General features: G+C 43.7%; 3 protein-coding genes and 2 long non-coding RNA genes across 13 annotated transcripts; 2 read left to right on the forward strand and 3 right to left on the reverse strand.

Moving 5' to 3' along the window:
* The first annotated feature begins 3,216 nt into the window (after positions 1 to 3,216).
* LOC120734822 (core histone macro-H2A.2) lies at positions 3,217 to 14,405 on the forward strand. 4 transcript variants are annotated; one of them, XM_040033830.1, is made up of 9 exons: positions 3,217 to 3,782; positions 5,240 to 5,417; positions 9,132 to 9,238; positions 11,847 to 12,044; positions 12,264 to 12,368; positions 12,456 to 12,555; positions 12,637 to 12,726; positions 12,918 to 13,092; positions 13,504 to 13,669. In XM_040033830.1, the coding sequence occupies exons 2-9, from the start codon at positions 5,246 to 5,248 to the stop codon at positions 13,667 to 13,669; spliced, it is 1,113 nt and encodes a 370-aa protein (XP_039889764.1). In that variant the 5' UTR covers positions 3,217 to 3,782; positions 5,240 to 5,245. The 4 variants fall into 4 exon arrangements, with proteins under 4 accessions (XP_039889764.1, XP_039889765.1, XP_039889766.1 ...); XM_040033831.1 differs by lacking the exon at positions 3,217 to 3,782 and adding an exon at positions 3,796 to 3,890; XM_040033832.1 differs by lacking the exon at positions 3,217 to 3,782 and adding an exon at positions 3,955 to 4,177.
* A 5,296-nt stretch (positions 14,406 to 19,701) lies between these two features.
* gbf1 (golgi brefeldin A resistant guanine nucleotide exchange factor 1) lies at positions 19,702 to 98,547 on the reverse strand. Of its 4 annotated transcripts, none has more exons than XM_040033835.1 (41): positions 98,253 to 98,547; positions 91,198 to 91,301; positions 90,920 to 90,986; positions 56,619 to 56,750; positions 52,780 to 52,898; positions 52,592 to 52,700; positions 52,072 to 52,132; positions 48,261 to 48,315; positions 46,921 to 46,956; positions 45,734 to 45,878; positions 45,406 to 45,632; positions 45,122 to 45,290; positions 44,783 to 44,994; positions 44,302 to 44,400; positions 44,017 to 44,211; positions 42,991 to 43,183; positions 42,712 to 42,849; positions 42,539 to 42,627; positions 42,266 to 42,468; positions 42,020 to 42,143; positions 39,629 to 39,754; positions 34,748 to 34,830; positions 34,158 to 34,394; positions 33,757 to 33,850; positions 32,836 to 33,012; positions 32,648 to 32,712; positions 32,252 to 32,375; positions 31,747 to 31,818; positions 31,542 to 31,636; positions 31,305 to 31,458; positions 29,470 to 29,695; positions 29,217 to 29,374; positions 28,772 to 29,021; positions 27,743 to 27,951; positions 25,382 to 25,532; positions 24,402 to 24,532; positions 24,212 to 24,313; positions 23,149 to 23,262; positions 22,859 to 23,036; positions 22,593 to 22,775; positions 19,702 to 21,766 (listed from the first exon to the last, which is right to left on the reverse strand). In XM_040033835.1, exons 2-41 carry the CDS (start codon positions 91,291 to 91,293, stop codon positions 21,513 to 21,515), a joined length of 5,652 nt encoding a protein of 1,883 aa, XP_039889769.1. In that variant the 5' UTR covers positions 91,294 to 91,301; positions 98,253 to 98,547; the 3' UTR covers positions 19,702 to 21,512. The 4 variants fall into 4 exon arrangements, with proteins under 4 accessions (XP_039889769.1, XP_039889768.1, XP_039889771.1 ...); XM_040033834.1 differs by having other exon boundaries at positions 27,731 to 27,951; XM_040033837.1 differs by lacking the exon at positions 46,921 to 46,956 and having other exon boundaries at positions 98,253 to 98,546.
* Positions 71,846 to 73,506, reverse strand: LOC120734824. Its single transcript, XR_005696120.1, has 2 exons — positions 73,015 to 73,506; positions 71,846 to 72,675 (listed from the first exon to the last, which is right to left on the reverse strand). It is a non-coding gene; the product is annotated as an uncharacterized LOC120734824 (long non-coding RNA).
* Positions 98,548 to 110,230: 11,683 nt separating the features above from the next.
* Positions 110,231 to 118,586, reverse strand: LOC120734826. The gene is made up of 3 exons (XR_005696121.1): positions 118,573 to 118,586; positions 112,845 to 112,847; positions 110,231 to 110,385 (listed from the first exon to the last, which is right to left on the reverse strand). It is a non-coding gene; the product is annotated as an uncharacterized LOC120734826 (long non-coding RNA).
* Positions 118,587 to 120,091: 1,505 nt separating this feature from the next.
* Positions 120,092 to 139,235, forward strand: pitx3 (paired-like homeodomain 3). 3 transcript variants are annotated; one of them, XM_040033840.1, is made up of 4 exons: positions 120,092 to 120,288; positions 126,154 to 126,271; positions 130,573 to 130,778; positions 138,174 to 139,235. In XM_040033840.1, the coding sequence occupies exons 2-4, from the start codon at positions 126,163 to 126,165 to the stop codon at positions 138,744 to 138,746; spliced, it is 888 nt and encodes a 295-aa protein (XP_039889774.1). In that variant the 5' UTR covers positions 120,092 to 120,288; positions 126,154 to 126,162; the 3' UTR covers positions 138,747 to 139,235. The 3 variants fall into 3 exon arrangements, with proteins under 3 accessions (XP_039889774.1, XP_039889775.1, XP_039889773.1); XM_040033841.1 differs by lacking the exon at positions 120,092 to 120,288 and adding an exon at positions 121,892 to 122,762; XM_040033839.1 differs by lacking the exon at positions 120,092 to 120,288 and adding an exon at positions 122,778 to 123,292.
* The last annotated feature ends 4,944 nt before the right edge of the window (positions 139,236 to 144,179 follow it).

Genomic DNA, 144,179 nt, shown 5'->3' on the forward strand with positions numbered 1-144,179 from the left:
TACTGCTAGCCTTTCAACATAAATTGTTTTGAGACAGCAGTGAGTCCATAACCGAAGATGAAGGGCAGAGCTTTAAGCAGTCTTCTCTCTACGTTGTTGAACCATTTCATAAATGACACTATTGCAGCACGCCCAACTTTATCCATTTTGAAGACAGGAAGCTTGTCATGAGACAATATTAAATCACTGTTTTCTGCAATCCTCATCATCTGTAACCTGGTGAACCCAGAGAAACGTTTGTTGTCTGAGTCATTAGAGATCCTGCACTGACCCCTGGTGGTAGAAGTCAAATAGAGTTTCAGCAACAGCCTATTGTGACAGAAACAATCTTACGCTGTTCTCGGGACCCTGTAAGCTAAAATTACTGTTCCTAGCTTGTCCTTTGTCCTTTCAGGAAGCAATGTCTCACAATCTCACTAACATTTTGAATCAACTTTATTTTTAAAAATCATTGATGTGCAGAGGGGGTTTGTTAAGCCACTTACCTATTGTTCAAGCATAAACGTTCACTTAACTGCAGGGATGAGCCACTGTTGTGTCTACATAAACAGTTTAGTAAAGAGCCAATCTTAAATTGTTACTAGCAGCCTGTCGTAAACCCACGTAATCTGTTCCCAGTTTTTTGTCTATGAAAAACCTGAAGTATGTTGGAATCGTGTACAATGTGACATTAAAAACTGAGCAAAGTGGACGAAGATGTGGCAGACCTGAAAAACTATCTACAGCAGTCCAGCGGTGATTTCCTCCAGAAACAGGAAAACACTGAAACATGGACTGGGAGTGATATAAAGTTTTACGCTCAGCACTCACTTTTACAGTCCACATTCATAGATGTGCTTTTTTCCTATGCATAAGGATTTTTATGTGTTATTCACAAATATCCTAAAACTCACCAACTCAGACTTCAGTGTCTTCCCCAAGGGCATTTCAACAAGCAAACCTCATGAGCTACAGACCCAACTGCAAACCTTCCACCTGGCAGATGATCCACTCTATACTGTGGGCTGGGTGGACAGGTTTGGGTTTTTGAGTGGAGCTGTGGGAAGTCTCCCACATGTTCATACCTGCAGCACATTGCCATCACCTGAACTGCGTATTTAAGGACCAGCTGTGGCACTGCTTCTAAGACTTATCATCCCATCCCCATCGGTAGTAAATGAAACTGTTTCCAGTGTGCACTTTGCTTATGTTGGATCCGGCTATTCTCTTGCATTTGTCTCCCAGTCACCTGTCTGGATAACTCAAGTGTCTCACAGCTACATCTCGCCTGGAGCACAATGCTGCCGGTTTGTCCAAGCCCGGAGTCCGCTGTGGACCTGGCCACTCTCCACCGTTTTGATGCACATCACTCCCAAAAGCCACCTACTGGTTCCCCTCACAGCTGTCCTGTCTACTAAGCCAAGTAAGAATATTTCCATTATCTCCAAAGTCTTTGCTCATTTCCTCCCTACCAGTCACTGCTTATACTTCTCTGATGTCATCTTAAGAACACAGCAGTGGAAAAATACTCTTAATGAAGGGATTAAGTAAAAACAACACACACACACAAAGACAGATGACCCTGTGGGCGGTCTATCCTTCAAGCTCCTCTACCAGAGGCCTGGGAGCTTGAGGGTCCTGCGCAGTATCTTAGCTGTTCCCAGGACTGTGCTCTTCTGGACAGAGATCTCCGATGTTGTTTCTGGGATCTGCTGGAGCCACTCGCCTAGCTTGGGAGTCACTGCACAGAGTGCTTCGATTACCACTGGGACCAGTTACCTTCACCCACCACATTTTCTCGAGCTCTTCTCTGAGCCCTTGGTATTTCTCGAGGTTTTCGTGTTCCTTCTTCCTGATGTTGCTGTCATTCGGGACCACTGCATCTATCACTATGGCCGTCTTCTTCTGTTTTTCTACCACCACATTCTCCACCACCCTTGGGGGCGTCTCCCAGTTTGACCTCAGGACTTCCAGGTTATACTCGGCACAGATGTTCCTGTACACTATGCCGGCCACTTGGTTATGGCGTTTCATGTATGCCCTGCCTGCTAGCATCTTGCACCCTGCTGTTATGTGCTGGATTGTCTCAGGGGCATCTTTACACAGCCTGCACCTGGGGTCTTACCTGGTGTGATAGACCCCAGCCTCTATGGATCTTGTGCTCTGAACTTGCTCCTGTGCTGCCATATATATATGGCAGCATATATGGGGCTTCCATGGTGATACTGAACACCAGTCCCACCTCAAAACCTCCACCACTCCTCCCAGGGATCTGAGGAGATGAAGCAGGGAGAAACAAGCTAGTTGGGTCTTCCTGGTAAATGCTCTGCAGTTGGTGGCTGCACTAGAGGGGAGCAGAGGAGGCTCCTTCTCAGGGACAGAACAGGCCACTCAGCCATTTGGTCCTCTGACAATGCAACTGTCACCTCATTGCTCATCCATAATCATTTTGAGGATATCTCTGAAAGTGGATGCAAAGGTTTTATGGATTGATGTATCCAAATTTGAAATTTCTGGTTATATGTGTATGTATGTATGGAGCACATCAGGACAGAGGTACAAGCTATCTATCTGTAAAACACACTGGAGGCTCTGTTGTGGTGGGATCATCCTTATTCCCATCCCATTGAACATGATCACCATAAAAATAAAAATAAAAATTCATCAACTGAAATGAAAAAAACAACAACTGTGCAAACAACCACAGTAATGTGAAACAATGTGACAGAGAGAGGGAGACAGTTTTTCTGAACCCAATTCAGGTTTAACGTAGACGAAAAACAGCTATTTCCAATCATGCGAGGGAAGGGGGGAGTTGCAGGATGTGCCACTAACACAGTGATTAGCACAACAGAGAAGCTCACATCCTAAGATGTAATGTTTGTGAAATTCAACACTGTGTAGTGATGTTAGGAAGAATCAAGGGCAAACACGTTATAACGGATGCAGATCTTCAGTAGGTGGATGTAGCTGTGCCTGCATCTATTGGCTCTGGTCAATTAAAGATGGACTCAAATGATGGTAAATGGACTGATTCTTATACAGCGCTCTTCTACTCTCCCAGAGTACTCAAAGCACTGTATACAACATTCACCCAATCACACCCATTCTCACTGACTCTAAACTGAGTGCTTTTCTAACGACATTCACACTCTGATGGATGCAGCGGAGAGCAACTTGGAGTTAGTATCTTGGCCAGGGATACTTGGCATGCAGACTGGAGGAGCCAGGGATCAAACCACCAACCTTCCAATCAGTAGGTGACCTGCTCTACCTCCTGAGCTACAGCTAAATGATCTGACTGTTGTGATGTCTCTAGGATTATCAGCCCGAGTCTCACACCCCCAGTCTGGATGCTTAAGGACAGATGTCCACTTCCTGTTTCATTCCACTTTGGACTCTATTCACAGCCTTCACTCTTTAGCTAACAAACGCCAGGGATATGCAGTTAAATACACTCACAGGCCTATTGTGGTGCCGTTTTAGGCTGTAAGCTATTTATTTGGGCTAATGTGGATTTTACCAGCAGTTACTTTGCCGTAGGATTGTGTTGCGTTGATCTCCGTTAGAGCTGTCGGGGGCGTTTTTGCAGGATTTTCCCTCCGCTGAATTTTTCCCCTTTGCAGCATCAGTAGCACAGAGCCAGCCTCCGACCAACTACGCTGTTCCTGCTTGCAGTGTGGGATTTTTTTCCTGAGGTCTGGAACCAGGATTATTAGGCACAAGGACGGCAAAACACAACGGCCCGTCTGTTGCTGCACAGGAGCGTCACGAGTTCGCGCAGATTCACGTTAGAAAAACAGGTAGAAACTTGGGCTTTATTTGATGTTTCGAGGCGCAGCGCATATCCGGATCGACGGGGACGCGTTACTTTCCGTGTGTTGGAGCCTCCGTGGAAAACGAAGGGGCGGGTGGGTCTGCTGTGGAGAAAAGGCTCGTTCAGGTTCATGTCTGTGTGGTACGGTAACGGATGTGCGCGGAGCCGTTAAACGTTGAAGCTGCTACATGGTGCCGACCCGACCTAGCTAACGTCCGCTCGTAGCTTCGTGTCCACGCTGACTTCGTGTCCGTGAAGGAATAAAAACACTTCTCAGTGGGAGCGAAGCCGGCTCCGACACTTTCCGTGAGCCAGCCGTCAAAGTGAGGCTTTTGTGGCGACGCCGTAAAGGTGTCGCTCGCCTGGCTCCGACCTAGCTCGGTACAGTAACGTTAGCTTACATGCTGAGGTCGCGTTCCTTTTTTCTCCGTTTACACTACACGCACGTACACTATCCACACTATTAACACTAGCGACGTGATGCTGTTTGTACATACGTGGGGACGATGTGCGTGAACTCCAGCGGCGCGGATGCAGGCCGCAGCATATCAATAACCTTTCCGAATAGCGCGGCGTGGAAAACAAACACTGTGCCCTTCATTATGACACCACGCACACACACAGCCACACGTGTAAAAGAATGTGCAATGAAAGCACACGCAGCTAGTGTGTTCACGCCGGGACTGCGTCTCCCACCAGCACCTGGCTGACGTCAGAAACCATGTTCTCACCTGAGCGTCACGTATGTGGGGACAGCTGTGAACACATGATGCTTGAAAAGCTGTCAAATAATAACTCGCTGTTTCTGATTGAATTTGTTTAATATACATTAATGTACAGTTTCCATTGAACTCTGTATTTAATTCAATTAGTTTTATTTGTACAGCATCAAATCATTGCAACAGGCGCCTCAAGGTGCTTTATGTGTAAGGGCGACCCTACAATAACACACACAGAAAACCCCAACAATCATATGACCCCCTATGAGCAAGCAGTTTGGCGACAGTGGGAAGGAAGAACTCCCTTTTAACAGGAAGAAACCTCCGGCAGAACCAGGCTCAGGGAGGGGCGGGGCCATCTGCCTATACACGGGTGGAGTTTTCATGTTCTCTCTGTTCCCCTGTGTTTCTGCTGGGCCTCCAGCTTTCTCCCCAAAGTCATGTTAATTAATTTGTGATTCTAAATTGGCAGTGGCTGTGAGCTCCATATAAAACAGTGCATTCATTTACAGTTAAAACATGTCATCAGGATGATGGGAAAGGGGTTATTTACATGCCACTGCATTGATCTGGTTGCACTGCGGCTGAGTGTTGTGGAAATTGTGAGGGCACACGTATTTGTTTAGTACAGTTTAGAGGAACAGAGCATCCTGCTAACGAGAGTTTCATTATTGTTAGCATGTGTTTGTGTCAGTCACTGGCTGTTGTTGCACTTTGTGTCCAGACAAACATGTCAGCCAGAGGAGGAAAGAAGAAGGCCACCAAGCTGTCCCGTTCAGCCAGGGCAGGTGTCATCTTCCCAGTGGGGCGCATGATGCGGTATCTGCGCATTGGCACGCACAAATATCGCATTGGCATGGGGGCTCCTGTGTACATGGCAGCTGTCATTGAGTACCTGGCAGGTAAGTTTGATACATGAGAGCATGTGAGTGTGTTCAGTGTGCTGTGGCATATCTAAGGGACATAATTCAAAGTTGAATTTCTGCAACACTCAAAGCTCAGAGTACTTTGATAATCCTTTATGTGGGTATATATATATGTGATTGACATTTAACCTGTGAAACTTTGTCACATACAGAGGCAGACTGACTCCAAAGAGCAGCTCACAGTTCTGATGCATTTCTGACTCAACATTAATGAACGTACTGTTAACTAAAGCTAAACCTTTTTAACCTCACTGGGTCTGGATGAGGTCAAAGACAGTCCTTCTGTGACCTGTAAACAACTAATGTAATTCTGTATCTTTACAGACTTTTCAGTCGTTTGTTGCCCGTCTCAGCTTCTTCGAAACATGCTGCTAGCTTTAAATGTGCCACGTTTGTTGGATGAAATCCCGGAGGAGGCCTGGGATGAAACTTTGTCAGATCAAATGTGTGACGCTACCTGCTGTGGTGACTCACTGCTGAATACGGGAGTAGCCTGTGAAACAGGAAATGTTTCACACGTTTAATCTGACAAATGTTGAAACGTACTTTCAATCAAATTTAGGTTTGAAATGTAAAAATGACTGAAAATAATTGGACTGTAATTTATATGTTATGAAACCTTTGGAGGGACATACAGAGTAGCACATGCTACGGTCATGTTTACAGGTGCATCATAACACACAGCTGGGGTGGTCACATGACATCTGATATTATTTAAACACAGGATGTTGACGGCTGCTCCAAACAGTGTGTTTGTAACAGAGACGACTCGGTGGACTGAAAGCATGGAGGATGAACTGATGGATGACTGTCTCCATACGTCCCAATGAGAACAAAAGATAGACAACCAAAAAAATATGAAGCAAAAATTACAATGAAGGACCAAAACACAGGACTAACACCTTACATCTCCATCCGAGATCTTAGTGTTTCTGTTTGAGATAAGGAGACGTAGTGAAACACCAAACACACATTTACACTGTACAGTAATCAGCTAAAAGGTTCTTTGTTCTCAGTCTGGTGTTTTAGACAGAAACGTCTACCGGGCCAAAGAGTGCAGTTAGATAGACTGGTGGGTGTGGCCAACAGATTGACATGTGACAGGATATGACATATGGGTGGCTGTAGCTCAGGAGGTAGAGCCAGGTCATCTACTGATCAGAAGGTTGGTGGTTCGATCCCTGACTCCCCCAGGCTGCATGCCAAATATCCTTGATACTAACCCCACGTTACTCTCCGATGCGTCCGTCAGAGTGTGGATGTGTGTGGATGGTAGTTGGTGTGAATGTGGCATGTTGACTCTGGGAGAAGCTATATAAGAATCGGTCCGTTTAGCACATGCTGCTGCCGTGAAGTGGGAAACCTCGTGTGATTGTAACACTCCTCACACTGTTGTGACTGTCATACAGTTCAGTGAAGCCCTGCGAGCAGACTTGTACACAAGTTGGGAAGGAGCCATACACAGAGCCTCACGGAGCCATTTCTAAACACCTGCAGACTCCAAGATAAGCAGTTCAGACAGTTGTTCTGATGTGTAACCACTTTGCCAGGGTAACTGTCGCTCTCAGATGAGAGTAACTAGGTTAGGGTGTTCGGGAACAACCCAGGAAACATCAAGCCTGCCATGACCAGGAGCCACGTGCCTCCTGAAAAACGTTTTGCCTCAGTGAGAGAGGCCATCCTGCAGGAGTCGAGGCTTTGCAAACCTAAGAACACCAAAGGTCAAGCATGGTGGTGGCATCATGCTCTGGGGCTGTTTGGCTGTCAGTGGTACAGGCACAAAATGGATAGCATAGTAAAGACGGAGAGGGACGTCCATATTCTTCAACTTCTCGAATCACAGCTCGATGGCTGAAACATGGACATAATAGTTTCAACACAGCAGGGATCCCAAACACAGGAGCAGGAATGGATAAAGCAAGCTAACAGTAAGCTCCAGGGTTGGGCTGACGAGGTCCAGCCTGCTAATGGACATGTATCTAAACATCAGTGGGTGTGTAACTATAATAATATTACATTTTATTACAGCAACAGTAACAACAGCAAAATAAAATGTAAACATAAGGTAACTCTAGATTATATCTCAACATCAGCAAAACTAGAGAGATGATAGTGGACTACCGGAAACGACCAGTCAGGGAGCACCAGCCCATCCACATCAACGGTGTCAAGGTCGAAAGGGTCAGCAGCTTCAAGTTCCTTGGAGTCAACATCACTGAGGACTTCTCCTGGACCCTTCACACAGACACTGCTATCAGGAAAGCTCGCCGGCGGCTTTACTTCCTGAGGAGGCTGAGGAAGTTTGGCATGAACGCCAACATCACCTCAAATTTCTACAGGTGTGCAGTCGAGAGCTTGCTGACGAGCTGCATCACAGTTTGGTACGAAACTGCTCTGCCAGCAGCCATATATCACTACAGAGGGTGAAGGCAGCAGAGCACATCACTGGCACGAGGCTTCCTGCCATTCAGGACATTTATCTCCAGCCTCCGTAAAGCACACCGCATCATCAAGGACCAGAGCCACCCAGCACATCAGCTCTTCTCCTTGTTACCATCTGGCAGACGTTACAGGAGTCTGTCTGCTCGGACTACAAGACTTAAAAACAGTTTTTACCACCAACCATACGACACCTCAACCACAACACTTAAACACAGTCCACAGGACGCACTCAGAAGCTACCCTGCAGCTTCACAAGTACTCTGTTTAATCTGCACTGGTCACTCCACTTTATTGTCATTGATATTTATATTTAAAAGTGCAATACTGTAATTTTCTGCTGCTCATTCCTGTGCAATATCCCATCTGCCCTCCCGTCATATTTCTCTTCAAGATTTTCTTATTCAATCACTAGTGTACATATATTTATATTTATAGATACAAATATATTTAGTCATCTTTTCTCTTTTACCATGTCTCTCTAATATTTTGCTCTTTACTGTTTTTCTATTTATTTTTTTATTATTTTATTATATTTCTTCTACTGTACCATGCTGCTGAGTGACTGCTGCTCGTCAAACACATTTCATTGCAATGTTGACGCTGTGCTAACTTGCATATGTCAAATAAAACTGAACTGAAACATATATATATATATACATACATATATACATACATATGTATATATATATGTATATATATATATATATGTATATATATATATGTATGTATGTGTGTGTGTATATATATGTATGTGTGTGTATATATATATATATATATATATATATATATATATATATATAATGTGTGTGTGTGTGTCAACATTCAGAGTTGTATACCCGGCTGTTGTTGTTGTCTAAATTAAAGATCTTTTATATCACACGCTGGAAAAAGAACCAGATGTGTTCATGTCTGTGCAGGTCTGACCACAGCTGTTTTATACACAATCAGAGCTTTGTGGATGTAAGCTGGAGGTTATTGTCATGAAGAATATATAGTTTATTAAGTGTTATAGATCCACAAATGCTGCTAACAGCTCATTTGACCTGTTATTGGCTATGATTATGCTGTTTTTAGCATATAGGAACAAAATGAAGGAGTTTAATCAGTCAGTGTTAGACACAGACTCACTGCTGCAGCCGTGTAGTTTCACACCAGTACAATCTGTTACACGCTGAGTGAAGGAAAATACAGTAAACGTGTTTAAATGCTGCCTAATGAGTGTGCACCATGTGTTTCCTCTCCTGTAAGCTGAGATTTTGGAGTTGGCAGGAAACGCAGCACGGGACAACAAGAAAGGCCGAATAACTCCGAGGCATATCAAGCTGGCTGTGGCCAATGACGAGGAGCTGAACCAGGTAACACAGTGCTCTATACGTGACACATACGTGTACGCTAACACATCAAACTGGCCAGCGTGTTTTACACCTTTTGCCAAAGTTTATTGAAGGTTTGACCTTAAAGGTTGTTTAAACATTGATGCATGTTGTCAGGACTGCTCATAAGAAGACAAACAAGGAGAAGTGTAAATACTTGCTGATGTAACCAACCCCTGGTTGGTTGAGTTACACGTAAATGTTTAAAACAAATGTTAATATTAGAAAAAGACGACCTGTCTAAATACAAACTTCAGTTTGTAATGATGAGCTATCCACACCCAGCTGGCCTGTGTGGAAAAAGTCACCTTAACATTTGAACTGGTTTTGCCACCTTTGGCCACAGCAGCTGAGGTCGCTCAGCCCCACTGGACGGTTCAGAGTATGAAGCCTGTTGACGGTCGTGCCTCAGTCTGGTTTCAGTCTGGCCTTTCACATCATTTCGTTTGTTGTCTTTTTAGCCATTTAGAGGTTTACTTGCTGCTGCGCATGCTTGAACTTCAGGCCATAAACTTACGGCGACCGTGAAATGGGACGGTCAGGTTTGCGTCAGCGCTGTCTCGGTGGAGTTTAATAAACTCGGCCGTCTGCTCCTTGCTGTCTGAAATATAACAGGACACTGCTGTAAATTCTCGACCGTCTCACACGTCTGTTTAATCAGTTTTTGTTTGTTTTTTTGTCCCACCTTGTTGGTTCTTTTGCCATCAGAATTATTGACTAAAGGCCAAGAAAGATGCCTGACGGATTTACTTTACCAATCATTTTTCTGTTTGACGTTTAGCTGTGTGAAAACCCCAGAGGAACCCACCCGATGGATTAATGAAGTTTTATTTAATATAATCTAATGACTTTAATCTCAGCCAAACCGATTTACTCACGAACAAATCAAACACTGAAAAAAGCCAAACAATAACATTTTTAAGTTATCCGAGTGACGTATATCATGTTTAACCTGAGTAGCGAAAGACCGCGGTGGGTCTGAAAACGATGAAGCGGGAGTCCGCTGCTCTCGCCGGCTCAGTGACCATTGAACCCGCCGGCTCGCTATCGAGCTGGTGGGTAGCAGACGTCTCCGAAAACGTCGGAGCACTTTTGCAAATATGCGATGTCTTGATAAACAGCAGATATTTGAAGTTTACACAGCTACATTCTCGCCTGAAAATATCTTAAAGGTTTATTTTGTGACCCAGAGAGTAATAAGAGTAATATTAAAACTTAGGTAGTGGCCGCCATTGTTGAAAACTGGAATTGGCTGGGCCGCGCTATGAATTCTGGGATAGGTTGGGCCACGAAGGACACACCCGACCCATCCTTCAAACCTGGGGAAATGGAGGACGCATTTGTCTATGAATTGGGACAGTCGCTGTGACGTAATCAGTCTACAAATGCGGCCTCAGGAGGAAGCAGCCGATGTTTTGGGACACAGCTCATGTTTCACTGTTGCTATGATGTATCTGAGTTCAGATATTGCAGGACTCCAGTTCATTTTCCACATAGCTGGTAGGTTTGGATTGCTATGTTAACATTAAAATTAGTTTGATGATCAGAAATGTTGAAGTGTGACGTAAATGCTAAAGAGTAAGAAATCGGTAAGGAGCCAAATAAATGAGCCATTCAGAGCTTTGACCAGCTGGTTCGTCACCTGTCTCTCAGGTGCCGTCTCTCAGCACACCGGCCGTGGGATCTCGGGGTTTTTCGTGTGTCTGTGTGGATTTTTCTCTGTCTGCTGTAGTAGTTGGACAGAAAACACGCTACATGAAGGTTACGGCTTGATTTGGACGTCGGTGAGTGAAATCATCATTTGTCCCCGGCAGCCCGACCAATCGCAGCTCCCACAGACTACAGTGAATCTAATTATTCTGAATAAGATGTGAAATAAGCATCAGCCGCTCTCAGTCTGGAGCTGCACAACATCCTCCTTCACAGGCTGAGGATGATGCTGCTAAATTGTGTCCTGAATGTTATGTAGCTATCTGCCACCAGATGGCGCTGCAGTTGTTGATCCAGGCCGACCTTTTAGTTGTTAGTTTGAATGTGGCTTCCTTCAAAAGGCGGCCGACCTCGTTGGAGAGGGGCTCCTGCTCCTCAGCAGAGGGGGTCACAGCCTGGGCGAGGTGTTCGGGCCACGCTGCCCCAGGGCTGACCTGGGACACGGGGAGATTACAGCATCGGCCTGGAAAGCCTCCGGCTGCTCAGACCGAGCGTGCACAATGCTCCGCACTTTGACTTATATGAGCTTCTCATATTTTACTAACAAGTGAACATCTTTTTATATCTTATTTGACATCAGTTCTTCTTCTCAGCTGTCTGTTTGGAGGGTCATGTTCATGATAATTGCATTTAAATGATGATGATGAACCTTTTTGTCACCATGGGCACACGCATATTAACAAAACCTCTATATACATGAATCTGTCTCACAGTGCAGCCGTCACTACCAGTGTGGTAAACAGCATTCACCTGTTGGCTGTGGAGCGATTTTTGTATCATCCTCAAACAAAGACGGAGGTCACCACATGGTTCACGTGTGTGCACAGACAACGTTTCTTCACAGATATGAGTTCATTTATCAAAATGCTTCTTCCATCAGCTTCTGCGAGGAGTGACCATATCAAACGGAGGGGTTCTACCTCGTATCCACCCAGAGCTGCTCTCCAAGAAGAGGGGAGGCCGAGTGAAAGTGGACAGCCAGGCGTCTGTCACAGACAAGCAGGAGGAACGCTTGAAGAGCAAGAAGCCCACCAAAACCTTCAAAAAAGTTAAAGGCAAACGAGGGCGCAAGCCAAAGGTCAGTGTGCCCAGCAAAGCCATCTGTGATGATGGCGATGAGTCTCTAACCCTTCTTCTGTTAACAGCCGTGTGTTCTGTACATTTGTGTTTGATTTGTTCAATCAGAGAAGAGACAAACCAGAGCTGGTTTAATGCACTCGAGAAAGAACCAGAGTCATTATCATTTGGTAACTTAAATGCTGATTTAAGTGAACGTTTTTCTCTCCATCTGGCAAAGAGCACAGACAATGACAAAGAGGCTGTATCAAACTCCACAGTGGAAGACGGTCCCGGTGATGGATTCACCATCCTGTCAGCAAAGAGTCTCTTTCTCGGACAGAAAGTAAGCCGTGTTAAAAGCCCAGCTGAAAATCAGCGCGTTGTGTTACTGCTCAAAGCTGTTTGTCACTCTGTCTTTGTGAATCCACAGCTTTCATTAACAGAAAGTGAAATGAGTAAAATTGGAACAATCAAGGTGGAGGGAATAATTAACCCAACCAATGCAGAGCTGGACCTCAAAGATGGAGTGGGTAAGCAGCACCGGTTCATGTAACGTGTCTGGTTTCTTTCATGCGTCCTCATGCTGAGCGGCTGCTGTGCTGGTCTTTCAGGCAACGCCCTGGAAAAAGCTGGAGGTCGAGAGTTCCTGGAAGGAGTTAAGGAGCTGAGGAAAGCACAAGGGCCTTTGGAGGTAGCATCAGGTACGCAGCTGCGTCGTCACAGCCACTGAATCACATCCATGTCCACAGTAGGATGTAGCTGATGAGACAGCGTGATACATGCAAATCTGGGCCTAGTAAATAGAGTGCACAGAGATCAGCTGTTAGACTGGGTGCAGACATGTTTTTGTCTGAGGCGACGGTGGTCACCCTAACATGCTTTCATCCTGCAGTGGCAGTGAGCCAGGCCAGTGGCATGGCAGCCCGCTTCATCATCCACTGTAACATCCCACAGTGGGGCTCAGAGAAGTGTGAGGACCAGCTCGAGAAGACTGTGAAGAACTGCCTCTCAGCAGCAGAGGAGAAGAAGCTCAAGTCTGTGGCTTTCCCCTCGCTGCCTGCTGGACGGTGAGCTCCATCACACACAGTGTGTCGCCTCATAGACGCGTCTCTTTGGTCCCCGACAGCGACGCCTTTTGTGCGTTAGACATGAGTGTAAATGAGCATGTAGCTGTCGACCTCGCCGTGACCGTTACAGTAAGATTGAGTGCAGATCTGCTGATCTCAGCTTGTATTCTGTGTGTATAAATGGGAGGACACACTCACCCAGGGCCTCAGCTAACAGTGTGGATCTGCACCTGGTCCAGTGTACGTCCAGCTCCACTGATCTGTGTAGCAAAGTGACCGTCAGCCTGCAGACCGAACACGTTTGCAGACAGATTTTTAGCCGTAGCTCTGCCATTTGTTCAGCTACTCTTCATCACAAACAGCTTTGTCGTTTGTCTTCCTCAGTCTCATTTGTCCAACCGTTTCCCACAGGAACGGATTCCCAAAGCAAACAGCCGCTCAGCTCATCCTCAAGGCCATCTCCAACCACTTTGTGTCCTGCACCAGCTCCTCTCTGAAAAACATTTACTTTGTGCTGTTTGACAGCGAGAGCATCGGAATATACCTTCAGGAAATGGCCAAGCTGGAGGCCAAATGAGGATTGCCGGTTTGTGCGTGTGTGTGTGCGTGTGTTTGGGGGCTATTTTTTAACTGTTGTTTGTCACTGTTGGTATAGGTAGGTGGTCCCACAGTAGGGTTTTCCATGTGGAATGTGTTAAAGAAGAAATCTATGTGTGGAGTGCTGTTCACATTTCTGTTCCACTGTTCCTTCAAAGATCGTATTCTTTCTAGAGTAGATAATTTAAGTGGGTAGAGTTTGCTCTCTTGGCTCCTCGTTTCACTGTTTTTATATCCATGTACAAATGTAACAGTTCTTTCGCAGCATCGGTATTTTCTGATATATTTAGTTTACTAATTCAAACCTGTGGTTGGCATTCTGCTATGAAATAAAACCGTTTTACACCAGAGGTCTGCTCAGTGTCAGCACCTCTTCTTACCATCTCCTCTCCTTTTTCACAATATTGTTTTAAAGTAGAACAAAGCACAGCTGGAGGCACGGTACACCCTGTGTATATAAGAGGCTTTTTTGGATTTTAGAAATGCCATTTGATAGAAAACTTCATCTGTGATTCTACCGAAATTCTGTTTCTAACTGATCTGGGTTGCTTTGGCATCATTCTTGAATGACCTTTAAATTTTGTTACTAGTGCACACTGCAAAGACTCTGTGTTTGTTACAGTTACAACAAATATTGGTTGTATATGTCTTTGTCTCTGTAGTATTTTTTTCCTCAGTTGAACAGTTTGACTCAAAAATAAATTAGCATCATTTCATTTTGTTGTGCAGAGTAGTCCATCCAACTGTCAAACCTGCTGTGGTCACAGGTGTAACCACCAGTACGAATACTGGAAAATGTACAGGGCTCAGCGCAAATGACAACTGTGAGAAGCTGCTAAGATGAAACATGTTGTGGTGCCACAGCGATCGATCAGGGATGAAGATAAAAGGGACAAAAAAGTTATTTTGCACATACATATACGTATATACACACTAGGGCTGCCACGATTGGCCGACTAATCACGATTACGTCGACTATCAAAATCGTCGACGACTGATTTAATAGTCGATGCGTCGTTTGAAGCTTTGTAAGATCCTGAAAGACGCAGGAATAAGTAGTAGGATTTAAGAGTGTAATAACGGACTGAAACAGAAGATGGCAGCACTGCATGTACAAGGATGCCAGCTGCCGTTAAACCCCGAAGAAGAAGAAGCTGTGTCAGGGGCTGTGTCCCAATCCGGTTGTTAAGTCTGACGTCACTAGCAGTGTCTGGGCCTAAACTCCGCTGCAGGTCCATATATCAAACGATCACTATGGCATTACTGAGAGTTGAAAAACTGTCTAAAGTCTTTCATCTTTAATAAAATGATCAGCGTTCTGCTCTACCAGGTGTAACAATTGAGTTTAACATCCAGGCATCCATGAAAACGGAATTTATGACATTTAACGGAGTTAGAAGTTAACAGGAAGTTAGCTCGCTAGCTTCTATCTAAATACAATATAGCATGTCCTGACTGTGGGGTTTTGGAAACAAATTAAAACGTACAGCTCTGTTATCACTTCCAGCATAAATGAAGACAGAAAACTAAAAAGCAGTGATGTTTGTAGGGTTACTGAAGTTTGGCTAGCTGTTTTATAATGATGTGCTACGTGACCGCTAGCGAAACAGCTATGTTAGCATAATATAAACAAGCTAACTTTTTTTCCACTCAATAAAAGTTAACGTGAGTGTTCTCGGTGGTCAGGAACAAATGTAATCGCATGGCAGGATGCTGTAAAAGGACCAAACTTCAGCCAGGAGAACAACTGAGATAATCCATCCACAATACGAGGTTAGTCATTCATATACTGCTGCATGGGCTGGGCTGTAGCTACATCCTAAGGTTTTAAAAACTGAGCTTAAATAAATGATAATGATTAGCGGTAATAAAAGCCGAGGGAGGTCAACAGTGATCACTGACTGTTTTAGGAGCTTTTTGAGATCAAATAGAAGAAAATACAAAACATTAAACATGTTAACAACACAAAAGCCATATTAAACGCAGACTACTTTAGGCCCGGAAGTAGGATTCGTCGTGTCATCACTGAACAACCGGATTCAGGGTCTGCACGCTTGAAGTACGCATTTTAAGTGCGGTTACGTCACCGCCACGCGACGACGGCTGTCCCAATTTGAAGTGTACTTTAAATGCGTACTCCAAATGCGCCGTCGATTTCCCCAAATATCAAGCGTGGTCCGGTGCACGCTTCGTGGTCCCATAATTCATAGCGCGGCGGTGGGTGTGGATAATTTTGACGCAAATTACGGCAGAAGGGAGCGGCTGAAGAGTGAACTGTCAAAAGTACTGAATATGACGTCACTTATTTATGTGCGAATGTTTAATAATTAAAGTCGGTCATATATCCGCAAACACAACAAACTGAAAGTCAGTGATTATATATATCTATATATATCTAGAGAGATAGATATATCTAGAGAGATAGATATATAGATAGATATAGATAGAGATAGATATATATATAGATAGATATTAGGGGTGCAACGATATTTGTATCGATATTGAACCGTTCGATACAGTGCTTTCGGTTCGGTACGCATATGTATCGAACAATACAAAATTTGTAATTTATTTCATCAACTTTCCTTCTGACGATGCTGTCTGTGTTGAGCGCTCAGTGAATCTGCGTTCGACTACTCCGCCTAGGCTACACTGTCGAGCGCAGATCCACTGAGCGCTCAACACAGACAGCATCGTCAGAAGGAAGAGCGCAGGGCAAGCTAGCAAGACAGAAGTTAAGCTCTCCTTGCAACATGGCAAATTGAACCTCCCCCACCCTCATTCAGATGTGGCGTTTGGAATTATTTTGGTTTTCATGTGATGTATGACCCTGAAGGTAAGGGCGTCATGGACTAAAGTAAAACAGTATGTTGGATGTGCCACGCAATGCTCAATTACATGGGTGGGAACTAGTGTGTTAGCGCAGTTAGCTCGTTAACGTGTTGGCCGTCTAGCCCCATGCACGGGGCGATCAGGGGTAGCTCGTTAATGGAGATTTGCCGTGTTGTGGCTTTAGTGTCATTTCAACGAGATTAACCTGAAAGCACTAGTGGGAACACAACGAATATGACTGCACATTTACATCATCCTAGTGCAAAAACAACAAGCATGCATGCTACAAACTTTACCAGAGTCATTTAGACAGCCGTTAGCACATGATTCTCCTTATGGGGACCTGATATGTTTAATATGCTGCTGAGAATATAGCCCAGAAGAAGCGTATAGTATAGCTTTTATTTTGGAAAGAGACATTTCTCTGTAATAAACTCTCTTTTCCAAAGATGAGTGATTCCTCAATCAGATACAGGGCTCGCAATATCGCTAGCCCGACGTCCCGGGGCTAGCGATTTTTCCAGTCGGGCTACCAAAATCTATCTCTGCCCTGCCCATCGGGCTATTGTAGGAAGGAAAAATATATGTCAATGCTTTTGCATTCTTTCGGAAATGTAGCTGGGTAATTATGTCATTGGCATTGGTGAGCCACTGTCAATATGTGACATATTGAAATCGCGTTTGAATTTGCGCTTGTTTTTTTGCTTTCACTTTGCAATCGCTCGGACAGCACTGATTGGTGAGTGATGATAATTTGCGCACCAATTCCTCTGACATAGTCTTATTAATCGTTAGCTTACTACGCAAACATGACAAGTGAAATCTCCCGCAGCAAGCTTAAACATGTGAGAGGTTGATCGCGCAGAGAATCGCTGAGCATTATGTGAGTGCGTGTGTAAAACCAGCAGCATATATATTTCAGTTCTGCTGAGCCAAATAAGACAGGTCAGGGTGAAGAAGTGACAGCCAAAGAAAAGCTTACCACAAAACGAAAAAGTTATGACAAATCAGACTATAAGGCAAAAAGAAAGTGCAGCTTTATGGTTTCATGGACAAAATAATTTCTGTGGCTGCAATATGATGAGCTATATAACCAGGGCTGCACATAAGTGGTCCGCAGGTGCGCATTCGCTGTCAAAATAAAAAACACGCACAAGGGTTAGGGTTAAATTTAAAAACTGTACTTTTGAGTTAAAATATATATTTATAATTTTAATAAATGACAAATTAACTCATTCACTGCCAGCCATTGGCAGTGAATGAGTTAAACCCATTGACTCATTCACTGCCATTGACGGCTATAGACGTCAATGGCAGTGAATGAGTTAAAAAGGCATGAACATTTTTTTGTATCGAAAAAATATCGAACCGTGACACCAAAGTATCGAACCGAACCGAACCGTGAATTTTGTGTATCGTTGCACCCCTAATAGATATATAGATCATAATCTGACAATACTATAATATTGGCCATATTATATTTACATTACCACAGTGACATGACTTTAGTCTCATGAACAACATTAACTAATTGTTATTTCCTAGCTAATCTTAAATGACTGTTCAGCACAGAAATGAAGCCCAACAATCATGTTTTACAGTCCCGTGGTCTCAGCCTCAGATACTCAACTAATCAAAGTGATGTCATGACAAAAATGAATGAACAAAAATGCTTCATTTCTGTCAAACAGTGCTGTATGTAACGTGTCTCGCGGTTAGTATCATGGTTGCTAGGCAACCTGAACAGCACGACGAAGCGTATACCGTCCCATTTCACAAGCCTCTCACTTCCGCACTTCTCGTACATATACTACGCACCGTACGTAGTACGCGTAGTGCGCGTACTTCAAGCGTGCAGACCCTGAATTGAGACGCAGCCCCAGAATTCATAGCGCAGCCCAGCTCAGTTGTCAATAATGGCGACAGCTAGTTAGTTTTAATATTACTCTTATTATTCTTTCTGGGTCACAAAATAAACGATTAACATATTTTCAGGCGAGAATGTAGCTGTGTAAACCTCAAATATCTGCTCAGTTTATCAAGACACCACATATTTTCAAAAGCGCTCCGACGTTTTCGGAGACGTCTGTTACCCACTAGCTCGATAGCTAGCCGGGGGCTAGGCTCACTAGAGCCGTGAGAACACCGGACTCCCGGCAAATCGTTTTCAAACCCACCGCCGTCTTTCGCTACTCAGGTTAAACAGGATATATAAGTCACTTAGATAACTTAAAATGTTATTGTTTGGCTTTTTTCAGTCTTTTATTTGTTCCTGAGTAAATCGGTTTGGCTGAGATCAAAGTTATAGTTTTTACACAACTGAATAAACGTCAAGCAGACAGCTGATTATCAGAAGTGTGAGATGCTCGAGAATTTACTCCGGTGTCCTGTTATATTTTAGATAGCAAGGAGTTTATTAAACTTCACCGAAACAATCTGCAAATTTCATTAAAATTTAATAAACTGTCATCGTGTCTTTATTTTTAGTTAGCACCTTAAACACTTACAGCTGTAAGCTAATGATAGTTATATGAGAGCAGATGCTGCTGGTGCAATAAGCTGAACGTTTTATGTCCAATGGATGATGATCTGATTAGTTGACTAATTGCAAAAATAATCGGTGACTAGTCGACTATCAAAGTAATCGGTTGTGGCAGCCCTAATACACACACAATAATGTTATATGTTAGTTATCCCAGTTGTATTGCAACATATCAAAAATGTGAGACACACCACACCAGGTAAGACCCCAGGTGCAGGCTGTGTAAAGATGCCCCTGAGACAATCCAGCACATAACAGCAGGGTGCAAGATGCTAGAAAGCAGGACATACATGGAACGCCATAACCAAGTGGCCGGCATAGTGTACAGGAACATCTATGCCGGCATAGATGTTCCATCTATGCCCAGTATAACCTGGAAGTCCTGAGGTCAAACTGGGAGACGCCCCCAAGGGTGGTGGAGAATGACCGAGCTAAGATCCTGTGGGACTTCCAGGTACAGACGGACAAAATGGTGGTGGCTAACCAACCGGACATAGTGGTGGCAGACAAACAGAGAAGACGGCAGTAGTGATCGATGTAGTGATACCGAATGTGTTGTTGCTTTTGCTTAATCCCTTCATTAAGAGTATTTTTCCGTGTTCTTTCAGAATTAAAACATAAGCAGACACCAGGAGGAGCACTTTCTTACAACATATTTATTACATAGTAAAAAGTACATTACCTTTCATTTATATACATTAGACATTATATTCACGGAATTTCCTGTTCAAGTCACAATCAGCTTCTGATAAATCTACGATGCCATCCAACAAATAAACACTCAGCTTACATGTTGGTGGCTCTATAAGGCCGTAGTGTTACCTGACTGACACACATACACTGCATCTATGCCATCGTACTGCAGCAGCTCAGTCCACTTTCAATAAATAACACAAAACATCCGTGAGAGAAGCCCAGGACTGCTGTGAATGGTTTCCAGTCAGTTTGACATCAGATGGTCATTTAACCAATGAGCCAGCACATGTATGGAAGCAAAGAGGAGCAGCTGACTCAAACTGAGGACGTGTTGTGGAAATGTTTTAACTTCTGTTGGCAACCTCTCTCTAGAAAAGAGACTAATCTCAGTGAGCCTTTTACCTGGATAAATAAAGGAGAACAACAAGAAAACCACCGGTCTACATGTGTGATTCCTCTCTGGCACGATGCTGCAAACTTCAAATGTTTCGTACGAGTCTGTCAAATCAAAGATGCAAGTCAGGAGAAGGTGACGTGACGGCGTGGCGAGCTCCTCTCAGACTATTCCTCATGCATCTGCCATCATGTACCAGAGCAGTTCCTGTGCAGAGCGTGCTCACTACAGACTGACACTGGAATGTTTACGCCTCCATCTGCTGCTTGTTGAAGGTTATGAGATGCAAGCTTGGGGCAAAACGATGAATCGAACTTGGCCATTTTACACATGCTGATGTTGTCATGCCTTCTGCAACATCAGACTGTAGCCAAGGCTCTGGGAATCTTAAAACATGCAGATCATATAATCCTCACAACTCACTGTCCTTCTTATCTTTAGGTTGTTGTGAAGCACAGACATATATGAGCAAAGCTATGAGTTCAGCCTGGGGCAAAGAGAGGACTCCTGCAGGTGTTTCTGATGTAAAAACACAACAGTGCTCAGTCTAGATGAAATGTTTTCATCACTCCCAACATGAAGCTAATCCTGACGACGAGGTGGGGCAATGAAAACACTTCACTCAGAAGCTATTTACAAGACGGAGCTCTGTTTGCTGATATCCAGAGCCAAACGACACAGTCTGGCACTGAATAAGCAGTGTGTGTGTCAAATATACAGGATGTGCAGTGTGTTTTCGTCTGTACGGCTCCATTCTTATGTAAAAACTGTTAAAACAAAGCAGTGAGGCACAGTCTGACCCCTGGACAGTCACTGTGTGTATCACGACTCAAGCAGACGATCATCATTGGCGCTACAAACCTCTTAGAAACAGTCCTTAACACATCTGTACTATTTATTTTAAAAAGAATAAATAGTAATCAAAGTCAGCTTTCTGAACCCATCACCCACCGAGTTCAAAGAGAACAACTAACACGCTGTGTTGTTCATCCGTTTACAGACTTACAACAGTAAAAAACACAAATATAAATCAATGGGGATAAGTTCGATCTGTGGGTTTAAAATTACTGCCTGACTTAAAATATATGCACGGTGAACGCTGCTGAAAATTGTGGAATCAGTAAATTGCTCTCAGTGGGTCGCACTAACCTCTCAAAGACTGCGCGTGGTTTCCAAACCAACCTTAACCCGTTGGGTTTTTCCTGCAATAACATCAGTGCTGAGTTTTTAATCGGTGTCACCAGGTTTCCATTCTGGAGGATTTCTCCTTTAAATGCGGTACTACTCCATGTCCCATCTTAAGCTGCAGCTCTTCCAGTTGTTAAGGAGAGAACAGCATGGCTGGGGGGCAGCTGGACTTTACTGGACCTCGTCGGAAGGAGTTGTCGATCTGGGAGCAGGAAGCAGTGGTACAGGGGATGTGGCCTCTATGAGGGCGGGATTAAGAATGATTGGCAGGGACATGGGTGGGACTCCCACCTGCAGAGGAGAAGCAAGGGGCTGCAGAATGAGGGGGGACTGGCCTAAAGGTGAAGGACCCTGGACAGGAGAGGTTGTTAATGGCACTGGCATGGGAGGAATCGAGGGGGGGGCCGGAGATGATCGGCCTGATCCTGGAACACGAAACGAGAGAACACAGTGATTCAGTCTCTGCTCTACATCAGTTATCAGTGTGATATGCCTGAACATGAGGCCTACACAGTCTCACTTGGAGCAGTTTGCGGTTTTCCTTGCAGTCTTTTGAGCATGCATGCTCTGACCTCGGGATGAACGTGCTGATCCACAGCTACAAAAACTGACAACAGTCCTGAATATTTCTGATGGAAATGACTTAATATGGCCCATGAATCTGTGATGGGCCGTAACAACTACTTCTTTAAGACTCATATATACTTGGCATTGGGTTACCACAAGCATGAATACTGCAGACCAGCAGACTGCAACATTTCTGACTACTTGGATACGAGATGGTCAGTTAATCAAAGTGCATCTAATTACCAGCACCTGGCTGCTAATTACCCACCTGCAGAAGCAGCAAGGATTCCCCTCAGGTTTCACACACTACTATTAACACTGACAGTGTGTAACATGCCACGTTGTTTCCATCCAGACTGCTTTTACAACCATGTGTGTAAGAATGGGTGATAGGATGCTATTCGTGCAACGAGTCCAGCCATCCAGTAGTTCCTCACTGCTAAATATTCCACAGTTAGTGGTAGGCCACTCATGACCATGACCTCAGTTGAACAGTGGCTGAGCCATTCGGCCCCCTGGGTTTTCTAACATCAGGTTTCAACTTACACACAGACGGTCATTTAGACCATTTAAAAGTTTTGCCATTTTATCCATCTGCCGTTAAACAAATGAATATCCTACATGTATTTGTCCCCTGACGGAGATCATACTGTGCTATAATAGAGGAAAGTTTCAGACATTTACCGTTGGCACTGGCTGGTGGAGGCTCCAGTGGTGAGGCCGGCCTGCTGGAGCTTTGAGCCACTGTAGAGTTTACTGGGGCTTGGGCGGGTGTTTGCATGGGAGGTGGAGACACCTGAGGCGATGGGGGCCGGCCTGCTGGGGTTGTCAGCTGCACCGACTCTGCTTGAGGATTGGGTACTGCATCTAAAATGAAAGATGATACAACGGGGTAAAACTGGTGACGGTACAAGCTCAAATTTACAGGTTGTCATGTCAGTGTGTCACACCTGGTATGATAGTCTGTTTGAAGAGCTCCTCCCTCAATAAAGGCAGGAAACAGACAATTCTTTCCCAAGTTATTTCCCACAGGTCAGAGTATCCTGTCCTAGAGTCAGCACTGTGGAAGATGCCTGCTGTGTCCATAACCAGCAGCATGTTCTTCAAAGACTCAGGGATGGCTTCCAACTACACGAACACACACAGGCAACACAGTCTACACACACCTTTCTCTCATAGTGACAGTCATAACTACCATGGTATTTTGGTAATGTGGACATAAGAATTATATTCTCCTTACCAACAAGTCACTTGATCCAGCATGCATGTACTTATCCATGAAGTCCAAAATGGTGAGCCAGAGGGCAGCAAAGGTAGGCAGGGACAGCAGAGGAGAGAGGTGCTGTAGGAAAACCTAGAAGACAATCACACGTCAGAAGAAAATGTTCTGTTTGACCACCTAAACTCAAACTACGGCAAAGAGATGTAGACAAAATGAACCAATGACAGAGCGACTTTTATTAACATTGATTAGCCACAACATTAAAGGCACTGACAGGTGAAGGGAATACAATTCAGGATCTTGTTGGAATGTAATGTTCTTCTGAGCAACCCATGTGGTGAGCCTTAACTTTGACACGTGGCACCACCTGGAAACTGCTACAGGCAGTGTTTATGTGAACTGTATCTTCACAAGAACAGGCCAAATCAGGGGAGCTGCCCTGCATGTCCTGTGTGCCCTGTATGCCCTGCATGTGCCCTGCATGCCCCCTCATGCCCTGCATGTGCCCTGCATGTCCCCTCATGCCCCCTCATGTGCCCTGCATGTCCCCTCATGCCCTGCATGTGCCCTGCATGTCCCGTGTGCCCTGCATGTGCCCTGCATGTCCCGTGTGCCCTGCATGTGCCCTGCATGCCCCGTGTGCCCTGCATGCCCTGTGTGCCCTGCATGTCCCGTGTGCCCTGCATGTCCCGTGTGCCCTGCATGCCCACAGAACTCGACTGATCAATTGCTTATGTTTCAGTGCCAGATACCACAGGAAACATTCTAGGCACTATATCCATTTCTGTCATATATATCTAGGTCAGGACTGTTTTGGTGGGAACTTAAACAATATTAAGCTTGATTTAAACTTCTGCAGGAAATGTATCACCTAAAATGTATCACGCTGCAACCTTCCATGCCATTCAAATTGTTGTGGTATGCATGTAGTTTACCCGACATGTAGTTATATTTCTCAGGTTCACGTCAGCATAGGGTTAAAATGGGGTTCCAGTTACGACATAGATCTGACGCAGGTTGGAATGTTGGTTTAACTTGTGTAACTGTGGTTGTGTGCAGTGCAATATGTGATGCTTTCAACCTTTGACAACAGCGTGCAGGCTCTCATTCTGGTCTCCTCCATACCACCAACATCTGCTGGGCTAATGTTGTCAAGCAGCTTAGTCAGCAGGGGGAAAAGCACCTGACAGCCAACAAAGAAACACGAATGAAAAACGAGTGAACAAAGGTGTCTTCACAGTCCTGAAATAACGCAGACATTCAGCATTTACCTTGTTGAAACAGGACTCCCATTCAATTGCATCAAGTGTCTGCAGATCATGAACAAGCAGCGCCCTCTGGAGGTAGGTGAGGGCCTGCATGCGAACCGGTCGCCTGGCATCACAGCACAACCAAGCAATCCCTGTGGGAGTGACATTGAGTGGAGCTGTGACGAAGACACTGATATGAACATAAACTGCATTACAGAGCTGAAGCAGAACTGACATCTGAGAGAAAACTAAAAGTGTGGAAAAAAGAAAATGGCACCTAAAAAAAAAAAAGACTTCTCAACCTTGTACTAGAAACAGTAACACACATACACTGAAAGAGCAAGCGTGGTCTGAGATCCTTTATAACAACACAGATCTACCAGAAATTCAAATTCTTGTAAAAAGCATGTTGTAAGACAATATACAAGACTGTGCATTTGGTCTACATTAAGAACAGAAACAAAAAAAAGTTTATTCTATGACAAAAAATACACCAAGTACTTCAGACATGTTGTAGTATACACAACACAAAACCTAAGATCAGGATTCAGGAATATCCACCACCAACCTATGAGACTGAACTTCAGCTGAAGTCAAACCAGATTATCGAGGACTATCTCAGCTCCAGGATGGAGCACGTCAGTGATCCTGCTAAGAATTCCCTGAGTATCTGAACAGGGACTAGTTTTCCAAAATGAGGGAAAACAAAGTCTGCTCACAATTCTTCACAAGACACATTTAAATAAATACATTTTCAAGTTTTGAGTTAAGACATTTTGCGCAATTGATAAATTTCTAATTTTTAAAACGTTAAATAAGACTTCTGAATTTCCTAAATGCTGATCTTTATTACCAAAATCCCTTTGTTAATTTAACTGCCAAGAAGACTTTGGAAACCTCTAGTTTTCAGGTCCAACCAGGCTTTTTACTACAAGCCATATTTACACACACAAACTGTGAATGTGTGCACGACAGTCAGAGAGCACAGAATAGTTTCCTACCTTGCAGCAGGGGGCACCAGCAGCTGGTCCACAAAGTCTGAGAATCAGCCTCAATCTTCCTGCTGGAGGCCTCCAGATGGCACTGCTCCTCTGCCCAGGAGTTGTAGATGCTGGCAGCCCGGGTGTGCAAGGTGTGCATCAGATCTAAGAGCTGCACCCCCCCACACAAAAACCAGCATTAATAATAAGGAGATGTCCAGCTTTATGTCTGCAGTTCAAACTTGACGAATAAAACCACGTACAGACTATTTAGATGTTTACTCAGTTTCTACTAGCAGCAAGGATGCAGTAATGGTGTCTGTGACAGTAAACAGTTTGATCAATCACATAACAAGAGACTATGCTATATGTTATACAGACATTATATTATGAAGTCCTGCAATTCCACAGTGAATAATAGGGAGATTATTCATATTTATGCTTTAATATAAAAGCACTGCTCTTCTTGTTAATAGTTTATTTGGTCAATGCATTTTAAACCAGTTTATACAGAACTTTAGCTAATAATTAATTTCATCATGAACTAATACGCTGACTATTTTTTCCAGGAATTCACAGGAAAATATTTCAAAACTACTGGTGAACACAACAAAGTGGTTTAAATGTTTGTCTTTCATCTAATTTCATCGTAGATGAAGTTACATTTACGAAGTTCTTCACAAGCTGCTCTTTATGTGTCATTAGTTGGCAATGACATCAGTAAATGTGATCAAGGAAAACACCATGTTTGTCCGAGAGGAGGTGGAGTGTCATTATACAAAGAAACGACTTGAATGAAACAAAATAAACTCAAATTTGTACGTAAGTATTGTAGTTACAATCTCCCACTGGGTACAAAACAAGGCTCTTTAAAATAAGAGAAGAATTTTAAGCCATGTTAGTTTAACAGCCATAGTAGCAGGTACAGGAAGCAGTGAAGATGGTTTTGTGTAGGAAGAAAAGACGGAGACGGGTCAAAGCACTGACATCTACAGCCACGACACAAACTGCACTTTGGTTTGTAATGTTTACTTCCTGTGTGTGTGTGTAATACATTAATTGGATGTTAAACCCAGACCAACAACACAAAAATGTTCAAACGTCCATCCAACTCTGAACATGCTGACTTAAAAGCTCCACCGCTCTGATCTGCACTGAAGGATGAGATCAGGCACTGAAACAGCTCTCAACTCTCTGTTTAACGTGTAAACACTCTAAACACAGCATGTTCCACCTACTTACACTTACAATAAGTCTGTGACTGTGCCGAGAACACAAGTGAAATGGTCTTTGAAATTAGCTGGAAACTGGTGAACACTGACAGTAACAATGAGCAGGTAACATCCTTCAACCCAGTGTTGTGACCCATCACCACATCAGAAACAGAACAAATGGGACTCTGTCAGGAAGAGTGTGATGCTACATTTACAGCTGACGTGGATTTACAGCTGTAAGAGTCCTGATGCAACACTTTATAAGCTGCACCTAAAACTAAAGACATGATTATTGATTTTAGGAAGTCCTCTTATAGCTCATCACCTACTATCATTGAAACTGCCGATATTGGGATTGTTGAGAGTTATAAAGAGCTAGGTGTGGTACTTGACCATAAACTGTGTTTTGAATCTCATGCTGATGCCACTACTAAAAAAGTTCAACAAAGACTGTTCTTTTTAAGGAAAATGAGATCTTTTAATGTCTCATCTGAGATGTCGTCTTTGTTTTATAGAAGTTTTATCGAATCTGTGATGTCTTTTTGTATCGCTGCCTGGTTTGGTAACCTGACGGTGAAGAATAAGAATCGGTTGGGACTTCTGGTAAAAACTGCTAGCAAAATTTCAGGGCGCTGGCAAGATGGACTTTTGGCCATTTACAATAGAAATGTGCTTAGAAAGGCTCGTTCTATTATTAATTGTGTGAACCATCCACTTCACAGGGAGTTTGAGTTGTTGCCTTCCGGCCGCCGTTTTAGAGAACCTCCGAGGAGGACTAAAAGACTCCAGGTCTCTTTTATCCCTACTGCGTCTTGTCTCCTTAATGGCAAATAATTGTCCTTGAACTTTCTATCATTATTACTGTTATTATTATTTTATAGTATTGTTCTGTTTATTTTTATCCTCCTGCTGCTAAACTAATTTGCCCTTGTGGGACAATAAAGAAATTGAATTGAATTGAATTGAATAAAACTCCATCTGTGACCCAAACCAGGCGTCTAACATGCTGACACTACAGTCAGTGGGAGGAGTCTCAGTGCTCCATTAAAATGCTCAACTGAATCAGAGATGTGTGGGTAAAACAAGATGCTTTTGGGACAGCTGGGTTCTCATCATTAGAAGGGTAAGGAAGGGTAAAGAGGGCTGTTGTACTTACGTCCTGACTAACCTGTAATGACACCGTGTGGTAACTGGCTGGTACACCCTCATCCTCCTCATCATCACTGTAGGAACGCGATGGGCGCTGGCTGAAGGTCCTGCTGCTGCTTCGCCTCACGCTGCCTCCGCTGTCCTTCTCCCTGCCGCCTGCCTTCTTCCTCATCCGAGACTTGGAGGTGTCATATTTGTGGCTCTTCTTCTTGTCGTGGTTGCGGTAACCTGGACAAGTATGAGGAAACAGAGAGGCGATCTAATCTCATCTGAAATCTACCAGAAGCATGGCTGTCTGAAACATTTGCCCTTCCTGCTTAAAGGGTTTAAAACATGCTATAATAATGGGAACAATTAAAGCCACAAGCAGCTAAAAGAGAGCCCTCGCAGCTCGGTGCACATCCAGCATGCTGCTGCTTGGGTGTGCTGGAGATGTGGCCGTGTGGATGCAGTGCAGTTTACCTCCTCGTCTCAGTAAGTGGCGATGGAAAGTACACAGTAATTACACCGTTTTATATCATCCATGAAACCACTAATGAAAATAAGCTCATTTCTGCTGCTTGAATCCAGCTTTTGACCACATGTGAGGCACGGATGTTTCATTCATCATTTCTTGGTACTTTCCCACGGACACTGGAGAAACTGGAATGTGAATATATCATCTGGCTTCATAGATCTGCGTGTCATCTGCATAGCAGTGTAAATGTATGCTATGCCTTCTAATGAATAATGTAAACAGAATTGGTCCTAGCACTGAACCCTGTGGAGCTCCATAATTAACCTCAGCGTGTGAAGAGGACTCATGAATGTGTTCCAATATTAAATCTTAACTTCATTTATGGACATCTGTGGTTTGATGTGTTTGCATGAGTGGACTGAATGTGTTGTTATCAACATCTGGTGAGACTTTCATGACAGTCACACCTTTAGAAATAAACTGGTGATGTGTTCAGTACTGACCTGCTATATTTAACTCAGTGTGTTTAGTACTAAGTGAACAAAGTTTAATAGTTCTTCTGATAAAACCAACCAGACGTTAGTGTCTCACCTCCATTGAGGCTGGCCTCCACAAACACTCGTATCGCTCTGACACACAGCTCAAAGTTGTCAGGCGTGACGTGGGCGGCGTCTCGAACGATGAAAGAAAGCGTCTCCACACACTTGATGAGAGACTTTGTGTCGTGCTGGCCAAGGTCCTGACCCAGTGTCAGACTGTACTGGTTGACCAGTGGGTGATTCAGCTGAGCCTTTGACCCGACTGTGGGGGTCTTACTTATCTCAAAGTCATCTTTCCCAACCTGTGGGGGGGGGGGGTAAAGAAACATCTGAAATAAAACAAGCATCCCATGTTCTTTCCATAAATTAAGCTTTCAAATAAAATCAGGAAAAGCAACATGTCCTTGGCTTTATATATGATACTGTTACAGTTTCAGTGTCATATGCAACATACTGTTACTCATGAAGCAGGTGTGAGTGTGAGTGTATGTGCTAACCACGAGCCACCCACTGCTGGCTACATCCACATCAGTGGCCGAGCGTGGGATCCTGGTCTTGCTGTGCTCAGTGTAGACCTCCGAGTCCGATGTGTAGCCTCGGTCTAAGCTCACTTCACTGGGATGATGAGACGACAGCTCACTGTCTGACTGGGCACCTGCAGTAAATGCCAACAAAGACATGTTCATGTAAACTCCTAACATGATGTTTTTATGTATTTCTATTTGCTCTTAGACGCTTGTTCAGCTGAACCTGTGTCATTGTCAGCTGTGGCCGAGGTAAGCTGGAAGGCGACAGGAGGTTTCACTCCAGCTCCGATGCACTCCAGCAGTGAAAAGAGCGTGTACCAGTCATCTGTACAGTGGATATTGGCTGCATTAGTCTTCAGCAGCTCATGAAGGCCATAAGCCACCTCCCTGCTGACCCGGGAGAGGACATGGGGCTTCATCATCAGCAAGAGGCGGAGGGAGAGAAGAACCTGTGGGCGCACAGCGAGAGAGCACTGTGGTAATCTGTTCAAATCGTTTAAGCCAGGGGTCGGCAACCCTGGGCACGAACGGTTAACTGATGGCACGACCATAGCTGGACTGGCCATCGGCCATTTTTCATCCATTTTTAATGGGCCGATGATTTTTTTATTTTTTTTTTGTAACGGTATAAACAATGAAAGGTGGTGGATTGTCCCGATGCTGGCCGATGTGTAAAAATAACTCAGTGGTTTGGTGGTGGCGGAGCTCCAACAGAGGCCAGCAGGTGGATGAGGGAAGGGGAGTGTGTGGTTTTTCCCATATTTCTAACATGTCAGTTTATTTTGTTGTGATTTATTATCAGCCAGACCCATATTTGCTTTAAATGACAAATGTATTTAAGACGGAGTGATTTATGTCAGTCTGGGATGGTACGTGTTAACAGCCATAGTTCCTACCTGCCGGATCTTCTTTTCATTGATATTGCTGTTATGACTGATGAAGCCGAGCTGGTGAGTTGTTGACTAAATAACGTGTTAAAGCTACAAATATGACTATTACCAAACTGTACTGTCACTAATAGGGTTGCTTTGTTGATGTTGTTTTATTTTAGTGTCTTTCAGTTGATTACCTGGCTTCTGTAAAGGCACGGTTACTGTACTGGTGTTAGCTTATGCAACAAAGGCAGCAATCAGATGTCCGAGCCTGAGTACCACACAGTTTCATCAGTTAAAACACACCCTTACGGTGGGAGTTTACTAAATTAAATTGTATTTTCTGTTGTACAGTTCATTTGCTGTTATGGATAAAAAGTCTTTTTTTGTTTCTAAATAGCTGATAACTATTCGCTGACAGCTGCCAACATCTGCAAACAAATATAATCCTATGAAGTTGATCTATATAGTGAGTAACTGTTCATATAGAGCGTTATTAAATTCATTGCTAATGCAGTCATACGGCACACTGACCTCTGGGAGAATTTTAGAGGCACTCATCATCAGAAAGGTTGCCGACCCTGGTTTAAGCACATCAGACATTTCCAGTCTTATTTTATTGGTAAATTCTAACGAAATAGTAAACTCAACAACATTATGCATAAACAGGAAACAAACCTTTAGATCTAACATGCACTTGGCCCAAAGTGCTTGCTGGATCTAAATGATTTACTCTTCCTGCTTTCTTTGCATGCTTCTGAAATCCTCACTAATCTGCCGTTTGACTCAACGCATCGAGTAACAAATACTCGAAAGATTGTGTTGTGGTGGATAAATACTTTGTCTTTTTAAAGAACAACAATATTCAAAATAGAACAACACAGGTATTTTAAAATGACATGCTAATCTGTATCCATGTCCAACATGCCACATTCACACCAGCACGTTCTTCTATGCTTTTCAGTGCTTTCTGACACTCACACATGTTCATACTCTGATGGACGCATCAGAGAGCACGGTCATCGTGCTGATCAAAGAGACCACCAGCACAGGTGGCTTTGCACCAACAGCATCCAGCTACCTGGGTTTAAGCTGCCCTAAAACTGAGACTGTCTGCTAACTTGATGATGATCCGAGTCTGCAAGACCACATCTGTGTGCCGGGGTCAGGAAGCATCTTTGTATACCTGCGAGCTGATGTCTTCTCGTCGTAGCAGGCGAATTGCAAGTCGAAGGAGTCCCACCACAGCTCGTTCCACCAGGAAGCAGCTCTCATTAGCATGAACGCAGAGCTGGCAAAGGTGGTCGCGCACCGTCTGCCACACACAGGACACACGGTCTCTGCTCACAAACGCAGAGAAACAGCTCGTTATTGTGCTCAAAATCACTGACAACACAAACGATGTCACAAGAGTCATTCCCACCGGTTCTCAAGAACAATGCGCAGCAGCATCTCCAGGCAGAAGGCAGCATCCTCTTCATCATACGTCTCTTCATCTGGGGTGACTGATATCAGAGCCTTGACAGGAGAATCCAGGTCATTTAGTGTGCTTATGTTGAACCATGAGGTGAATGGTAAGGGAAACACTAAGCTAACACTTGTTAAAGTATGTGCTGAACAACAATAACCTTCATGAGCTCTTGCAGAGACTCCAGCTTCAGGAACTTGCTCTCGGTGATCAGCTTTTCTGGGTCACATTGCTGGAAGACAAACAGCAAACCTACTGATGGTGATCTGATACAGTGTCAGCTGTCCGAACAGTGTTGGTCAAAGTGCACAGCTCAATAAGGCCAAATGTGTAAAAATAAACTATGAAGCAGGCTAACGTTGTTCCCATTTTCACAGATTTAAATCCAGTTTGTTAAATATCACGGCTGTAACGTTCATATTATAACAAACCAAAACAATCACCGGTGCTGTCGTCATTTAACTGAATAAAAGTCAGACACTGCAACATGGGGCTGGTTTTAATTAGGCACCAATTACTGTAACTACAAGTAGTCTGATTACTCGGAGCATTGGCTCTGTGTCATTGTTGCTACGATATGCCTTCACTTGAACTGTATTTGAAATAAAGCTGAGGATGGCAGCTGGTGTTTGGACTGTGTTCAGAGATCGCGGTGAGTCCAGTACCTTGATGCAGTGGACAGCAGCCTGTTTGGCTTCCTGGTTTTCTGTGGACGGTCCTCTGAGTCCTGACTGCTCGGCTCCACTAAGCGTCAGCCAGTTGAAAACACTTAGCACTGCTGACTCGCCACTGAATGTAACACATGAGGAGAAAACGTCCTTTTACTCCATGGCCTCTTAGCTAGCACATGCCTTTGTACTGGTTTTAAAGATCCGGTCTGTTCTACAGGGAATTAAACGTGAAGCTGGTATTTCACAAACATGCAGAGCTAACCGCTGAGCATGGGAGCAGCTGAAAGCAGTTCTAGCAGGTAAAAAAAAAAGTTCACCAGTATTTGGGAAAAAGTCACTGTGTGGTGACACTTATTGGTCTAAAAGATGGAGGATGAGATTGGTGTGTACCGATTTGAAGGGGTTTCCTCTCTCTGAAGAGAAATCTTCCCATTGGGCTCTACAAAGTCTTCCACCTGAGGACACAGGCAGGTAGGTGTTAGCACAACTTTATGTCTCTCTTTACAAAAGACAAACAAACAGTAGATGCCACAGATGATCTATGCAGTACTATCAGAAAGCGAGGACAGAACAACGACCTCAACCATGGCTTTGGGCAGCAGTTCAGCTCTGAACAGCTGCAGCAGCGAGTCCACGATGTTCTTCCAGCCCTCCCTCAGGATGTTGCCATGCCGATGAGCGAGGTCGAACACCGTCTTGGCGGCTGTCTGGGCCTTACTGTTACTGCCAAACACGGTGGGAAGATTCTCCACAGACTGTGTGTGGGGGGACACACAAACACTATTTACACATCTGAATACATTACTGTTACTGAACAACATGCAGGACAACACAATTAGATCATTCACAAACTCTGTTGTTTCTGTAGATGTTTAAGAAGCTGAGAGCTGTGAGGAAGGCTTCTTTTAAACAAAGGTCGTTTTAAGGTGCTGACAGTGGGGACTCTCTGCTGACATCAACAGGTGGAGGAGTGGTACTGACCCAGCCACGTGTGAAAACATCCTCTCAGTGCATCAGCAGGAACATTGAATGAAATCTGGATCAATTCATTAGTGACAACAAACGTGTGTCTGTACAAGTGTAAACTGCTGTGTTCACTCATCCTCACTACAGTTGTGTGTGGCACGGCTCAGTGTTTGCTGTGGAGCACAACTGATACAACAGTACATTTTCTCACAATCACAGTTCAGTTCACGGCACTATTTATGTGTTAGCACTATTTATATGTTAGCAGATGCTACATTTTGTACACATGTTTTAATGTGGGGTGTGTATCAGAGGTGTCAGTTTTTCTTCAAAAACCACCACACGATGATTGTGTGAACCAGAACGTCAAACTAACCAGTGACAGTGGACACAGTCAGGAACTGTGTTCTTTAATCAGCTGATCCCCAAAACACGTGATTGGACTAAGCAGTGTCACATGTGCACTTACTGTGTGTCAAAGGTACGGCAGTGTCTTTGGCTGTGAACAGAAGCGATTTAAGCTGTGGACCCACCTCGCTGCTCAGAGTGGTGAACTTGCAGAGGGAGATGATCAAATTGTCAAACACGTCATTGAAGCCATAGTGAGCTGCAATCATCGCACATTTCCTGCCAAACACAGACGACCGCACACTTTAACAGCTGACAAACACAAAGTGTTTACACTTCATTCTTTACTTCAACTTAACAACTGAACTCCTGACAAAACTACGCCTGTTTTAAAACGTGCATTTTTTCTCCTACAGTAGTCACACGATTTGTCCGTCCACAGTTAACAACAGTAACTTGTGTGTGGGTGGACCGTGCTTCTCCTGCAGGCTAACCCGTGGATGTGGACATTTAAAGGCCGTTTCCAGCACTACAACTCGCAGCGTCTCGTAGCATTTACCACTGAGTGCATCTGAGCGCTGTATACCTGAAGCCAGTGATGGCCTTCTGGATGATGACATCATCGAGGCTCTTGTCAAAGACATAGGAGAGTGCAGCGATAGTGGGGCCCCATGTCATGGTGAACAAGTCATTGTCGTAGCTGCCGGGCGGCAGGTGGAGAAAGACGCCTTCGGACGAGGCGCCGCGGTGCAGTAAGACGCTCCACACATAATTCTCCTTCACTAAACCAGTCTGCTCGTCCGGCATCACAATCTCCTCGTTTCTACAAAGGAAAGAACATCAGTCTATTCATGAGCCTCGGACAGCTGCCCGCCTTCTTTAATCACATCAATATGGAAACAGCTGGAAGCTCTTTAGATCTGTGTTGATGCAGGTAAGGAAACCCCAGAAGCCTTATTCTGTTCATCCGGATGTGGCGTTTCAGCAGGAGAAACATTAAACGCTACATGCAGATGAACAGAATCAGCCTTCTGCTTTTAAATGAGGTGAATGAAGCAGCGTGATGGGCGTTTTTAACAAGATATCCTGAACCAGGATGAGCACAGAGATGAGGCTCAGGTCTGGCTGCTGATAGCAGATGCTAACACATCAGGGGAGTTGTGCTGTGCGCCTTACTTGATAGCATTGTAGATATCCTCCAACATGTCCTGGTCAAAGTCTTTGTTTCCGTTGACTCCCTTTAGATTTTTCTTGAATTGCTGTTTTAAAGTGAAACATCGTGTTAGCAGTGATCAGCATTGGTTTCACTCTACAAACTCTATTCAAACATGTGACCAGTAGACTTTTATTTCCACTCACACGTGGGTGAGAGCACCGATGTGTGATCCTTTGGCATCTAGTTCTTTGTTCAGAGCATCACACCAACAGTTAAAAGGCCTTGGTTGGACACGCACTCATGTGTCATTTAATATATTTTAGGTGCATCATTAGGAAAACAGCGATGCCACAGAGACACAGAAACAGGATCCTGCTAAGGATCAGGAACATGCCATCTGAAACGCACAGTGGTCAGTATCAGCGCTGGTCTGGGAGCAGCTGCTGGAAACAGCACGCTGGGTTTTATGGACACAGTACCTACCATCCCACCGCCCTCAGCTGAACCGCACTCGTGTCATGTTATTGTCGGAGAACACGATCTGATGTGCACACAGCCATAGTTTTCCCATTCCAAAAATAACTGGTGCCAACACATGCTGTGATGAATGTTACATACTGCAACAAGCTCCTAAGTAAGCGAAGTGCCAGGCGCCACTTTTATTGGCCCTGTCCAAACTATTGTGTGGACGTCTGTGTGTTGTCTGACCCCGAGCTCGGTGAGTTTTTCCCCAGACTGCAGCTGAAAGCGCATAGAAATGATTTTAATACACAACAACAGACGATGAGGTCAGACCAGCTTTTATTAACTATGTGAACATAAGAAGAGAGAAAGCAAGTGTGTGCTCGTCAGTGAGTGCCACACACCGTTTAGGCTTCGACACCGTCAACCAAAGGCAGAGAGCACCGACATACACCCTCCTCCCTGACTGTGTGGAGCCACTGACTACAGCTGTGGGCTCTGAACCAGCAGCTTCACCAGTGCCAACACCAGCTTTGTTAGAGGAATGTCAAACCACCACATGTGTCATGTTTAACAAAAATAAAATGACATGACTGAGACAAAAACGCTGGTATTTTGTAAATATAATAAAAGCAGCGTCCTCCTATTGAGAGTAACATCCTCCCCTCTTAATGCTCTCTGGCTGCTATGGTATCGCGTAAATATTTCTTTCAAAATAAGACGCACAACTACAACACGGGAAAGACCCAGGGAAACAGAGTTAACAATAAAAACCCCGAAGACCATAAATTTCACACCCGAGCCTCAACTCTCAGGGCCCGGTACCAAACGACTAACGGACCGGTACTGGGCCGTGGACCGGGGGTTTGGGACCGCTGGTCTAAACTCTTTGATGTACTTCTCTTTAATTTGCTGTTTTGCTGAATGGGTTCGTTTGTGTTTATGGGTTTCTCACGCATGCATGTCAGAACCAGTGCTGTGGTTTTACTCTCAGCCTCACCAACATTCTGCTAGAATACAAAGGTCAACAACAACATTATTATCATTATCATTAGTAGTATTATAATCATATTTACAACATTTATGGCAGGTTTCAGTGACAGTGTTGTGTTATTTTCGTGCTGATGTGGTATCGCGGGAGGGATACTCTGTGTAACAGCAGCTGTAACAAACAAGCTTTGCAACTAGCTTCAGTTTAAACGTCTCTATTAACTCGTGCACTGAACTTTAAATGAAACAAAGATTTTTCTTACACTGACTGCACCACCTGACATGAAGTACAACAGCTCACCATTTTCATTTAGCTCGGTATATCGTTATTTAAGAGAGAGCTGCAAACTTTACAATAGTCAAACATAGTGTAGATCAGGGGTGTCAAACTCAAATACACAGTGGGCCAAAATTCAAAACTGGAACAAAGTCGCGGGCTAACATTAATATTTATTGAAATATATTTATTCCTCCAGATATAAGAATGAATCTTTTCTTATGGACTCAAACACGTTTTGCTGAAAAACTGAATATGGAACAAGCAAAGCTTAATACTAAACAATATATATATTAGCTGTATAATACCAGTAGGCCAGCTCTAATAGTAATTTGGTATGGCTTCGCGGACCAAATGTAAGTAGGCTGCGGGCCAAATTTGGCCCACAGGCCAGAGTTTGACACCTATGGTGTAGATAATCAGGATGTTGACATTGTTAAAGAAATGATAATGAAGGTATAAGAAACAGACTCATGCTAATGCATTTGACTTTTCATTTCTTATCACTGAAACAACCTTAATAGTCTTCACAGTGTTTCCATGGACAGTCTCTCTACTCAACATGTTTGTGCTTTAAAACACTGCATAGAAATAAGTCAGCATTAGGGCTGCCACGATTTGTCGACTAGTCACGATTACGTCGACTATCAAAATCGTCGACGACTGATTTAATAGTCGACGTGTCGTTTGAAGCTTTGTAAGATCGCAAAAGACGCAGAAGTAGTAGGATTTAAGAGTGTAATAACGGACTGAAACAGAAGATGGCAGCACTGCATGTACAAGGATGCCAGCTGCCGTTAAACCCCGAAGAAGAAGAAGCAGCTGTGTCCCAGAATTCATAGCGCGGCCCAGCTCAGTTTCCAACAATGGCGGCAGCTAGTTATTTTAATATTACTCTTATATTCTTTCTGGGTCACAAAATACGTTTAACATATTTTCAGGCGAGAATGTAGCTGTGTAAACCTCAAATATCTGCTCAGTTTATCAAGACACCACATATTTTCAAAAGCGCTCCGACGTTTTCGGAGATGTCTGTTACCCACTAGCTCGATAGCTAGCCGGGGGCTAGGTCACTAGCGCCGTGAGAACACCGGACTCCCAGCAAATTGTTTTCAAACCCACCGCCGTCTTTCGCGACTCAGGTTAAATATATATGAGTCACTTAGATAAATTAAAAATGTTGTTGTTTGGCTTTTTTTTTTTTTTTTTTTTAGTATTTTATTTGTTCCTGAGTAAATCGGTTTGGCTGAGATTAAAGTTATAGTTTTTACACAGCTGAATAAATGTAAAGCAGACAGCTGATTATCAGAAGTGTGAGATGCTGGAGAATTTACTCCGGTGTCCTGTTATATTTTAGATAGCAAGGAGTTTATTAAACTTCACCGAAACAATCTGCAGATTTCATTAAAATTGAATAAACTATCATCTTGTCTTTATTTTTAGTTAGCACCTTAAAAGCTTAAAGCTGTAAGCTAATGATAGTTATATAAGAGCAGATGCTGCTGGTGCAATAAGCTGTAGTTTTACGTCCAGTGGATGATGATCTGATTAGTCGACTAATCGCATAAATAATCGGTGACTAGTCGACTATCAAAATAATCATTTGTGGCAGCCCTACTCAGCATCAGGACTTTTCTCTGTTAACGAGCTCCCTGCTGACCACCGAGTATTTACTCGATTACTGTGGGAAACAGGGCGGACGTTTTACGCTTCATTCAGCCATTATTACTCATGCACAACAGGCTGGTGAATGAGAACCACAACAACGACTTTAATATCTTTGTTATTAGATTGTGAGTCCAACAAGGGACAATTGTTGAAAATCAGCAGCAGCTATAAACCTGTGTGCGGTACATCAGTGTCATGTCTTGCACTTGAACTGTGTTAAACTGCACTGTCCCTTTTAAATAAATAAATTCAACCATCAATGTTTCCTATGATGTCTGCAGCTGTAAGAGCTTCAGTTCTTCTGAAGGACCCACATATGTGAGGCACATACTGGTGTTGGGCTACAGGACCACTACAGGACCAGTCAAACTTCTTCCACACCAAACTTGTTTATTCACGTCTTTATGGTGCACAGTCAGGTTGGACGTGAAAGGGGCCACACCTGAACTATTCTCAAACCGTTGGGAGCATGAGATGATCCAAAATATCTCAGCACGCTGACACATGAAGTTCACTGAACCTAAGGAGCTGAGCCTGAACATCAGCCCCACACCCTGTGCCACTAACCCTGGTCAGATAGCTCTGTTCTCCTGCCTGCTGCTAGGACTCGTCCACTGGGTAAGAAGACGGTGAACGATGATTCCTCCAGAGAGCGCGTGCACTGCTCCTGAGTCCAGAGGTGGCATACTGACTCATGGGATACTGATGTGCACATCACTGCAGCTGATGCTGTGCCTCACACTTGGTGTAGTAACACTTGGAGTGCAGCAGTACATGAAGTTTGTCAGTGTGTAGTAACTGATTCTGCAGAAAGCCGTCTGCACACTACACGCCTCAGGTGTGATTCTACCTGGCCTACCTCTCTGATAATAATAGCATTAACAGCTCACTGTGGACTATTTAGTAGTGAGGAAATTTCCCGGCTGCAGTTGCTGCACAGGTGGTATCCTATCAATATGACCCAGCAGCTAGAGGCTCGACTTCACGCACCTGTGGCCATGAAGTGATTGGGACACCTGGATTTTGACAATATAATGTAAACAGATGCATAGCTGTAATCATTCGGGTTAGGTAATTATCATTAGTAGACCATATGAATATATCTTCCCATCACATTGGTAGTTCATCCCAGTGTTACCATTGTTGCTTGGTTACATTTTGGCAGTTGAGTCTGGTTTGATGAGGTTCAAACTACCATCCCTGTGACACTCAAACACAACCATCATGTTAGATTCAAGCTTCTTACTGAGCTCTTTGTTTTTATGTCCTGTTCGACGCTCCTGTTGCAGCGGTGTTGTCCGGTGACATTTGCCATGTTTGGGCTTCCACAATAATAAATCTCAAACGCTTCGTATACGTGTTATCTTATTTCAAAGCTCCGTTCTTGGTGCTACGGAGGCATATCCTTTCAGACCAGTGTTGGGGGAATGACTGCTGTCCATTTACACAAACTGACACGAGTAGTTCATGCTTCACAACCGCACACAGGTGTGTGATCACTTACCTCTACGGTCATGGGGATGTTCTGCTTGCGGACATTGTGGTTATGCTGGTCAGTGTTCAACATGATGACAGCGTAGGCCAGGGCGAAGCCAGCATCGTTGCTCATGAAAGGAAAGCCGTTGACTTTCTACAAACACAGAGCATGGACCAGATATCACACAACAAACAGAGGCTGCTGTGCCTCTATGGCACACTACAACTACTCCCCGTGTTCTGACCTCCAGATTCACCTCTCAGCTGATACCACACTGACCCCACACAGTGGAAAACCCATTTACAGTGTCACTGCCTAGAATGAATCATCTTCTCTTTCAAAGCCTACTCCTGTGTGCGGCTGGCCTAAAAAAAAAAAAAGGGACATTACTAGGAATAGTTTCCAGGTCACATGGCTCCTCCTGCTATTTTGAGGCGTCAAATGTTTCCCCTGTGGAGTTTGTCCTTTGCCTGTCACACTCTATATGTGACTCTGTCTTGACACTTATGTCATCCCACTGCTATAATCTAAACAATCTGCAGGGTTGACCACAATACTGAGGGCCGCCTCTTACAAGTGGAGTTACCTTGTGATGAACACGCTTGGTTGTGACCAGACTGTGAAACATGTGAATGTGACCGAGTTTGTTTCCAGGTATGTTGGAACGAGTAAAAGTATTAAATTATAAATGCACTGCACTGGGATTAGGGTCTATTAGGGGACACTAGATAATTACATAATCCAAGTCTTCCCAGTGGTAACATTATTAGCCAAAGAACAATAGAATAAAAGAGTATATGCACATTATCAGTCTTTTGTTTGATGCCACTGGCGAGCTGTTCGGCTGCATGCCTGCGTTTGCCCTGTGACAGCTGGCACAGGCTCCATAGGCTGCCTCCTCTTTCTGCAGCACCGTGCTGCCACTTAACAGCTCAGTTCTTGGAAGACCATTGTAGGAACTCCCCCCATAGCTGCTTTCAGACACATGCACCGTCCTTCCAGTGACTGAAGCACACTGTTCAGGCAAGCTGTGATGGACACATCAAACTACACAGCATCCATCTGTCCATTTTCTGCCACTTATAATGGGTCAGATATCAGGCGGAGCAGCCTAAGCAGAGACATCCTGAGGCAAGATGTGCCCAAAACACTCAAACTGGGGGCATCCCAGTCAGATGAGTGACTCTACACTGGAGCTTTCAGAACAACCAAGGGAGAGCCGAGACATGACAGAGGAGGATGATACCTATGAAGCGCCTTGAGGCGACTTTTGTTGTGATTATATATGTATATATAACTAAAATTGAATTGAATTGTGATCTCACTCTTTCAGTCAGTCTCCACTGTGGCCATATGTGAGGGCAGGAACATACACTGACCACAGAATCAACAGCTTCGTTTTCAGGCTTTTCACCGTAACAGTGTAGTGTCCACATCACTGCAGACACGGCGTCAACCTGTGATCAACAATCTGTCACTGTTCCATTTCACTTGTCCTAACTGACTGCAACTACCTGCAGTTTACTGCCGTATCAGGCCAAGACAACCACATCAGCTGTGAACAGCAGAGATGTGATACTAAGGCCAGAGCCCCTCCACGACTTGGCTGTGCCGAGAGATCGTATCCATCAATGCTCTGAACAGAACCGATGACAAAGAGCAGCACAGGCCAACTTTCACCAGGAGCAATGACTCCAATGGTAATGCACACCAAGCTCTTAGGGAGTGCCTGCAGCAAAGGGCCAGTCATACCAGAGACACTGTCCCAATCTTCCATGCAAAACTAAGACAGCCCTACAAGGTCCAGAGAACCTCAGGGCGAACCCCGTCCACCCAGGGGTGAGGTCCAGCGGACCACCCAGGCGACATGACGTCTCCAGCCTCATTGTTAAAGCTTTTTTATTTGTGGGACCTGAAGTGGTGCATCGGTGCAAACGAGGCTCAGTACCTGCTTCCCTGACCTGGAGGAAAGCAACCCCCTCGTCCACTGGGAAAAGTCCCAGTATACAGACGCCAAACTGGGGGAAACCAGTATACCAGGCTCTGTATCCTAGGCTCAGGCTCCTTCTCCACACAAGCGCTGACCTTCAGATCACCACCCAATCCACAAACCCCTGAACCCCTATTGGCCCTAAAGTGAGAGGTTGATAGGAATCTAAACCTCAGTGGGATCATCACATTATTACTGTTGTGCCCGATCCTGCTACAGCAGTCAGCTGATGCTCATTCTCAGGTCTGTTTCATCTCTGATCACGCTCTTATTATGACCTTTGCAGGTGTCCAGCCTTCTTTTAGCTTTAGTATTCAAACTAAGAGTGAAATGACTTAATCTCTGACTCAAGCGCAGCCTAGACCACGTGTGGCCTGATATCCTGCTGTGTCCTGCAGTAATAATGAATTGTAGGACGTGTCCCTTACATGCCAGTTGTCTGTGAACGTTTCCAGGAGTCTCTGAATGACAGGAGCCTCTCCAGGTAATCTGAAGGCCTCCAGGTAGAGCCGCAGGGCCTCGTCAATACGAAGCCCCTGGAAGGTAAATGTGCTGGAAAAGAAACCAGTCAGATTATTGTTTGCTCACACGGTGCATTACTGGTTATTGTTCCTGAACACACACGGCTCCGCCTGTGAAGAGCACACGTTGAAATGAAAGGATGCTAAGCCTACTTCACAAAGCTGTCCAGGAGTTCCGGGTTCTTCCGATCGCTGACGTACTCGCCAATCATTTTCTTGTCCAGTCGGGGGTTTTCCCTCAGCCACTGGGCCACCTGGTTGTTGTCTATGGGGCTGCTGAGGAGGCCTTTCTCCTGGAGGAACTGGATGCCTTTCTTGGGCTTCTGGTTAAACTGCTCCGTACCTGTGATCAGCAGCTTGACACACAGCAAGAAACGCTGCAGATGTTATTCTTTACGTTACTCTCATTAAATGAATTCCACATACCTTTTTCTTTGTTCTAATTTCCATTAGCTCGTGTGAATCAGGTAAACAGGACAAGAAACGCTGAGGCTTTTTCAGACTTCTCTTCTCAGCTGGAGAAAAGAATTTCTGTTAGTCTCAGCTGAACAGTTTCCACGCAGCGCTTAGACAAACTTTAAAGAAGACGGAGGCCTCACAAAGGTCGCCGTCTCCCTGATCCTGTCTGCCCAGCCTCATCTTCTCGGCCATTAGATGTCCACTGGTTGGAGGATACACTGGTGCTTTTTCAGGCTGCGAGGGACTCAAACCATTGGTACTGCCAAGTCTACTAACATCTGTAAACAGAAGGGAAATGTTTTTACTGAAGCTGTCCATGTCCAACGTGTGTGCTATTCAATCACATGACAAAGGTGAAAAAGACAGTAAAATGACACCCAAGCTGCATCTATGAGGTGTGAAGTTATCTGTGCTTATACCAGCTGCAGAGTCTGTTTCAGCTTTGGCTGCACCCTCTCCGTCTGCCAGCGCAGTCTCTGCTTGGTCTTGCTGAGCTATGCTGCTTAGCACCCTGGCCTGGCAGTGAGCTTCGATGCTGTCGATCACTGTGAGCAGCGCCTCCAGTGACAGGAGGTGGGTGGTGTACAGCTGCCCCGACACGGGAAACGCGTTCTATCGCCACAGAAGAAAAAACACTTTCACATAATACTCACATCATAATCTACAGAATATTAGCCTGCAAACGGTCTATTGTCCAGGTACATAATACTACCTGTGAATACAGTGTTATAATTAGCGTTCCTACGACTGGACATGTTTGGCTCTGTTCTGACTGATCTTTTGTTTCTGTCTGCTTCACTTGGATCATCTCTGGCAGCTTCGTCTGAGGTCATTTTGAAGTTGATGGACTATTTGACCACATGTGTACCACTGTGCAGCATCCTCTCTTCTTTTAAATGCCTGCAAGCTGAGGAGCCTGGCCGGAGGACTCCTCCTCCTGTTGGGAGACAGCTCTCTGCAGTCCTGACTCACACAAAACATGGTTCTCATGTGAATAACATGAGTTTATGTGATTAGTGCATGTTGTTTTTATTTACATTTTACACAGCCCAAGTTTTCGAGACTGTGTTTATACATTGATTCAACATCACTGTTGCACGGCAACCAAAACAGCTGACATGTGCAGTGGACGATGGGGAACAGGACGGTGGTGCAGTGAAACGGCTGGTTTGGAGATCAATGCAAATCTGCTTTCTGTTATCACCTGTATGTTGTTCCTATGACCTAAAACACTAATATTTTTCAAGTGGTGCCCAGTGTGTCAGAGCCAAACACTCAGGAGTAGAAGAAATGGAGGACGCTCTAAACCTCTTCTAACAGAAAACTGGTTTCTATTATTTTGCCATTGAAATACATACAAACAGAACAACTGCAGCAGTCTGCTCTCAGTACAAAAAGGTAACCAGGGCCTGTTCATCACTAGCAAGCCTTTCAGGGCGGGTTACCTTAGACAGCAGCTTGGTGAGGTCTTCAAAGAGGTTGGAGCAGTAAAAGTCACAGTCATAGTTAATGTAGAGCTCAGTGACAAAACTGGGGATCCTCCATAACTGGACCAGTGCCTCCAGAGCCACCTCCTTCATCTCGTAGGGCATCTTAATGTTCTCTGAAGTGATGATGTCTATGAGCTTCTTCAGGTACATCTGAGCAAACAGAGACATGGCCATCAGGTCCTCAGGGACTAACACTATGAAAGCTGAATGACAGGAGTGTGGATCAATGAGAACAGCTACCTCCAGCTGAAACTTCAGGTGCACTCTCATGCTTTCAAAGAGCAAGAAGCAAACCCGTATGGATGAAGCATACAGGTTCATACGGTCCACACTCAGCAGCTGGAACACAGATGAGGTACTTCATCAGCAAGGCCTCATAACTACACCAGCGTACTGCCCTGCAGAGGACTCAGGCCTCGACAAAGAGAACCAATCAGTCCATCTGAGGTCAGATAAATCAGCCGAGAAGGTTAAGAGGAGATCTCTGGGTTTATAACCTAAAAACACTCCGGTCATGTCTGTCATTAGCAGTGAAACACAAATATATGGTGCACACTTTTAGCCGTCTCAGTAAGGAACCTGGACCAGATGCTTTAGTTCAATAAAAAGCCAATAATTGCTAAAAAGACTCCGATCAGCACAGAGTTACCAAAATAAGACCGCGGGTTTGACGAGGACTGCTCCTCACTGTCAGCAACGACATCATCTACATTTAATTTACCTGGAACAGGTGTCGACAGAGCTCGTCTTTGACCAGCACTAACAAGGACTGGTAGTTAGGGATGTGTGCTGATTCCAGGGCTACAGTCAGCAGCTGCAGCCCCATGTGCATCATGGCATCAGTGTTGTGGCGGTCATGAGGGTTGGTCAGTGAAATCAGGAAACGAAACAGCTCTCTGAGACACGGCAGGCCATACGGGATGAGGGATGCTCCTACAGACAAGAGGCAAAAGGACAAGAGGTTAGAGAGAACCACTCTACAGCTTTCTTTATGCGTCACAGAAACATGGAACTCTCAGATCATCTTCTGCCCTTCTTGCTAAATTCAGCTGGATCCTACCATCTCTTTGCGTGGACTGTGTGAAGCGGACGCCTCTGGGGTTGACGTAATCCATATCATGGACAGAGGCACTGTCTGACTGCTCTGTAATGGAGTCTTTGTCCTCCAGAACCTCAGGGATGGACTCCACTGAGGCTGACGGGGCTGGTTCAGCCTGCTGGCCCTCAAACTAGACAGAAAGAGGAGCAGCACAAGAGATTAGAGAAGGACAGGGAGAAGCGAGGAAATACAATGTCTCTCACGGAGCCGAAAATGTAAACAAGAGCCATTAGAAACATGTTCACCTGTGCATCTGTAGAGCCAGACTCAGTCCCTGTGAGTGCAATGGCTGCACCAGCGGTTGATGCAGAGCTGCACTGATCCAGGTCAGAAAGGTCTTCCCTGGAAGTAGTTTTTGAGCAGGTGTCCAGGCCGCTGTCAGTGGCTGTTGGGCTGCAGATAGATGAGGCAGAGCTGTCTGAGACGGGAAGGCTGGGATTGGACAAGCCCTCCTCCATGAACGGGACACCACCTGAGAACACAGGATCCAGTCATACAGCGCTCCACCAAAGACCTGAAAGCCAAGCTCTGCTTACAGACGGCTGAGTCCATTATTACGACAGCGCGTCCTACCCGAGAGGTTGTTGTTGAGCGTGCTGGGCTGGCTTGGTTCCATCTGACCGGAGGAACTACGGACCATGTGCCGAGGCGGCCGCGGGGAACGTTTCTGTTTCTTCCATTTAGATGACTCGCTCATGCCACCGGCACGCATCTTCAGCTGGAGGAAACACAGTGGTTCAGTGAGTCAGCTGATCCATCATCACTGAGCAATGACAATGTTTCACTTCTCTTTATATCCAGATCATTTACACACTCGTAATACACAAGAGGCACCGGGACTCGTGTGGCATGTCTTCAGCCGGCGCTGTGTACCTGGAGTGGAGTGCTTTGAAACCAGATTTATATATGCTGGTAGAACTTACACAAGCTGTAATGGACGTTATTGTATTAGTGACTCTTTATTACATGGCGTGCTGCGGGGAGAAGGTCATTCTAACGTCTCAGGTTTATCTGAGCACTTGACGACGTCTCGTTGGTAAACTGTCTCCATACTCTCGCACGTTACTCTCGCTTAGCTAGTGCAGCTTTGTTGTGTTGGCGTCTACTTGCCACATAATTTGCACAGCACGGTTTTCTGCTCTTTTCATGCTACAGTTTAGAAACGAGCTCCTTGACTTGTCTGGCTGATTCTCCTGTGGCGCACTATTACAAACCATCATCTAAAGCAATGAAAATTATTGCACTGAACAGAATATGAAACGAACCCTGTATGCAGATCGCATAGCCCTGCCCCACTATGAGAAAGAGTCAAAAAAGAACAGGAAGAGACTTCTGCTGGAAGAATATTCCCTAAGGTTTTCATCCTCTAACTATTTATTTATTTATTTAACACTTGGGATAGTTGGAAGTCTGTTTTAAATAAAGAAAAACACACATACAAAAAAAAGCTATCTGCTAACAGCTGGGACACATATTGGCACATGAAATCCAACAGCTGTGTGGCCCAAATGAATTCAATCATTTAAAGTGAAGTATGATAATCCAGATGTGAGTATTACACAGTCATAGACTGCTATGTGTCACACAATGACCAGCAGGATCTGCAGGCCTGCTTCCTGTTTTTGTGTCATGTCATGCCTCCATCTTGCCAAGGTCACAGGTAAAGGAAAAGAGGTTAAGGTAGCGAGGGTAAGTCAAAGGTTATTGGGAGAGAATCTATATACTGCCCTAGCCTAAATACTGAGAGTAATCTTCCTTACCTGCACACGTTTGTTTTTCCACAAGATATTGTAAGCCTCAGAAGAGAAGGGGAGCAGGCAAGGCCCGTGATTAGTGATGGATAACATTATCAGCAGATAAGTGGGACCAACACATAACACAACTGAGCATACACATCTATGCACGATGGGAGGAGTGCAAACAGTGCTCCGGATCAGAGTGCACAGTCACTGTAGGCTGTAACCAAGAGCAGCCAGCACAGATGTGTCAGTGGACAGGCAGACCATGCAAGAAGCAACAAGTGCTAAAACTCTGGGAACACCCCAATCTGCATCGAATACACATATGTGACGTGACACGTAACCAGCAGCTCAAAGGACAAACAAGGGTCATTGTTGTGGTGTACAGTGCTGTACCAGTCAGTGCTTCAGAGGCAGGGACATTCACAGAAAGTCCAGACTGAACCACAACAGGCTTTCATAGAGGTGAGCACAGCTGACTGGATGAAGCCGTTTACTTTAACCTGCATCTGACTTGTGTTTGCAGGGATTGAATTTACCTGTAAGCTCAAAGCGTCTTCATATTTAGTCATGTGACAGATCTTCTAATTACACTGAATATATAAAAGATTTACACATTTAAAGCTGTAAAGTGATTTTGCCCATAAAGCCGGTGCAATGTAAGAATGAGCTTCAGATAAAAACTGCCATTAGAAGTTGCAGGAGCAGTCAGCAGCAGGCGAACAGAGCACCACAGTCACGGCTTTAACACCTCTCAGGGGCTCAAGGAGAAAACTCACCTAATTATTTTTGCATATACAGTACAAAGGACTCACAAATGTCATCTCTAACAGTGCAATAAAAGAGCAGCATCTGATAGATAAAGCCAGAGTGTAGCTAGTTCTACTGTTAACTCTTCTTGTTATCACTTAGTGCAACTACAACATGTAATTACAGTCTACACCACAGCACCACTGTGCTGCTCACTGGTGGATACTGCAGAAATGTTGAGATGCTGATGTTTGATTCAACTACATCCTTAAAACCACCGATGTTTAACACTCATGCGCTCATGCACTCCCACCAAGAAGCCATGCTAACCCTGCCAGTTAAGTACCCTGTCTAGCCCACTCTGACTTGTGTTTCTATGCTGCTCTGCACAAATAACATCCTCAGAGTCCAGTATGACAGGTAGGGTCTGTGGGAAGGAGAACAGGGACACATCCAAGTACAGGAAACTTGAAAAGAAAACTAATAGTTACAAATAATAAAGTGGATACAAGCACAGGGGGAGGACACGGACTCAGACGGAAGATTAACAAAGAATAAGAGAAAGCACGATGACAGCAAGCAGCACACATTCACAATCTCAGCCATGTTACCTTCTTCATGTTAGCACCAACATAACTCTTGGCCTCCTCTTTGAACTGGGGGAGTCTGTAAAGAGACATGAACATGTTACAACATCCCATCTACAGTCTAGGACATAAATCACCAACCTCGCCCACGCTGTGCATCTTAGATGATGTAAGTGAATTAGAAATGGAAGCAAACACACCAACAGTCAAAAGACTGGACACACATTCTCATTTAATGGGTTTTCTTTATTTTCATGACAATTTCTATTGTAATCTACGGAGCTCATCTAATCCAGGTTTAAGGTCCCGTCCCAGACGCCTTGATGTCCACTCACGTCTTGGGTCGTTTGATATCGATAAATCACGTGATAGGGTGGGGCTAGGTCTCCCAATGGGTTCATCCAAAACCTCGGCTGATACTGACCCACACCTGTTTTCACACCTTGGCTCAGGTGATTGGGCAGATGATCAATGGCTCTCTTAAAGGACAGCTTCAATCTCTCCACCAGTTCCTCTTAGAACTGAAGAAGCTTCTCAGATGAAACCTCGTCAAGAAACTCAAAGAAGTCCAGTCACTGTTCCTCCCAAGCTCTTTCGATTATCATGACCTGGCTGATCGAGGACCTACACAGACATGATAGCCTGAGCTCTGACTACCTTCCCTCTTTGTTATCATCCAATTACACGTCTCCAGTCCAAATGCCACTCCAGTATCTTTGCTGTTTCACTGAGAGGGTTCAGGCTTGCACAGGACAGACGCATCCCACGCTTGATAGCGTTGTGTGCTTGAAGTAGGCCTCTAGTGTTGCTCGCCATCAGGGTCCTGTTGATCTTGTGGTGTTCTAGGAATTCCAGGATCTATGAGGCATTTGTAGACTTTCTTGTACTGACGTATTCATGTACTGAGCCATGTGCCTGTGCATTATGTACTCTGCCACTGAGAGCACACCTTGGATGGCTGAGTGGAGAACAGCTGGTTTATTCTCATGACTTCCTTCTCTGGTATACCTGTTCAGGCAGTAAGCCGAGGCCATGCTTTGCTTGGCAGTTTCTAAGGCCTAAGACACGGAAGGTAAGGTATTCTTCATCACACCTTTCTCCAGCTCTAACAGTTCCCCAGCTTCCCTCCACACCACCTTGATCTTGGACCAATCTTGGAGGGTGAGGATGATGATATCTCCCGCCTGATGTCCTGGCTCCTCTTCGCCGTAGCATTTATATCGTACATTGTTAATCTCTAGTTGTGATAGCAGTTGCTTCTTCCGAATGTTGGAATGCTGACCTACTGGTTTCGCCGTCAGTCTGGATGTTGGCTGTCGAAGAGGGCTGCCACGATTAGTCGACTAGTCACGATTACGTCGACTATCAAAATCATCGATGACTAATTAACAGCTCATTACAGCAAATGTAATGTGTCTGCATGACAGAGCCAAAGAAAAACAAATTAAAGTTGTTTTTAAATCAAATTTGACTGGTAGTCTTGGAAAAGTGTCCAGTGACTGATTTGTTGAAGTCACAGCAGTAATTCTGTGCCATTCCTTTATTAGCGTGTAAACCAAAAGTTCACGCCTCCCTGTTTATTTAGGCAGAGGCTTTAAATAACTGTTGTATACTGGCCCAGAGGTGGTAACTGGCTCCTGCACGGACACTGCTTTAAAGTTATTTAGTGCATCCTTTAGCCCTGAACCAAAAGCCAAAACACTAACAACGACTTTTTGATTAAAACTCTACAAAAGTACAATAATAAATAATAAAAAACCCCAAAAGAAAAAACATATAGCACTAAACACAGAGCCTGTCATAAGCTGCTTAAGAGGAAATATTACTTTAAGAGTGTCAGCACATTCAGTGAAGCCACAAACGTAAGGCATCACATACAACTGTATGGAATGATTCTATGAAACGTTGGTGAATGTCTATGTTTGAAATAAAAAAGAACTGAACTGAGTACGTTAGTGTGTCACCAGGTTTCTGTGAAGCTAAAGCTTCGCTAGAAAATGATGAGATTAGAGCTCATCAACATCCAAGCACACACACACACACACACACACACACACACACGCAGGCGCACACACACGCGCACACGCGCACACACACACGCACACACACACACACACACGCGCACACACGCACACACACACGCACGCACACACGCACGCGCACACACACACGCACATACACGCACACACACACACACACACGCACACGCGCACGCGCACACACACACACACACACAGTGTGTGCGAGCCAGCAGCCTTCTCCTGACATTAGCTCAGCGTTAATAGAGTGTTGTTCTGTAAGCACGATTATTGGATGATCTGTGGGTCCAACAGATTAACATGCTTAATACGTTCAGCAGCCAATCTAAGACTGAGCTGCTGCTCATTACTCTCTGATGGAGGTGGGTGAGGGTGGAGGGCATCCCAGACTCACATCTCTATTATCTGGGGTCTGTGGACAAGCGGGGGGCTGGGGCTGAACACGAAGGAAATGAGCTGTGAGTCGTATGTGTGTCTGTGTGTGCGAGAGTGCAGGATGAGAACAATAGAGTAAAAGTCCAGACTCATTCATTGCACCTGCTCGTGTGCTGAAATGTCTGTTAGTGAGATTTATGCTAACACAGTCAAGTCTTGTAAGAGGACTTGATAACAAGAATCCAGGCAGCAAATAACAACTGGACTGCTCAGAGGAACTGGCAGCAAACAGCAACAACCTCGGCAAAAACTAATTCTGGACTTCACCGAAAGGACGATAAGCTAGTGCTTTGTGACAAACCCCATGTCAAATAGTCTTAGTTAAGAATGCACAACATCAGGGAGGAGGTGAAACAAATCACACCTTTAATTTAAGCTCTGTTTGTTATCCAGCTGCAGTCGGTTTCACTCACATCAGCAGACATGCTTTTGCTGATTGCTTCTATGTGGCGTTGCTGGCAATGCTAACTCTCAGTGCGTGATGTGTGTGTGTTTAATATTTATAGGGGCTGGAACATTGCTGCTGAATCAGAGAGCAGCTTTATCTATATGCAGATCATACAGCATGCAGCTCAAGTGGCTCATCCCTTTGTCTGTGACCACATGTGCCTGGCACTCCTGAACACATGGTGTGGACGATGGTGCTGTGAGTGAGTGAGAGGGGAGTTTGATTAGACCAGACCTTCCCAAAGTGGGGGGGCGCAGAGCCAATGCAGGGGGGGAGCGGAATGAAAAGGGGGGGGAAAAACAAAACGCTTGGACACTGCTAGCATGGGCGCCCACAGAAACACAAAGCAGGAGATGAAGCATCGCTGAATATGTTTCCAAACCAACTTCATTCTAAGCCAAAGACTAGAAAATATGGTGAAGCAAAACTGCCCTTTGGCTTCACAAGTGCCGAGGTAGGTCTCCCTGCAGGATTGGTTTTCCCTTTGTCGGGAGCAGCGCTGGCTGTTCAAATATCAGAATAAACTTGGCAAACTTCATATACAGAATCTTACATTGGAAGAAACAGACTGAGGTAACAACAGCTTGTGGTGAGTGTTCTGGTCAAAAGACAAACATTTAAGACACAATAAGCATTTCTCTCACAGATCTTACTGAACGTGTGATCATGTATTTAATGTGGATACAAAGCCTGTCAGTGAGCCCACAGCTCACAAAGCTCTGCCTCCACTTTCCAGGCTCTTCTGAATATCCTGCCATGAGGTGCTAACCTGTATCTCTGGCAAACTTACTATGGACATTTATTTTAAGTTCCAAAACGAGAGTGTTTGTCTTACAACCTTCCTCATTTATGTTAAAGATAGTCAGCTTGCCTTCTGCAACAAACCACCAACACAACCCCGTCATTTATTTACCTGGAGAATAACAGCTGCACCATGTCGACCAGTGTATGTTCAGCCGTCTTCCTGAGGAGCTCTGCACACACAGACATTAGAGACATGAGAACCAAAAACTGTGTGAGAGAGGAGACGCCTCTGGGTGGAGACAGTTTAAGACATAATTTGATATTTTTATGTAAATAACAGGACTGGACTAGAACCTCACAGAAGACGGCGGTACAGCCAAAGAACAGGTCGTCCAATAAGATGAATAAGATGTGAAAATGTCTTCTGTTATCAGTGTGAGGCTAATCTCACACAAACACTGTACCTAATGTCGAGTCCTCAGGGTCAGAATGATTTAATATTCTTATTCTTTTAGCTTTATCCTTCACTCCCAGCCTGTCTGAGTACCATTTCACAGGCATTAAAGGATAAACACTGCATCACAGGAGCCGTGTTGTGAAGGAGCTGCTGGAATGTGCCAGTAAAACTTGATCAAACTGTTTCCAATAAGGATGCAATGCTTCCTTGAATTAGCTTCAAATAAACTTACCACTTAGACGCATCTCAAAGCAGATCCTGAAGCAGGACTGCATGATCTCACAAACAGACTCGTTGGTCAGGTGGGCTCCCACTGGTGTCAGCAACAAAGTCCTCAGGACCTGAAGCAGCAGGTACAACTGTACTAACATGCATACTGTGGTTGGCAGTGACAGCGCTGACCAAACAAACGGGGCATACCTGTAGAATTTTCATAAGGACAACTTCATCACTGGCCGGGTCTGTTCCTACAAATCTAGCGTGCGTGACGGCGTCCGCCATGTTCTCAATGGCCTCCGCTGCTGCCTCGTGGCTAGCATCTGCCAACAGACAACAAACAGAAGGTTCTCAAAGAGTCAGACTGTCGTCACTGAAGGGGCGCCGAAGAGAAGCTGACTCTCAGACGCGTGTTCATCGACGAGGTCCAGCTCGACTGGACTTATCCTACATCGTCTTCATCTTGAGCTTTCGCACAGCTGGCTGAATAAAGGAAGACTTGATTCAGTCATCTCAAAACTTATGATGGCCAGTCTTGAGATTTCCTTCATTAATAATCAACTATTACTTTTGCTGCTGCAGAACATGTGGCATACACCACAAGCATATAAAATGATGTAGCACAGAGCACCGTAAAGTGTCGCATATATGTTTGAAAATGCTTTAAAATAATGCAGTGACTCCATGGCACACGTGTACGCTGCACCGAAGGCTCAAGAAGCTTGTATGTGCTGACAGGACAGGAACAATGCTGCTTCTGTAGAGCGCTGTCCACCATCACATCCATGTGTTTGCAGTGAGGTCAGTGACTGCTGCCTTTGGCATGTAGGTACTGCATTCACCACATTTTCTTTCCTAATTAAAAACAATGTTTAAATCTGGAACATCATTTTAAAAGCTTTTAGATTTTTATAGGACTTGACCAAGCAGGCGGTTGAACTGATGTGGCCTCCCGTCTCAACTCTGAGGCTTCCAATACCTAAGACTCAAAAAGGACATTACATTAGGAACCCTAGACATATGTATAAATATCCTAAACTGTGACATGAAGTAAGTGCAGAGTTTCTGCTTGCATGAACCATTTAGGATTTAACTTTACACAGTCTCAAAGGTAACTGGACAAACTAACGTAGTTCTACAGTTAGAGCATTTTTCCTCCAATCAGTGACTGCCAGATGTTCAGCGGTGATATAAATACAGTGTGAGCCATGATATCCAACACGTGGTGGCAATGAGCAACTATGAAGACGTGTTCAAACAGCATCCATCGACACCGTGCTTCAAACCGTGGATCTAGAGACCAGATGTGGCCCTTTATTGAACGTAAGCTTGGACAAACAGCTTACGTCCACCGACTCCTGTCAGAGCAACAGCCCCAGTGTTTTTGAAACCAGAGTGGCTGAGCCATCTTGTTTTTCTTTCCCACCATCCTCACGAGCAGCAATTCATTAACTAATAAGCGGGGGGGGGGGGATTAGGACTATCCCAGCGAGGCAACAATGCAGCCTGTCAACATTAACACTCTGACACAACCTTTCCCTCTGAACATGTGTTTACTACATGATATGTAATTAAAGTTAAAGACACTTCTTGGGAATTTGCTCTTTGACAGATGGTGTGGAGAACAAGAGTCAGTGGTTTGTTTAAGGCTGAGAACTGGTTTCAGAAAAGTCCAGGGAGATGGAGTCATGCTGACATCCCTCCAGAGTCGAGGGCGACAACAACCATGGAGGTCATGTTGGAAACATCCAACACCCACATGGAGAAACTGGAGCCACATGGGGATCGAGCAGAGAGTCAGAAGTGATAGAAAACACTAATCCTTCCTCTGGCACAGAGCGGAGGCAAGTGGTGTCCAAAGGTGGGCTATGGTGGGGGGGTTTAAAATAACACTGAGGAAAGGAGAGGCTCAGTGTGTGTGTGTGTGTGTGTGTGGGGGGGGGGGGGGGGGGGGGGGGGCTGCAAAGTCAACAGGGGGCTGAAACAGCTGCCACATGAAGTCGAGTCTGTGGTCCAGAAACACACACATTCTGTGGCGTAACAGAGTGGGCGCAGAGGCAGGGACGCACAAAAAGAGCTCGAGCTGCACTCTGCATGACAAACCACACACAGGGAACACTTACTTTATTGGATTTATACTCGTTCTGTTCCTGAGCAGTTTGTTCACCTGGTCATCTTCCTAACAGCACACCATGCTGCTCTGCTAACTATGAGCTGTGGTTCACAGAGCGGGGGCTGAACTACAATCAGCTTTTCACACACTGAGCATGTGTCCAAAGAGCTAGTTGACTGTATTTACACTCATTTTCTTCAATGCTCTGACTGTGAGATTCAGCAAATGGCCCTGTGTGACACTTTGTTTCATTACAGCAGGCAGTTTATTAAGAACAGAAGAGTTTACTCCAGCCTCGGCCCCAGGCAGGCTTCAGCTGTACTCTAAGCTCGTCTCTTCTGGCAGTCCCTGCAGCCTAAGCCTCGGCTGAGCCTCGCTCTGAGCCCTGTGAGGTCCAGTGACCACGCGGCTGCTAGCAGCACAGTGTGGGACTGCTGACTACAGGAGACTCTGAGAAAACAAAGAAGGGGCAGAGGGGGAAAGATGAGCAATAAGATGAGAGCGAATAGACCCCATTTCTGGATGTCTGTCAACAACCAGGCTTAGTTTGCTCTCACTCTGCCAGAAGACCTCCGACCACAGAGAGGAGCCACTGCTCTCTAAGTAAAATTAAAATGTGTGCGTCTTACAGTCATTTCCACCGAGATGTCTGTAGACTATTCCACTATTAAACTGTATTCCAGTGTAGCCTGACGGTGTGCTGACCTTTTTGTATCATATTTGTGTGACACCTACGCAGTTCTCTCTCTGCACTTTGACAGGCCTGTCTGACTGCAGGCAGCTTTACAGACTCACAGGCAAACGCTCAGTGAGGAAAACTTGCATCCAGAAAACAGAAATCCACCAAAGCCTTACTCGGTGGTGTCTGTGTGGCCAGCAGGTGGCAGTATGTGACTGGAACGGTCATGTTTGAGTCCATTTATCTTCTACTTGCTCAGAGTACAGTCAGTTCAAACACAGACGGCTGGGATTGGAGCTCCAGAACCACGAGGTTCATTTGGTGTTCACTCAGCATCTGTCCATTGTAACGTGTCTATCGACTGCCCTGCAGCTCTGCACCGACTGAAGCTGCTCCTCAGTTTTATTCACATCCTTCACAAGAAAGCTTCAATGTAAAGGAGCGAGCACCAAGACAGTTTCCCAGCAGCTCTCTAACAGGGTGCCTACAGCTGTTTGACAGCACCGTCACGCTGCCTCAGACCCTGCTGCTCACACCAACACCTGGTGATGCATCGTCATTTCACACTTGGCAGACACTGGGCCACATTTCCCTGATGAGGCCAACGATGGCAGCGACCTTCGGTTCATTCTGCAGCAGCTATGAAGAACAGAAACATGTTCCTGGGCCGACTGCGCTCCTGGACTTCACCTGAAGGTGGTTTCCTCTCTTCTCGGTGTCATAAAGAAAGTCACCTCAGCCAGGTGTTCGTATTCCTTCATCTGCTGAACCAAGTCACAGACACAGGCTCCACAGCCACATTCGTCCTGGATTTAACCTAGAAAAAAGAGGCTGCTGGTGCTAGCCCACTGTAGTCAGCCACTATCCCAACAGTGTGTGAGACACATGACAACATCGGACACACAATCTGAAGAATGTAATTCATGCTTTAAATGGCTCTTACACACACACGTCTGACCCCCTCCCCCGAGGCTGACCTCATGCTTAACTGTTTTTCTGCTATTTATTCAATTAATTACCAGGAACCCTCCTGTTATTAATATTAGACCTAGAACCACTCCCACACCAGTCTTACCATTTGAAGGAAATGTGATTAAACTGGGAAATGATGCTTTCTCATCCTGGGCATGAGGTTTTTGGGTTTGTTTAAGAATCGAGTGCATTCATCAGCATGTTTAGTCTTCACATGAAGCCGCTCCACTACTATCTGGAAACCAGGTCACTTTCATATACAGGTAAGGATTTTCTTACCTATAAGGCCGTGAGACAGGAACTTGTTGACAGAGGTAAGAGCGAGGCCTGTGATTGGTCCAGTGGTGTCCTCGGAGCGCACGACTTCTAGGAAAGGCCTCAGGAAAATATTGGGTTCAACATCTGACAGCTCTGAAAAACAACGCAGGCACACATAATCAGGCACACGGTCCTCTGCAAAGGCTTTATCACTGTCATGATCTGGAGCAAACAGTTTTTCCCCAGACTCCAAATGATGGTTCGTGCAAACAGCTGTGCCGATAAATCGATGAGGAATTAACATGACCTGTGTTTTACTTAATGGTGAGGGGAAGACGAGGGGGGTGGAAGATCTTTGATACAGGCACTGCTAAGGCAGGGAGAGAAGTGTGCTAACAGTAGAATAGGTTAGCATTTGGGTAAAGAGGCTCCACACTCCCTATTATTGATCTATTCTTCTTCATTTTTACCTCCACCAGTGTTTTTAGAGTCAATCTGCAAAACCCGACCAAAGAACAACAATGAGACTTCAGTCTGTGAGCACCGCAGGGTCCCCAACACACTAGCTTTTTATATCACACACTTAAACACAACAGATAATGATCAAAGTGATGAACAATAAATAAAATGAATCAATAAAATGATTTAAGAGCATATTTACAAAGGACCACTACCCACTCTGAACCTGAAAGCTTTTCCCACAGCGTTGGGAGCTGTCTCCGTGTGCTGCAGCAGCGAGAGTGAAACTAAGAGCCGACTACAAGAATGCGCACCGTACCAGCACAGTGCAGTCAGGTGCTGCTCGTCACACTGTCAGAAGCATCATTTCGCACATGTCTCCACTGCTTTACAGTCCAGCGGTGGCTTGTTTCACACCACTGTGTCTGGTGGCTTGCACTGCTCGTGGTGATGCAAGGCCTGGATGTAGCAGTTATGGAAACCCATCCCATCCCTGGTCCTGAGAGCCGTTCTTTCATAAATGTCTGCAGAAGCAATCACAAAGCCTCGGTGCTCACTTTTAGTACGAGACTATGATAGGTGTCCATCAGCTTTCTACAGGAGGGTGGCAGTGGTTTATTACTTTATATTCAAACACATGTAGTTTAAGAGGAAGATCTGCTGTCAGCAGATCCTGAAGACGACTTCATCAGAGACGACGGGCCATCAGTAAACACAGGGCTGAATGCAGCCTCTCTGTGGCCTTTGAGAAGTCCAGGAAAATAAATAATTATAGCTGCAGCCAAGCTTAGACTGACCTCAGGACGACACTGACCAAACTGCAATACAGAAATGAGTTTTCAGTCAGAGGTGCGTGTTGCCTTCTATGAGCTGTGTTTGCTGCATACAGTCTGTCTTGTACACAAGTCCAACTGGAGCTGAGCTTAACTGGAGACCAAAAGAAAACCAGTTTGTGAAATGAAGCCATTATGATTCACCATGAGCCTGATCCCATCTACCTTGACTTGCTGGAGCTCGTCTCTCTGCTCAGAGCTGTAGGAGAGGATCCAGCCATGTGTGCATTACCTTCACAAATGGCCCTCGCAAAGGAAGGGAAGAGAGCCGGGGGTGAACCTCTGCCCCCAGAGAGCACATCAGGATGAGGCAAACTCTCTGAACAACAGAGGCCGTCTTTAACACATGCGCATCTATTGGCACTGGAGCAGAAAAGCTTAGAGCACAGGGAGCAACTACAGCAGATGAATCTGAGCTGAAGACACTGTTCAGACAAAAAGGACAAAAGCAGAAAGCAAACAGGCCTCTGTTTATTGTGGTGTCTTTGTAAGGCTTTCCAAACAGAGTCGTGGAGCTCTACAATCCCAAAATGCAGGATCTAAGCACAATATGGAGTTCTTCTAATGATGGAGACTCACTAACTTCCATGCATCCCTTTAAGAGGGAGTTACAGGGCTGACTGGACTCTGTGGGAAATAAACCAGAACGTTGCAGACGTCTGCTGATTTTAGACATTTGTTGCTATTTATAAGAACAGATATAAATGAGGCCACAAACACAACAAGAGTGTGGCGTTTTTCTCCCTTTGCTCATCAGTGCACAGTCAGCACTTACTGTCCCGTTCATGTATCAGCAGTATCCTTTCACTGCCTACTTCATGCTCCTCATTTTCCTTTGCCAAGTCTGTCAGTCCGAGGTCAGAGGTCACCACATCCCTGTGACACAGTCTGTTTAATGTTCTTCTACATGATAAAGAAAAAGCTGCTGTGACAGCCAAACAAAGACTCTTCAGTTATCATGAACACATTTGGAAAACAGCAGAAAAGGTTTTTGGGGTTTTACACTGTAGTCGTAAATAAACTTTGTAAAGTAGAAACTTTTCTGTCATGTAGTCGTTTATTTCTTAATGACTTTGTGTGGTAACATGCACACACTTCTGCATGTAGTTTATTTTACGGGACGTTCAATAACTGTACATTTAATCTTTTTCATTTTAGCCAGCTCCTAAGAAACCCTGCGCTCAGCTCATCCCCGTTATCACTGCAGTCAGAAGCTGCTCTCTTCACGTGTCCCAGTGTACCTGGCCTGTACCACTACAGTGCTGTCTTTGGAACGTCTGCCCCTTTGACTCTTTCACATAATGGTATGATCCCAGTCTGTCGTTACATGTGATTGGCCACATGGTGTGCTCATTGAAATCGAGTCCCACCCCTGCCTGCACTGATTCTCAGCAGGGCTGAACCCGCGGCTCCCACACACTGACGGGACATTAATAATTGACATATGAAATTATCTCGCAGGGCAGATATAACTGTGTAATTGGGCCATAGGTCTGACAGGCCTGCTGTGAGGTTTGCCTATGTCATTTATATTTATTAAAACTGAACAGTAGGGCTGGTCCTTTGATTTTTCTGACAGTCGACAGAGCCCCTTATAACCCCGTGTGCCTTATGTATGAACTCTGGTTGTGTTTACTGACCTCGAAACGATTTTATGTGCACGGCGCTCGAAAATCTGTCAAATGTTTTAGTGCGACTTTGCTAAGCTATGAAGCCGCACCGCTTGATGGATTGTCGGAGCATTACGGTTATCGTAGGCGGAGCCTCGCAGAGTGATACGTACTGTGCTTCAACATAATATTACCGTATTGTGTGTGTATAACCTCTTTTTAAGTGTTGTGGATATTATACATGGTTATGCTGAGGATGTGTCGGCCAGTTTCCACTGGAAACGCCTTTTGGTTAAACTGTCAGCGAGGAGTTTGTATTTGCACTGTTAATTTTTATATAACTTTAATTCACATAAACAGCTGCTTGTTTAAGTGAAAATGCATTGATTTTTTTTGCACTAATAAAGTTGTGGAGTTGTAAAGTATTTTGTCTCGTGTCAATTATATCCTCAGTTATATCCTTATCACAACTTTTCAAATGTATATGGTGATAAATATTTTTGGTCATATCGCCCTGCTCTACTGAACAGAGATGTTAAGAATGTGATATATGGAAAGGAAGTGTATAAGAGCCTGTGTTATAAACGGTCATCATCACTAAACTGACCGACGGTGAGTCACGTATCTGTGGGAGCTCTGCCAGGTCAAACAGCAGCGGTGAAACACCCTCTGCCACAGACGCTGTGGCCCGGACCCACACACTGATAACCCACCAGTGACACGAGTAAGGTCTGTGACTGCAATGCTGAGGCGCCTCATGCTAAGGTAAATATATATATATCCCTAACCCTATTAATTTGAGTATGTATGACCTATTATTTTGTAAAGGTTGTAACACCTGGCCAGTCACCAAAGGTTTGAATGCTGTTTGTTGGATGTATGGACTATAATACAGCTGTGCTACTCTGTTTTAAAGCTAGTGTAGGAATACCCCTACATACACACCTACAGGATCAGCCATGATGACAGAGAAAGTGTGACATCACCACACAGCTGTGGGGTGTGGTTGCTATAGTGACTAAAGCCACTGAGAGGAGGGGGAGGTGTGGAAAAGCTGCTGTGTGGGTCACTGAGACGTTTCTGCAACTGAAAACATCCACATGAACAGAATCAACTCTGTGGGGCAGAGAGGACAAAACGTATAGTTCAGTACCAGACTTAACACAACATCCTTATGTGTAAAGTCCAGAGCCTCTGTGCAGCACTCCATGGAGGCCTGAACAGTCCCTTGTAAGGAGCCCTGCAATGGGGTGAACGTAGCTGTTGGTGATGATGTTCTTAAATGACAAGAACAAATTATAATTGTTTGAAAATGACTTCTGGTGAGTTTTTAAATGTAACATTTTACTAAAAGTCATGTAGCTCCATGTTAAGGTGGTAGTGTTGTCTGCATCAGGGAGAGACACAGAAAAGGGAGGCAGACATAAATGTGGCTCTGAAATTTAAAAGTACACATTTTATTTGAGCAATCCTTTCACCATGAGTGACACCAACCACCCAAGAACAGGAAAGAAAAGTTTCCACATTTTTCAGCCAAAGTTTGAGAGCTCGCTATGGACAGGTTGGTTGGAGAAGGTAGCAAGCAGAGGACAGATGTCATCACAATGATAAAAAACACGGGTTGAGATATTTGGATGACTCATGTACTAGGGCTGCCACGATTAGTCGACTAGTCACGATTACGTCGACTATCAAAATCGTCAACGACTAGTTTAATAGTCGATGCGTCGTTTGAAGCTTTGTAAGATCCTGAAAGACGCAGAAATAAGTAGTAGGATTTAAGAGTGTAATAACGGACTGAAACAGAAGATGGCAGCACTGCATGTACAAGGATGCCAGCTGCCGTTAAACCCCGAAGAAGAAGAAGAAGAAGCTGTGTCCCAGAATTCATAGCACAGCCCTGCTCAGTTTCCAGCAATGGCGGCAGTTACCGTATTTTCACGACCATAAGGCGCACTGTGCTAAAAGGCGCAGTCTCAGTTATGTGTGCCCTTACTGTATTTAACACACACATAAGGCGCACTGGACCATAGGGCGCATACAAGTACCGTATGCGTATTTTAAAATAAAGCGGGAGCAAACCTGAATTCGGTACCTTACTCACATTTCTATTGCCGGTAATCGTCATCATCAACAACACACAAGCATACAAGTGTGCGTATTTAAAAATAAAGCAGGAGCAAAACAAAGTTTGGTACTCACATTTTTATCATCAATCAAACCCATGCAAGTCCTCATCCTCTGTGTCTGAATTGAACAGCTGCGCTAAATCTCCATCAAACATGCCAGGTTCACTGTCTTCACCGTCAGAGTCACTTTCCGTGCCGTGCGGCTCCTCGGAAACGATGCCGGCTTTTGCGAAAGCTCGAACAACAGTGCCAGCAGACATGTTAGCCCAAGCATCTACAATCCATTGGCAAATTGTGGCGTAACTCGCCCGGCGCTGCCTTCCACTCTTAGTGAAACTGTGGTCTCCACCGGTCATCCATCGCTCCCAGGCCGCTCGCAGCCTTACTTTGAACGGGCGGTTCACACCGATGTCCAGCGGTTGGAGTTCCTTTGTCAGGCCTCCCGGAATGACAGCAAGCTCACAGTTCATTTGCTTCACAAGTTTTTTCACATCGGCTGTGAGATGGGCACGCATAGAGTCACAGATCAACAGCGATGGTGATGCGTGGAAAAAAACACCTGGTCTCCTTACATACACCTCCCTCAGCCAGTCTTTCATCATTTCCTCATCCATCCAGCCCTTTTCATTTGCCTTAATGATGATTTCTGCTGGAAACTTCTCTTTAGGCAAAGTCTTTCGCTTAAAAGTCACCATAGGCGGCAGTTTCTGTCCATTAGCATGGCAGCCAAGCACAACAGTAAAAGAAGACTTTTCATACCCCGTTGTGCGTATCGCTACCGTGCTGGTCCCCTTCTTCTCCACAGTGTGACTCACCGGGATGTCAAAAGTGAGCGGGACCTCGTCCATGTTTGTGATGTGGCTGGGCTGGATGTTTTTGTTGCCGATGTGTTTGCTGCAGTAGGAGCGGAAGATGGCCAGCTTTTCCTTATAATCCGCTGGAAGTTGCTGCGCTACCGTAGTCCTGGTCCGGATGGAAAAATGGCACCGTTTCATAAAACGAAAGCACCAAGACGGACCTCCTTGGAAATGTTCAATGTTCATCTCTTCAGCTAGTGAAACTGCTTTTAGCCGAATGGTGACCGTCGAAACGCTTCTCCCGCTCGCTCTTTGCTCGATGATCCACCGCTCGAGTCTTTCCTCCAACTCGGGCCACCTCGCCTTATGTCCGCAGAAACTCAGCTGCATTTTCTTGACCTGCCGGAGCTTGTTTTCCAGCTTCCTCCATTTGCGAACCATCGATTCGTTAATCTTAAATTCTCTCGCCGCTGCTCGATTTCCATGTTCCTCCGCGTAGCTGATGGCCTTCAGTTTAAACTGTGCTTCGTAAGCGTGTCTCTTTGCCATTTTCAGGGTTGTTAAAACAACGATGTCCTGCATAATGCACATACCTGTTCTTTTATACAGGTATGTGCGATTGTCCCAGTATATACGATCAACGCCCACACTTCACCCTTTAACGTTCTCATGGTGTTCTCTACTACGTCCTCCTTACAACACATAGGGCGCACCGCGCTATAGGGCGCGCCGCACTTTTTGAAGAAAATCTAAGACTTTTAAGTGCGCCTTATGGTCGTGAAAATACGGTAGTTAGTTTTAATATGACTCTTATTCTTCTTTCTGGGTCACAAAATAAACGTTTAACATATTTTCAGGCGAGAATGTAGCTGTGTAAACCTCAAATATCTGCTCAGTTTATCAAGACACCACATATTTTCAAAAGCGCTCCGACGTTTTCGGAGACGTCTGTTACCCACTAGCTCGATAGATAGAATGTAGCTGTGTAAACTCAAAATCAACTATTGTAAACTGAATTAGCGTCATTACAAACGTGTGTTAAATTTGATTGTCGAGTGTGTTTATACTCGTCTGTGAAGAGGATTGTTGGAATAGTGATGATGATGTCCGCTATCACTGTCAATTGTCAGTAGACGCTTAATCTGGCTGATGAATCTTCACGTCACATAATACAAAGTCAGTATTATTAACTCTGTAATTCGGCGCCATTCTTCTTATTTTACGGCGCTGTTGTTCAATCGGGGAATGCTCTCTGTTGAGGAGAAAAGCATGAATTTGTTTGTATATGGATTATCCATTGTTTAAATGTCCCGGTAGTCGAAAAAGAGGCAGAGCTGTTGAGAAATGCTAGGAGCTAACTGGGCACTAACCGTGTCATTCAAATATATTGAATGTCGCAATGTTGGCAAAGAGAGGAAGTGACGCAAGATTTGCGCATGTGGGGTACCGATCGGGTTTCCAGTACGGATCGGGTAGCGACAGCAAGGCTCACTAGAGCCGTGAGAACACCGGACTCCCGGCAAATCGTTTTCAGACCCACCGCCGTCTTTCGCTACTCAGGTTAAACATGATATATGAGTCACTTAGATAACTTAAAATGTTATTGTTTGGCTTTTTTTAGTGTTTTATTTGTTCCTGAGTAAATCGGTTTGGCTGAGATTAAAGTTATAGTTTTTACACAACTGAATAAACATCAAGCAGACAGCTGATTATCAGAAGTGTGAGATGCTCGAGAGTTTACTCCGGTGTCCTGTTATATTTTAGAAAGCAAGGAGTTTATTAAACTTCACCGAAACAATCTGCAGATTTCATTAAACTTTAATAAACTATCATCGTGTCTTTATTTTTAGTTAGCACAGACTTTACACACTTAAAGCTGTAAGCTGATGATAGTTATATAAGAGCAGACGCTGCTGGTGCAATAAGCTGTTTTACGTTTTACGTCCAATGGATGATGATCTGATTAGTCGACTAATCGCAAAATTAATCGGTGACTAGTCGACTATCAAAGTAATCGTTTGTGGCAGCCCTATTATGTACAAAGAGCAAAGGCAGAGCACAGAGTTAGGTTTTATTTTCCACTATTTCCTCAGTTGCTATAGTGACTAAAACACTGTCCTCATATAACTTTGTGTTGGTTTCTCAAAGCTGTGAGACGAGTGAAAACTTAGGTGAAAACAGGAGAATAATAAACAGTGCTCCATCATTTTACTACATCACAACATTAAGAAGCAAAAGCAGAATAACTCTGATGAATAATAAACAGTATACCAATCCTATAGCAGTGGCACAGTTAATATATTATACTGCTATTGCACTGGAATACTCTAAATCTGCTAAATTACTAATAATCTTCCTCAATAATAGTATTTAGTGTAAACATGAAATCACTAAAAACTGCATCACATTTTAACAAAACAAATAACATGCTCTAATATTTGTTATGCTTTTCTGTTAAAAAAGTAAATTTAACTGTAAAATTTAACGTTACATTTAAAGAGCGTGTGCATTCTGGTGGCTTAACCATTATATTTCGGCGTGGTCAAAATATTTGTTAAGCAACGTAAATTCAAATTAGGGGTGGGCGATATAAACGATATACGATAGAAACGATATAAATTTGGCCAACGATAGAGATTTTGACTATACCGCTCTATCGCGTTAGCGCATGTTGATGATGTCATCAAGCTGCGCCTGTTTTGGTCGAAAGCATCGCAGCGGCTACAACCACTATCATCTGCAAATTATGCCGACAGTCATAGCAAAGAAATGAAGCACTGTTGAAATATGGGGAAAGCCAAAAACTGCGCTTCCTCCACTTCCGTAACATTGATTCATTAATGTTGAATTCTCTCGCAGCTGCTCTGTTCCCATGTTGTTGCAGTATATTAATAACTAACCTCGTATTGTGGATGAATAATCTCAGTTGTTCTCCTGACTGAAGTTTGGCCCGTGTACAGCATCCTGCTATGTGATTGCATTTGTCCCTGACCACCAGAATCCCTCACGTTAACTTTTATCAAGTGGAAGCAAAGTTGGTGTTCATCCTCCGGCTTCACTGTGCTAATGTTATGCTAACATAGCTGTGTCGCTAGCAATCATGTAGCACAACATTATATACCAGGTAGTCCAACTTCAGTAACCCTGCAAACGCCACTGCTGTTTAGTTTTCTGTCTTCATTTATGTTGGAAGTGATAGCAGAGCTGTACGTTTGAATTAGTTTCAGAAATCTCTCAGTCAGAACATGGTATGAAATGTTTAGGTGTAAACTAGCGAGCTAACTTCCTGTTAACTTCTAACTCCGTTAAATTTAATAACTTCTGTTTTCATGGATGTTAAACTTAAGTGTTACACCTGCTAAAGCAGCAATGCTGATGATTTTATTACAGATTAAAGAATTTAAACAGTTTTTAACTCTCAGTGTTCGTTTGACTTTGGGACCTGAAATGGACGGAGTTTAGGACCCAGATTACTCCACGAAGCTCATCACTACGGCAGCCGTAATGCTCTGACAATCCATCAAGCAGTGCAGCTTACCAAAGCTGTACTAAAACATTTTTAACAGATTTCTGCCCAAATCGGTTCGAGGTCAGTAAGCACAACCAGAATTCATACATAAGGCACACTCTCGAGTTTTGAGAAAATTAAAGGATTTTAAGTCCTTATAGTGTGGAAAATAAGTTATACAGAAGAAAATAATATATCGTGATATATATTGTTATCGCACATGCTTCAAATTATATCGCGATATGAATCTTAGGCCATATCGCCCAGCCCTAGTTCAAATATAAATGTATTCAGTAAATGAACATTTCAGTTCATTGAAGCCTGAGCAGAACTCAAAGCTGGATCAGCTTTTCAAACAAATGTAACAATGAGTTTTCAGTGGAAAGGATCCACCACAGACTTGTCTTTAATATTAATTAAAAATGAATGAATATGTTTTAGATCTACATATAAGTACAGTGGGGCAAAAAAGTATTTAGTCAGCCACCGATTGTGCAAGTCCCCCCACCTAAAATGATGACAGAGGTCAGTAATTTGCACCAGAGGTACACTTCAACTCTTTACAAATCCTACCATGTGGATTCATGGATTTTTTTTTTCACATTCTGTCTCTCACAGTTGAAGTGTACCTCTGGTGCAAATTACAGACCTCTGTCATCATTTTAAGTGGGGGAACTTGCACAATCGGTGGCTGACTAAATACTTTTTTGCCCCACTGTAAGTGTATCATTCACTGACCCAATCCCATCATTATTATCGTCAGGTGAGAAGGCCTCAGATATGAGATGCACGTATCGTAACTGTGGTTTGTCTAAAAATGTAGATGATGTCCAGTTATTACTGCTGCCAGCAGAATTCTGTTTCCAGTCTGAAAAACAGAGCTAATAAAAAAGGAAGCAGGTGCGTTATTCAGCCAGCATGACTTTATTACCAAACCGTGCCTAGGCCACAGCCTGCCAGCCACTGTGCTGCTCTGCACCTGTTATCCTGTACGTAAAATGTATTTTCAATGGTGCATACTTTGCACAATGACTACATTATTCCAGCAGGGAGCTGGCTGGGCCCCAGCGTCCACTTAATGTGTTTCACAGTCTGCTGTCCCCTCTGTGATGGATGAGCACTAGTCACGGTCACTGCGATTATAGATAACGGATGTTTTATCACAGCAAATTAAAACCTGAGCACATACGAACAGTTCTGTATTAATGGGGATGTTAAGTGGGAGATATTCTGCTCCACACTGAACATCATGTAAAATGTCACTGCTGACATATCCTATCAGCTCTTGAAGCATAAATGCAGCCGCCTGATTCAAATGGCTCCATTTCATTTGGATGCATAAGTGTTTGCTTGTAGTATCACAGTGAGGTGCCCTTCAGATAAGATGGGCTCATATTATCACCTCTATTTCCAGAAAAACAAACAGTGGAGAGCAAGACGCGCAATTTCCATCCCATCTTTTAACCATGTATCCTTGCCAATGTCAGCGTGTGTCTTGGTTATGATGCAGGACAGGGAAGGGGGGGGGGGGCAAACATTAGGTGGGCAGCAGGAGCGAGAGCGCATAGAGCCGGGAGTGTGTGAGGTTGGAAATAGTACAGAGTAAGGCTGTGGACTGTCATTCAGCAGGATAAACTAATACACGGTTTCAGGCTCAGACTGGATCGTGTCAGTTATCCACGATACAGAAACGAAGAATGCAGAGTCGAAGGATGATTGATTTAAGGAAAAATGGAAGTGCAGGGAACGTCGACGTGTCCACCACATATCAGCAGGCATGGGGACAAGAAAACAAACAGCTGATAAGTAATAAGATGCTGCACTGGAAATACTCAAGTCTGCATGTGCCTTTAGACACACACATCCAAATGATGTGGAATTAGACTGTTGTGTATATAATAGCAAACAAACCTAGTGTCAAACACCTAATCATTTTCATATGTGGTGACAGAGCTGGCACCAACATCCAGTCTGCATGAGCCAAAAAGAGACTGAAGTGTGTGTGTGTGTGTGTGTGTGTGTGTGTGTGTGTGTGTGTGTGTGTGTGTGTGTGTGTGTGTCTATCATCCTTATTTGTTTCACCTGCTGCTCTCCTTCACCTCCCCATTAATGGCATTCCCAAGGAATGGGAGAGATTCCAGAAACCACACACTGTGCAAGCTAAGTGTGTTCACACACTACGCCACTCCCCCACAGGATCACACTGCAGGCGCACTCTACTGGAGACAACGCACAGCCGCTATTAACAACTGATGCAGCGCCTGAAAAACTACCATTGAATTGTAAAGATCTCCTTACAGGCAGTTCTTCACAATCACCAAGTACCACTAAAGACAGGGCAGGGAAGTCCAGGCCTCGAGGGCCGCTGTCCTGCAGGTTTCAGATCTCACCCTGGGTCAACACCTGAATCACATGATGAGGTCATTAGCAGGCCTCTGGAGAACTTCAGGACATGTTGAGGAGGTCATTTAGCCGTTTAAATCAGCTGTGTTGGATCATCATCTGAAAGCTGCAGGACAGCGGCCCTCGAGGCCTGGACTTCCCCAGCACTGATTTAAGAGAACCATTTTTAGATCTGCTGTCAGCACCTATTCTAAAATTAAGACACCTGCGTTTATGTCTAAACTCAATTAAATCTATTCAGTTTGACCTGAACCAATTAAAAACAAAACACTACAAAGACTTAAAGACTTAGTGGGATTAAAGTGAATCATACGTCTAAAGACATAAGACAAAGGCAGGGCAACCAACGACTGTGACATCTATGCCTAAAGGAGGATGGAGTTTGTGGAAGAGCAGAAGCTCTACTCTCCAAGAGAAGCTGGGCTCTCTGTAGGAGATGGAGTGAGCCCAGCTACTCTTCAAAGGAAACTCATGTCTGCTGCCCCGACCTCACCACCCAAAGCACCGGGCCTTAGGTGATGGTAGGAACGTAAACTGACCGGTAAACTGAAAGCTTCACGGGTGGATTTGGTAATCTGATCGTCAGATCTGTGGCCACATGTCTTGAATACTAAGGTGAAGAGAGGTGCTTATGTTTGGTAGCTAATGATACTTTCAGGAGTAATAAAAACAGTCCTTATTCCTGCTAATTACACAGAAAGTACCACAGGTGTTTCCTGGTAACGGTCACACTTCTTGAAGTTTGCTTTAATAACTTGTTCATGTAGTATTAAACAGAAACAGGCAGTTTTATAATTTGCAGCTCATTACACCAAACCTAGCACACACTACACGTTATATTTAATAAGTCAGAACAATAAACAAAATATTTACATTATTGCTTTAAGCCAAGCAGAATGCTGGCAGCCTAAGTCAGGATTAATTTAAATATTATAATCTGGTAGAGCTGGGCGATATAAGATTTTTTTCATATCACGATATGTTTTTTTCATTTCAGGCGATAACGATATCTATCACGATATCAGCCAAATAACTATATTTGTAACATTTAAATGTGCCGTTGCTCACAAGTAAAATGTGAAATAATCAGCAGCTTGTTTTTATTTAAATATTTATTTCCCATAATAAGTTCATCCATTAAACGGACGCGAATGGATGGATGAAGTTCAACAGGGTAGATGTACTTAAGGAACATGAGACTTTTTCAGATAAATAAAGGCAAATATTGCAAACTACACAAAAGGCAGCCGCTAAAGCGTTTAAGTTTCAAAATAGAACAAACGAAACAGACTAAATTGTCAATTCCACTTAGAAACAAAATATTAATTCTAAAAATAAATCTTAGTTTGTTTTACAGAAGAACAGACAAAACTGACTAACTTTTGTCAATATCAAATAAACTGAGAACTAAAAGGAAATTCTCGATCTCTCCTTGTTGTATAGCTGAGCTTTTCAAACAGTTTTAACAGTTACTTTAGTCTGACAAAAGCCGAATGACGAATTAGCGCTTCCAGTCAGAGACTGAGGCTACGTCCACACGTACACGGGTATTTTTGAAAACGGAGATTTTCCGTTTTCGTTTTAAAAAATAATCCCGTCCACACATAAAGGCAGAAATGAAGGAAAACGCTGCTATGAACATGCCAAAGCAGCAGGTGGAGCTAGATTCCTAACCGTGCAGAAATGTTGGCCAATCAGAAGTCTAGAAGCCTCGGTGGGAAAAAGTAAACAAAGCTGGGGCATAGAAGCAGAACCGAGTCGTATGTGTGGAGGGACAGTAACTGTGTGTATATGTAAGCATTTAAACACTGCAGAGAGTAGAATTAACAGCATTGTAGAAATTCATTTCACCGAAACAATAACGTGGCGCACAGTGTGACGCATGCACCAGTTTATTGTATTTCCAGACTTGCTTTCGGCACAATTTACAGTGCACGCTACTCTGTTTTTGTCAGACTTGAAATAGCCGAAATACTTTCACACTACGGAACTTCTGTGGCTCTTCCGTTCGACAATCTCTCCGGCATTGGAACCATCATCTGTTTTCTCTTCGGTAACCTTCGGTCACGCTCGGTTGATTTTTCTAGTCGGCACACTCATTTCCTCCATTACCCGGGCGGTACGGTCGCTGGCTGCTTCCCAAACAAATACACATGTGCGGCTTGGCACTTGTGCTGTACGTAACAAGTCACGCGACGTGACGCTGCGGCTGTGATTGGTTCGGCTCTGCGCTACTTAATTTGGATTGGCTGACTTTTTTTTTTTTTTTTTTTTTTTTTTAGAGGACAAGAGCGGCGAGGTCTATCGCGATAGTTTAATTTCTCTATCGAGTAAAAGTTATATCGCGATACATATCGTTATCGTTCTATCGCCCAGCTCTATAATCTGGTATAATCCTGCTACACTAAAACAGTAGCCCATAAGGTCATTATGATGTAAAGCAGACACATTACCTTCTTATTGCCAGGAGGGTATCATATTGTTACTGGTTTTGCCTCATGGGCCTAGCTTTGTTTCTTAGCTTGTTTTTGGCTCCTATTATCCAATGAAACACACCAAAAACAGTTATTACTCTGAGGGGTTATAACATCCAATATCCCATAATAATACCTTTAGTTTCCACCTTGCTGCTGCCTTGTCTATACTAACATGTCATATTCAAATTTCCTCATGAAAATCTTCTAAATCAAAACCACTCTCCAACCTGGAAATGCATCCACAATCCAAACATCACACCTGAGATGGGTTTGTCTCATTTCCCTGCCAAAGAATAATTATTCATCTCACTGTGATACAACACACACCAACTGTCACACATGTTACATGGCATTTGGTTAATATAGTTATATATATAGCTAAGCTGTCATCCCTGTTGGACAACATCTCCCACCCCATGCAGCAGACTGTGACAGCACTGAGCAGCTCCTTCAGTGGGAGACTGCGGCACCCACGGTGTGGGACGGAGAGATTTCGCAGGTCTTTCCTCCCCACTGCTGTCAGACTCCATAATAAAGACTTTAACTGATCAAACACACACATCCATACATATGCAATAATACTAAGTGCAATAATCCTTTCTGTCATCGTTGTATTTTTTACTCAGTTGTATATAGTATTTGTATTCTATTTTTATCTTATTGTATATTTATCTTATTTTATTCTACTGTATATAGTATTTTATTCTATTCTGTACAGTTGTGTACTGTATTTATTCTTATTGTATTCTAATTTTTGCCTCATAACTTTTGCACTGTCCACTTCCTGCTGTGACAAAACAAATTTCCCACGTGTGGGACTAATAAAGGTTTATCTTATCTTATCTTATCGGTATATTGACAAAATTAGATGGGTGTCACGGCTTGAACATGTCACAAAGCCTATTCAGAAAGTGTGTAATCAGCTCCGTTTGCCTCACACCAGTCATTGTGACAGAGTGCTGCCCATTCCTGAGCCCAGTTTTTCCAAAAGTACCAGAGAAGAACGTCTGACTCTCTCTTACAACACAAAGCACCCTGAGAAGATTGCTGTGCTGACTTTAGAAACACTCAGTTAAATAAGTAAGAAAAAGGAACACCAGTATGCAAATAGCTACCACGTCCTACACTAAGAAAATAACTTTTACTTGATGTGCAAGTATAACTACACTCTGAGCACAAATACAGGCTGGTAAACTGACACACAATCAAACACCAGGAGCCTACATGCTAGCTGGTTGCGATGCAACTCAGATACTTGGACTAAATGCAGGAAAGCAGGATTCAGTTGAGAGCCATCCCATTTCATCCCTCCCTCAGTTTGAATGTAACCACTTACAACACAGCTCATCAGCATTAATAAGCTGATACCACTGTACTTAGACGTGACGTTCGCTTTATGTCCACACTGCATTGACAGCAAATCCTCTGTGTGTTTAATAAATCACAGCAGTTAGGTGGGATGGCTTAGTCTCAAGTCACCTAATGACTATATTATAAGCTACAGCATTAGGAGGGATGAATACTAATCTTGGCTGTTTCAGTTTACCCTGGGCTAAAGGGGAGAGTGCTTTGAGCAGGCAACGGAGCAGTGTGGGTTTCCCTGGCAGCCAGTGTGTCAGCCGCTTTCCAAACACAGCAAAAGTACATCACTGCCTTAGTTCTGCATGCTGATCTCTGCCATCTCATTATCGTTGGGGATAGTGCGGGTATACAGCACCTACACACTTAAAAGGCTCTCCTACATTCAGCTCCTCACCCCTGCGCTTCACACCTGGGATTACAGTGTTACACACCATTACAAAGTGCTACACGCTGTCACACGCTGTCACAACGTGCTACACGCTGTTACACGCCATTACACACTGTTACAAAGTGCTACACGCTGTTACAAAGTGCTACACGCTGTCACACGCTGTTACAAAGTGCTACACGCTGTTACAAAGTGCCACACGCTGTTACAAAGTGCTACACGCTGTCACACGCTGTTACAAAGTGCCACACGCTGTTACAAAGTGCTACACGCTGTCACACGCTGTTACAAAGTGCTACACGCTGTCACACGCTGTTACAAAGTGCCACACGCTGTTACAAAGTGCTACACGCTGTCACACGCTGTTACAAAGTGCTACACGCTGTCACACGCCGTTACAAAGTGCTACACGCTGTTACATGCTGTTACAAAGTGCTACACGCTGTCACACGCTGTTACACGCCATTACACACTGTTACAAAGTGCTACACGCTGTCACACGCTGTTACACGCCATTACACACTGTTACAAAGTGCTACACGCTGTCACACGCTGTTAAAAAGTGCTACACGCTGTCACACGCTGTCACACGCCATTACACACTGTTACAAAGTGCTACACGCCGTTACAAAGTGCTACACGCCGTTACAAAGTGCTACACGCCGTTACAAACTGCTACACGCTGTCACACGCCGTTACAAAGTGCTACGCTGTCACACGCTGTTACAAAGTGCTACACGCTGTCACACGCCGTTACAAAGTGCTACACGCTGTCACACGCCGTTACAAAGTGCCACACGCTGTCACACGCTGTTACAAAGTGCTACACGCTGTCACACGCTGTTACAAAGTGCTACACGCTGTCACACGCCGTTACAAAGTGCCACACGCTGTCACACGCTGTTACAAAGTGCTACACGCTGTCACACGCGTTACAAAGTGCTACACGCTGTCACACTGTTACAAGTGCCACACGCTGTTACAAAGTGCTACACGCTGTCACACGCTGTTACAAAGTGCTACACGCTGTCACACGCCGTTACAAAGTGCTACACGCTGTCACACGCTGTTACAAAGTGCTACACGCTGTCACACGCTGTTACAAAGTGCTACACGCTGTCACACGCTGTTACACGCCATTACACACTGTTACAAAGTGCTACACGCTGTCACACGCTGTTACACGCCATTACACACTGTTACAAAGTGCTACACGCTGTCACACGCTGTTAAAAAGTGCTACACGCTGTCACACGCTGTCACACGCCATTACACACTGTTACAAAGTGCTACACGCTGTTACAAAGTGCTACACGCCGTTACAAAGTGCTACACGCCGTTACAAAGTGCTACACGCTGTCACACGCCGTTACAAAGTGCTACACGCTGTCACACGCCGTTACAAAGTGCTACACGCTGTCACACGCTGTTACAAAGTGCTACACGCCGTTACAAAGTGCTACACGCTGTCACACGCCGTTACAAAGTGCTACACGCTGTCACACGCTGTTACAAAGTGCTACACGCCGTTACAAAGTGCTACACGCTGTCACACGCCGTTACAAAGTGCTACACGCTGTCACACGCCGTTACAAAGTGCTACACGCTGTCACACGCCGTTACAAAGTGCTACACACCGTTACACACTGTTACAAAGTGTTACACGCTGTCACACGCCGTTACAAAGTGCTACACACCGTTACACACTGTTACAAAGTGCTACACGCTGTCACACGCCGTTACAAAGTGCTACACGCTGTCACACGCCGTTACAAAGTGCTACACACCGTTACACACTGTTACAAAGTGTTACACGCTGTTACACATTGGAAAAACAGAAAAACAAAAGACAGAAAACATCTATCCACTTGTTATGTCACTAATATATTTGGGGAAATTATGTATTTCTTTAATTTCCAGTTGGCAATAACGTGTCTCACCACAGTCCTTACCAACTTTGTCTGTTAAGAAAAGCTTTCTGCTTCCATTAAAAACCGTCCTTATAAAGTCACGTGACTCTTCTTCTGCACCAAACAATCCCCAATCAGAGACAGTATCAGATAATGAGGGGATAAAATGGAGACTGAAAATCATTAAGAAACACAAAAGACAAGAAAATAAAGCAATGTTGGAAAGAAGACAACAGATGACTGAGACAGAAAACGTGTTGAAATAAACATGTAAAGTCCAGTGAATAGTTTTCCTTGCACGCTCAGAGCTGCTGTTGATTTCTACAGTGAGAGCTGGACATCATACATTTAAACACTAAAGGTCACCGTCCCCAAATGGCCTGCATTTGTATAGCACTTTTCTAGTCCCTAAGGACCCCAAAGCGCTTCACACTACATTCAGTCATTCACCCATTCACACACACATTCACACACTGGTGATGGCAGCTACATTGTAGCCACAGCTGCCCTGGGGCGCACTGACAGAGGCGAGGCTGCCGGACACTGGCGCCACCGGGCCCTCTGACCACCACCAGTAGGCAAACACGGGGTTAGTATCTTGCCCAAGGATATTTGGCGTGCAGCCAGGAGGCAGCCTGGGATCGAACCACCGACCTTCTGATTAGTGGCTGACCTGCTCTGCCACCTGAGCTACAGCCACCCCACAAAGAAGATCCCTTTAGTTGGTCAGCAGATCAAAATGAATTGAATTTTATTGACTCAACAGGTATTTCTGTGTCTCCTGTGTTCTCTTACCTGTAATTCCAGTAGCAAAGTTAAGCAGCAGATTACAATCAAGTATAACAGCATTTATACATTTCCTGCATTACAGAATTAATAAATGCAAACGCCTGTGACAAAGCAGCACTTCATTCAGTGCTTTTATATAAACTGGCCTGCAGGGAATAAATATCACCAGGCTTTCAATGTGTTTGTAGTGTGTTGCACCTTATAGCAGTTTATTTAGATGATCTGTTACCGACATCTGATTAAAATCTGGGATGTAAAGGTTGCATAAGGGTTGCAAAGTCTCCAAAAACTGACACTACAGCATGAAAGACTGTAGAGATAAGCTGTGGTAGGCTTGTTCTTTGGTAGCTAACAACAGGTGCCAATGCTCCAAAAGACACCAGCAGCACAGTGGTAACATGCAGTGACACAATGAGCAGGAATGAGGCCAATAAACAGATGCCAGCTACAACTACTGTTCACCACAGTTATCAGTCATAGAGGCAGGTATACAATCAAAGCTGGAAACACTAAACCAGTGTATGTATAATTGTGTAAACGTGCTATTTTAACAGAAAACCATGGTGGGATTGTACAGGGACTGTTTGTACTGGTGCACTGGCTTCATGAACACGTTGGACATTCAGCTTAAAGCTTATGATCCAACCCACTCATCTATTCCTCAGTGCTGCCATCTATTTCAGTTCTACATGACCGTGATCTATACCGAGGGCAAAGGGGGCCCAAGTCGTCATTTTGAAAAAGTGATGAAACGTGTAAGCTGTCCATGGCAACACATGAACAACACTGTGGACTGTGGATGGTGGGGAGACATTAAACCCAGTCAGGTTGATCCACAGTGGGGCACTGAACTGCCCGTCACAGTCCATGCCCCTTTGGGCCTCCGTGAGCTGCACAGCAGAAACACAGCAGGGGGGCTCACACCTGAGAGAGCGCAGGTGTGCGGGGGCATCACAAAGAAGTACCGGTCTACTGTTATACTGAAGAGATGTCAGCCAATCGTTTTTACAGTTAGTTCACTTTCAGTAAGAAAATGTGCTGATCATTTCAAATAAAAGCAGACTTTTTGCTGCTTCCATGAAATCCACGTTTCCTTGTCTGCTGTGAGTGCCAACGTGAGGACAGACTGAGTGGTTAGAGAGGAGGAGAAAACGAGCCACTTCACTGCTGTTCACATTGCAGCCCACTTCCACCCATGTACAAAGTGCACTTCCCCAGGGCTTGCTGTTTGTCATAAAACATCTTTCAGCACATAATTTAACCAAACTTGAGAGGTAAAAGCGGGGTGGGGGGGGGATAAAACATTTTTCTAAAGGAGTGATGAAGAGTAACACTGAGGCTGTGTGCCAAGAGCGCAGTAATCCTAAACCAAGCTCAAGTAGTGCCTCCTCAAAGATACTGTGGCGTAATTCCAGGCAGCTGAGCAAATGAGAGGCGTTCCAGAGAGTGCATTATCTTTATGCATTTATCAGCATCTGCACTGACAATGATAGATGCGCACGTGACTGCAAATAAACTGTTTCAAAAATCAGTGTTGAGGAATAAAAAGCTGCTCAATGCCTTTGACTTCGTTCCTCGAGGAATTACACGGAACAGCATCATTTTTCAATCGTGGATTAGATGGTTGCAAGTATTTCTGGATTTCAGCCTGCACAGATATGAACCACACCACAGCCAAAGAACCAAAAACCTCCCAACACGTTTAAAGCACAAAAATCACACACGTGCACATTTCTAAATAACGCATGATAAGATGACAGATGTACACAACTGAAAACATTCCCAGTATCTGCTGTTTTTTTCAAACATGTAGACAAATTCTTTCCCATAAAGTTGGTTTCTGCAGTGCAATGTGTCTCCCTCACATCACGCTCGCTCTGCACACGCAAGGCTGCGCCTATCCAATCCGACTGGCATCACGGCCATGGAATGCTGAAGTCCACATTTTTCCCATTCAGCAAGGAAAAACGGCCTTTCAAAGCCAATCAGCTAGAAATGTTGCTTTGTTTTTATTTTTGACTGAACTTCCTGGAACCTATTATGGAGCTGTCAGGGATGTATATTTAGTTATGGCAACACAGGGCCTCCTCGCCCCCTTGCGCCACTGGTCATGTCACCTCTGATAAACAGAAAAACAATTGGCTATCCCCTTTGTCACCTTTAAAGAAAATGGTGTGGCCACGGTGTCTGTGGGTGGAAATGATGAAGCTCTCTGTAAACACCAGTACAGGGGTCTGGGACTGACACGATTCGGCATTTACGTGATCAACGAGGTTTTTCAGAAGTTACAAAAAAAGAGCAAACATTTCTAATCGATCAGTAGTTATTTAAAAAAAATCTTTTCAGAAACATCTGTTCAGCTGTGATCTATACAGCGACGGGCAATGTTCACACGAGTCAAAGGAGAAACTCCTGAATCTTTGATCTTCAATGGCCTGATCAGTGCTGCTGATTTGGATTTGCAGCAAGATAAGGAGCTGCAAGAGTGAATATACCAAGCAGCTCTGCACCCAACGCAGAGCGGTCAGTGTGGATCAGCCAGCTCACAACAGCTGCAGACTGACTAGTGCTGCTAGCTGCAGTCCTAAACTAAGAGAACGTTAGAGAACAGCAACAACTGGCTAACTGGCTGGTAGCTACCACATTTTCAAAATAAAAGTACTGTAACGTGGCCTTATTCTCGTCCACACAGAACATGAGAAACAAGCGAGCAGCAGCCTGGGAGCAGCTCACTGCCTGGACAGCATTTCATGTTCAGAGAACAGTTTTGTATTTTCTATATACTGATTTTATTTTCTTTGTTCTTCTCACACGTTCTCCAAGAGTGCAAACTTAAAGGGAGTAAAAGTCAGATGAGGGTACCGTGACACAGGGTTACTGTGATTACACAAACACAGTAACACACACTTTGCAGCTTTGTGAACGTCTACAATTATGTCTCGTGTCTTTTGACAGCTCTTTGGTTTTGCCCATGTTGCTACTTAGACTTTGGCTGATTGTGGGGTGCACAGGTGTCTTTATGACAGCTAACGACCTCAGACAGGTGCTACTAATTTAGAACCATGAGCAGAGTGTAGCTCGACTATTTAACCCTCTGGGGTCCAGGGTATAGTTGACCGTTTTTGACCACTTTTGATTTTACTTCTATATTTCACCTTTAAAAACTGTTCATCTTGCCTTGTTTTCACTATTTTCAGCACAACCTCAAATATCTGAAATTGGAGTTATGTTTTCCATTTTGACATTGTGGATACTAGCACAGTTGATCTAAATTTAGGCAAAAAATTTAAAATCTGAGTAGAAAATAGTTATATTTTTTACTGTAAAATCCACAAACATGTTTAAGGAATCCTTTTCATAACTTGAAATGCAAATAGAAATAGTACATTTCTAAAAATTATGCACAAGTTTTGCAAACAACAAAGTTATATGGTACCATTTACCTAAAAATGCAGCCAAGGCCTCAGGCGTTTTTTATATAACCATTTAAATCTATTTACAGAACAATCAGGTGTGCTGCATCAAAGAAGAAGGCACACAAATGATTTGTGCCAGTCCAAAAAATCGTTTCTGTCCAGTATAAGACCGAGGAGAACAGCACAGGTCTGACAGCAGGTCGATTCACACGAATCGATTCGATCCACGATTCGATTTGAATCGGGTAAATTTTGCCTCAGACAGTCAGAAATATTATAATTCTGATCACGTATCAGTACATTTCCATATTTTTATTTCTATAAAAAGAAAGCTGACACTTGCGAGACTGTATCAAAGGTGTGAGCATCACAGCAGAGGCCTTTGTGTCAAAGTAACTGAGGAAAAAAAAACATGAAGGTGCTTGCCTGGGATTTTACAGCAGATGACCTTAAAAATATTCTGCAGTAGATCAAAAATGAAAGAAAACCATTAATCAGCACATGAACGTTACCTGATGCTGCTCAAGTGAAGCAGAGCTAAGTCGCAGAGGTTTTATTAGAGACACAGCTGAGCCTTTTGCAATTCTGCATAATTTTAAAAAGTTTAGATTTGTTCAGTATTGAACAGCAGAAATGAGGCTTTGTTTCCAGAAGTAATTAAAAGGAAAAGAACAGCGGCCGACTTGTGCGTAACAAGCAAGCGAATAATGCAGAAAACAGAAACAGAGAGAGAGAGAGAGCTGTGCATGAAGTGTGATTTTATCCTGGTGGAAGCAAAACAGCAAAAGTCAGAGTGAACTCATGACGATGTTTAAACACAAAGCTCGGACCGCCGAAACATCAGAATCAGCGAGCTGTCGGCTTTCAGCCCCGACCGTGTCCGTGCCGTCGGTGAGAAAGGCGACGTCTCACTGATCCTGATGCGTCGGCGCTTTGTGCTTACGCCCTTTTTGCGTCTTTGTACAGAATCCGTGTTCCTGCTCTCATTTACTGTTTCAGCTGTTTGGTGGTTGTTGAAATTTTGTGAGGTTTAACCTGAGATTCTGGCATTTTGGGCAAAATAATTAAAAAATCGATTCAGGATTTTAATGAATCGATATCACGTTATCCAAGCCAGAATCGATTTAATCGATAATCAAACCCAGCCCTAGCTTTAAGGCAGCAACTGTGACATTCACTAGTATCACTGACACACAAAACAAAACAATGACTACACTACACACTAACTACAGCCTCCAAACTCACCAAACGTCACTAATGTCTCACATGTGAAAACGTGCTCTCTCTCTTTCTTTCTCTCGTGGGGGTCACTCCTAAACCTGCCCCCTCTCCCTAAACAACTCAATGCCACATGTTGCCATATCATTTTTCTGATTGGTTGACATAGTACACTTTAACACCAATAGGAAAGGGTCTTTTTTCCTTTTCTTTTTTCACTCGCAAGCGGAGAGTGTTTCCGAGCGCTGTCCTTAGAAAACGCCGTTTTTATAGTTTCTCCCGCTGTAAACACCGCTGTTTGTTCAGAAAAAAACATGACGTGTATTTTTTATCATAACCCTGGTTGCATGTGGCCTATTGACACAATTTAACTGGTATATAGTTTGAAGTCTGGCCTTTCGACTCTGGGATGCTACATGTTGTTGCCTGTGTCGTCTTAAATTGTTCATGTGATTTTGACGCGCCGGCGTGTCGGTCGACCCCGAGTGTTAAAAGCAAAATAACAGGTCTTTGACGGTCAGAAATCTGGCTAATAAGCAAGTGATCAAATACTTATTTGACACAGTAATTCACAAATAAATTGTTCAAAAATCATACAATGTGATTTCCGGATTTTTCTTTCTCTCACAGTGGAAATGCACCTATGCTGAAAACTGTAGACCCCTCCATGATCTCGAAGTAAGAGAACTTATACTTATTGACCTCACTGTAGATATACGCTTTTGTGCACTGCTCAACACTCCAGGTACACAACGCTCAGCCAAAACCACACAAGTCGATTCACTTCATTTATACTGCAAGTGTTGGGTCAGAGTGCTGAAATCTGCAATGTAGCATCCTCGGCTGCAACAACACACACGTGGGCGAGCCAAACAACACAACGCTTTATGATGTTAAGCGTGCACACAGACTGGACACTGTGCAGGTTTGTAGACAGACCGTTTTAATGACCAGCACACCGGATGATGGAAACTGATAACTGCCATGAAAGATCCATATTCATTTCATTTTGGATTACTGAACTTAAATGAAAAAAGAAATAGTACTTTTAATGTGGTGATTGTACAAACTATTCACTGAATTTACAGAAAACTGTGTTTTTTTGTTATGGAGATGAGACATGGGTCGTACAGCACAGCCCTACATAGCAACATTAAATGAACTGCAGCAACAGAAAACTCACAGGGCATTAAACTGTCACAGGAACAGCAGACGACTAAAACTCGTGTATATATTTCACAAAAGACTAAAAGAAAAAAAACTGAGTGGACTGACGTCCTCCGAGCAGACACCGACGCCTCCCCTGTAGCATCAAGTGTGAATAAGAGTCGCAGGAGAACATGAGCTGGGTTCTCAAATCGAGGAAAAAGGTCCTATGTATGTACTAGTTCATTTTACCATTAGCAATCTTTAAAAAACACTTTTAAAGTTGTAACTTTGAACAGAAAAACTTCAAACTATGTGGAGTAAATAAAGACAAAACCTAAGCTCAGGCTTTCAGGACATTCACACCGTTTAAACTGCAAAGATAAATCAGGCTATAGAGGTCAGAATACTATAAATGATGCAATGTTTAACTGCGGACAGGAAAATGTAAAAACAGTGCTATCTGATGTGCTGTGTGTAGGACAGGCAAGCGTGGACACTCCATGAGAATCCAGAGACATGTGATGCAATCCTTAGCTAATTGGATATGTGTATTACAACGTCTGTGGTCACAGCTCCCTTATGGGGGCATGAAATAACAGGCAGCTGTGTGTGTGTGTGTGTGTGTGTGTGTGTGTGTGTGTGTGTGTGTGTGTGTGTGTGTGTGTGTGTGTGTGTGTGTGTGTGTGTGGGGGGGGGATGGCTGCTGAGAGGTTTATTAACCCAGTCCATCAAACCAGTGTGGGATTCACACTGAGACACCAAAGGCTTAAGGATGCAAGCATCACACAAGCAAGACAGCAAGACTGTTCCTCCCTGAAATACTAATATAATGTAAGCCCTTATTTTCTAACTCAGCCCCACCACCTACACACACCCTCACCTCCACAGACAGGGTGGGGGTGCTGCATACACAGGTAGTGAACTGTGTACTGTGATTTGACCAGCTTTGCTACCTTTCTAGGGAGAACACCAACAACAGCCTCGTTTCCTTCCGTGCGATTCACACTTCACAGCCATGTACAACATACAGAGCACTTTTCTACTCTAAGCACGTTACTACAAGCTTCATTCATTCAATCACACACTTTGTCCAAACACTGCATCCAGTCTATCACCCAAGGATAAGTTAAGAGAAACGTCCCAACGTCCTGAGTGTGGACAACACTGTCCGTCTGATCAACAGCTGACCAGCAAAAGTGCAGGGCTCGCAAAATCGCTAGCCCGACGTCCCGGGGCTAGCGATTTTTCCAGTCGGGCTACCAAAATCTATCTCTGCCCTGCCCGTCGGGCTATTGTAGGAAGGAAAAATATATGTCAATGCTTTTGACATATATTGACATATATATGTCAATGCTTTATTCCTACTTTTATTTTTTTCATGTCTATTTAAGTGCTATTTATGACACTATGTTTGCACTGAAGCACCGCAGCAATTTCCTAATGTTGTAAACCTGCTCAACATTTGGCAATAAACCCCTTTCTGATTCTGATTCTGATTCTGATGTCATTGGCATCTGTGAGCCACTGTCAATATGTGACATATTGAAATCGCGTTTGAATTTGCGCTTGTTTTTTGCTTTCACTTTGCAATCGTGTGAACTGTGTATAGAGAGCGACAGCACTGATTGGTGAGTGATGATAATTTGTGCACCAATTCCTCTGACATCGTCTTATTAATCGTTAGCTTACTATGCAAACATGACAAGTGAAATCTCCCGCAGCTTAAACATATGAGAGGTTGATCGCGCAGAGAATCGCTGAGCGTTATGTGTGTGTGTGTGTGTGTGTGTGTGTGTGTGTGTGTGTGTGTGTGTGTGTGTGTGTGTGTGTGTAAAAGCAGCAGGGTATATATTTTAGTTCTGCTGAGCCAAATAAGACAGGTCAGGGTGAAGAAGTGACAGCCAAAGAAAAGCTTACCACAAAACGGAGAAGTTATGACAAATCAGACTATAAGGCAAAAAGAAAGTGCAGCTTTATGGTTTCATGGACAAAAGAATTTCTGTGGCTGCAATATGACGAGCTAAATAACCAGGGCTGCACATAAGTGGTCCGCAGGTGCGCATTCGCTGTGAAGAAAAAAAAAAAAAAAAAAAAACACGCGCACAAGATATGAAGTTGCAACACGTGTTTGCGTACATAAGATTTTCTGGAGGAGGACAGACATTTGTTTAGAACTCTTAAAGATGTCGAAGAAGCTCCTTTAAGCAATTACTTTGGTGTTCCTCCACCTCCAAACAAATGTCAGGAGTCCGAACCACAAAAGAAGCGCGTATTCTCGGAAAAGTGGTTGCAGGAGGTGAGCTGGCTTCAAACAAATGATGAACGCACAGAGATGTGGTGCGGGATGTGCCGTGAAAATCCCACTCTAGCGGACAAAAACAGTGCTTTTTATATCGACGCAAATGCGCATTGCAACTTCTTATCTGGTGCGTGTCTTTTATTTTGACAGCGAATGCGCACATGTGGACCACTTATGTGCACCCGTGTAAATAACATAATGTTCTGCCGGGTGTGTTGTTGGTTTTCTCTCGATTTCTGAGTCGACAAGCGCCTTTGTTACTGGGACCAGTCATTTTAAGAAAGGCCCCCATTAGAACCCATGAGAAATGCAAGAAATGCATTATTGCTCAGTCTGCAATATCTTTCCCAGAACAAACACCAATTGCAAATAACATACTAAAAATAAACCTGAAAAATCTGTTTAGAACAGCTACTATGTTGCAAAGAGTGAACTACCACTGGCACAATTTAGCAGTCTTTGCCAACTTCAAAAAGCAAATGGCCTCGATCTTGGTTCCACTTGTCTCTTACCCGTGACTTCAGTGGAAATTTCAAATTCAGGATCTGACACAGACTGATTCATGTTCTACACAGTTCTTACAAGTTCATAGAAATTTCTGTTCAATTAGAACCAAGTATTTGAGTTGATGATTGTAATTTTTATACAATGTTGTAATTTGTTTTTCAACAATTTTTTGATTAATGTTTTGTTTCCTTTATTATACTTTAATGTATAATATTGTAAAGGAAACAAAACAGGAAACAAAACATCAATCAAAAAATTGCTCTTTTTTATTCGGGCTACTTACATTTATTTTGGGCTACCAAAAACTGAAGAGTCCCTGCCCGAAGGGCTACCAGGGATTTTGAAATTTTGAGAGCCCTGAAGTGACCCACTGCAAAATGCACTTGTTTGTGTCTGAAAGCTCCAAAGTCTCGATTTGGGAATTCTGGGTGACTTCCTTCTTTAATAGGGATGCTCCTGCAATTCAGTCGACTAACATCTGAGTAACCAACTCTAACTCTTAACATCTGAGTGTTTCTGAGTTAAATTTGAGTCTAATGTAAAAAACTCTGTAAACAAATGATCTGAAACCATTTATCACACAGTAATGAATCATGCTGCTGTGAAACATCATCACCGCTGTCTGTAATACAGCAGAGGAACACTTACGAATGAAAACATGTTCTATAAAAGATGCTCACGTATTCATAGAATATGAGAAAGAATATCATTTGAAAATCTAATAACTCTAATAACATCTCTTCAGTGTGTCCGGGACTCCAGTAGGACATGCCCAGCCTCAGCTGGCTCCTTTCGATGTGGAGGAGCACCTCTACTCCCAGCCCCGACCCACCTCCTCACCCTAAGGGAGAGCCCAGAATGAGCCTCTCGTTCTAGTGGTGTTAACAAAACATGTAATAATCAGGCCTAGATGTATAGTGTTTCAACAACTATGCTCCAACTGGTAGACATTCAGACAAAGAGCTTACCGGACTTGGGCACCAACGAAAATTCATCAGAACAAACAACCAGCACGTCTGGTACCGACTGACAACAGTGCCCATTAGTTGTCTAGTTGTGCACATCCCAATTCTTGACTTATGGCATTCACAAGCGTTACAGAGATTCAGGCTTGTCCAAGAGCTTTGGTAGATGCACCTCCTGTATGGACTGGAAGCTCCTACGTTACTCCTTTTCACGGCTGAAGGGTTAAAAAAAACGATTTCCCGTTACGATTTAGTCACGGCACGAAAGACACCGAATGTTCACCATTTTGTTTCAAGTTACGTTCTTTTGAGTTGTCGAGCCAAAATCAGCAGGGAATTCAGGAAGCACCTTCATAAGAAAGCGTTCCACTAAACTATCAGATGGAGGAGTCACTGTGCATGTTACTAACATGTTTGAGGCTTGCTGTGCATCATCAGCATCCTCTTTTTCATGCCATCATTCGTGTTTGATTTCATCCTTAAACACATTACATGATATGTTTTGTTTTTCATGTTTAACCATGTACTACCACTGGAGGTAAACCCTTTGTCTTTACAGTCATGTCTCTTAGTCGGAGCTTTTTCATACAATAACCCAACAAAGTGTTCTTGACCAGGCCAGATGAAGACGTTTTGGTTTACCAAGCAAAGGATGTTCTTTTTTGGCCGTTCAGTCCAAATAATAATAACAATAATAATAATAATAAGCCAAAAAAACCAAGCAATCATATTATTTGGAGGTAAAGCTGATAAGTGCCAACAAAAGAAAATTCCTCCATTGCCAGACTGTCCTTATAAGCTAAATGCATCCAAAGCAAAGACTCCAACACAGAATGTGTGGCAGTGACTACATTTAGGAATAATAAGAGTTTAAATGTGGACATCGTGCTTCTGTCACCTTTGATCAGAGATTCATCAGAAATAAATCATGTCCACGAAAGCTCAACGACTTGAAACTAAGCTGATCTGAAATCACTTCAGGATTATTATGAGTGAACTAAAACTTCAAAAACTGACGTTCAAGCCAAGGCTGCCTTCCACCTCCTCCTCCACCCACTCTTCCTCCTCCTCGACCTCCTCTTCCTTCAGCTCGGGGTTCATGGGGAATAGTTTGCTTTCTTCTCAGCTCTGTCAGAACATCCAGATCCTCTGCGGCACCTTCGACCCTTTGTCCCATGTAGCTCTCTGCTGCCTCTGTGACTAAGTCCAGACCCCCCCCCCCCACCCAAACAGACAGGATGATTAATAGCCCTCTGGTGGGACTCTCGATCCACTCAGCACATTGTTGAGAGCGTCTGAAACAGAACAACAGTTGCATCCCCACTTCAAACTGGGCCTAAGCCCTGCCTGTCATTCCCCGGTTAACTGGCCAGATTTACAGCTACGAACCAGCACTAGGTGGCAGCCTGTCTGAGGACCCGCGGCTACTTCTTTTAGCTGTTTTGATGGGACTCTTAAAACCAGTAGGCCAAATGCTTGGCACACCTGTATAGTCCATGCTGTCTTCCATCAGGCATCCAGGACCGTGCTACACCGAGGCAGCGAACATTTATATTCTGTTTCCAAAGCATTTGGTTTGTTTGCTTCTTTGGCAGCAATGAGAAGAAACTGTCAGGCAGCACTGCTTAAAGAGTTCAATCTAAAAGCTCCAGTGCTGTTCCGTTTACATCTTATTCATACTACAACTTGTCGTATTTATTTAACGCAACAAGAGTTGAATGAAAACAGCACGTTTGTGATTAAACATTTCATATCTGTACATGCATTATTTTACAGCATCGTCTTATTAAAGAGTATATCTGAAGCTCAAGTTCCTCCTGATGCATCAGTGCCAGTGTTAGAGTTTGTAGGAGAGCAATACAATAATGTGTCCACTCAGGAGTTAATCTGGACTATTTATCCTGAAAAATCAGACTACAGATTAATAGAAGGGACGGCTTGACTCGATCACCGTCTTCTCACTGTGTCATAAAATGACACTGACAGAAGGAATGAGAACATAATCTCATGCTTAAGGGTTTCAGACGCCGGGGCCTGGCAGCAGACATGTGAAGCATCGCCATGAGGCACATTCTCTGTGCTCAGAATGCCTTCATAAGTAAACATATTTGCATAAGCAGCTAAGCAGCATGAATTATGGCGCCTCTTCATCGGCATTTGCCAGTTGTCTTCTGCCACTTCAATTGGGAGTGATATATGTGTGAAGATCAGGTGGCAGAAAAGAGGGAGGGAGGGGTGAGACTGTTGAAGGTGGGGGTAAAAGGCCACAACCAGTTCATAAGTGCTTGGGCTGCAATCCCCAGAGGCATGCCGATGCCTACAACTGCATGCACGCGACCTTGAAATGAGACGACGAGGGACAGCATGTGTGCATGCTCTCCTGATGACTGACATGAAGGTAAAATGGGATGAATTAGTGAGGGTTGTTGTTGTTGTGGCCCTCAAATATCACTGAAATCAAAGAAAGAAATATGAGCATTCAAAGCGAAATGATTAAAAATCTCATATTTTTGCCATAATTCTGCGACTGCAACGCCTCATAAGCCGGATAATTATTACGAAGCCCATCTAGAGAGCAATCAAGTGATCCTCCGCCGTGTTCCTTCTGCAAGTCCACTGCCATGCCCTCAAGACATCCGCTCCTCGCGCCGTGCTAGTGATTCGAGTCAATTAGAGGTGCGCTTGTGGATTTCGTTATTGTCTGGATGTAAAGGGGAAAGCTGTCAGTCAAAGGGCCACTCTGGCTATGTATCTGGAGGGTGCAAGGGGCTCTAAACCTGTATTTGTATGAATAAAAATGAAGGGATTTAGGAGCAGACTGTTTGGCTGCAGCACAGGGATGGGGGAGGTGGGAGTGCAGGGAGTAAAAAGAAAGAATTGAAGATTTGAGTAGCTGAGGCTCAGTGACTTCTGCATAACAAAAAAGAAGGTGAGCAGGAGAGGAAATACAATCTGTTTCAGGAAGGGCTGTTCTCTGCTCTCCTGTAGTCTCAGAGGGATAGTCAGCCAATAAAAGAAATCCACAGAATTATTCAACAAGAGACTGAGACGGATTTCTCCGTGTGATAACGGCCCTGTGTGGGAGAGACCCTCCGCCAATGTCAAGTAAGAGATGAAGACTCAATCTGCAGGTCAGAACGACGCCTCCATGTTAGAACACCAAAGCTCTGAGTTCATGGTCACAGGGAATCTGGTTGGGAAGACAATACGTCAGCGTCGGCGGCTTGTTTGTAATTCCATCGCAGCGCCCGGATTAGGAAGAACATCGTTATTCACGTCGTTACAACTGTTCGCCAACGGCACCTGATAACGTTTCCTTCCACAACGATCGAAAGAATTTATGCACACCCCTCACTTTTGGTCTGCATGTTTCACAGTGTGGTCAGAGCAGTGGGGGGGCAGCAGAAGAAAAAACAAATGCATCACCATCTTCTGTTTGGGCGACTTTTATGTGTGACGAGTGAAACGTGCTAACAACTACGACCAAAGCCAGCAGCAGCCACTGAGACAACAGACAACTGTTAAACAATAGAGCGCTCACAGGGCGTGCTAGGACCTGATTTCATACTGAAATGAATGGTCAGTGCTTTCAGTAATCTGCCTCTTGTGCTACAATTTTTAGCAAGAAAATACCGATTCAGTTTCTGGTCAAAGCTGTGAAAAGCACTCAGTTACACCAGTCTAATGAGATTAGCGCCGGAGCATTAAGTATGGCGCTCGATACAAACCGTCCCATGTAAATCGGTGGAATAGCTCCGGTTTCCTGGGACTGCCTGTCTGAATAAGGGCATTACAACACATGGTCCATCGCTGGCCCAACTATTTGACTGTGCTCTCATTGTTCTGAAGTCAAGAACGGACCTTACACTTTCCAGAAGTTGGGGGAAAGCTTTTCCCGCTTTCACAAAACAGACACAACACTTCCTTTCCCAGAACAATTCATCTCTTTGCTTGACAAGACTCCCTGCTATATTTACCCAACTAAAATTGCAGATGATATACTTCCAGCTGCACCACGGCACATGGTCCTGTCAATCACGCCGGTTACAGCAGAGTAGGACTGCCAGAGCAACCGATGCTACCACGACACTAAGCTGCAGAGAAAAACGAAAAGAAATCTTGTGGGGACTAATGCCCGTTTCCTCTGCTGGTTGATTCTTGTCGTTAGAGGAACGGAGACGCACACGAGAGCGAACGGAATTACCGGGCTTTCATTAAGCAGACAGCTGGGCTACTACCAAGCAGCAAAACACAGCCCACCCACAAGATTTATCCACCAGCACAGCGCTGAGGTTCTGTGTGAAAGGTTTATTAGGCTGTTGTGCTGCTGCGAAAAACAAAACAAATTGATCAGTCTCTCAAGCACTTTGGCTCTGCTGCGGTTATTCCTCTAACCCAAGTATGAATGAAACATTTGACAGGCTGGCTGCACAGGAGATTTGGACTTAAGGACGGAACAAGGCCTTCAAACATTCTTGACATCAAGTCATTACTTAATGCAAATGTCTAAAACAGAAAAAAGAATAATCCAGCATTACATTCAACTTGCAGTCTGGTCAAACACAGAACTATAATGCAGGCAGTGAGGTTGGTGATTTGACGGCTGAAGGGAAAAGCTTATGGAAGGAGGAAAAGAAAAGAGGAGGGTGAGCCCGTGTTGTGGATTCCTCCTCAGCCAGCAGTGCCTGTCCATCTCACAGTGGCAGAGGCATTCCCTGGAGGAAGGCAGCAGCAGCGGTGGGGGCTTAGTGCTGTGTGTGTTTCATCTTTCCCACTGCCCAGAGCTGCAGGGCCATGGGAGCTGCCAGGATTCTCACTCCAAAGGCATGACAACATGCGGGACGGAGCCAGCTTGGACCTCTCAGAAAGAGCAGGCCAGCTGACGGAGAGGCGGGGCTTCAGCACAACCATTGTACTTACAGACACGAGGACTCGTGAAAAACTTGTCCCACTCAGTAACAATGTTACTACAACATCCAATGGCACAACCTGAATCTACTGGAAACACAAGTGTGGGTGTGCCCTGGGGTATGTGCGCTACACCCTCTGCACCTTTGGTGGCCAGCAGCTTCAGGTAGTTAAACTAGAAACCATCATTTCATAAAGCCACCCAACCCTTCCCTGCACATTTGTAACAGCACTACCGTAACTCTCATCGTAGCCTGACGGCTGTTACAGATGTGCTATCAACAAGAGCAACAAATGTCTGCTTGACCTGATCTGTGTAGCAATCAGACATCACTGATCACTGTTAACACTTCGCTTTCAGACTCCTCGAGCAACTAGAACGAAACAGTAAAATACAAACTGCTGGTTCGCTCCTGCTCATTTCTTCTGTTGGCTAGGAGTAATGTTAGATAAAAAGATCCCATTTAGAGCCAGTCAATATAATAGGGGACCTATTGTGATCTCTGACATTTTCACACATGAAGCATGAAAACATGAGTCAGTGTAGACTGTCAGCTGCTCTGCAAGTCCACAGGAGCTCTATTTATATACATGGTACATTTGGCATTTATTGAAAAATTAAAAAAATACTGTGGTCAAGGTCAAAAATGTCATCATCACATTTGCAGGAATCAAAACACAGTGAGTCATTACGTAACGTAAATCGTTCTTTCCACTTTATACAACATGCCACACTCAACAACACTACGCTCTGGTGCTTTCTAACATTTATACACTCTCCACTGAGTGTACGGTATCCTGCCCAAGGACACTTTAGCACCCAGCCTGGGATCAAACCACCAACTTTCTAATTAGCAGATCACTTGCTCTGCCTCCTGAGCTAAACCCATATATAGCACGTTCTAACAGATCTATGCCACGGTGATTTACAGAAGAACAGTGGACCTGTCCTTTAACTTCAACTTCAGGTCATTTGATAAATAAACTTGTAAGTACGTGGAAGTCCTGAAAACTAAGATAACCAACAAAGCAAATCTTGATGAACAGTAGCAGACTCGTATCTGTTCAATAATACGAATTCATAACACTTTTTACAGATTGAAGGTTCTCCAGTGAAGCTGTGACTCAAAAATCAAATCTTTCAGTATTTAAAGTGGAATTCATATTAGCACACAGCCTAAATAAGGCCACGTACCTTTTATGGTGTTCAGGATGTCCTTGAGATTGCCAAAGCTGTTGAGTAATGGGTCCTGTTCTTCGTCCTGGGTAAAGAACAGAATCTGATTGGTAAGAAAACACTTACACACAGTATTATCAGTATTATGGGTTTGAACAAGAACCAAGCAGACTGACTGTAGACAGACATACAGCCAAGCTGGAGCTCATCACGTTCACGCTGGTCACTTTTTCATATTGTTAGTAAATCTAACTAACTGTGTAAAACAACACATAACACACTTGTGTTGAACTTACTAGTGGAGTGTGGGTATTCCATCTGGAGTTCCTCTTTATGGCTCCGACAACAGTGCTAATTTCACCCTGGACGATGTAGATGTTCTTATCCACCATGCTGCTTCCTGACAGAAAACACATAATAGCATATGGTCACTTCTAGAGCCAGGCTAAATAACCTGAAGTCACTGAAAGGCCATTTCTACAGGCGTTTACAATGCGGCTCTTCATCTGTGGCTCCATGCTACACTGATTTATGTTCACTTAGCAAGTGAAAGGTTACTTGTTCAATTGTAGGTAGAGGAAGGGCATCCAGTGTAAAAAGTACGCTGGGGAAAATAATGATTGGATACCTACTGAATTTGGAACATTAGGCTTTGGGCTGAGGGCGCAGGAGGGATGGGAGCTAAAGGATGGACCATGGACAGATACAGCCACTGAAAGACGTGTACTGCTGCCTTCTCCCTGACAGGACCATGAAGGAATTCTGACTGACTGCCAGCAGATGGATGACCGTAATGATAGTCCCTGCCTGTGACGTGGATGAGGCAACCATAGAGTAGTAACGCCGCTAAACGGCTAGGAAAACCAGTGGTAATATCTAATGTATCCACCAGGGGGAGCAGTGTGGCGCTGCAGTCATTTACAGGCTGCTACACTATATGTTTACACTTGTTCAGGGTTTTTATAATTATGACAGACTCATACCTGGATATGTGTTTGCAGCAAATAAAATAGAGGCTGTGCGCAGCGAAGCAGCCAGACAGAAAGTACCGTTTGTGTTCTCTGATTATTGTCGACTTGTGTTTCTAAACATGAAAGCATAAAACGAGGCTTTTATTGCACTGCTAATGTTCTTATATACAATGCAAAATCAAAATGTAATATGGTATTTTAATGGTGAATAAATAAATGAACACTTTTATAACACAATTGGTAAAAATATATTGAATGGATGACTTGACAGTAGCTTTACTAATGAAGTATGGATTGCATCATGTTAAAATGCAGTAAATTGCCTGCTGTGACTTTTACAGACAGGTAAGAAAGCACAGGCTGTCATTAGCATCACAGTGGGTTCCTTTGTCACACAGTGGGTGACCATTCAGAGCGCTCCCACCCCCACAGAAGCCAGCGACTTCCAAACCCCGGCCCAAATATCCTCTCGATGCCAGCCCTGATTTTAATCACATGTAAACGGTATTCAAGGAATCACTGACAGAACGTATTTACAAATCACTGTTACAAAAACAATCATTTTTTCTGTGATAAAGTTTAGGAAAATACAAAGTTCAAAAGAGGGATTTTCTCATTTTAGTGCTTGTTGTTCAGCTGCAGCGTTTCATTTGCACTGAAACTATCGTCACCTCTTAAAGATCCATCCAAGCAGGTACCCACCATCTCTGCCTGTCTGTAAGTCTTTCTTAGTGAAAGTCATCAATGTTTTTTCACCCTTAATAAAATAATCACAGAATAATTTTAGATTTTAACATGGAAGTCCCACAGGATCTTAGCTCGGTCATTCTCCACCACCCAGTTTGACCTCAGGACTTCCAGGCCACACTCGGCACAGATGTTCCTGTACACTATGCCGGCCACTTGGTTATGGCGTTCCATGTACGCCTTGCCTGCTAGCATCTTGCACCCTGCTGTTATGTGCTGGATTGTCTCTGGGGCATCTTTACACAGCCTGCACCTGGGGTCTTACCTGGTGTGATAGACCCCAGCCTCTATGGATCTTGTGCTCTGAGCTTGTTCCTGTGCTGCCATGATTCGTCTCTGTGCTGCCTTTCAGTCCAGCCACTCGTAAGATTTCTGGATGTCAGCCACCTCCGCTATCTGCCAGTGGTACATACCGTGCAGGGGCCTGTCCTTCCATGATGGTTCCTCCTCTTCCTCGGGTTTCTGCTGCCTGAGGTATTCACTGACCACGTGGTCAGTTGGAGCCATGTTCCTGATGTATTCGTGGATGTTCGTTGTCTCATCTGGCCTCCTTCCTTCCGCTTAGCGTACAGCCTCAGGGTGCTGGATTTGGGGTGAAACCCTCCATGCATGGTCAGGAGCTTCCTTGTCTTGATGGCAGTGGCTTCCATCTCCTCCTTTAGCCAGCTTATTGTCCCAGCAGGGTACCTGATCACGGGCAGGGCGTAGGTGTTGATAGCCCGGATCTTGTTCTTGCCATTAAGCTGACTCTTCAGGACTTGCCTGACCCTCTGCAGGTACTTGGTGGTTGCAGCTTTTCTAGCGGCCTCTTCATGGTTCCCATTTGCCTGTGGGATGCGCAGGTACTTGTAGCTGTCCTCCATGTCTGCAATGTTGCCTTCTGGTAGTTCAGTCCCCTCAGTTCTGACTACCTTCCCTCTCTTTGTTACCATCCAACTACACTTCTCCAGTCCGAACGACTTCCTTTGTCTTTGCTGTATATCCTGGTGGTGTGGATCAGTGAATCAATGTCTTGTTTACTCTTGGCAAACAGCTTGATGTCATCCACGTACAGGAGGTGATTGACAACTGCTCCATCCCGTAGTCGGTATCTGTAGTCAGTTCAGGCCTATGCAGAACAGCAGTGGGGACAGAGCGTCTCCTTGGTAGATCCCACACTTGATGGTGACTTGTGCTATGGCCTTGAAGTTGGCCTCTAGTGTTGTCCGCCACATCCCCATTGAGTTCCTGATGAAGGCTCTTAGGGTCCTGTTCATCTTGTTTAGTTCTAGGTATTCCAGGATCTATGTGTGGGGCATCGAGTCACAGGCCTTCTTGTAATCAATCCAGAAAGGGCACAGGTTGGTCAGTCTAGTCTTGCAGTCTCGGACGACTGCTTGATCTAGCAGCAGCTGGTGTTTACCTACTCTGGTATTATTACCCATCCCTTTCTGTGCCCCGCTCATGTTTTGAGCCATGTGCTCATTCACATCATCTAGTAGATCTTCAGAGAATACTTTACGTAGTCGTGGTAACCGGCTAGGGAGGATCCAGGTTTCAAGCTTCGCTATGATCCCATTTCTCAGGTCAGTTTCTCTCACACTCAATGATCCTTCTTCCATCACACTCGGGGTCTCGGGTGGGGGTGATGTTATCTACCCCCTGACCTGTTGCCCTGGCTCCCCTTTGCCGTACCAGTTTTGCTGCCGTCAATCTGGTAGTATTGACGGCGGCATCCAGTAAAAATACTGGTGGTCGCCAGTGCTACCCCTCGGCCTCCTAGTAGATGCACCCATGTTATTTTTTTATAAATCCTAGGTGACATCTTTCCCCAACTTATTGTTGTCAATAGATTTTTCAGAAAACGGCCCTTGGTCACCAGGATTTAAACTAGTCCACGATTTTTAGCAGATGCACCACCGGTATGCTTTTCAAGTCAAACCACAGATATTAAAAAAAAGAAACATACATTATTGATCATACTATTCGGAACAGATAGGTTCCAATAAAAATTTGAGTAGGTGTACTGTGTCATTTTATGTGTGAGACTTAAAAAATTCAATGTCAAATACCAAATTTCTACAAAAACTATATGAAAGTTAAGTCTTCAAGCTTCAAGTTTAAGTCTAAGAACTATGACCCCTAAATGTGCATCGAATATAAGAAGCAAACAGCAAATTTCCGTGTCTGGCTTTCCAATGCCTAAAGCCAATATGGATAACCAAACAGAATCAAAATGACATGTGATTTATATTTGACAAGCAGTACAGGTCTGAATAGTTGGATTAACCTTGTTCCTTTTGCCATGACTCTCATGGCAATTTTTCATACCATTCATTTTTTGAATACACAGAAAGCAGCCTATTTAAAATAACACCCAGATATAAGTGTAATAGCTGGATACAGTGACAGGCGTATAGCTGATGGGGGGGAAAAAAGGATAATATTAAGTAGATATTGGCAAGAGGATGAGCCCAATGCTCAGGAGCTGACAGCAGTCTGGAAGAATTACCAGACATTCATTTCATGAGCCACAGTTGTTAACGGGTCTGTATTTCCCCCACAGCATATGCAGAAAGTCAGGTCTCTAGTTGTTACATCTGGGTGAGACAACTACATCTACAGTGTTACATACAGAAGAGGACAGAATCATTAGGTCCCTATTTTTAAAAAAAGATGGCGTATTAGAGTTGAAATTTAGAGACTAAAGTTGAAAATCTAGTTTGTATTTCCAGAACAAAGTCGAAATGGTTGTTTCGAGACAAACCACCACAGTTCCCAAACTGTCCAAGTTAGTGACATCACACTTCAGAATTGTTTTTATTACAAGGAAGGAAATTATTTCTCTTTTAGCACATAAACACAGTGTGGTGATAAACATAAGGATGTTAAAAATGCGGTAGAGAAAGCTGCATCAGGTGACATGGAAAAACCACACAAACTAGGAAGAGTGGATTTATAGAAGTGAAATGCTGGTAATGGACAGATACAAGGTTATCTGTGGTTGGACCCTTATGTAATAGAAGAGGACATGTCAGGAAATTGCACTTGGATCACCCAACTCTATCATAGTCGAGCAGTAATGCCTGAGCCGGGAAACAAACCACCCTAAAACCTTACAATACAAAGTTATGGAAAGTTTACACTTTGTTTCAAAACGATTAAATCTGAGATGTTGCTTTATTGTAAGGTTATTAAAGTTTTAAATTGTTTAACAAATAATTCTAACATTTACATATGATAATATTAGAAATATGAAACAACATCTTCAGCAGTCACAATACTCACGATTTATAAGTTACCCTAACTTGGCTATCGTAAGTAAGCTCATATTCAACATATACACCCCAGATTTCTTCAACTCTGGTATCTGCTTCCTTCAGAAGTTCTCTGATGACTCAGCAATTGTTGGCCTCATCGCCAATGAGGACAACAGGGACTATAGAGAACTGACTGAGGACGCCGTCAACTGGTGGTACCGGAACCACCCCCATCTCAAAGGTGAGAAAACAAAGGAGCTGCTGGTTGACTTCCACAAGCACAAACATCCTCCACCTACCTAAACTACAGTGAACATCCACAGAATGGACATTGAGATAATAGAGTCATAAGTACTAGCGTCAGCTGACCAATAAACCACACTGGCCGGCCTTCAAGGTGTGGCTGATAAATACAAAAAAATAAAATGATCCGACCAAGACAAAAACTGTGGTATTTTGTAAATATAATAATAAACGCGAATTCACTTTGTAATTGTGTAACTTTATTAGTCCTTCTGAAATGCGCCAACAACATTGAGAGTAACATCCTCCTCTCTGCCCCTTAATGCTCTCTGGTCGCTATGGTAACGTGTAAATATTACTTTCAAAATAAGACAACTACAACACGGGAAAAGACCCAGGAAACCGAGTTAACGATAAAAACCCTGAAGACCATAAATTTCACACCTGAGCCTCAACTCTCGGGACCTGGTACCAAACGACGGTACCGGTCAGTGGCCCGGGGATTCTTTCGGTCACTACCCACAGCTCGTGACCAAAGGTGAAGGTAGGGACGTAGATCGACCGGTAAACTGAGAGCTTCACTTTTAGGCTCAGCTCTCTCTTCACCACGACGGACCGGTACAGCGTCCACATCACTGCAGCCACAGCACCAATCCGTCTGTCGATCTCCCGCTCCCTTCTCCCATCACTCGCGAACACGACCCCAAGATACTTAAACTCCTCCACTTGGGGCAGGAACTCATCCCTGACCCGGAGTGGCCACTCCACCCTTTTCCGGCTGAGAAATCTTTGGGTTTTTTTTCCTTTGTTTTTTTAAATGTGAGCTGACAGCACACTCACATCTGTCATACACATCAGTCCCAATGCATTTACACGGAAGGTGCATTCACGTGCACACATGTACATATGTAAATTTGAATCCAAATTCCCAAATGTCCTCACGTGGGCGAGTCAGGGATAACTACAAGGCTGGATGTGGTCCAGGGCCATACAACGCCCAGATGTGGACTAATCTTTGAGCATTTCATTGACTAGGAAATTAGTTGCCAAAACATCCCTAATTTACAAAGTAAAGGCACCTTGTTCCACACCTAAGTAACTTTGTTTTAGTAGTGTCCTCTGTGTGCAGGGGCCTTTATTTAGTGACACCTTGTCCTACCTGCTCCTTATAATGTTCATCTCAGGGGCTGGTGATGTCACTAGGGTCGTGCTTATGGACGATGATGTCGGGCATCAACGATAGTCAAAATATGCAGCAGCAGCAACTCACCAATTAAGCTTGGCACATTTTACTATTGTTAAATTTAATTAATTAAATTAATGTAATTACAGTCATCATATTCAATTGGCCTCATATATTCATGTCTCATCTCCAACAACAGCTGACACAAGCAACAAAAATTAAATGTATTTTAGGTTCAGCTAATGAAACCTGACAAATAAATATCTTTGTCACAGTTCTGGTTTTTATTTGGTGGAAACCAAAACATCTTTGATGGGGTGCCAGGATTTTTTATGTGCAGGAAAACATTCTATGGTTAACTTGTACTAACCCTGTGAAATCGTAATATTTCCTTAGACAGAAAGAAAAATCACATAATACCAACCCCATAAACAAGCTGAGTAAAAAGTAACAGTGTTTATGGAACAGTTTGTGCTTGTTTTGGGGGAAAGTGGTATTTTTAGCCCCTGTCTGGATTACAAGTAACTTCCGGTGATTCAACCTCTGCGTCAGAATGCAGACAATTTTATCAATCAGTGTAAAAAGAAACAAAAAAATAAACTCAGCCATGCAAGCTTCTGATAATCTAATATGCTATGTGGCTAATTAGATTAGGCAGTATCTCCTTAAAGATAAACTCAACAGGCTCTCTCTCATTGAAAGGCAATTATCATTTGAGCAAAGAAAAACATGGCGTCAGACTTAAGTTTAATCGACGTTCTGACGAACTCAAATGTAAATGAGCAATTTACGGGACCAATTACCTGCAGGCTACCTACTTAGCTTAACTAGCTAGCATCTTATTTAGCTACTGGTAGCTGTGTTTTCATCATCCAAGCCACTATGTACGTCCCTGATTTGCTTAGGATAAACTTCCGCTGAGTAAAACATAAAACGCTTCTGTTGCCCATTTGAAATGAATATATTACCTGTCTAGGGCGGTTGTATCGCAGATGAAGTCCTTCTATAGCTAATGCTAGCCTTGCTCGGTAAGCTAGTAGGCTAGCCGGCCAAGAGTGAATGAAAAAGACCAGAGTTCAGTTCAGTCTCCGCAATGAAACAAAGCAAAAAGGTCGGACATTCCACAGTGCGATAGCGAAATATTCCCAAACACCGCCTCTTCATTCGCTTAAAAATGCTCGACAGGTCAGTAAAGTCTACACCTTCCAGCTGTCACTCTGCTCTTAGTAAACACACTGACGTGGAAAAGCTCTACACTCTCAACCGAACTTGATTGCACAGTTTTGATTGACGTGATACTAAACCAAGTAGTTTTTAAGGTTATATACGGCTTCATTATACAAGTACGTATCAGATCATGAAATAAGGCTGATTGTTATATTAATGCTTGTGTTACTTTATAACTATTTACAAATAACAGGGGTTCTCAAAAATACCACTTGCGTTACATAGTGATAAAGGCGGGACTAGTGGCGTAGTTAGGTTGCGAAGGACAGATGACGAAAGCACGAAAGGAGCAATCCCACTGTGACGCTTAGCTGTCATTTGGCTGTGTTCTGGCCATTACACGTACTTTTCGTTTCATTTCTAAAGCAGTTTATGTAAAATATTTGTAAAACCGCTTAAATTAAAGCTGAAAGTCTGGAATTCAATCACATACTGACTGATTTAAAATCCTCTGTGGTGCTGTACCAAAGCAAAACCACACAAATTCTATCTTTGTCAAACAAATCATGACCCTAATTGCATGGTTTGATCTTGCATATTATTGTGAGTCACATTTGCATAATACTGAAGCATCGAGCTGCATGTTACTGTTGCTGCTGCAGATCTCTTATTTGAACTGCTATGAAACATTTTTGCCACCAGTTTTCTAACTATTGTTCTAAAGGTGATACTGACATACACTCCATGGTGACTGGGTGCATAACTTATTGTTTTCTTTGAAACAACTGTACCTACTGACTCCAGTTCCTTCTGGAGCTCTCCACACGTCGTCCTCGGCTCTCGGACGTGGCTCTTTGTACTAAGTGGAAGGATTGTTTTCTGATATCTGATGCATTTAGGCTGTTGTCGTGGCTTTCCGTGCCTTTTTGCACCTCTCTTTTTCAAGAGTTTAGTACTTCTCATTATTACACATGACTCATCTATGGACATTGATGGTTTGACTTCTTAGCATGATCTGGGTTATCAGTGAAACCTAATAAAACATTTCATGTCAGCAGCACCTTTAGAAATTGTTGACAGTTCAATACTTATTACACAGCTGTGCAGGTATCAGGGTCCCCTTTGGCCCTTTTTTTCCGGTTGAGTATTCCGTGTTTCCTGATGTGTGTGTGTGTGTGTGTGTGTGTGTGTGTGTGTGTGTGTGTGTGTGTGTGTGTGTGTGTGTGTGTGTGTGTGTGTGTGGCTCAGGGGCTGTTCTGGTAATCTCCTGATTCAGCATCCAAAAAGAGACACTGACTGCCCCGGGCACATCATTGGTGTCTCACACACTAAGAGACAAGACTGAACATGAAAAATTCAATTTTATTTATATAACACCAAGTCACAACAAGAGGTGCCTCGAGGGAAATAATACAGAGAAACCCAAGATGACTGCCTATGACCAAGCGCTTTGGCGACAGTGGAAAGGAAAAGGTCCCTTATAACAGGAAGAAGCCTCTGGCCCATCCAGGCTCAGGGAGGGGCGGCAATCTGCCATGAACAAGTAGGGTGAGTGGAGGAAGACGAGACAAAGACACGCCGTGGAAGAGAGCCAGAGATTAATAATCACTAAATGACTAAATGAAGAGTGGTGCATGAAGACATAGTGAGAGACAAAGGTGACAAAGAAGAAACAGTCATGGGAATCCCCCAGCAGCCTACGCCTATTGCAGCATAACTAAGGGAGGATTCAGGGCCACCTGGTCCAGCCCTAACTATATGCTTTAGCAAAAAGGAAAGTTTGAAGCCTAATCTTGAAAGTAGAGATAGTGTCTGTCTCCTGAATCCAAACTGGAAGCTGGTTCCACAGAAGAGGGGCCTGAAAACTGAAGGCTCTGCCTCCCATTCTACTGTTAATGTATAATGTAAATTATACTGTGTTACATAATTAACCTGAGAGTGAAGAAGACTCCCCAGTTACACAAAGAAACTGGAGTGCGTTGATGTGTTAATATAATCCCCACTGATGTGTAATTAATTACTGTACATTTCATTGTTATTAAGAAACAGACAAACGAGGGAGTTCAGGACACGCTGTTAAATGCTCAGTGTCTGTGCCATGTGTCAAAACAAGAGCTAGAGTGAAACTGAGTCAGGGCCAGGAGTGTGATAGATACCAAATTAAACAGTTTGTTGAGTTTTCTGATTGTTAACAAACACATGTTAACTATTAACACATGTATGATCTGAAACATGTACCTGTTACGTATCTGTCAGCATCTGAAAACCTACTCAAAAATTAAGACTTGAGGAAGGGAGCAAATCCTGTATGTATGCATGTTTGCTTTGAACTGGGTCGGTGTGGGGGTCCACTCAGCACCAGCTACAGTTCCACTCAGTGTGTACCCAGAAGCCACCATTGTGTGTGATCCTCTGCTCGCTCTTTCCAGTCTGTTTGATGACTTGGAGATTTGTAATTGCAACATTTCTAAGCAAATATGTGCATGGGTTTCCACAGTGACAGATACACGGGCACCCCCGCAGAAATAACACACCGTGTGCTTTTGATGTCCTTACATAAATATTTATTTAAACATATTTCATTATCAGAGAACCACTGTTAGCTGTCAAACCTTCCAAGACTCAAGAAATTATTTTTAATGACCAGGAGTTTGTGTTGCACTCAACGATATCCCTGTGCTACCATGATCAGTGGCTTAGTTCTCTCCATGACATTTCTTTCATCCAAGCTAAAAATATTGATTTAAAGTCGTGGACGTGATTGGGTTTATCATGAATGACAGACACAAGAATAAGAGCACTGATCTTTCTTTAACTCTGCAGGGTAAAGTTTGGATTATGGATGCACTTTCTTATTGGACGTAAACCGGGTGAATTTTCAGTAGAGTGGCGCCTACCTACAGAACGATCCCGCTAACAAACCTGACTCAGCGGACCGAGTTTGATCCGTCCACTCTATTCAGGGCGCCCGGGACAGCAGGGTGCGATCATTCCCCGAGTTAATAGTTCTGATTAAATCTTCTGGAACCTAAACCATGTCCTCCTCACAGCCTGATGTTCCTGCTGAGCCTCCGGAGTCGCCTGAACCTGAATTCTCTGTCAGCGGGTTAGAAAAATGTGTCACATCTAGATTCTGTCAGCACAATCGGACTGATGCCTTTGACTTTGTGAAAACTCTCAACAGCTGTCCTGACTTTAACAGCATGAAGGTCCCTGCTATAATGTAACCTGAATCAGACCATGATCTTCATTTGAATCCATCATTACTCCGAGCTAACCAGTTCATCCTGAACTAAACTGCAGATTATTTTAACCTTTAAATAAGACCGTTTGTTTACCTTACTTCATTTTGTAGCACATTTCACAACATGTACAGACCCAGTATCTGATTTGAAGCCATGAGCACTTGATGTAAGCTGAGCAGTCCTCAGCAACAAACCTCTCTTCTTCCTCTCCTGTCCTTCTTTCTTATCTTTCTCCATCTGATTGAAGTTCGCTCTTTAAAATGCAGCAGTGGGACCTTTAGCAGACATTCTGCACACATGAACAGTTTGTGTTTGCTGCTGTTTAGAAACGCTGCATTTGTAATGATCTGCTAATTACAAACTTTACTCTTTATGCTCCTCTCGCTCCTCTTTCGTAGCTGGATGCTGAGCACAGCAGCCAAACTTATGCACAGCTGCGCTTTTTGGATCCAAAAAACAAACAACAACAACAACAACAAAACTGAGTTACTTCCCACCTATGTTGTATAGCAGCGGTCCCCAACCTTTTTTGCGCCACAGACCGGTTTATGCCCGACAATATTCGGGTCAGCTGGAGGCGCAGTCGAAGATTGCAGGGGTCCCAGATCAGATGTACACACTGGAACTCTTTCCCATGTTGCTGTCTGTGTTTATTGTGCTATGGTGTGTTGATATCTGTGCATTCCTGTATTATCCTTTTGTGTTACACATTTCAATGTTTTTTTCCTTGCCATCTAGCCTGACCTGTCTCCCCAATGTGATGTTTGTGTATTGTATGTACGGTCGGCAAGGCCCACATCTCGGTTGTGGGCCTTTAAGGCCTTTAAGGTGTCGCGGATAAATACAACAAAATAAAACTAGTACCGGTACCGAACTAGTACCGGTCCCCTAGGGACCCCAACGCGCTTTACACACCCAGTCATCCACCCATTCACTCTCACATTCACACACTGGTGGAGGCAGCTACAGTTGTAGCCACAGCTGCCCTGGGGCAGACTGACAGAAGCGAGGCTGCCATATCGCGCCATCGGCCCCTCTGGCCAACACCAGTAGGCGGTAGGTGAAGTGTCTTGCCCAAGGACACAACGTCTGAGACTGACGGGTTGGGATTCAAACCCGGACCAGCCGCTCTCAGCCATATTGCATATGGCACATGGTCGCCTGCTCTAAATCGGCGCCCGCTGAGGTACATCAGTGACGGTTGAGCTCCTGGTATCATTGGTGTCTCTTCCTGGTGCGGGTTTTTTCTTTGTTTAAAAGAAAGATAAATAACTCTGTCCCTGTTTGGCCTGAACAAAATAACTTTAAAGAACTGTGACCTCTGTTCTCCTCTGCTTTTGACCTTCTGCAGTGGCTATCAACTTCTGGAGCTGGGCCTGTGCACCACTTCCAGTCAAGTATAAAGGACGGAGGAAGACGGTCTTCGCTTCTAGTATTTGGTAATGCCATTTGAGTCAACTAATGCACCAGTTGCTTTTGAGCCCCTAGTGAACGATGTCCTCACTCTGTCTTTGTCTAACTCGACCACATCCTAATCCAACTTTAAGTCTAACATCTGTCAAGTTGGTCAACATCTCTTGGAAAGCCGTCTCTGTGTAAAGGGTGAGATGTGAGTGGTTCACGCCAGGTTTAATTTCTTGGTTTCACTGTTGAGAAAGGTCAGTGCAAGCAGTGATGGAGTGGCCTGCCCCCCCAGCAGAAAGCAGCTTCAATGATTCATGTTGATTACAAATAGATTCCTGGAGAAACAATTTGCAAAATTTTACCACCATGCCCTAGACTAATTGCAGCTCTCCCAAAGTTAGATTTCAGTGGGACTCAAGAACGAAAGCATCACTTCCTGTTCCTGTTACAACACACAGCTTATCTGTGCAGCCAGGTTAGTTAAAAACTCGTAGATAACATCTTATTTCATAGTGTAATAATTCACGTTTCTGTTTAATCATCTGCTGATTAAATTCACAGTATTCATTCACCCTTAGAAACTGTCTCTGTTCCCAAACCAACAAAAAACAAACCAAAAAAACTTCCATCCACTCTCAAAACCACCCAGCTGTTTATTGATCACGTCTTCTTATTTCGGAATAATAATTCACCTCTCGTGTGTGGAGCGCTCAGTCTTTTATCCATTTTCACCCCCAGACTAATGGAAAAACTGAGCATGCTAACCACCTGCACTGATGCCGCTCTTTGCTGTGTTGCATCATCCAACCGGTCAACTTGGAGATCTCACCTGCCCTGGATTAATTATGCGCACAACCACATGACATCAGCGACAACTCTACTGTCCTTGTTTGCGTCCCCAGTCGGCCACCAGCCTCCACTTTTTCCAGATGCTCTTTGTTTCCTCTTTACAGGATATCTTACACCATCATTTCCAGTTGAAGGCAGCTGAAGCATCAATGGCGTGAGAGGGGCTGGGCTTGGTGGACTGGGAAAGATATGGCCTGGTTGCTCCAACTTGGACAAACATTACAACTTTGTATAATCTGAAGACTCCCTACATTTTGATGTCATTACTTCAGTGAGAAATCTGGTGTTGTCTGATGATAAAAACTAAAACCCTTGAAACTGGTCTTGTGCATAAACACCTGCAGATATAAAAAAGATTTCATGGATGATGCTGCAGATTGTGTTTTAAGCTATTACAATAAAGCTTAGCTTCCACCCACTCGCATGGATAAGAAAGACACAAACCACGTAAACACAATTTTCCTACCCTCCTGCCTGCTTTGTAAAGAGTGCAGAGGAAAGGGGAGAGAGTGATTAGTCCCATCATAATCACCCGTCCCCTCAGCACCACCGCTCCACTGCAGCAGGCCAGAGACCACACCCCTGATATAAACAGATATTGATCTTATCTGAAAAATAAACCAATAAATGTAGAAATACAACATCTTGAAATACTTTATTTATCAAACACAAACTGTCGCTAAACATAATATATTCTTGAAAGGTTTACAACAGACATGGCAAAAATCTCCATAGTCCTGAATGCACTCCAATGTTTCCAGAAGCCAGAACTCGAGCTGTAAACTGGGAATCAAACGAGGTTTTTATGGAGGTTTCCTGTGGGATATGTGGTCTCTGTAAACTGACCTACATGCTTAGCTAGCTGCACAGTCTGAATTCTTTGAGCTGGTTGCAACAGTCTTCTTTATTAAAACCAAAGAACTGTCTCTTGTTTACTATTCACTCTCTGCCCTTCTGTATCACCTGAGCTGCAGAACATGGACAAGTAGTTTATCAGTGCTGGCATTCAGCGTGGGCTTTTCACACACCAGGTGTAAAAGAAAGACAAATACACCTGCCTTCCATTGTTGGTCATTTTCATACCCAACCTGCACCAGTGGTTGGATTTGCAAGCCTCCAGGGCTAGCATCAGCAGCAAATGGCATTGAAAGATGACAAACACTGTATTGTGTATATGTGTAATATCATATCTCGAGGGCCACAGCTGTGTTTAGTTGTGTTAACGTGTCAGATAAGTGTGATTCATGCGCTTCTTTGAATCAGTGTGGAACTGGTGCTCTCTCACTATAGTCCAAGCGTCCTATTCCCCATAGTCAAATTAAGAAACAAAGCCTAATGTGAGATGTTTTTGCTGTGATTCTTGACCTTATGAAGTCGTCATGTGTTTGTTATTTTTCCATACTCCCCTGATCTTTATGGAAATTAATTATTTAATAATTGATTGACAGTGTTGGGGAGTAACAGAGTACATGTGCCGCCGTTACGTATTTAAAATACAAAATGTGAGTAACTGTATTCTGTTACAGTTAAAAAGGTGGTATTTAGAATACAGTTACTTTGTTGAAATAATTACACGGCGGTATTTTCCTGTTTCATATGTTCGGCTATGCCCTCTCTGTTTTTGGTAATTCCACGCCGGTGGGAACCCAAACCAAACACGCATTAAGAGGCTCTAATGTCTGTGTCTCAATCTCCCATGTCACCTCTACCTGCAGCCGCATAATGAAGTGAAGAAATATTTTTTTTAAATTATTCACAAAAAGGATTTAATATGAAGGGAATAGGCAGAGTGTTACAGGCATCCCATATGGAAAAGATATAAAGTTTGTATCTGTCTTGCATGAAACTTGTATGAAAAGCAAACAAGAGTGAAAACAGATATGAGTATGAAGTAAGTCAAATCTTATGCAAGTCTTTTATAAGTTTTTTCTATTTCTTTTCCATATTGCATCGCCCTAAAGCATGTAGCCTGATGGTGTAGTCCGTGCTGCAGGGAGGATGGACTGTCATACCTGTGATGTGTCTGTGAGCGAGGAGGAAGAAAAAGGAAAAGTACGAGCTGTCACCGAGCAGAAACGGGAGCTGGAAGCATGTAAATATAATAATAACCACTGCAGCCAAACAGAGAGCTTGACGAGCCCAGTTGTAAGTAAGCTGTTAAGACTCGACTGTACACTGTGTTCGTGTTTCCTCTGAAACAATAAGCTCCGTTGCAGCAGTCTTTCAACACCTCTCTCTGTCTCTCGCTAGCAAAGTCGACCCAGACAACAAAGTAAAGCTAGTTTTCAGCTACGAGCCGACATGAACCCGACGTATTAGCCAGAGGTCCCTTTACTACGGTTCGGAGCCGCGGACCTGTTTTATATACGAATAGTTTTCTACACGAGATCGCTGCAAAAAGTGCAGCCTTACCTAATGTCCACCTACTGTTACTCATTTATATTAAGATTTAAACATCTAGCTGGTGTTGGTATGGAGACATTAGGACAATAGGACATTCATGTAGTTGGAAAAAGCATGATAATATGTTAAATAATCCAAAGTATTCAGAATACGTTACTCTCATTGAGTAAAGTAACAGAATATGTTACAAAATACATTTTGGGGCATGTAATCTGTAATCTGTAGTGGAATACATTTTAAAAGTAACCTTCCCAACACTGTTGATTGATTATTATTCAGATTGACAGAAGACAAAGTGACTGTGAGAGGATTTCCAGAAACTACTGAGTTAAGAAACGTTGTGGTCCAGAGTCAGTGAGCCAGGGTGTTGGACTGTTCTGTGTTTGGGGTAATAGTATGTTCAGTCAAGTTATTGTCTTTGCATGTTTGGTTTTGTGGTATTTTCATTTCTCTTTTGATCATTTTTTTTTTTCTGTGAGGTGCTTTTAGGTTCTTAGTTATTCTTTCGACATGTTTAGCTTGTGCTTTGGTTTTCCTTCAGTTCATGCTGATTGTATTCTCCCTCACTCAGTGTCCAGTCCTGTGTTTGGGAATCTTGTCTCTGTTTTCCTTCCCCTGTCACAGTGTTAAGCTCATGTATCTTGTCTGCGTCTCCTTATTTGTCATACGTCCTGTTTTATTTTGATAGTCCTTGTCTCGTCTTCAGTATATTTCAGTATATTTAGTTTTGCAGTTTTCCCTCGTTACCCTCTGTGTATATACAGTGTGTGTTTCCTTCATTCGTCGTCAGGTCATCTCTTTGTAAAACGTCAAGTTCAGGTGTTTCATGTTTAGTTATTTCTGGTCCAAGTGTCCATGTACGGGTTTTATGTTTTATGTGTCGGGTTCTCATCTCATCATGCTTTCAGGTTTCATGTATTCAGGTTTGAGTTGTTTTCCCAGTTTAGGTTTGGTCAGGTTAGTCTTTGTTTCCCTTTTGCTTTTTCCTTTGCACTGAGTTCAGCCATCAACAAAGTGGAGATCAGTCTCTGGTGTCTGCATTTGGGTCCTCTCCACTTCACAGGTCTGCCAGCACAGACCTGGACAGTAGCTCTGTGCAGTTCATCCCAGTTTCACATCAAATTGATCCAAAGCACCAGTTTCACAATATACTTACAAAAGAAACTAGTCTCTAACACACACACACACACACACACACACACACACACACACACACACACACACACACACACACACACACACACACACACACACACACACACACACACACTAATTTCACCACAAAACCCCTTTCCCTATCACAGGCAAACCGATGGAAAGACAAGTCACAGACACAAGGACCAAAGTTAAGCATAGAAACACAGGACGAGCTCCTATTGGTTACAGTCGGCTCTCAGGCTGCTACAAAGAGGCCATCAACTGGAGTTACAGAAGGTTTATTTAACTCAACAATAGCAATCATGTTTATGTAAATCCATATCAGTGGTCTAAATCAGTGTATGGGTGAGCTGGCAAGAATATGAGATATGTAAGATAAAGACAATCTAACATAATCCAAACAAAGAAGCCAAACAAGCACCGGCACTGGCACAGGACTGGAGTAGAACAGCAGCTAAGACTGGGAAGGCCCAGAGAGGCAGGGCAGAACACTGGTCATCTCCACCCAGGAAACTCGTGCAACACAAGTACCGTGATGAGCTGTACCACGATGCTACGCAAAAGAGTTCTCAAAGTTAGGTTAAGCAGAGTGGTGAGAATCAGTGAGAAGCAGTATTTCTTACATTTGTCTGCGGTCTGTCTGATTATATCTCTGCTGGCCTGGGAATGCCTTGGTGTTCCCCTGGACAAGCTGGAGAAATGTAGAGGTGAGAAGGAGTGGCACTGTGTCTGTGTAGAGCCAGAGAAAGCATATGATGCAGTGCCAAGAGAGTAAGTGTGGTACTGGATGAGGAAGTCAGGAGTGGCAGAGATGTATGTGAGGGTGAAGCAGGACGTGTATGAGGACAGTGAAACAGTGGTGAGGTGTGACAGATGGGTTGAAGGTGGAGGTGGGATCACATCAGGGGTCAGAGCCCTTTGTTGTTTGCACTGGTGATGGACGGGTTGACAGATGAGGTCAGTGAGATCTGTGGGAGCAGGTGGAAGAGACGGCCAAAGGGTTTCCTTCTACTTTCTTTGGTAAGAAGCAGAATGAATGACGTTAGCAGAAAAAAGCCAGAACTGGTGTGTTAATGGCAGGACGACAGGTGAAGCAGTGAACGGAGCAGGGGCAGACTCAGTTTAAGAGTCTGGGAAACTATTCAAAGACTGCACAAGACCGGTGACGTGGAGTGGGTGGAGACAAGTGACAGGAGAGATTTGTAACAGAAGGATAGCAGCAAGAGTGAAAGGGAAAGTTTACAAGATGCTAGTAAGACCTGCTATGATATATGGTTAGGAGACGATATCACTAATAAAGAAACGACAGCAGCCAGAGGTGCAGGTAGCAGAGCTGAAGATGTTTCACTGTCAGTAACAACGACAGTCCACATTACACATGTGTATGTCAGACGCACCGCTCAGGTTGAGCAGCACAGAGCAGCTGTGGCTACCTGAGGAAGCAACAGCTCATCCACTAAGTGGACGGCTCGTGGTTCAACCTGCTACAGTTTTAATTATACTGAGCCCAAAGTTGCTCCCTGATGCATTGTCAATATGTGTGACTATTACAAAGAAAGCACAAAAAATACTTGTACGAATGAGTGTAAATGTGTGGGGCATCTTTTATAAAGTGCTTTGAGTGTCCCAGGAGAACCAGTTCATTTAGCATCAGCATCATACCAAGGCAGAGATGGTTTGAACATGTCTGTTCCTGTTATTTTAAATAGTTGAAATATTAATAACTGTAACCTTATTTGCAAAAACATAGACTGTGAATTAACATGGCAAATATAAAATCCTGCACCTGTGAATAAACATGAATTTGTTTTTACAGAAAATGTTTTAATTACGGTAGTTTCCCAGAATGTATGTTAATAAAAACAGTGCATATACTTTATGATTCCTACCATACAAATGTAATGTGCTGAAAAAACGAATATTATATGTAAATTGTAGGTTTGCATCATTACAAATATAATCAGTATCATTTAATAAAGATTTTACATGTAACCATGTAACTACTACATTACCACATGGACCAGTGGTGCCTTCACCCTCCCCATCTTCTGTAGCTCCTCCCACAGCCCGTCGTATTTCTTGAGTTTTTGTCTTCCTTCTTCCTGATGTTGCTATCTCCGGTTGGTTATCCATCACCACAGGATCTTAGCTCGGTCATTCTCCACCACCCTGGGGGCGTCTCCCAGTTTGACCTCAGGACTTCCAGGCCACACTCGGCACAGATGTTCCTGTACACTATGCCGGCCACTTGGTTATGGCGTTCCATGTATGCCCTGCCTGCTAGCATCTTGCACCCTGCACCTGGGGTCTTGCCTGGTGTGATAGACCCCAGCCTCTATGGATCTGTGCTCAGAGCTTGTTCCTGTGATTAGTGCCTCTGTGCTGCCTTTCAGTCCAGCTTTGTCCACCCACTGGTAGGATTTCTGGATATATGCCAGGGGTACATGGTGTGCAGGGGCCTGTCCTTGTTCCTTTTCTTCTTCGGTTTCTTTTCATTTATTTATTTATTTTTTGCCTCCCCCATTCAGCACTGTAGCAATCAGAATTATTGTCTGAAGGCCAAGAAAAATGGCCAACAGATTTATTTTCCCATCATTACAGCTTTGCCATACTGGTCCACTTCATTGATCTTTATTATTTATTTATTTATTTATTGAATTTATTTATTTATTTTAAGTTTAAAATAAATAAGTTTACGTTTAACAAGCCATCAGAACGGACATCACCGGGGAATAGGAAAGGGAAAGACATACACAAGTCGTGGATGCAGGAGTACTGCTCTATGCTGTGGTGTGCTGGGGGAGCAGCACAGTAAAGAAGGACTGATCCAGGCTGGAAAAACTAATCAGGAAGGCTGGCTCTGTGGTTGGCTTGACTCTGGTAACAGTGGCAGAGAAGAGGACATTAAAGAAACTGTTGGACATTATGTACACTGCTGGGCATCGTCTGCACATGGTCATAAATAACCAGAGGAGTCTGTTCAGTGACAGGTTGCTTCTCCCAAAGTCCAGGACCAACAGACTTAAAAACTAATCTAATCTAATCTAACAAGAGAAGTTCAAGAAAAGGAGAAGGAAAGAAAAACAGAGGGGAAGAGGGACAGTGAAAAAACACAAAAAAAACCTGCTGGATCACCTGTTGGAGAAAAAAAAGAAGAAAACAAGCAAAAAGAGAACAATGCTGGAGGGAAACCACAGCAACAACCTAGATAAAATAATAAATAATAAACACTGAATGTTACTGAGCAGCACACAAAACCGACAACAATGCCTAGAGCAGCCAAGGAAGATGGTGTGTGTCTGTGAACACCACATGTTTCTCCATGTAGCTGTCTAATAGCATGTGTGGGGAGTCCTCATCATCATCATAGTTTATTTATATAGCACTTTAAAGACACACAAGGCTGACCAAAGTGCTGAACAACAGAAAAATAAGAGATACAATAGGAATAATAAATACGATAAAATAATAAACATAGTAATAACAATAAAATATAACTAAATACAAGTCAGTTAACCAGTGAGTTAAATGCCAGCGAATAAAAATGTGTTTTTAATCTGGATTTAAAAACCAGCACTGATGCCGATCGCCTAATGTGAAGAGGAAGATTATTCCAAAGCTCAGGAGCCACGATAGCGAACGCTCGGTCTCCTCAGTTTCAGCCGTGGTTTGGGGACTGAGAGCAACAGCTGCTCAGCTGACGAGTGGGAACACAGGGCTTCAGCAGATCAGACAAATATGCAGGTGCCAGACCATTTAAGGATTTAAAAACCAATAAAAGCACTTTAAAATGAATCCTAAATTCAATTGGAAGCCAGTGTAGGGAGGCCAGAACCAGAGTAATGTGCTCAAATGTCCTTCTACCAGATAAAAACCGTGCCGCAGCATTCTGGACTAGTTGCAGGCATGTCTATTAAAAGGGAGCTGCAATAATGCAAGCGTGAGGTTATAAAAGCAGGGATAACAGTCTCCAAGTCACGCCTTGAAAGAAAAGGTTTAACCTTCGACAGACGCCTGAGTTGATAGAATGATGATTTCACCACCCCATTCACGTGGCCATCAAAGGTAAGTGCAGAGTCGATTTTTAACCCAAGATTGGTAATCGAGCTCTTCAGGTGAGGGGTCAGAGCAGCAAGGTCAACATCAGGGATATCAGAGGAACGATTCGGGCCAAACAGAATTGCTTCTGTTTTACGTTTGTTAAAATTTTAAGTTTTGAGCCATCCATGACTTAACATCACTGAGGCAATCAAGCAGGAGTCTAATTTGGGAGCTATCAGAACGACTGAAAGGAAAATAAAGCTGGCAATCATCAGCATATAGATGAAATGAAACTTTATGTTTACGAAAGATTGCACCCAGTGGCAGGAGATGAAAACAGTAATGGCCCAAGAATAGATCCCTGTGGTACACCCCTCGGCAGAGGGGCCACAGAGGACGATGATGAGCCCAACTTAACACAGAAGCTGCTGTTTGACAGATATGATTTTATCCACAGGAGTGCCAAGCCAGAAATGCCCACACAAAGCTGTAATCGAGAGATCAGCAGGTCGTGATCCACTGTGTCAAATGCAGCAGTCATATCTAGTAGTATAAGCACTACATGTTTACCACAGTCCGTCGCTACCAGGATATTGTTCATAATCTTTATGAGAGCTGTCTCTGTGCTATGAAACGGCTTAAAGTCGGACTGAAAAACTTCAAACATATGAGAGTTGTTTAGATAATCCATCAGCTGAGTGTGAACAACCTTTTCCAAGGTCTTACTCAGAAAAGGAAGTTTAGAGATGGGTCTACAGTTTGACTGAACTGAAATATCTGAGCCTGGCTTCTTAAGTTAGGGATGAATAACTGCAAGCTTAAACTCACTTGGTACTTGACCTGACAAGAGGCTGGTATTAATTAGGTTCAGAATATGTGGTCCAACAGTAGGAAACACCTTTTTTAGAAAACGGGGATGAGTGACATCATTCAGAGAACCACACGGTTTAGCACTTAACACAAGCTTCTCGAGTTCAGGTAGAACAATTGGTTGGAAAGCAATAAGCAAATTTAAACAGGGAACATGCAGCCGGGCCAACAGAAGATAAAGTGGAGGGTCTCAAACTGGCAACCTTATCCACAAAGAAATTAAGAAACCTATTACACATAACCTCAGAAGATTGCAAAAGAACACGATCCTCTGCATTCAGTACAGAATTTATGGTATTATACAGAACACGAGGGTTATGTGAATTAACAGCAATAAGTTGAGAAAAATAGGAGTTTTTGGCGGTCTTTACTGCCCTCTGATAAGCTTTCCAGCTCGTCTTAAGAGCTTCCAGAGAAACACACAGCCTGTCCTTTTTCCATCGTCTTTCACATCTCCTACATTCTCTTCTAATGGCTCGAGTTGTCAGGGCTCTGTGTGCGGGCAGGTGGAAATGTGGATCCAAATGCAGGACTCCGAGACGAAATGTAACTAAAACCACAGCTTTTATTGCTGGCATGAAACAAAAACAGAAACCAAACCATGAAACCAAGCAGGAACACACAGGCAGGGTCTGAGGGTATGACGCGACACTGAGCACAGGAAAACACAGGGCTAATATACACAGGGTGGTAATCAGCGAATGGGCAACAGGAGGGAGACACGGCTGGGAGAGATCAGGGTTAACGAGATGGGGGGAACCAAGCTGCACACGCTAACATAAGACAAAGACTTTCACAATAAAACAGGAAACATGAATTACTAAACAAGCATGCAGACTTTGCACTGAGAGACAGACAGAATGACACATGGACCCTGAACTAAACTAAACATGAGATATAACTGAGAACAAATCCTTAAGCACGGATAAACAGAAACAAGAAACTAATAATAATCATCATCACTACGAGAATAAGAAAACAATCCATGAAGCAGAATTAAACCGAAACATAATAAACTCAAAATACTGGGTCCAACGGACCCAGAACCGTGACACGAGTAAAATCGGTTAGCCAAGGGCTGGCCTTGGGTTTACACTGCCTGAGTCTTAGAGGTGCAACAACATCAAGGGCAGATTTACAAACAGAGTCCAGATGAGAGAGTAATCCATCTACGGAGGACGACTCAGAGGGACTGGACACAAGTTGTTCAAATAGTGTTGAAAAATGCTCGGCAGTATCTGAGCCGAAGGCTCGATAGCATCGCATAGGTGCAGCCGTTTAACAACAGGACTAAGAGGAACAACGTCAAATAAAATGGGCATATGGTCAGAGAATACAGCATCCTCCACATGTAAGTTACAGACAGATAACCCATATGATAACACCAAGTCCAATGTGTGACCACGTTCTTGAGTGGCACCTTTAACAGATTGAACAAGATTAAAAGAGTTCACCAGGTCCATGAACTCCTTAGTCAGTGGCTTCATGGGCAACAGATGAAAATCACTGAGCAGCAGGACCTGGTCAAACTGGGATGCGCAGTCAGCGAGAAACTCCGAAGAAAACTCAGATAAAAACTCCTTGTTATATTTAGGAGGCCGATAAACTATTGCACACAGCAACGAAGGCGAGTGGCCCAGTTCACACAAACAAAGTTCAAAGCTGGTGTGGCGTGTCCATGAGCATAGTTGCTTAAACTCAAAGTGTGATTTAAAAACAACAGCTAACCCCCCACCACGACCAGAAACTCTCCGAGCGCTAACATAAGCACAGCCAGCGGGCAGCAGTTCACAAAAGGCGCTTAACTCACCGGGTGAAGTCCAGGTTTCAGTCAAACAGGGGAAATCCAAAGCATGGGAAGAAAAGAAATCCTTCAAAAATAAACGTCTTATTTGCCACCGATCTGGCATTTATTAAACCCATCCTGAGGGGAGCTGGTTCGGAGGAGTCATAGCCCTGCCCCCCAGGACATGAAGCAGACATGGAGGAGATCCAGGCCCCAGACATCTAGAGGCCCCCCAGAGCACGAGAGCACCTAGCCCCAGACACTGGGAACCACCAACGCACCAGTGGGTGAGGACATCAGCCACTGGCAGGGACTCCTCGGGGGCCCTGAGATGTTCCCAGAGAGGTGGAGTCTAAGACCCCGACTGACACATGACAGGCACACACAGACACAAACATGCATTCCCACCCTCACGCACACACATACAAATAATGAGCACTCACCCAACGTGGAGACAAACAAATGAACACTGTACGCACACTCACCCTCCCCAGACATACTCTATATCCCAGGTCCAGGTACCATCACCCCCAGAGGGGCAATCCACCCCCAGACCCAGGAGATGTTTCCCTTTGCTCTGGGGTGGAGACAAGCAGACCATCCCCGGTCCTTCAGCAGCAGGGAGGCCCAGCATCCCAGACCCCGACCACCAACTCCTCCTCCCGGTTCCCCGCCCCCTTTCTTGGGTTTCTGCTACCTGAGGTACTCACTAAGCACATGATCAATTGTGGTCATCTTCCTGATGTATTCATGATTTCTTTTGTTTCCTTCTGACACTCACTAGTTGTTACTACACTTCTCCAGTCTGAAAGACGTCTTGGGTGAGGGGGTTCCTGACTGTAAAGAACAGCAGGGGGAGCAGAGCATCTCTGTTTTCATGGCAACTTGTGCAATTGTCTTGAAGTTGGCCTCTAGTGTTGTTTGCCACATACCACTGAATTTCTGATAATGGCTCTGGTGTTTCTGTCAATTCCTCTCTGGGCTCAGCTTTTGTACTGAGCCATGTGCCTCTTCATCTTATCCACTATGTTAACTGGCATGTTACATGCCAGAATTCAGATGGGGATCAGTACTGTCCCGCCTTTGGGAAACCATTCTAGGTGCACATCATCCACGAGCATCTCGTTCATTTGTGCTGCCAGACGTTCATGGAGTGCATTTAGCTTCTTTAGCCATCAGATGTGAACCATGTCAGGGCCTGGTGCTGTACAACTCTTCATGTTTGAGGCTCTTTCTTGGATATTTGACACTGTGATGGTTACTGGACCCTGTTCAGGGAGGTGCTGCTCAGTCCACTAGACACTGAACATTGTTGTTATGTGTTGCGTCCTTCTCCCATAAGGATGCAACATAAAAGGTTTTTTAACCATGAAAGGAGCTTTTAGAGATGGTGACAAAGAATGGATCAAACAGGAAGAGAAGATTTAAAATGGCAAAAACTGAATACAAAAAGAAGAAAGAAAGGAAGCTACAGTACAGCAATACCTGTGAGGAGGTATGCAAAATCAAAAAGAAAACATGGACACTTGTAGGTGATGTGGAAAGAGCTGATGAGCTCGACCAGTTCTTCAATAGATTCAGCCCTATGGTCCCACCCACTGCCACAGCTTCTCCTTCTCCTTGCATTTCTAACGCAGCAGCTTCTTCCTCTCTCACACCTGTGTCCCCACCTTTGTCTGTCACAGACACAAGGGTAAGACTGGCGCTAGGAAGACACTGCTGTGGGAAGGCTGCTGGCCCACACGGTGTGTGTCCAAGGCTTCTTAGGGTTGTATTGCCCAACTGTGTCCACCTTTCTACAGGATCTTAAATCTAAGTCTACAGTTGGGGCGGGTGCCGACACTTTGGAAAACATCCTGTACTGTGCCAAAATAATAATAATTGCACATCATTAAAACACTGAGACTTGAGGTCAAAGACTAAAATGATCCACTGCAGTTTGCATACAAACAACACATGCAGTGAAAGAGTAGTTGTCAAACAGCTAACAGAACATCTGCAGAGGCTTATTTGAAGAGTTTCAGTCAGGTTTCAGAGCTCATCACAGCACAGAAACAGCTTTAGTGAAGGTTACAAATGATCTTCTTATGGCCTCTGACAGTGGACTCATCTCTGTGCTTGTCCTGCTAGACCTCAGTGCAGCGTTCGATACTGTCGACCATAATATCCTATTAGAGCGATTAGAACATGCTGTAGGTATTACAGGTACTGTGCTGCAGTGGTTTGTATCATATCTATCTAATAGACTCCAGTTTGTTCATGTAAATGGAGAGTCCTCTTCACACACTGAGGTTAATTATGGAGTTCCACAGGGTTCAGTGCTAGGACCAATTCTGTTTACATTATACATGCTTCCCTTAGGCAGCATCATTAGAAGACATAGCATACATTTACACTGCTATGCTGATGACACCCAGCTCTATCTGTCCATGAAGCCAGATAACACACACCAATGAGTGAAACTGCAGGAATGTCTTAAAGACATAAAGACCTGGATGGCCGCTAACTTTCTGCTTCTTAATTCAGATCAAACTGAGGTTATTGTACTCGGCCCTGAAAAGCTTAGAAATATGGTATCTAAGCAGATTCTTCCTCTGGATGGCATTACCTTGGCCTCCAGTAACGCTGTGAGGAACCTTGGAGTCATTTTTGACCAGGACATGTCCTTCAATGCACATATTAAACAAATATGTAAGACTGCGTTCTTCCATTTGTGCAACATCTCTAAAATTAGAAATATCCTGTCTCAGAGTGACGCTGAAAAACTAGTTCATGCATTTATTACTTCCAGGCTGGACGACTGTAATTCATTATTATCAGGAAGTCCTAAAAACTCCCTGAAAAGCCTTCAGCTGATCCAAAATGCTGCAGCAAGAGTCCTGACAGGGACTAGAAAGAGAGAGCAGATTTCTCCTGTTTTGGCTTCCCTTCATTGGCTTCCTGTTAAATCCAGAATTCAAAATCCTGCTCCTCACATACAAGGTCTTAAATAATCAGGCCCCATCTTATCTTAATGACCTTGTAGTACCATATCACCCTATTAGAGCACTTCGCTCTCGCTCTGCAGGCCTACTTGTTGTTCCTAGAGTATTTAAAAGTAGAATGGGAGGCAGAGCCTTCAGTTTTCAGGCCCCTCTTCTGTGGAACCAGCTTCCAGTTTGGATTCAGGAGACAGACACTATCTCTACTTTCAAGATTAGGCTTCAAACTTTCCTTTTTGCTAAAGCATATAGTTAGGGCTGGACCAGGTGACCCTGAATCCTCCCTTAGTTACTACTGCAATCGACTTAAGCTCCCATCATGCACTGGGTGTTTCTTCTTCACTCACTATGTGTTAATAGACCTCTCTGCATTGAATCATATCTGTTATTAACCTCTGTCTCTCTTCCACAGCATGTCTTTATCCTGTCTTCCTTCTCTCACCCCAACCAATCACAGCAGATGGCCCCGCCCCTCCCTGAGCCTGGTTCTGTCGGAGGTTTCTTCCTGTTCAAAGGGAGTTTTTCCTTCCCACTGTCGCCAAAGTGCTTGCTCATAGGGGGTCATATGATTGTTGGGTTTTTCTCTGTATGTATTATTGTATGATCTACTGTACAATATAAAGCACCTTCAGGCGCCTGTTGTTGTGATTTGGCGCTGTATAAATAAAATGGAATTGAATTGAATTGAATGATGTTGCCCTACATAATTCACCGTGAGAGAATTATGTTCTTGTACTTTCAATACCTCCAAATAAATATACTCAAAGGCAAGCTCACAGAGGTGGGAGCAGATTCCTCCTCTGTTTCCTGGATCACCGACGACCTGACAGAAAGCCCATAGTTATCAGGTTGAGTGGGACACTAATGAGCAGCACAGGGGCTTTCCCGGCTCCATTTCTTTTCACACTGTATACTTCAAATACAACTCTGAGTCCTGTCACATCTAGAAATACTTGGACGACCGTGCCACTGTGGCATGTATCACAAATGAAACGGAGTCTGTCCATTGTAAAAGCCTTCATTAACTGGAGTTACAAAAATGGTTCATATTAAACACCTCTAAGATGAAGGAAATGATAGTAGATTCAGAAGTTTGTGATTTAGACATAGAGGTTGTAACAAAATATAAATATCGAGTTTTTCACCTGAATAACAAACTAGACTGGTCCCTCTATACAGACAAACTATTCAAGAAGTAGCAAAGTCCCCTCTTTTTGTTAAGAAAACTAAGAGTATGCTGAGATCTGCAGTAAAATGCTATAGATGTTCTATCAGTCTGCGGTGGCAAGTGTGCTTTTCTATGATGCAGTGTGCTGGGGGGGCATTAGAAACACGGATGCAGGCAGACTGGTGAGGAAAGCTGGCTTTGTAATTGGAACCAGACTGGACACGCTGGGAGACGTGGTGGAAAGATGCACACCAAAGATGTTAGAGCCAGTAACTCTGATCAGCCACTTTAGCTTTATGGAACAAAAACAGCAGTACTGGAGGATTCTTGTCTCTTTATTGGAAAACAGAGAAATACAGAGAATCACCCCCAACCATCGAGCTTTTTAATTCTCATACAAATAGCAGATTAGCTCTGTCAGACTTTTCCAATAAAATGATTCTTATTCTTATTATCGTCATAAGCCTTTCCAGTATTGCTCCGTCTCCAGCCTCGCTGGGACTGCTCTCGTATCGTTCCCTCCACTGAGCGCACACCTTGGATAGTTTAGTGGCAGACAACTTTGTTCTCCTGACTTTTAACTGTCTGGTTTACCTGTTCAGGTATTCATAAAATTACATAAATATAAAATAAAATCCAACTAATAACAACACTTTTTTCACATTTTAAACTATTAATTGTATTTCAATTTGTGTAAGCATGTAAACATGCAAATACATTTAATTTGGTATTAAAATAATCAATAAAAATACAAAAGACTTGATGGAGTTTAGAGTTGATAGAGTTGCATTAAAACTTAATCTGCCGTCCTGGAAACACATTTTTTCTGTATTTTAATTATGAAAAATTTCAGTATTTGTACATGATGGTAAATTCCATTATTTCAGCTACCAGAATATTCAGTAGGTTTGTTCTTGTTGTTTTGATAGTGGCCATTCTGGGGTCTAATAACAGATTGTTGATTTTTGTTGTTGTTGATGTTTATGAAAATCATTTCTCTATAGTGGTGCTTCCTCTTTAGAAGTCCAGTGAATCCGTTGATTGGTATCAGCTGCATTAGTCACAGAATTCCAGGTTCACTGAACACGTGGTTAAATATGTTAAATTGCGCCGCATGTAGAGCTGCGTTTGAGTGTTGTCATTGTGAGCGCTGCTGTCAGACACGCTCAGAAATACTTCCGAGCGTGGACAAGACTTATTTTAAAATGGGCCGGTGAAGTGAAATCTTCCACGGGAAGCACAGATGCATTTCTTTTCTATTCAAGTAAATATTCGAGCTTATGTGACAGATTTATGTATTTCTGTGTCAAACGGGCTGAAATGGTCACAAAGAAACTTCAGTGTAAACTAAACTGAAAATGATTAAATTCAATTTAAACTAAACTATTGTTCATTTTTCTGGTTGAATTTTAAAGCTATAAGCGCAGCTGTTCCCTACAAACAACGTGCAGGTAAATAATAACCAGAGTTGTGCAGTCAGGAAGAGATGGAGGGTGTTTGTAGACAGAGCCAATGGGAGTTCAGTGTTTGCGTGTGTTTGCACATCGGTGCGTGTCTGAGTGCGTGTGTGTGTGTGTGTGTGTGTGTGGGTGGGTGGGGGGGGTCGCCTCTCCTCTCTGCAGTGGACCTGTCGCACACAATACTTAGCACCAGATCAACCCCTCCCATCCCCGCACCCCCCTCCCGCCTCTTCCCTATACTCTTTGTGGGATCAAGTCTCACTCGTCCACAGCCTTCATGTCTGACAGTACCGAGGATAGAAGAAGAGGAGGAAGACAGAGAGTGACGGCAGACACATTCTTCTGAGGTTTGGACGCACCCGGGGAAGTTTTTGTCCATGTCACCAGCAGACCTGACGCCAGGACAGCCATCAGCCTGCAGCAGAGCTCTTTGCCCTTTCCACGGATTAATTTAACTAGCCTGGGATTCCATGTAAGTGAAACTGCCCAACTTTCCCCGCTCCCCTTCTGTAATTTTCTCTTTTTATTTTTCAGCTTTTCTTGGTGTGTTTGAAATCCAAGTAGATTTTTTTTCCTGTGCGTTAAAGTTCGCAAGACGACCAAAGTAAAAATTGAGAGGCTTCGTTAACGTTCTTCTGTGGGACGATTTGCACTTTTCCAAAATTCACACGTTGTTTGTTCTTGGACAGAGTCAGAAGAATAAACCGTGAATAGCGCTTGGAACGCAAATAAAAGCCCATCTGCGTTCCTCACGAGCAGATCACTGTGCTGATGAAAAGCGACCGTTTGATGCTTCAGTTAAATCACGGTGAATGTTAACTTTATACAGGCCAACCTCACATAGACAACACGGCCGGCGTGACGTGCTTAGAGTAAATCCGACAATTCGCACTTGGTACAAGAGAGCGGTGCTGTTTGCTGCAGCGCTTCTCCGTGGGTACGTGTTCGAGGCCTGTTTTTCTTTTGCCTCTATTTTTGTAATAACCAGAAAGATGATCATCTCGAAACGTGTTCAAACGATGGCGTGACAATATTTGAAAACGTGAAAAATATTTGTGAATGTGAGGAAAACTGATGGGAGGCTGCAGAGGCCCGAGGAAACCCCACGAACCCGCGGACAGAAACACTGAACTGCGCGGACATACACGCGCGCGGATACTCACAAGCTTCACTCTGTATAAACACACTGAAGGGAATCTTCAAGGAAACAGCAACAACAACAACAATAATAATGCTATTATTATTGTTGTTGTTATTATTATTATTATTATTATTATTATTATTATTGTTGTTATTATTATTATTATTATTCCACAAAATAATTTTGTTTCATTCCTTCAAAATAACCAAAAAGTGAAAGAGCGTGAAACTGTCACTACAGAATAAACAGATCAAAATGTTCGATCACTATAAGCTCAGAAGCTCGCGCTGCTCATATTATTATTATTATTATTATTATTATTATTATTATTATTATTATTATTATTCCACAAAATAATTTTGTTTCACTCCTTTAAAATAACAAAAAAGGGAAAGAGCGTGAAACTGTCACTGCAGAATAAACAGATCAAAATGTTCGATCACTATAAAATCAGAAGCTCGCGCTGCTCATATTATTATTTTTATTATCATTATTGTTGTTGTTGTTGTTGTTGTTGTTATCATTATAAACATGAAAATCAAAGCGATTGTTTTTTTTTTAAATTTATAAATGACCATCTTAGCGTTGCCCCTGCAGGCCTGTACTTTATAGCCTTTTTTGCATATGTTTTCAGATCCGGACATATGAAAATACTTACTTGAATTTGTTTAATCGAAGTTCACGTTTGGCCTCAGGGCACAATGGAAATATTTTACACCCAGCCGAGGGCCGAGGTGCTCCGCTGAGAGGCCAAGGTTCCAGCACAATGACTTATCAACATGTTTACATTACTTTTGTGATCTGTCGAAGTAATAATAATAATATAATAATAATAATGATAATAATAATAATAATAATAATAATAATAATAATAATAATAATAATAATAGTAATAATAATAATACAGACTTGGAGTTGACTGTCATTTGTGCTCCATCTAATAATAAGAAGCAGATCGCACACTGTGCTCTTCCATCCCTGCAGACTGACTTTCAAACACAACCTTTAGTTATAAATGGACCCAAATTCACGCGCGGGACTTAACCCGGCCGTCTGTGAATAAAATCGCGAGTGTTTAGTATTCCCCTGCAGGTCTGAATTTCTGTTAACTAAAGTTGCTTCGCAGACTGAGCTGAATGGGTGAAATGCATTTTTTATCGGGCCTAATAAATTCTTGATGTGGAAACGCTCTGTACTGATCACTGTCGAGAGCTTCTATTGGCTCGCCCAACCAATTATTCCTCCGTGATTCTGCTGCAGGACTTCATCGGCCTCGCTCCTTCAATCATATGCAAATGGCTGTTATAGGAGGGCAGAAATTAACATCTACAAACATTGGACCGAAATTCCATCTGCCGCCTCTTAGGAGGAGGAGGCCCTTAATAAGTTCTCAGACAGCAAAGTGACACACATCTTAATCAACTCTTAATCCCAGGAATTAATTCTCAACGCGTTTATGAATAATTCCCGGGCTAATGCCTGCTGTCCGTGGAAATGCAAGCACGCCGCCGCGCGCACTGCCAGATGGACCGCCAGAACTGCAGAAATGAGAGGATTCCACTTTTTTTTTTTACAAGTATTTATTGTATTATCGTCAGCAGATATATGCTTTGAGCTCGATGTCACCAGGCTGCTACTCATGCAAAGCGCTTCTGCTCATGCAAACTGTTGATTTGCGTTTACTTCCTAGCAGGACCCCCGCCCGCCTCCTCCAGATTACCCGTGTTTTAGGCTTTGTTTCAAAGCAGAGGTAGAGGTTCGAGTGTGTTCCAGGAAAGAGCCGCGGTCTGTGTTAGAAAGCAGAGGTAAGATCCGTGAAAAAGTCTGCTCAGCTCAGTGGTTCGGTCACGGGAGGCTGTGCGGTCAGTGATTAGTCACACTGTCAGCTGCTGAGGCCCGGCCTGCTCGTTAGCTCGGTGATAGTTTGTTGGACATACTGAGCAGGGAGGGAGGATGAGGGCTTTTGATTTTACAAATATAATCGAGCCCTTCATGAGAAAGTGTGTGTGAGTGCTGGTGGGTGGGGTTGTGGCACGTTGTTTTGGACAAAATGACTGGCTTGCATCACCCGCACTCGCCCTCACTGCCGAGCCAGCCGGCCCCTCGGGCCTCTCAGCACCACATTGACAGCAGGCCCCGCGTCCATCCATCACTGCCACGGCGGATATAGTGCCCCAAACTAGCTCACTGTCATTTCTGGCCAAAATACCGGACCTTGCTGATACTAAACCTGGGCGGCTGTTGCTCTGTCGAGTCCATCGCCGTTTAAGTGGCGTCTGTGGAGGGCTGTTAGCTTTAAAACAGAGAAGTGGCTCAACAACAATCCAGCGCAAAGGTAAACATCCATTGATGGTCTGCTTTTCAAATGAAAGAGCTCATTATCATATAAGCTGATTGCCTGAATTCATATCTTGTTGCAGTTTTTGCTGGCCGTTTGTGATCTGCTGCTTTTGTTTGACTTTTACAGTGAAGCCTATAGATGGGCCTTGAATGTAAAAGTGTGTGTTTGTCGTTGTTAAGTCATCCCGTTAAAGAAAAATTGGAAAATAAAACTGTAACTGATCTTTTTAACCCACCGTCCATGTCAGAGTCATTAATCCAAAGCACTGAGGTCTCGCCCCCCACCCCCGGGATCCAGCAGTAGCTTCCACGCAGTGCTCATTTTCCCGTCTGTTGTGAAATGTTGTCACCATTGTCACGGATGCTCAATAAAAAAGAGACGCAAGCCTTTTTTCTCTGAAGTGTAGCAAATGTTGGTGGTGATCACACGAACGTGCTTTTTAAAGGCTGAGAAACAGAAGTGCAAGAAAACGTTGATTCAGATGTGGCACATGTCGCACACCTTTCATCACAACATGTAGGTTGGCCTCAGCGCAGCATCACACCCGCTGACGCGATGTGAAGACGGAGCAGGAAGAAAATGCAGTTGTATGTTTTTGTGTGTTGTTGTGCCAAACAGCATTTGTTCTGTGAACGTTAGTGGAGGACATTTGCATTTGTCAGGCTGAGTTTGGCGTTGTGTGGTTCTTTCTGGGATTACATTTAGTATTCTTACTTGATTTTGTCTTATTAAGCTGACCTTAGGACTTTATGTCCTCTCTGTAGGAGTCTTTAGGTGTGTTTTGCATGGAGCTACAAATATTTGCATAGACTCTTTAGGGCATTTCTGCCAAGAGAAACGGATTAGAACAATAGAATAAAGACAAAACAAGAAAAACTCCATGTGGTCACTGGTTCTACCTCCCATATTTCAAGAGTAGAGTATAGATGAGTGACAAATTAAAAGAAAACCATTGCTACATGTTGAGCCACCACACACACCCAGATTTCTTCAGTGCTCCTTATTGTAAAGATGAAGCTCTCCTGGGAGCTGGAACTTCATCTTGCTCATTTAGTGTTTGATAGTAGAGCGTAATGTCTGCCACGCTGGTCTAAAATCTCCTGTAGGTGTTTAACTGACTCCAGATGGATCGACTGTAATGACCATAACACGCGATTCAGATCATTTTCATCTGCATCAAACATTAAGTGAGCCATTGCATCATATGGATGGAGGCACGGTCCTCCTGGAAGAGACCAGTCCGGTCAGGATAACCATTTCATTTTGACAAAAAGGTCAGAACAACTTTGAGCCCTTTTCTCAAACTTCTTTTCAGGCCATTGCTTTTAATGAATTCCTACCATAAAACAGGGGATAGTGTTTAATCCACGTTAGCAGTGGGATGGTGGTCTTTGATGCAACACCGCAGTCCGAGCCCTCTGATTTAACTCTAGCAGAATGTCAGGCCTGGCATAGTGGCAAACAGAGGACAGGGAAACACATTCATGATGGAGGGGCTGAGGAGAGGTGGGGGTCACAAATACCCGTTCGCCTGGAAATCTAAATGTGCTGCTTCTAAGTATAAAGCTTGTAACCACAACGTTGACTACACACAGACACTGGCAACATCAAACTGGGAGCAGCCGTATATTCTTTTTAAACCTCTGACATGGATTCGCTGACAGTAGCCTCAAGACCTGCTCTGAATTTTCACTCACTAACCGAACGTGGAAAATGCAAAGTCAATCAAAAAGACGAGTAAACATTGACACCGTGCTGAGTTTAGGGTGGGTCGTTATGCCTTTGATTCCCTTTTCTTTGATTTGATTGAGTCCAGCACTTTGCAGCTGACAGTAACATCGATGAGCCTGCGCTGATCCGCTCGCTTCAGGACAGTTTCTACTGGCTTCATTTTTGAACCAGCATTTTGTGATTAAACCAAATCCGATTTTCACCTCAAAGCCATAAATCATCCCATCGTTTTCTATAACTGCACTTTCAAAATCAGCTGCTTTCAGATTAATAATCAAGTGATCGACACTTTGACCTCACTGTCTTAAGTTTGTCTTGGAAATGTCATAGTGTGTTTTACAGCCAGACCTCTATAGCGCTCCCTGTGTGTCCCAAAATAGAGCCAATTCAAGGCAGGTCTACTTATAGCTGCTTGTGTCAGCCTTCTATACAGGGGATCATAATCATAACCACAACCGAGTGTGAAAGGAAAGCTTGGAGAGAGAAGAGAGCATGTATCGACAAGTACAACAAATACACACAGACCCACATGAAACACTGTGATTCAGAGGGTGATACAAAGACGTCAGGTGATCCTCAGATGCAAAGATGATATGCACATGATGAACCATACTGTGTGTTTGATTTGATGCACTTCAAGTCAGAGTATTTGATAATATTTTTGAATTTTTCACGATTATGAAAACTCAGTCCCTTCCTTTTTACATTAAAGAAAGGAGTTGTGCACAACACATGAGTCTACAGTTGGTAACATCAGTATTTTATCAGCTCTGTATGGATTATGGCAGCTGGACATGAGTCATAAATATAAAACTGGAGAAAACATGGATAAATGTTTGAACGGAGTCACGACTGTTCCTGCAGTAAGACAATATTAAAGAAGGATAATCATCTGAAATCAACACTGCAAACAATAAAGTAACAATATTACAAAATGATGAAAATGTTCTTGGAAATAAAATATTTAAAAACGTAAAATCGTCTTTCTGTTGGTAGAATTGTAGATTTATCAGATGATAATTGTGGTCGCTGACCTTTAGGCCGCTGTTTCTTTCTTTATGCTGACTGCAGGTGGTGAAAAGTGTTCTGACCGTGTCTTTCGCTCCGTGTGTGTCTGTGTGCAGAGCCTGGTTATGGATTTTAACCTTCTGACGGACGGTGATCCCCGCAGCCCGGCGCTGTCGCTCTCAGACTCCGGGACCCCGCAGCATGACCCGGGATGTAAAGGCCTGGACCAGAGCGGTCAGTCTGATCTGTCTGTCTGTCACATGACTGATGCACTGCACAAATGTACGACTAAATGGTTTATTAGTTTACTCTAACAGCGAGATGATATTTCCGTGAAGATGACTGGAAAAGAAACCGGTGGTTTTCTGCTTTTTCTGCGGGCTGTTGTGTCTGCTGACCTCGAGTGTAATGTCATTACAGAAGTGAAGAAAGGCTCGGAGTGTTGCGCTGCGAGTGGAATTACATTCTGAGCCTTTTTCATTTGCGGGTGATTTGTGTCGGCGCAGACTCTCTAGGCCCAAACTCAGGCCGATGATAAGCTCTAATCAAACGTCGCTCAATGCGACTTTGAATATGAAAATGAACCGCCGAACAATCAAACGTAATTCTCGCCGTGGACGCGCACCGGACCGGCGCCGACGATCGCGCGCTCTTTACAAGCGAGAAACCTGGAAAAGCTGCGGCCGTCGCCACATTTCTGTGTTTAATCACCAAAGCGACGAAGAACAGCTTCCCGTGAACTCTTCCGCCAATTTCTACGTGACCGTGAGACGGACGGACACCGAGAGGCGGCGGCTTCAGTTCCGTTCTTACAGAGAAACAAACTGCAGTTTGATGAAGCTGCCACTCATCTTCGCTATAAAAAAATTAACCCACTGAAATTTTTATACGTTTCACAGACTTGCGTGACGTGACTGGTCGTACATAAGAATCATCGTCTCCGCTCTCTAAGGTCTGATCTGAACCCAGACACCCGTCTGCCAGTCCGTATCAGTGCCGTGAGGCTGTGTGTTTATGTGTGTGTAACCCAATCTAATGGCTCCACTCCGCGACGAGATCTGTGGCACTAACAAACTGTCAAACACGCGCTATTCTAAAGAGAAATACGGCGCTCCCTCCGCAGCACCTGCTGTCGCCTTTTGTTCTCCTGCTTCTGTCACATTTCTCATCCAGTTAAAACTGCTTATTATAATAATAATAAATCAAAGAAAGCTTTTAGTTTGAAGGTGAAACTCAGTGTTTAAAGTTCAAAATCTAAATCACACAATTTATGAATTACAAGCCTTTACTCCGCAATCAAAACCCAAAATAACTCTACTTCATAAATAAGGAATACATTGATGCCAGGTCACTCATGGAAATGAGATTTTAATCTCAATGAGATTTTTTTTACCTGGATAAATAAAAGACTAATAAAAATAATTATAATTATAATAACATTAAAGTCTGGTTTAAAGAAATTGTCTTTTGCAATAAAACATGTCATAACTTCCATTTACCACACACACACACACACACACACACACACACACACACACACACACACACACACACACACACACACACACACACACACACGTGAAACACAGGCTATTTTATATATGTGTGTGTGTGTGTTACTTTCAGTTTAATGTTCACGTGATCATGAACAAAACATACAACCTTAAGCTCTGTTATTCTGGAGAATAGGTTGCCACACCTCACCACACCGAGCTGACGCCTATGCTGCAGGCGTAACTGAACGAGTGTGCGGTGCTACTGGACGCTTTCTCTCTGGATAAAAGGCTCCACTCCTGTAAAACCTGACTGGCTTCTGAAAGCTGGGATCTGGACTCATCTACGTTTAGCAGCTCATGTCTTTTTCTTCTTTCTGTGAATGCATCTCGCTCTTTGTTTTTTTCCAGCTGTTGAAAAGTAATTTGGTTAAAAGCTTCTTGAAGTTGTTTTCCGTATTAAAATCTCGGAGAAGCTGACCTGGAATGACTTTGTCATGTCGGCACATTATCAGTCCGATTGCTCCTATTGTCCGTCACTGCATTACTCTAAAAGTCGCTGCCCTTTCGTCCGTATTGTGTTATAGATTCTGGCCTTAAGTGACAGCTTACCCAGTGTCAGTTTACTGCCAGATAGCAGCTTCAGCTCATTCATTTGGTCGGTGGTCCCTTGGAGCCTGCTTTTAAACCCTGCTGATCATTTTGAACTGCTCCCAGAGAGCTAAGCCCTCACCAAACAGAGCCCAACCTGCCCTCGTCACAAAAGCCTGATCCACAGGATTAACTGGCCAACTAATTTCACTTCTTTCTGTGAGGTCCTCAAATTGCAGGAGTCAGATCTGTCAGAGAGGAGGCCTGGCAGACATAACATGCGGTCCCTTAAACACTGCACTGGGGGCGAAATGCAATCACTCTGCTCTCCTGCACATCTCTGACCATAATGCACTGTTTGCAGGCATTCCCTGCAGGCAACACGATGTTACGTTCTGGGACAGAGCGATACCATCTGATGATTCTCTCACATTATTATCCAGTCAGTTTCAGCTGGTCTGGATAGTGCCGGAGCCATCCAGCATGAAAGGTGTCAGAAAAATGTTTCCAGTGTCTCTAGCTCTCTCCGAAGCCAGCAAAATTCCCATTTTGGGAAATCACTGTCCTACGGCATTCGGATGATTTCCCAGAAAAGAACCTGAGCGTTCAGTTTTTCTGGTGTCTATAATCAAACAAATAGGACATGTTTATAAAATAATAAAGTACATTTCCTGTGGTTTTTCACTCTCAACCTTTTCTTAATGATTATTAATGGATGCTGGAGGTGCATCACAAATACACAAGTTCAAATGCAGAGATGGTCATGGAAGTGATGCATGGTTGCTGTGCGACAACCCAGCAGCAACCCTGAAACAGCAGCTGTACTGCTGAAGCTTTAGGATGCAGGAAACCCAAAACTCAGGCATAAACCGAACTGGGAGCAGTAAGAACAGAAGCACACACAGCACAGCCTGGGTGTAAGGACACGACAAGGAACAAAGGAAAGGTAAGGGCGGAGAGAAAACACCTGGGGGACACAATCCACTAATGAGCCAAGAAATCCAAAGCCCAGTGTGACACACACGGAACCAGGGACTATCAAAATAAAACAGGAAACGTACGAGCTCGACATGGACAAAAAGGTAAACAAACAGACTTCTGGAGACGGATACACGTGAACACACTAAATACAAGAGAAGTGACACAGGAGCAAAGGAACCCCGAGAGCAACAGACGCTTAACCAAACACAAAGTAAGACGTGGAAGTACGATAACAGAAGCACAGGCAGGGATGGCCTCTGTAATCACAACGTGGAACGGACTCTGAATGTCAGAAATACAAGTCCGAACAGGGCCGGGCCGTGGCACTCCTTATGTTCACGCACACTTCCAGAGAAACACTTTATTTTTATGATCCGGGGCATTTATACAACAGGAAGAGCAGTTTGTAAATATCACAAAAAAGAAAACAACAACAAATAAAAACATTAACACTGCTTCTGTCAACTATTTAACACACAATATGACTATAGCAAATATCACTGATGTTAAAGTCTGTTTCTGTGTTACTCGGACGTTAGCTTGCGTGTTAGTTTTGTGACATCACTTAAAGTGAAAGCACTTCAGATTTATCTACATAAAACCACTTTGTTTCATAATTTATACAAATTTAAAATTTGCACGTTAATTTGCAAATGTTAACTTTACTGCATAACAAAACTGGATCTGTTTGTACTGGTATAATGGTTAAATGGGTCCAGTCAGATGGGTGCCTGAAGCCTGACTCCTCCTGTAGCCTCTCACTCAGTGTTTGAGTGTTAGAGAGTACTTAGACATGGATGTAGGAGGGACATGACTGTATGTATGACTGGATGACCTTTACTTGAAAGGTACCATGTGACCACCATTTACCAGTTATAAATGAGATGACTGTGGGTATAAAATGAAAAACATTTGTTAACTTCCTGAGTACGAGTCAGAAAAGCATAGATGCTGAAAGAACTGAGAAACCAGCAAACACTCTTGTTTTCATGTATTTTACTTAAAAGTTACACAGTCAATAAATGTTTTATACATATTTACAAACTTCTGTTATTTGAGAAAGGAGTTCCTCCTTGTAGGTGTGGTGCTGTTTACAGTGATGTACAGCAGGTGTAGTTGGTGTTAAATGACTTCTTATGGATTTGTTGATTAATGCTGATCAGTTTTATTGGCCTTTATTACTTACAGCGAACATATGACAGAAATCTGAGTCACTGTGTCCACAGCTGCTTTCATGTGGTCTTGAGTAGAATACAGTTATGACTGTGAGCCCATTTGCATCGTCAGCCACGGCAACATGCAATTATATGCATGTTTCTTCCTTTTTAAAAAACGGGTATGTTTAATTCTAATCATTACTGTACAGTCATGTATGAACCTTCACGACCAGCCGTTTGATAGTCTATAGAGTCGTTGCTGTCACTTCCTCCTTGTGTCTCATGCAATGTGTTATACCCTGTGTGTCTGTAGACACAGAGAAATCCCAGCAGAACCAGCTGGACGAGTCCAGCGCCGAGGATGGCTCTCTGAAGAAGAAGCAGCGGCGGCAGAGAACACACTTCACTAGCCAGCAGCTGCAGGAACTGGAGGCCACCTTTCAGAGGAACCGCTACCCTGACATGAGCACCAGAGAGGAGATTGCAGTATGGACCAACCTCACCGAGGCTCGGGTCAGGGTGGGTACACGAGTGCTGTCATGGTGGGGAGAGGGAAGCCCTGACTGTATTTTGTTCCAGTATAGGTGACATGTTTAGTAAAAAGGCTACAAGGCTGCACAACATGTTTGCAAGCATTTCCCTGCATTAACGTTTGGTGGCCTTTGACTGTGTCCCCCAAGTGTGCAAACTTATTAACTGTGACCGCTGCAAACCACAGCTTTAGTGCCATGGTCAAGCTTGGCAGAGTTAAACCTGCTACTTCTAAGTGTGCGTTCACAGTGACTGCAGCACTGCGTGAAAAATCATGATCTCCTTAATTTGAATGGCGTCAGCCTGCACAGGAGAAGGCAGAGTGCAGAGCTCAGGCAAATAAGATGCAGACGTCTCCTCACAACATGTTGTTGTCCAGCAAGTCTATGAGCCAGTCCCACAGATGACTCTGTGATGGGCTACTGTTCATAAACAATAGTGACAAATGGACTCTGACATATTACTCTGCTTTTACTTCAGGGTGGAATTATTCTTATTCTAATTTCATCAAGTGAAACGAGCCTTTTTAGCTTTGTTGGCTCTTCAGAGTTTGAACCAACTTTCTTCTGATTGGCTGCAGGTGGGAAGGTTTGTGTGCACACAGCACGAGCTGAAAGGACCACATCAGAAATATCTCCCTCACTTTGTGCACCTCCAAAAATTCAAAGGCAGAAAAGTGTCTTTGCAATCTGGGGGGTTTAATCCTGTCGGATCTTCATCTGCTCAGGAAAACACTTTACCGATTGTAATCTTTAAAATTTATGTTCATCTGTAAAGCTGGGGCAGAATTCATGATTTTAGCATAACTCAAGAACGGGATACGTCAGTCTTCTGTGTGCACCGTGCTATTCAATGTTGAAATATGTCATTAACAAATCTGCCCCCATGGATGTGACTCCATGTAATTAGCTAGGTAAAACATTTTGTTCCCTTCACCAAAGCGTGAGTTTGGACAATAAACCTAAATGTTAGGACGTGGCCACACCCACTGGTTTGGTCATTGTAGCTATATGAAGCAGGAGGACACACATTGTGATGGATGACAATACAATCGCTGGCCTGCCTGACAAGTAATGGATCAAATTAATGTTGGCTGTAGGAAAGGTCACATAGCACGCACGCTCGGCTGATATTTGGAAAGGACAATAGAGCGCACATCGTGTCGTTCCTAACGTCCATCGGTGGAATTTAAAAACTCTCGATGCGGACCGTTGAAGCAGATTCCTCCATGTTCCAAATATTTCATCTGTCAGTGTGATTCGTGTGATTTGTCAGGGAGCTATTGTTAAACATCAAAGCTGGCTGTGCTGTGCCAGTTTTTACTTAAAGTGACTCTAAAGCGAGGCCATGACAGTCATGTTTCCAACTAAAACATGTATTTCAGGATGTTGTGCGTGTGGGAACAATCACCGTGGATCCGAAACAAAGTGGTTTTGTGGCACAACCTGCCCCCGGTGTGCGGTAACCATCCAGTGTAGTTGTTGGATCTGGTTTTGTGTGCAAAGTTCATGGTAGCAATCACAGTTAGTTTAAATATGTCTGTGAAGGTCCTCAGTCATCACAGTCTAAGGAGCCCGGGAAGAAAAAAAGAGTCTGGACTTGTTTGAGTTACTCATAGTGCAGCTTACAGAGCGCTAAAACATTTCATCTGTAACTGTTCACACAAAACAAAAGTTTGATTTTGTTGCCTTTCAAAGTAAGTTTTTGAACTTCTATGTGCTTCATTCTTGTGCAATGAGGCTCTCCTCTCTGCAGGATGAGGAAAATGGTTGACTCTTTAAAAATGTGCGGTCACATGACCCACTTCCTCTATGGTTTCGTAGAAACAAGGCGTGGCACAGATCACCCCACTGTTGATAAGACGGATTCTTGGGTAAAGAGCGAACTGATCATAAAGAACTTCTACGTGATGCATTATTGGTTTTCATTTCATTTTGGATCAGCGTGATCTACACTGACTGTATGTTGAACTGAACGCTGACATCAGCAGATTAGCAGACTCATATTTTTGGATTTGAAATGTGAAATACACCCCATTAAATACACTCCGCATCAGGGCGTGGCCGGCCTTACACTTTCATGTTCTTGTCATGGCTTTGTGTCAGACTCAAATTAAAAATTATCATCAAATGTTCAGAGACTCGGACAAATCCAAGGTTGGTTTCAGTGCAGGAGATTTAAATTGACTGTCGGTTGCATATTCAGCGGCCGGTAAGTGAGACTTTAGTCGGGGCGTGCGGTAAATCAGTGCTGATAATGATGCTGGATGAGAAACGTTTGTACAACTCAGTGAATGTTGGTGGATGGCAGCACATTTTGTAAAGACATCCAAAGTATTAGATGTAATGATGATGTAAAGTGCTACATGCCAGTACTCGCCTTAAATCTATTGCAAACGTTGTTGATTCCTGGTCTAAGGAGAGTTAAAACCTAACAGATAAATGAAACTTTTAACCTGCTTGTGCTGCTTAATAGAGTCGAGGTCTCAGAGGTCAGCACGTTTGGTCTCTTACTCTAAAGATGAGACTAAATTGAATAAACAGCTCCCAACAGTCAGGAGTGCTCTGGGTTTGCTAAACCTGTAAACTAAAGCTGGCAGTTGTTGAGTGGGTTGCTGTGAAACCTGATTATTGTTTGGTAGGTTTGGCTTTCTGACAGCTCGGGTCAGTCAGGTGACGCACTAAAGACGGGCCCAGTCTCTGCACTGGTAGATGTGTCAACAGACGAAACTGGGTCAGAGTTTCCGTGGTGACTATTTTTCAGGCACAGACAAAAAGTAACAAAGTGGAGTACGGTAACCAGTTCATCACATCAAATGTGTCTCACTGTGGTTTCAGAGGGATCGTTGGATTTGTGTAGTTATTTCAGCAAAAGACGCATACAAGTGAAAAACCTCTCTCAGAAACCTTCAAACAGCATTGCAGACGACTCTCACAAGCTTGTGTCCTGACACTTCTCTGTTACTGTAGGATCGGGTGATGCACAGCATGCACCAACACAGAGGTTCAGGAGGATTAAAGCAGCAGAAAACGTGAATATGACAGACATGTGGTTCTGAACAGATCACCAGGAAGTAAATTTGAAGTTTTTCACAGACATGTAGTCACAAAGCACTGTGCATCACAAATGAAAACGACAGGAGTAATGACAATAAACTCATAGGAAATACAGTTAATAAGATGATAAAAAAAAACCAAGGAAAAATACAGAAAAAATAATTTCAAACAAAACAGAATAAAGAAATAAAAATGTTTGTAAGTGACTTTGTTCAGCTGACTCTATGGACTCAGTCTTTGTGCTGAAGAGCTCCGTCACCCCGAGCTTCAAGGGTAGACCGCCCGCAGGGGCGAGACGGGAATTAAAATATATATTTATATATATGTAAAAATGACTTCTAAAATCTGCAGGAAGCCAGTGTAAAGAGGATAAAATAAGAGTACTGAAGCACATTACTGATCTGGCAGTGGTATTTACTATAGCCACTTCTCTGATCAGGTGTGACAGAGAAGTGGCTGAGTGGAGCGTCACAGTAATCTGTGCACGATATCAGAAATATATGCACAATTTTCTCCGGTTCAGCCGAGGAAACTCGAGCTCACAGTTTAGTGTTGCTTAATGAAAGAAACAGGGATGTGAAATAGCGTTTACTTGTCAATCAGAGTGAATCAGATATTACACCAAGTATTTATATGGATGGTGGAGTGTGTCAAACACCATTGTTCTGCAAAGTTTGTCCAGAAATGTAGCTACAGACGAACTCCTCTCATTTCGAAAAACCCTCGATTTGAATTTTCCACTAAAGATTTAATCCGATATATATCCTCCAAATATAGGGCCATAAAAGCACCAATGTGACGCTTGCCCTTCCCTGACATTTCTTTCATTGAGATTTCACAATTCAAATAAGTGAATTATGAGTTTTAATAAGCCTTTCCTAATATGACTGTTTGACAGTACACTTACTGTCTGTGATCATCACGTATTTCAGAGACTGTGGGTTCGTGCGCACACAATATTACTGAGTATTTGACAGGGGTTAAGAGACAGTTTCTAACTTTCTTGGTCCTTCGCTTTTGTCTTTGTTATTGAAATAAAATTATGAGCGAAACTGTTAGACGTCAACTTTCAGACAAATTACGTCTTCCTGTCTGTGGCATTTCATGCGGTGTGTTTCTCTACAGTTTAACCTTTTCTACCCTCAACATTACCTGTTGGCTCTGTCATTGCAAATGAACTTTCATGTAACTTCCACAAAACAATAAAAAACAAAAAGAATAAAAGTTTTTTAATTAGAGCTGGTCTTAATTTTATATAGCAGCTAAAATAAGTATTAAAATGTTACCAGTTTTCTAAGTAAATATATCTGTAAATGTGATACAACAACACATCCATCTCCATATCAGCCTCTGTCAGCCAGTCCAAACTGACGGCCTATAAAAGGTGTCACACAAGGAACATCTCATGATCTCAAGACCTCTGCAGCCTCACTGCTGCAAAACATACTGATGGCGTTGGTTAAAGAAGAAAGTACTGAAGGTGCCAGCGAGCACTGTTGGGGCCATAATCACCATAACCACGTTTATAATGACACAAATTACCAGATATTTATGAAACTATTCTTTTTAGTGAGATAGAGCATTCATGCTGTTCTTTAAACCAAAATATGTTATGGAAATATGAGCATGCTGTGCAGCACTGAGAAAGCTTACATGCTGGAGTTGTAACAATGTTTGAAAAATCTCAAAATAAAATATATATGAACTTATATTTGTATGATTATACAAACTACGATTCTGAGCCCAGTGCAGAATTGTCAAGTGTAGTGTTCCCATAGTGTTCACATAGTGTTCCCACAGTGTTTCCATAGTGTTCCCACAGTGTTCCCATAGTGTTCCCATAGTGTTCCCACAGTGTTCCCACAGTGTTCCCACAGTGTTCCCACAGTGTTCCCATAGTGTTCCCATAGTGTTCCCACAGTGTTCCCACAGTGTTCCCACAGTGTTCCCACAGTGTTCCCACAGTGTTCCCACAGTGTTAACATAGTGTTCCCACAGTGTTCCCACAGTGTTCCCACAGTGTTCCCATAGTGTTCCCATAGTGTTCCCACAGTGTTCCCACAGTGTTCCCATAGTGTTCCCACAGTGTTCCCATAGTGTTCCCATAGTGTTCCCACAGTGTTCCCACAGTGTTCCCATAGTGTTCCCATAGTGTTCCCACAGTGTTCCCACAGTGTTCCCACAGTGTTCCCATAGTGTTCCCACAGTGTTCCCATAGTGTTCCCATAGTGTTCCCACAGTGTTTCCACAGTGTTCCCATAGTGTTCCCATAGTGTTCCCATAGTTTTCCCACAGTGTTCCCACAGTGTTCCCATAGTGTTCACATAGTGTTCCCACAGTGTTTCCATAGTGTTCCCACAGTGTTCCCATAGTGTTCCCATAGTGTTCCCATAGTGTTCCCACAGTGTTTCCACAGTGTTCACATAGTGTTCCCACAGTGTTCCCCTAGTCTCCCATAGTGTTCCCACAGTGTTCCCACAGTTTTCAACACCGTGTTCACACATTGTTCCACCTTGTTCAACAGTGTTCCCTACAGTGTTAACATAGTGTTCCCACAGTGTTCCCATAGTGTTCCCACAGTGTTAACATAGTGTTCCCATAGTGTTCCCATAGTGTTCACATAGTGTTCCCACAGTGTTTCCATAGTGTTCCCACAGTTTTCCATAGTTTCCTCATAGTGTTCCTATAGTGTTTCCCACAGTGTTTCCCCGTGTTTTCCCATCGATTCCCATAGTTTTCCCCCAGTGTTCCCCACATTGCTTCACACAGTTGTTTCCGCAGTGTGTTCCCACAGTGTTTCCACAGGTTCCCACCAGTGTTCCCACAGTGTTCACATAGTGTTCCCACAGTGTTCCCATAGTGTTCCCACAGTGTTCCCACAGTGTCCCATCGTGTTCCCTACAGTTGTTTCCACGTGTTCCCATAGTGTTCCCATAGCGTTCCCACAGTGTTTCAAGTGTTCCCATTAGTGTTCCCATAGTTTTCCCACAGTGTTCCCACCGTGTTCCCACCGTGTTCCCATCGTGTTCACATAGTGTTCAATATGTCCCCAGTGTTCCCACAGTTGTCTCCCACAGTGTTCCCATAGTGTTCCCATTAGTGTTCCCACAGTGATTCCCACAGTGTTCACATAGTGTTTCCCACAGTGTTCCCATAGTATTCCCATAGTGTTCCCACAGTGTTCCCACAGTGTTCACACAGTGTTCACACAGTGTTTCCACAGTGTTCACACAGTGTTCCCACAGTGTTAACATAGTGTTCCCACAGTGTTCCCATAGTGTTCCCACAGTGTTAACGTAGTGTTCCCATAGTGTTCCCATAGTGTTCACATAGTGTTCCCACAGTGTTTCACACTAGTGTTTCCCACAGTGTTCCCATAGTGTTCCCATAGTGTTCCCACAGTGTTTCCACAGTGTTCCCATAGTATTCCCATAGTGTTCCCACAGTGTTCACACAGTGTTCACACAGTTTCAAATGTCCACAGTGTTCCCACAGTGTCCCACAGTGTTCACATAGTTTTCCCACAGTGTTCCCATATGTTCCCACCATTTGTTAACATAGTGTTCCCACTAGTGTTCCCACAGTGTAAACATAGTGTTCCCCACAGTGTTCCACAGTGTTCCCATAGTGTTCCATAGTGTTCCCACAGTGTTTCCCACAGTGTTAACATAGTGTTCCCACAGTGTTAACATAGTGTTCCCACAGTGTTAACATAGTGTTCCCACAGTGTTCCCACAGTGTTCCCATAGTGTTCCCCACAGTGTTCCCACAGTGTTAACATAGTGTTCCCACAGTGTTCCCTTCCAAACTGGCAGATGTACAAACATCCAGAATGACCACACACTGATATCTATGAGTTAGGAGATGCTGAGCATTGTGTATTGTCCTAATTATGATGAGTTATGTGTACCTGTGTTTAATGGAATTGTCTGGGTTTATTAATGACGACAGAATAAAACAGTGTTTTGGGGTTACAGTACATATATGTATATGTATGTTTTTATAGATGTTCCAAAAATGTAACAAATACAGACAAAATGTAAGGTTTTCTTCTGAAAAGAAGGCAGCTGTAACGATTCACTGTCTGAGCTTGTGTGTCTGATGGTTTCTGTGCAAACTGACTGTGGAGCTGCAGCTTTCACGAGTAACTGAAGGATTTAAACCAGGAAAGTGAAGCCAAAAAAGAGAATTCAGAACATGTCCAGCTGTGTTTGTGAAAAAAGAACGTTTTGGATGCCAAAACAATGTTCTTATGCCTCACACTGACCTGTTCATACACACACTGTATGAACTGTAACATATAACTAGCTATTTTTGTGCGTCCTAGGTATGGTTCAAGAACCGGCGTGCCAAGTGGAGAAAGCGCGAGAGGAACCAGCAGGCAGAGTTATGCAAAAATGGCTTCGGTGCCCAATTCAATGGACTCATGCAGCCCTACGATGACATGTACACGGGTTATTCCTACAACAACTGGGCCACCAAGAGCCTAGCAGCAAGCAGCCCACTCTCTGCCAAGAGCTTCCCATTCTTTAACTCAATGAATGTAAGCCCCCTGTCGTCCCAGCCCATGTTCTCCCCACCAAGCACCATCCCCTCCATGAACATGGCCTCTAGCATGGTGCCCACAGCAGTAGCTGGAGTTCCTGCTACGAGCCTCAACAACCTGGGCAATCTCAACAACCTCAACAGTCCCTCAGCACTCAACTCGGTAGCAGTGACCGCAGCCACCTGCCCCTACGCCACCACAGCCAGTCCCTACATGTACAGAGACACCTGTAACTCCAGTCTGGCCAGCCTGCGGCTCAAGGCCAAGCAGCACACCAATTTCGCCTATCCAGCAGTGCAGAACCCCGTGTCCAACTTGAGCCCCTGTCAATATGCTGTGGACCGGCCAGTATGAACTAGAAACTCTGACTTAGTCAACCAGCTGTAAACTCACTGCTACCCCACTTCACATCTCCTTAGTTCCATCTGTAACGTGGCCGATGCACAGCAGACTGCCAGCTTGTGTGTTCATGGTACACAATAAGAGTTATCTCCACAACTGACACAACAAATAGACGTGTTCAGATGGACCACTGCGCTTTGTCGCTGAACTGACCAACTGCTTCAAATGATTTTTAAATATTATTGTTCCTTTTCATTTTTGCCTTCTTTTGAACTGCATGATTAGAATAAATGTAGAAACCAAGGCTAAAGAAAACAAAGATGCTGCAACTGGACTGCTGCTGGCCCACAAAACCCTTTGAGCTGCAGTCTTCGCTGCAAAGACAACTGGAAGATGTATATAGTTGAATTTTTCTGTTTGTTTTGTATGTGAAAAATACATCAAATGTAGTACGGATGACAGGAGCATGTTCTACAAATACAAAGGCCTAGTTTGATGTTCTATGAGCACATTCTTTAAGAACTTTATTGTGAATTCCTCGACCGTTGAAGGATCATAGGTCAAAGGTCGGCTTGGAGAGGTGACAGGTTAGTCCTGAAATACGAGCACAACCTCGAATTTAAACAAACAAACACACACACATGCACCAGAATGAGCAAGAAGTTTCAAGTAAATATAAAAAGCCATTGAGTATATAGATTTGTGTGGTGTTATACAAAGAAAGTCCATGACTGTAAACATGTATGTAAGAGTGCAGTTGTTATAACAAAAAACCAAACAAAAAACAAGCGAGCTTTCTTCCTGGTGTAGCCTGCTTTGTCTCATTCATGAACCAATTAAAGGATCCGATTCTATGAACCGTGGAGAGCATCTATCACTCCGTTTCTCTCATTTCAAAGACGTGACACGAGCTAAAACACGCTGTTCTCAAAGCAATGTGCATGATGTGATGGAAACAGACTCACCTCAGCAGCAAGTAGCAGGCTGGAAGAGAGTTCGATGGGAAATAGTGCTCACTGATATGTTTGACCTACAGTGTGAGTGATGCCCACAGGAGATCCAGTAACGCTGAGAGAATTCACAGAGACGCTGCCAGTATTATATAAAGGCTTTGAGGAGCAGGGTGTCCCAGCAAAGTCAGAAACAAGGAGTTTGCATCAACATTTCCACTGCTGTTCCCTTTATCGGACTCATTCAGCTTTAAACCACAGGGTGACTTTATCTCGAGTGGGTTTTACATGAGTGAACTTAACACTGAAGCACTGTGAAACTCCCAGAATTAATATGGAGAGTATGAAGAAAATGAAGACGCTTAAAAAAATCATTTTATATAAAAATTAAACAAAAATCTTAATATTCCTTTGATTATGGACCGTGAGGCAAATACAGAGTTTAAAGAAAAATCTCTATGAATATGTTTAGATCTTCTAACACAATTTTCAGCATGTTTTTGTGACACAAAGTCAGAAGCCATAAACAAAAAGCAACAATCAAATGCCACACGTTTACAGTAGGAGCCATTTACCTTTTCAGTGCTTTTCTCTCCATCACTTTTAAGACAGTTTTTACTCAGAAGACTTACCAGATGAGTGTGCTTTGGAACAATGGAGAAGAAGATTTAATGTGAAGCATCGTGGATGTTTGAAGCTTGTTACCAGCTCACGGTTAAGCTAAACCAGGCCTCAGAGACCAGGCTGGAAAACAAGATGTTAGAGGGGCAAATATTTCTTCTTATCCATATTTAAACACTTATTGAATTACCAATGGCTGAACTTAATGCACGCGTTCTTTGTTTCTCTATTGATTTATTTCTATGTATTATAATTATAAACATATCTATGTATTAATTAGATCTATTTCATTACAAATGTCATTTATTAGACCAGCTGTAAGAACACAAAAAGGAAAATATTTTAGAAATCTGTCAAAGACGTAAATAACTGGTTTCACACCCGCCACATTGGAGTTCTCTGAGAAGCCAGAAATCAATCAAGCTTAATATTCAACGACTCACATTTTTCATTTCTTTTCAGGAATACAAATCAATATGTGTCATTTTTGCATCTTAATTAAATAAATAAAATAAAATAAAATTTCAGCTTTGTTGAAAAACAGTAAATTTAAAATGAAAAAATAACAATAATTGGAATTAAAAATATTATATTTTGAAATCTAATTTCACATATTGTGAACACTTGCAGGTGGATTAACCATCACACAAACAAAAACAATGACTCTCAGCTGTCCTATTGGCTGAGGGTGTAATTAACTCATTAAGGCCTGTATGTCCATAATTACATTACAGCCCTGCAAAATCAATAGAATTATTTTACTTCTCAGGCTGAATGAGATGCTTGTTTTTAAAATGAAATATTAAATCCTATAATAATAAAATCAAACAGACATTCTCCAGTGGAGATACTGATCACAGGACCTTTCATCAGATACTGATTGTTGTGTGAGTGTTTTTTAAGATTTGTTGTAATGATTAATAATCCAGTAATATTCTTCACACAGCTGAAGATTCACATTTGCATAAGCTTCTATATAAACTTCTATTCACCAGAATTATGAATATTTAAAAACAGGCCAAATCACCCACATCTAAAGAACAGTAATGACTATATCACCCTAAATGTTTACGCTGTAGATTAAGGGTGTTGTGCACACACAAACATGTGCTGCAGTATTAAACACACCCTCAGAGACAAAGCAGCACTGTCAGATTGTACAACAAGCAGCGAGGAGCGCTCAAATTAACCTGCTGATCCAGCTGCAGCGAGTCTCCCGGTGGCCTCCTCACAGACCTGTTTTGTGGAGTGAAGAGAAACGGTCACAGTATGTGCTCCTCACAGCCACACCACAATAAAGAATCAATACTCCACCGGAGGGTTTATAGGTCCCTGATGTTTCCTCAGACCCACAGAAAGAGAGGAGAGGGCACAGAGCGTGGTCTGGAAAAAATACAGAACGAAGGAAGTTCTAACAATTACCTCAGAGAGTAGGGGAGAAGAGCAAACTAACAGGGAGGAGTTAGCGCTAGAAACAGAGAAGATTCAGCCGTTCTCTAGTTTTGCTTTAACCTAATGTTTCATAAATGGTTTTAAAACAATCCCGACACCTCAGAGGAAGTTAGGGATTATGCTTTAAGAAATGATGCATTAATTACTTTTAACATAAGGACTTTAGATGATTATGTTCAAAATAGAAAAGGATAGATTTGATATATGTACAACACCGATGAAGACGTAATCTAATGTTTGTAATATTTTTATTTACATTATAATCACTACTATATTACTTTTTTTAAAAAAGCATAATTTTAAAATAGAATTAGACAGGCGGCGTGGCATAAATGACACGTCTGGAGAGTTTAGGAGTCAAAAATATTAATTAGAACATATTAAAATGGCGACCCATGACACTATTGGCAGGACTCATGCATTATGGGAGTGCTGCTAAAACTCGTTGTGTGTGTGTTTGACATCTATCCGCCCATTTTCTTGCTCTTTCTGGGATTTAAGATCACCTTTATTAATCCCACACGTGGGAAATGTGTTTTGTTACAGCAGAAAGTGGACAGTGCAAAGTTACATAGCAAAAATGAGAAAAACACTGGTATAGGATAAGATGATAAGGCCACATCCAGCTCATCTAGGAGACACCGAAATGTTCCAAAGCTAGTCAAGAGACATAATCTGTCCAGTCTGTCCTGTGTCTGCACAGGGGTCTCCTCCTGGTAGACCATGTGCACAACACCTCCTCAGATGACCCAGTTAGAGGCCTGAACCACTTCAGCTGGCTCCTTTTGTTATGGAGAAGTAGTTATGGTACTCTGTACCTCCGAATGACTGAACTCCTCACCCTATCAGTGAGGGACAGCCCAGCCACACTTCTTGGATCAGCAGTCTCATTATTTTGGTCACGACCCAATGCGTGAGACCATAGGTGTCGATATAGGATAGAAAATGGGACTGACGGTCATGGCGTGGATGGGCACCGCTGCAGTGGTTGCGGGACAGTGTCAGGCTTGCAGGGCAGCTGGGACTGACGGGGTAAAATGAACTCAACTGAGCTGGAGACACGGTGACTCAAAAGTCTTAGTATCACAAAAATGTGATTTAGTGTGGTCGTGTGTTGATATTGTAAATACGTGGACACTCATCTTTAAATACTGAGTGTGCGGTGGGTCCTTGTGGTGATCCAATCCAGGAAGGCGCAGTACAGCCAGTCCAGGTCTGGCACAGATGATGGGTTAAGGTTAGGGTTAACGATACACCAGGAGCAGGCAGTGGTGCATTATGTGCAGCTAAAGAAGCTGCAGGCCTAGACCAAGTGCAAGATGTAGGGGCTAGAGCAGCTGGTCCCACAGTCTGGATCTTCTCCAGTGCTGCTCGTCTCAAGCCCGATAGTGACACTGCATTGAATCGGGAGGAGGATGATACCCAGGCGTTCCTGGAGACGATGCAGGAGACAGCAGAGGCATGGTCACTGTGGTTGTTGCTGCTGTCGGGGGAAGCCCAGCCTGCAGCCAGCTTTGTGAGGGTGCTCTGCTGAATCCATAAAGTATTTATGGACTCGCTGGGCCTCTGCAACACCAGGATGGAGGTGTATGATTGCCCCTTTGCATTTGTCATCCACATCTGAAATTGGCCATCCACAAGCAATTTGTGGAGGAACTCTCCCGTGAGACAGCCCAGTGGGCCCACTGCCATCAGCAGCCAAGCCTGGAGGCGGCAGCCACACTGCAGAGTATCACCTGGTGGCACCGGTCCCTGCCCTGAGGCTCCCCAGCTCTGCTCCTGCTTTGTTGATTGTTGAGCAGTCTGTCTCTGGAGTGAATAATGGACTGATTTTATTGGCCGGGTACCTGACAGAACATGCACCAATGATGTGCATCCTGCCCGCACTGTCAGCTGCTGAACCAGCGTGCCATTCCAAAAGTATCTTTGTGCTCATTACCATTAGTTAAGCACAGTGGCCTGGACCTTATCGGGCCATTTCACTGGAGTGCTTGTATTGCTTTGTATTATTTCTGGTGGATTATGGACACAGTAGCATGAAGCTGAGCCAGAGTTTCTGCAAAGAGTGTGTTTAATTTCTGCTAGTGCTGTTTCTGGTTATCTCCGAGCAAAGATACTGACTGACTGGGCACATGTCTCGCACACTGAAACAGCTGTATGAAATAGGGGGAATTAAATCTGCTACCACCCTCAGACTGACGGGTTGGTGGAGCGGCTGAAGAAGAGTTTAAAATCCATGACTCCTTAGTTAATTCCCGAGGATGAACACAATTGGGATCCTGCATAGTCACACCACTCTCACAGAGAAACATGTTGAAACACATCCCTACAGGTTAGCTGAACACAAGAGGCAAATAGCTCAGAAGGAGGTGACTGCTATGCTGGAGATGAGTGTAATAGAGAAGTTCCACAGTGCCTGGTG

Source organism: Simochromis diagramma, unplaced genomic scaffold (genome assembly GCF_900408965.1).
Source record: "Simochromis diagramma unplaced genomic scaffold, fSimDia1.1 OVJJ01000176.1, whole genome shotgun sequence".
NCBI lineage: Eukaryota > Metazoa > Chordata > Actinopteri > Cichliformes > Cichlidae > Simochromis > Simochromis diagramma.

Coding starts and splice junctions, on each gene's coding strand:
- pitx3 (XM_040033840.1), top strand. CDS start 126,163: ATGGATTTTAACCTTCTGACGGACGGTGATCCCCGCAGCCCGGCGCTG. Junction 126,272..130,572: donor TAAAGGCCTGGACCAGAGCG/GTCAGTCTGATC, acceptor GTGTGTCTGTAG/ACACAGAGAAATCCCAGCAG. Junction 130,779..138,173: donor TCACCGAGGCTCGGGTCAGG/GTGGGTACACGA, acceptor TGTGCGTCCTAG/GTATGGTTCAAGAACCGGCG.
- LOC120734822 (XM_040033830.1), top strand. CDS start 5,246: ATGTCAGCCAGAGGAGGAAAGAAGAAGGCCACCAAGCTGTCCCGTTCA. Junction 12,727..12,917: donor GCCTTTGGAGGTAGCATCAG/GTACGCAGCTGC, acceptor TTCATCCTGCAG/TGGCAGTGAGCCAGGCCAGT. Junction 13,093..13,503: donor CCCTCGCTGCCTGCTGGACG/GTGAGCTCCATC, acceptor CGTTTCCCACAG/GAACGGATTCCCAAAGCAAA.
- gbf1 (XM_040033834.1), bottom strand. CDS start 91,293: ATGGTGGATAAGAACATCTACATCGTCCAGGGTGAAATTAGCACTGTT. Junction 31,637..31,746: donor CTCTGCAAGAGCTCATGAAG/GTTATTGTTGTT, acceptor TCTCCTGTCAAG/GCTCTGATATCAGTCACCCC. Junction 23,037..23,148: donor CTGGATCAAGTGACTTGTTG/GTAAGGAGAATA, acceptor GTGTTCGTGTAG/TTGGAAGCCATCCCTGAGTC.